The sequence below is a fragment of the Martes martes genome, assembly GCF_963455335.1.
Source record: "Martes martes genome assembly, chromosome: 10".
In the NCBI taxonomy this organism is placed as follows: domain Eukaryota; kingdom Metazoa; phylum Chordata; class Mammalia; order Carnivora; family Mustelidae; genus Martes; species Martes martes.
Window position 1 is genome coordinate 56,113,985 of NC_137898.1, and position 144,179 is coordinate 56,258,163.

At 36.9% G+C, this 144,179-nt stretch overlaps 12 protein-coding genes and 2 pseudogenes across 14 annotated transcripts; 7 read left to right on the forward strand and 7 right to left on the reverse strand.

The window, feature by feature from the left end:
• Nucleotides 1-3,575: 3,575 nt before the first annotated feature.
• Nucleotides 3,576-4,139, forward strand: LOC308350864 (olfactory receptor 52A5-like; annotated as a pseudogene). Its single transcript has one exon. The product of its transcript is annotated as an olfactory receptor 52A5-like (transcript).
• Nucleotides 4,140-15,016: 10,877 nt separating this feature from the next.
• LOC308350130 (olfactory receptor 51V1-like) lies at nt 15,017-15,952 on the reverse strand (the record flags this gene model as incomplete). Its single annotated transcript, XM_080815134.1, has 1 exon — nt 15,017-15,952. The coding sequence occupies one exon, from the start codon at nt 15,950-15,952 to the stop codon at nt 15,017-15,019; it is 936 nt and encodes a 311-aa protein (XP_080671260.1).
• A 10,297-nt stretch (nt 15,953-26,249) lies between these two features.
• LOC308350865 (olfactory receptor 51V1-like) lies at nt 26,250-27,194 on the forward strand (the record flags this gene model as incomplete). Its single annotated transcript, XM_080816331.1, has 1 exon — nt 26,250-27,194. One exon carries the CDS (start codon nt 26,250-26,252, stop codon nt 27,192-27,194), a length of 945 nt encoding a protein of 314 aa, XP_080672457.1.
• A 13,870-nt stretch (nt 27,195-41,064) lies between these two features.
• Nucleotides 41,065-42,020, forward strand: LOC308350038 (olfactory receptor 52P1-like; the record flags this gene model as incomplete). Its single annotated transcript, XM_080815038.1, is given in 2 exon segments — nt 41,065-41,989; nt 41,992-42,020. Coding segments are annotated over 2 exon segments (954 nt in total).
• A 14,168-nt stretch (nt 42,021-56,188) lies between these two features.
• On the forward strand, nt 56,189-57,145 carry LOC308350040 (olfactory receptor 52P1-like; the record flags this gene model as incomplete). Its single annotated transcript, XM_080815040.1, has 1 exon — nt 56,189-57,145. The coding sequence occupies one exon, from the start codon at nt 56,189-56,191 to the stop codon at nt 57,143-57,145; it is 957 nt and encodes a 318-aa protein (XP_080671166.1).
• Nucleotides 57,146-60,482: 3,337 nt separating this feature from the next.
• On the reverse strand, nt 60,483-61,433 carry LOC308350059 (olfactory receptor 52A5-like; the record flags this gene model as incomplete). The annotated part of the gene is made up of 1 exon (XM_080815059.1): nt 60,483-61,433. One exon carries the CDS (start codon nt 61,431-61,433, stop codon nt 60,483-60,485), a length of 951 nt encoding a protein of 316 aa, XP_080671185.1.
• Nucleotides 61,434-74,020: 12,587 nt separating this feature from the next.
• LOC308350060 (olfactory receptor 52A5-like) lies at nt 74,021-74,971 on the reverse strand (the record flags this gene model as incomplete). Its single annotated transcript, XM_080815060.1, has 1 exon — nt 74,021-74,971. One exon carries the CDS (start codon nt 74,969-74,971, stop codon nt 74,021-74,023), a length of 951 nt encoding a protein of 316 aa, XP_080671186.1.
• Nucleotides 74,972-83,059: 8,088 nt separating this feature from the next.
• Nucleotides 83,060-84,010, reverse strand: LOC308350058 (olfactory receptor 52A5-like; the record flags this gene model as incomplete). The annotated part of the gene is made up of 1 exon (XM_080815058.1): nt 83,060-84,010. One exon carries the CDS (start codon nt 84,008-84,010, stop codon nt 83,060-83,062), a length of 951 nt encoding a protein of 316 aa, XP_080671184.1.
• Nucleotides 84,011-95,898: 11,888 nt separating this feature from the next.
• On the reverse strand, nt 95,899-96,843 carry LOC308350866 (olfactory receptor 51V1-like; the record flags this gene model as incomplete). The annotated part of the gene is made up of 1 exon (XM_080816332.1): nt 95,899-96,843. One exon carries the CDS (start codon nt 96,841-96,843, stop codon nt 95,899-95,901), a length of 945 nt encoding a protein of 314 aa, XP_080672458.1.
• A 7,669-nt stretch (nt 96,844-104,512) lies between these two features.
• LOC308350085 (olfactory receptor 51V1-like) lies at nt 104,513-105,457 on the forward strand (the record flags this gene model as incomplete). Its single annotated transcript, XM_080815087.1, has 1 exon — nt 104,513-105,457. The coding sequence occupies one exon, from the start codon at nt 104,513-104,515 to the stop codon at nt 105,455-105,457; it is 945 nt and encodes a 314-aa protein (XP_080671213.1).
• Nucleotides 105,458-111,355: 5,898 nt separating this feature from the next.
• Nucleotides 111,356-112,312, reverse strand: LOC308350034 (olfactory receptor 52Z1P-like; the record flags this gene model as incomplete). The annotated part of the gene is made up of 1 exon (XM_080815034.1): nt 111,356-112,312. One exon carries the CDS (start codon nt 112,310-112,312, stop codon nt 111,356-111,358), a length of 957 nt encoding a protein of 318 aa, XP_080671160.1.
• Nucleotides 112,313-126,648: 14,336 nt separating this feature from the next.
• Nucleotides 126,649-127,614, forward strand: LOC308350867 (olfactory receptor 51A4-like; the record flags this gene model as incomplete). Its single annotated transcript, XM_080816333.1, has 1 exon — nt 126,649-127,614. The coding sequence occupies one exon, from the start codon at nt 126,649-126,651 to the stop codon at nt 127,612-127,614; it is 966 nt and encodes a 321-aa protein (XP_080672459.1).
• A 12,553-nt stretch (nt 127,615-140,167) lies between these two features.
• On the forward strand, nt 140,168-141,097 carry LOC308350868 (olfactory receptor 51I2-like; annotated as a pseudogene). Its single transcript has one exon. The product of its transcript is annotated as an olfactory receptor 51I2-like (transcript).
• Nucleotides 141,098-142,866: 1,769 nt separating this feature from the next.
• Nucleotides 142,867-143,823, reverse strand: LOC308350041 (olfactory receptor 51G2-like; the record flags this gene model as incomplete). The annotated part of the gene is made up of 1 exon (XM_080815041.1): nt 142,867-143,823. The coding sequence occupies one exon, from the start codon at nt 143,821-143,823 to the stop codon at nt 142,867-142,869; it is 957 nt and encodes a 318-aa protein (XP_080671167.1).
• Between the last annotated feature and the right edge of the window lie 356 nt (nt 143,824-144,179).

The window sequence follows — 144,179 nt, forward strand, 5'->3', positions numbered from 1 at the left end:
TTTCATACTACAAATAACAGAGAAAAAAATGATTTCTGGCTTGTGAAGGTATAATAATGAAGTTTAAGTATACCAAGTAGAAAAAGAAAACACATTTGAGCGTTCGCATTTAAAACCTGGTGAATTAAATAAATTGAAAATCACTGCCATGGGCTGTAAGATTAACCTCTGCTTGTTACATAAGACAGTCACTTGGACAATTCATTTCTGTCATGTCGTCCATTCTCACATGTCTTTTTCGTTGCCTTAATAAAGAAAAACCGTCACTCACAGTAGAGATGGTCTCACCAATTTTGAAAATGGACCTTATTTTTCCTCCTTTTGTCCCGATGGCATGGACATTCTAGGAGAAGCAAATTTTATGCAGGTCTGGGAATCACTAGAGTAAAGCCTGAACCCCGGGAGGGGCTGAGAGTGAGTAATTACAGGGCTGTGTTCCTTTGGGGGAATGAGGGCAAGCCCCGAGGCGGTGTCTGCAGGGCAGACTCTCCACTCCACTAAATTCTGAATAGTCTCACAAGTGCAAGTTTGCAATTACAATTCTCCTGTCCAGAGAGATTTGGAGTAAATGTCAGACAGAGAGATCAAGAAATTTCTTGTAGCTTGCTCCCTCCCTAATGAGTCCTTACATGTTTTTTGAAGGGCAGCAGATATGTCCTATATAAAACAGGCTACTGTTATTAACATAAATTTTATTTTATTTCCCTCCATTTCAGTTACAACTTTTCCCTCTTTTTTTGATAACATGACTTCAGTATTCAAAGACTTCATGTGCTGGCAAATAAAACATTCTTCAAAGTCATAATAGTTTTGTGTAAGGTTGATAATCCTTATAACCTGCTTGAAATCTGAGTCTCTACTTTCATAACAGCAATTACACCAAGCACTTTTTTTTAGCATTTAAATTGTGGTAGGAATTTTAGCATTATTTAATTCTCAGAATTAGAGTACTTCTGCTATCTAATTAAATTTCTAGAATTACTGAACACACATATCTTATATTTTAATGGTAGTAGATAAAGAATGTGCTTATAAAGCCAGGCTTTCTGGTTTGGAAACCCTTCTCTAACACCTGTGAGTACTCTATCCCTGGGCAGGATACTTAGCCTCATCTAAAATGGGGATGATAACATTACTTCATAGGATTGTCCTGACAATTGAGTTAGATGAAATTGTAAAACATTCAGAATTGCGAAAGACACAAAGCAAACACTTAATACAAGTAAATTGTAATAGTTTCCATTTTAGAGATGAAGAAACTGAGGTTAGAGTGGCACTCTTTAATAAGTTATCCATGAGCCACCAGGGCCTATTTTGTACGTGGAATGTGGCAAGCCAAATTGAGATGTTATGTAAGTACAAATTACAGACTAGATCAAAGACTTAGTTGGGAAAGAATGGTTTAAAATGTCTCTTCAAAAATTTTTATATTGACTACATATTGACATAATATTTTAGATATAGTAGGCTAAATAAAACATTAACGTGGGTTTTACCACTCAGTTTTACTTAGAATATCTAAAACTACATAAGTGGCTCATCTTGGACTGCTATGGGATGACACGTGGTTAGAGATATGCACTGGAAACTTTCTGAAGATCACATAGCTATGGCATTAATATTGTTCCAATTACTTAAATGTGAGTCTTTGGGCCTAACTGCATAATCTTTCTGCCTTAGAAAACAACTTCAAAATATTTATTGTTGAAAACATTCAAGTCATCCAACCTGATCATTTTCTTTCTTTTTTTTTTTTTGAGATTTTATTTATTTATTTGACAGACAGAAATCACAAGTAGGCAGAGAGGCAGGCACAGAGAGAGGAGAGGCAGGCTTCCTGCTGAGCAGAGAGCCTAATGTGGGGCTCGATCCCAGGACCCAGAGATCATGACCTGAGCTGAAGGCAGAGGCTTTAACCCACTGAGCCACCCAGGCGCCCCAACCTGATAATTTTCAATGGGTTAAAAAAACTCTATGAGGGACGCCTGGGTGGCTCAGTTGGTTAAGCAGCTGCCTTCAGCTCAGGTCATGATCCCAGCGTCCTGGGATCGAGTCCCACATCGGGCTCCTTGCTCGGCGGGGAGCCTGCTTCTCCCTCTGTCTCTGCCTACCACTCTGTCTGCCTGTGCTTGCTCGCTCTCTCTCTCTCTAACAAATAAATAAACAAATAAATAAATAAAACTCTATGAACACTATACTACAGAAACTCACTATGGAGAGACTTTGATTTCCTTTAATGTTGTAGAATAAATCTTTGAATTTCCCTCTGGTATGAATAATTAGAAATACTGGATAAATTTAGAGTAAAACCTTTTTTAATTTCCAGAAGCCAAGATTTAAAAGGTAAATGAAATCCACGGGAATGTGTGCCAAAAATCACATTGTTTGCTTAGGCTAACTAATATTAGCCATCCAGGAACTGTGGTTCACATTAACTACACAAGACTCATGTTCCCACACTCATTTTAGAAATATAGGAAAGATGTTGAAAATATTAGAACTGAGCTCCCATGTAGAACCAAAATGTTGACTGGATACAATTCAGAAAAATTAAGGGAAGAAAAGTTATCTTTTCCTTAGGAAAAAATGACAAAAATTTTGGTAACAATCTACCCAGAAATCATTCTTGACTTTTTTCATCCTTCTTTCATCTCCATTTCTTCTGTTTTCTGGCAATTTTGAAATAATATATAACTGTGAGAAAAAATAGACCACAGGGGCAAAGCAAAGTACAGTTTAAACACTGAAAAGAGAGGGTTTCTTCCCTACATATTTAAAAGTTTTGGAATAAGACTCAAATAGACTTTATATTTGGTAGTAAAACATGCTATAATTAAAACCTATGCAATTAATCAAAATCAGTTCTAAGAGGGAATTCTATAGCCATAAATGCCAACAATGGGAAACAAGTATTTCTAATAAACAATTTCACTTATCACCTCAAGAAACTAGAAACAGAACAAACTAAGCCCAAGGTGACAAAAGAAAGAAAGAGAGAGCAAAGATCATAGCAGAAATAAATGAAATGGAGATGAAAAGAATGTAGAAATGATCAATGAAACTAAGCTGTTTTTGTAAAAGATAAACAGAATTTACAAACTTTTAGCTAGACTATGAAGAACATGAGAGGAGTCTCACGTGAATGAAATTAGAGATGAGAGATGAGACATTACCACTGATACCATAGAAACAAAAAATCATGAGAGTTTTCTACAGATTATTATAGACCAACAAGCTGGATAACCTAGAAGAAAAGGATAGATTCCCTAAAACATAAAACTTATAAAGATTGAATCGGGAAGAAATAGAAAATGTGAACAGACCAATGATGAGTAAGGAGGTTGAATCAGTAATCCATCATTGCACACAGAAAAGCCCAGGATCAGATGTGATGGTGAACTCTACTAAATATTTTTAAAAAATTAATGCCAACCCTTCTCAAACTCTTTCAAAGGCTTGAAGAGGAAGGAACACCTCCAGACTCATTTTACAAGGCCAACATAACCCTAATATCAAACCTAGATTAAGACACTGTAAGAAAAGAAACTATAGACCAATAATCCTGATGAATATAGATGAAAAAATTCTGGATAAAATATTATCCTCTGAGACATGCTACCATATTCACCTGACAACTAGTCACACACACTGCTGTTGGGGTGACACTGCAGCCTGCCATTCTGGTCATCCCATGCCTATTGCTCATAAAGTGTCGTCTGAAATTTTATAGAACCAAGTTAATATCCTACACTTACTGGGAACACATGGCCCTTGTGAAGTTTGCCACTGAAGATGTTTCCATCAACAAATTCTATGGTCTCCTTGGAGCCTTTATTGTTGGTGGCCTGGACTTCATTTTGATCAGCCTCTCCTATGTACAAATATTTATCACTGTCTTCCACCTGCCCCAGAAAGAGGCACGTCTGAAGGCATTTAATACCTGTGTTCCCCACATATGTGTCTTCTTCCAGTTCTATCTCCTGGTTTTTTTTTTTTTTTTTTTTTTTTTTACCTTTTTCACCCACAGGTCTGAATCATGTATTCCATCACATATACATATCACCTTATCCAAACTTTACCTACTGGTTCCACCTTTCCTCAACTCCCTTGTCTATGGGATGAAGACCAAACACATCTGAGATAAGGTAGTAAAAATGTTTCGTTCTAAAAACCAGGGCTGATATTTGATGGAAATACCTCCCCTTACGGATTTCATGGCTCATCTATTGGTCCTATGTGATGTGAAAATCCAGTTAATAGTTTGGAATATTGTCATGCTTTATGAATGAAGAATGAATGAATGAATAAATAAATAATTATTTTAAATAATCCCACAGGATATTGAGTTTATGTCAGAAGACAGTTATTAGAAATTGAGGAAATAGAAGAACAGATAAGACACTGAAAGACTAAATGCTGGCTATAAGAAAAACCAGAACACATGACTTCCTTAGCACCTGATGCTGTTTGGGGCAGAACAGACAAATTCAAGATCCTTTTGCAGATTGTAGTGGAACGTAATACTTAACACTGATTGTTTTATACTTAGAGCACTATGATTAACCTCCTTTATATAATATACAAGTCCAACTACATTTTTTCTCCAACTATTCTAAAATCTTCCTACAGTTTACTTTTCCCTTAAAAATTAACCCCTTGAATATATCTTTGTTAAATATAGTCGGAACTATGTCTGATATAAAGATCTGTATCTCCTTGGTCTCAAATCCTCTCTATTAATCAATTTATGTTTAATAAAATTGCTCCTTCTCTTAACCTAAAAATATATTTGCTCCACAAATTTGGGACTAAGGCATATAATGCCACACTAATCTTTTTATTCTTCTTCAGTGTTCATTTAATTTCTTCATTTGTATAAAGAGCATTTGAGAAAAGCTCTGGTATTTATTTGTTGTTGTTGTCATTATTGCTGTTTTTTAAGGAATGTGAAGGTAAGTTCTAGACTTATTTTAAACAGCATTATTCTTTTTGTTTTCTTTTTTTTTTTTTTTAACATATAATGTATTATTAGCCCCAAGGGTACAGGTCTGTGAATTGCCAGGTTTACACACTTCACAGCACTCACCATAGCACATACCCTCCCCAATGTCCATAACCCCACCACCCTCTCCCTGCCCCACTCCCCACAGACAACCCTCAGTTTGTTTTGTGAGATTAAGAGTCTCTTATGGTTTGTCTCCCTCCTGATCCCATCTTGTTTCATTTATTCTTTTCCTACCCCCCAAACCCCCCACGTTGCATCTCCACTTCCTCATATCAGGGAGATCATGTGATAGTTGTCTTTCTCTGATTGACTTATTTCGCTAAACATAATACCCTCTAGTTCCATCCACGTTGTTGCAAATGGCAAGATTTCATTTCTTTTGATGGCTGCATAGTATTCCACTGTATATATATACCACTTCTTCTTTATCCATTTATCTGTTGATGGACATCTAGGTTCTTTCCATCCTTTGGCTATTGTGGACATTGCTGCCATAAACATTCGGGTGCACGTGCCCCTTCGGATCACTACGTTTGTATCTTTAGGGTAAATACCCAGTAGTGCAATGGCTGGGTCATAGGGTAGCTCTATTTTCAACTTTTTGAGGAACCTCCATGCTGTTTTCCAGAGTGCTTGCACCAGCTTGCATTCCCACCAACAGTGTAGGGGGGTTCCCCTCGCCTCATCTGCATCCTCACCAGCATCTGTCATTTCCTGACTTGTTAATTTTAGCCATTCTGACTGGTGTGAGGTGGTATCTCATTGTGGTTTTGATTTGTATTTCCCTGATGCCAAGTGATGTGGAGCACTTTTTCATGTGTCTGTTGGCCATCTGGATGTCTTCTTTGCAGTAATGTCTGTTCATGTCCTCTGCCCATTTCTTGATTGGATTATTTGTTCTTTGGGTGTTGAATTTGCTAAGCTCTTTATAGATTTTGGATACTAGCCCTTTATCTGATATGTCCATTTGCAAATATCTTCTCCCATTCTGTCAGTGGTCTTTTGGTTTTGTTAACTGTTTCCTTTGCTGTGCAAAAGCTTTTGATCTTGATGAAGTCCCAGTAGTTCATTTTTGCCCTTGCTTCCCTTGCCTTTGGAGATCTTCCTAGGAAGCAGTTGCAGCGACTGAGGTTGAAGAGGTTGCTGCCTGTGTTCTCCTCAAGGATTTTGATGGATTCCTTTCTCACATTGAGGTCTTTCATCCATTTTGAGTCTATTTTTGTGTGTGGTGTGAGGAAATGGTCCAGTTTTATTTTTCTGCATGTGGCTGTCCAATTTTCCCAACATCATTTTTGAAGAGACTGTCTTTATTCCATTGGACATTCTTTCCTGCTTTGTCAAAGATTAGTTGACCATAGAGTTGAGGGTCTATTTCTGGGCTCTCTGTTCTGTTCCATTGATCTATGTATCTGTTTTTGTGCCAGTACCATACTGTCTTGATGATGACAGCTTTGTAATAGAGCTTGAAGTTCGGAATTGTGATGCCACCAACTTTGGCTTTCTTTTTCAATATTCCCTTGGCTATTCGAGGTCGTTTCTGGTTCCGTACAAATTTAGGATTAATTTTTCCATTTCTTTGAAAAAATGGATGGGATTTTGATAGGGATTGCATTAAATGTGTAGATTGCTTTAGGTAGCATAGACATGTTCACGATATTTGTTTTACCAATCCAGGAGCATGGAACATTTTTCCCTTTCTTTGTATCTACCTCAATTTCTTTCATGAGTACTTTATAGTTTTCTGAGTATAGATTCTTTGCCTCTTGGGTTGGGTTTATTCCTGGTATTTTATGGTTTTGGGTGCAATTGTAAATGGGATTGACTCCTTAATTTCTCTTTCGTCTGTCTTGTTGTTGGTGTAAAGAAATGCAAGTGATTTCTGTGCATTGATTTTATATCCTGGCACTTTACTGAATTCCTGTACAAGTTCTAGAAGATTTGGAGTGGAGTCTTTTGGGTTTTCCACATATAGTATCATATCACCTGAAAAGAGTGATAGTTTGACTTCTTCTTTGCCAATTTGGATGCTTTTACTTTCTTTTTGTTGTCTGATTGCTGAGGCTAAGACTTCCAGTACTATGTTGAATAGCAGTGGTGATAAAGGACATCCCTGCCGTGTTCCTGACCTTAGTGGAAAAGCTCTCAGTTCTTCTCCATTGAGAATGATATTTGCAGTGGGTTTTTCATAGATGGCTTTGATGATATTGAAGTATGGACCCTATGTCCCTACACTTCGCAGAGTTTTGATCAGGAAGGTATGCTGTACTTTGTCAAACGCTTTTTCAGCATCTATTGAGAGTATCATGTGGTTCTTGTTCTTTCTTTTATTAATATATTGTATCACATTGATTGATTTGCAGATGTTGAACCAACCTTGTAGCCCTGGAATAAATCCCTCTTGGTCGTGGTGAATAATCCTTTTAATGTACTGTTGGATCCTATTGGCTAGTATTTTGGTGAGAATTTTTGCATTCAAATAGCATTATTCTTGGGACCCCTGGGTGGCTCAATGGGTTGAGCCTCTGCCTTCAGATCAGGTCATGATCTCAGGGTCCAGGGACCAAGTCCTGCATTGGGCTCTCTGCCATCAGGGAGCCTGCTTCCCTTTCTCTCTCTGCCTACTTGTGATCTCTCTCTCTGTAAAATAAATAAATAAAATCTTTAAAATTAATAAATAAATAAACAGCATTCTCCTTAACTTTTGTTCAGTCATTTTCCTAATTCAACCAACAATAACCCTTTAATCCAAGAAACCTGGTCAGAAATTCTGGTGGCTAAGATTCTCACTATGCTGGTTTTCCAAAGTACGTTTTTCTTTTTCACAGAAAGCAAGTACATTTTGTTATGCTTTAAGATGATTATATACCAATGATAATATTTCATATAAAAGCTGTATTTTGCAAGACCAACAAAAGTGAGGACAAAAACTCCAATATGTGTCAAGAATATTTGATACAAATAACAGATTTCAATTTGGTAAGGGAGAAAACCATTGTGGAAGTTGTTACGTGCTTGAGTTCTGGAGACAAAATGAGCTTGGTTCAAAACATTATTTTGCCACTTATGAACTACATATGTTGGAATACAACTTATAGTCGTATATTCAGCTATTAAACTACCAACAAGGAAGAATAACAGGAGTTTCATTGGGAACAAGAGATGGAGCGGTCACGGTGTAACAAAATGAAAGCATTTATGTAAGGCCCTTCCCATGGGGTGTGGTACTGGTGAAAACTCAGGAGGGGTTATCATAGTCATCATGGTCATCACTGTAAGGTTTTACAGGCGAGATACACAGGACACCAGGCGAGATAGGGGCAAGACATGGTTTATTAAAGGCGCCCTCAGGTGAGGTTCCACGACTCAGGAGAGGAGAGTTGGAGAAGTCGCGTGTGGGAAGGGGTTGAGTGAGCTTTTATTGGACCAAGGCAGGGCAGGGCCTCATAACCATATTTGGTAAGGTTACAGGTTGGGGGTTGGAAAGTCCCAAAATGGCTGGTTTCTGTTTATTGCATAGGTTTCAGTTTGCTCAAGGCGACTTGTCCTTCTGGCAGGAAAGTCCTGGGTAGGGGGAAGATGGCGGCCTGGCAGTCACCTTATTGTTCCTCCTGCATTCCCAGGGCCAAGGACCCAAAAATCACCATGATCATTTTCATTGTGAAAATCTACATCACTCCTACTGTGCTTGAGCTGAAATGCTGAACCACTATTTTCCAGTTTATTCATAACACACTAAAGTCAATTTTAAAAATACAAATTAAAGCTTTATGTATGATCCAGTCTGTGGTCCTTTTCATTCACCTGTTGACTGGAGTGTTATTATACCTCTATCTCTATCCATATTCACATAGCTTGTGTGCATAGTCAAGTTTGTTAGTTTTAGGTGACTTTATATTTCTATCATTCAATTTCTTCGCTTGTATTTTCAGCTTTTAATACAAGTGTGTGTGCAAATGTTCCATTATGCAAGTGGATTACTCTATGTCTCCTGTTTGAGCTGCTGATTTCCTTGAATTTTGTATTTTTGAGCTCTAGGTAGTGAGACACTTCCTTTATTGAGTGCATGAAGATCTAAAGTTGAGGGATCTTCCTTGTTGATTGATCTTTATATCACTGTGAAACCCTTCTCCTTCTCTATTCTCGGAAAATCTCAGGTTTGTTATTTTCTACTAGCCTTTATTTTAGCTCAGCAATCCTGTCTTCTCTGTAATTCTGCATTCCTGAATTATTAGGTTTAGCTCTTGTGCTTCAGAATTCTCTAACGTCCATCTGGTTCATTCTATCTGTCTCTCTTTATTTTAAGTTTTAGTATGTTCTATCTTCCTGGTAAAATTCCCCAACTCTTTATTTTATAGAAACTAATAAATTCCTTTGTCATCCATCCTTTTATTTCCTTGAACCCATTAAGCATTGTTACTTTAAAATCCCTGACTGCTATTTACAATAAATACACGCGTGGGTGGCTCTGTTTCTTCTGTTTTCGCCTTGTTCATGAACTCATGTTCCTGGCTCTTGCTGTGCCTACTGATTTCTTATTGGGTGTTAGATTTCCTATATGAAAATTATGAAGGCCAGATGAAGTTATATTGTCCTCCAGTAATAATTCAGCCATTGCTCTGTGATCAACTCCATATAGGACTTTTACCTTGATCTGATCAAAATATGACTGAGTTGAAGCTTATTCTACAACTTTATTGGCCTGGGGCACTTTTGCATCTAAGGCTTAACCTGCTCAGGCTTTCAACTCTGAGAAAGGGTACAATCCACAGTATGGGCTATACTCTTTGTTTGTCAAGGGGGAAAAAAAAAAAAAAAAAGACTGCCCCAAACTCCTTCTTTATTTTTCAAATGCTCTCTGCATACTCTTTGACTTCCCATTCCATGCAGTTTCAGAGGTTAGCAAATGTTTCCTCTGGAAACTAACACACGTTGTCAGTGTCAGGTCTCTGTTCCTCCTTTCTCGCCTGGAATGAGATCTTTTTGTTGCCTACTTTTGTCTTTTATGCTCTGCCAGAGTTCCCAAAATCTCTGTTTTCTGACTCTCAAAATGAGCTTTCTGCTGGGAAAAATCTTGCTTTTGGGTCAGAAATAGCAGATGGCTCTTGGTGCCTGGAATGGCCAACAACCCCTGTACTGACAGATGAAGGATGACTCCAGACTTTGCTGTGAAAGAGAGGAGAAGGCAAGGGGTGTGGGGGCCAAGGCTCAGAGACACAAGCCTTGGCTTTTCTTTGCTCTCGAACTTTTGTAGGTCCTTCAGGATACTCACAAATGCTTATCACTGTTTCTCAGGCAGTGATGTTTGACAAGGGGTCTTACTGGAACTAGGAGGATCTGTTTTGGGGAAAGATATGCTAATCTGCTTGTTCTAGGAGTCCTGCTAGACATAGCCTAAGGGACAGTGCATACCTAACTTAGATCACAGGGCCTCTGTTTGGGCTAAGCAAGCTTCCAGGAAGGCAGCTTCCCTGGGCATTCCAATGGCACAGTGGTCATTGCAGACCTCAGCATTCCAAAGGCCTATACTCTTCTGGAAAACCTTCCCTGCCCCCCATAACAGCCTCTGTGTAACATTTTTGCAAGCGAGGTATTAATGGCTGAGTTCATGCTCTATGTTAACCCCAACTTCTTGGCAAATGGGGCTTCAGAAAGTCAGCTTTCTCCAACATCAGAAATACTCCTCTCTGGAATCTTACAGCTTCAGAACATCTCTGATGGCATTTTAATCTCTTCTTTACTTGTTCATCGGGTAAGCTTTTGCCTCTAGTTTCTCCTTCTTGCTCCTTTTGGGCTGAATTATAATTTGGAGTTTATACACAAAACATTTTGAATTTTCCTCATTTTTCCTTTTTTAATACAGTTTTGGGTATGCTTAGGAAACTGTGCCAATCACAAAATGTATATATGGTCTGTAATATATATGAAATAGTTTGTGATGTCTATGTATATGAAAACTCCATGGGTCAGTTAAAATAATTCCATATCCTGAGAAAAATCCTTCTGAAAAAATATATATTTTAAAATTAAAGAATGCTATTAATTGTATAAAACTCAATATAAAATACTTCTCCCTAATGAGTATGATATTTGGGCTTTTTTTTTTTTAAGATTTTAGTTATTTATTTAACAGAGAGAGAAATCACAAGTAGGTAGAGCAGCAGGCAGAGAGAGAGGGGGAAGCAGGCTCCCCAATGAGCAAAGAGCCTGATGCCAGGCTGAATCCCAGGACCCTGAGATCATGACCTGAGCTGAAAGCAGAGGCTTAACCCAATGACCCACCCAGGTGCTCTGATATTCAGGCTTTTCTATACTTCAATACATGTAGAATTATTTTAAGTACTATTAGATCATCTCATAAATGTTATTCTGCACAGTTTTTAGCTACTATTGTAATAATATAGGCAAGTTTGTAACATACCGCTTTTGGGATTTTTCACTTCCAATATGCCCGTGACAATGAATATTATAGAAGTACCATAATTCAGTTAACTTTTTCTCTCAATAAAGAGTTTTGGAAAAACATTCATGATGTAATGAGCGTTTATGCCCAATTTCGTCTTTTCATAGCTCTAAGTAATTTTGTTCTATGCATTAGTAAAAATAGAATTGCAGTACAAATATAAATACCACCTATTTTTTTAAAAGATTTTATTTGACAGTGAGAGAGATCACAAGTAGGCAGAGGCAGGCAGAGAAAGGGGCAAACAGGAAGGGGCAAACAGGCTTCCCGCTGAGGAGGGAGCCCAATGCAGGGCTCCACCTCGGGACCCTGAGATCATGACCTGGGCCTAAGGCCTAAGGCAGACACTTTACCATCTGAGCCATCCAGGCTCCCCATATACAGATCATTTTGTTATTTGCTGCAGTTATATTCTCCTGAATTGCCGAAAACACTGCACTAATCAATGCGAAACACACCATTACGTTGCTTTTGCTTTTGAGCCTGTGATCACATTTTCCATAACCAGTTTTACATAATCTGTGTATGCTTCTGTCTAAAGGCACATTTCAATACGTATTTCCTACAAATAATGAATTTCATGCGCTATTTCATTGTAGTAAGACACTAGCTGAGAAGTATTTCCCGTTTTCCTGGCTTTGGGTCGTGTGTCTGTAGATTCCTTTAGATTTCACCCTACAACGGTGCCATCCACTACACTTTATTTAATCTGTCATTACCTCCTGGATTCACAAATTTAGTCACTTTCTTCTCTTTGCCATAGTTTCATCACATATTCTCGATGCTACCTTAGCACTTGAGGCAGAGCCTCATACACAGATGGGTAAACCTCCTCGTGCCTTTTCTGAATACAGCATTTTTGATGCATTAATATTGAACTCACGGACAACAAAGCTATGATCTAAAGGCAGCTTATCTGACATGCTTATTTCCTCTGTGAGATGGACCACAGCCTATGTATATGAGCCTGGACAGCACTTCCACAACATGCTTGGGGCCATCTTCAACAGTTCCCGTCACCACCACCACCACCAAATGGAAAGAACAGAGTGTTAAATAGACCACGGAAAGGGATACTCATTTACGCCTATTAGATATAAACCAGAAGGCAGAGCTTTGCCTTGTCCAACCGCAGCTGGGAACGTGTGTGCTAGGCAACTCAAAGTTTTTGCTGCTCTGCAAAAACTTAGATCTCCACTGATGGTGACAGCACCGAGGCATTGCTTTTGAGGTTTCAAATACATTTTAACAAGTAGGTGAATTTACAAACACAGAATCTGTAAATAATAGGGATTGACTACATGTGTGTGTGTATATGTATATATACACAAATATGTATACACACAAATATGCATATGTAGATATATATCCATATACACATATACAATGCTTTAATAGCTACTTTCTCAATATGCTATCAATTTAGTAACAATTTATTTAAAATAAAGTACAAATCTGTAAACTCATACTCTCACACTCTCTCTCACTTACTCAAATAAACAGATAAAAGCTAAAAAGAGTCACACTAATTTTCTAATAAAATATTAAAAGACAAATTAAAGTTAACAAGCCAAACAATAATTTTCAAACTTGAATTTTTCCCTGTTTATTCGGATATTGATGGTGGAACTTCATTACCTGAAGGTACATGTGCAACAATTTTCTTCCTCCCATCTCTGCGGCTTAACTGTAATTTGTCTCTGCTGGTGACTCTGCTGCCCAGTCATGGCTAGTACACAGCTGTCATTAGGAGACGATATTTAAAGAAATGAAAAACATCTTGAGATTGCTACTATGTGTTTTATTTTTTATTTTTTATTTTAGGAGGTCAATATTTTTAAAAAGCAAGTACCCAAAAAATTACATCTGCTTTTTATGATTGAATTGAATTTCCTAATTTTATCTATGAAGAGGATGAGACTTAGAAGTGAAATATACATTGAAAGGAGTCTCAAAACCACAATTCTATCCCCAACCTAGCTACCGACGTTTTACTTCTATCTCTCGGCCTTAGCAACCTCCCTTAAAAATAAAGAGGTTACTCAAACTGTCTTTAAAATTTCACATATGCTGACACCAAGATTGAAGTCAACTGACAGCTCTCATGAGCACTGTAAGCTATACAGATTCAGGGCACACGGTAGCATATGTAGAGACGTGATAGTCGATTCTGTCAGTGTTCACCAAGTCTTTTGCACTCAACTCTAATCTAACCTACCCATCCAGTATTCTATAGGGAGTCAGAATGGGCTTTCCTGGCACGTTGGCTTAATTACAGGTAGAAGAGGTGAGGTGTGAGTGACTTTGTTGGGGCCCAGGGAAAGCGGCCCCAAAGTATGACATAATGTCATAAAGATTATTTTGAATTGAAGTAATTTAAGAAATAGCCAGTACAAGAATACTGACTCTTCTTTGTCTCCAGAAAGCAGGAGATCCATCTCCCTTGGGAAAGGTACCCTGTCTGCACCAAGAGGTAAAGAGACATCCTATCATCTGAGGTAGGGAATGTAGGGCCAAAGGAGCCTATATAAATAAACCTTGGGAAAAAATAGAAAGATAAAAATAAATACAGCTTGTAACTACTACTAACATATTACCTCAGCCCAGATTCTAGTCCAAATTACAGTTCCTTACTGGTTCAAGCTCCTGAGCATAAGGTTTTTTTGTCCTGTCCATTCCTCGCAGATAAATTATCCTTTGTCTAAAATGAACAAACACTTCATGCTGGGGAGCCTGGGTGGCTCAGTCGGTTAAGTGTTCCACTGTTGGTTATCAGCTCAGGTCATGATCTCTCCATCATGGGATCGAACCCTGCCTGGGGTTCTGTGCTCAGCACAGAGTCTGCTTCAGATTCTCTCTCCTTCTCCTCCTGCTCTCTTTCTCTCTCTCAAATAAATAAAATCTTAACACACAAAAAAAACCCAAAACAAAACAAAGAAAAAAACCCCCACTTCATGCATTGGTCATTTCTTAGGGTCTGAAGTTTACTACTGGGCCTCTATGTGCATGGGGTTAAATATTGATTTTTTTCCCTGTTAATCTGTCTCATGCCAATTTAATTTTTAGACCAGTTTAGGAGAACCTTGAAGGATAGAGTAAAATTTTCCTCTCAACAACCTTAACAGAGTCGACTTGCAATACCTGATAATAATATGTAAAGACTATTCATTTCATACATAGTAAATGTACAAATATACCAGTTCCACGAGAAAATAAAATCACACTCTGAATTAGAAGTCAAAAAGCACGAATGGTACTGTAAACTTGGGAATTACCCAGGCAAGTGCTCATTGACACACTCTGGAACATAACTCACTGTAGCTAACTAACATCATACTGAATTTTAAAATTAGGGAATGAGATCAAGAACATATCCTCTGCATATTTCTCTAGCTTTGGAAAACTAAATTAGAAAATGATTGTTTTCTAAAGTCTGCTTTTAATCTGTTAAATATTACATAAAAATGTATTACTTCTGCCACATGTTGTAATTTGTCATTCCTATCGCAAACACTCCCTTCCCTTCCTTAGAACACATTAACCTCCAGTGCTCAGTTTGGTTTAGTGAACCATCTCTGGATCCTAATACGTATTTGTTGGGTTTTGACACTGTAGATGATGGGGTTCATCAAGGGTGGGAAAAGGATATAGATGTTGCCCATGAGGACATGGACCACAGGAGAGAGGTGCTTTCCAAAACGGTGCACCATAGTCAGACCAATGATTGGGATATAGAAAACTAGAACTGCACAGATGTGGGAGACACAGGTCTGCAAGGACTTGAATCGCTCCTCCCGGGATGCAATAGTCAATACTGAGTGCAGGATCAAGACGTAGGAGACCAGAATGAGCACTGCATCCAAAAACAGTGTGCAGATCACCAGAGCCAGGGCATAGAAGCTGTTGAAGCGGATGTCAGAGCAGGCGAGCCGAAGCAGGTCCTGGTGCAGGCAGAAAGAGTGGGAGAGGACATGGGGGCGGCAGTAATCAAAGAACTTTAGGCGGACAATGGGAGCAGTGAGGAAAATTCTCCCTAAAATGGCCACACCAATGCTGATGATTCTTGTATTGGTGAGAATGGATGTATATCTCAGAGGTTTGGAGATTGCAGTGAAGCGATCAAAGGCCATGGCCAGTAGGACTCCAGACTCCATGCATGATAGACCATGAACAAAGAAGGCTTGAGCAATGCACGCGTCCAGACCAATCTCCTGGTTGAGCCCCCACAGGATGCCCAGCACTGTGTGTACTGTGGACAGCCCCATGCACAGGTCAGTGAGGGCCAGCATGGCCAGGAAGTAGAACATGGGCTGATGCAGGCTCGGCTCTGTCCTAATCACGTGCAGCACCAGGCAGTTCCCTGAGAGTACCATAGCATAGATACAGAAGAAAGGGATGGAGAGCCAAGGGTATTCCCGTTCCAGGCCAGGGAAACCCGCAAGGAGAAAGGTGGAGTTACTGACTTTGGAATGAGGTTGAACAGACATGAGTCTATAAAAACAGAAACCTCTCAGGAAAAAAAAAAAAAAAAGTGTGTGTTTATGTGTGTTTGTGTGTATGTGTATACACATATATATTTATGGAACAGCTTATTAAGAATCCTAAGTGTTTTCTACCCCTTAATATAAACTTTGAGGTAACAGCCATAGAAAGAATGACTGGATTTGGCACAACAACTCATACATAAGACCAATGCTTTTTTACCGAAACTGCATTTGCTCTGAAACAAACTACATTATGCCTACGTGTGAAACCTCCTTGTCATTAGGTCATTGGCCCCATCAGAGGAATCTGTGTCCATATCCACAATCTCACTGTCACTTTCTACTTCAATGTTTCATACTACAAATAAGAGAAAAAAGTGATTTCTGGCATGTGTAGGTATAATAATGAAGTTTAAGTACACCAAGTGGAAAAAGAAAACACATTTGAGTGTTCACATTTAAAACCTGGTGAATTAAAAAAATAAAAACAAAAACAAAAACAAAAAAAATAAAGCCTGGTGAATTAAATTGCAAATCACTGTCATGGGCTATAAGGTTAACCTCTGCCTGTTACATAAGACACTCAGTCACTTGGAGAATTCATTTCTCAGTATGTTGTCCATTCTGACATGTTGTTTTTGCTGCCTTAAAAAAGAACAACTGTCACTCACAGTAGAGATGGTCGCGCCAATCTTGAAAATGGATCTTGTTCTTCCTCCTTTTGTCCCAGTGGCATGTACATTCTAGGAGAAGCAAAATTTATGCAGGTCTGGGAATCACTGGAGAAAAGCCTGAACCCTGGGAGGCTTTGAGAGGTAGTGATGCAACATACAGGGCCATGTTCCTTTGGGGGAATGAGGGCAAACCCCGAGGCGCCGTCTGCAGGGCAGACTCTCCACTCCACCAAATTCTGAATAGTCTCACAAGTGCAAGTTTGCAATTACAATTCTCCTGTCCAGGGAGATTTGGAGTAAACGTCAGACAGAGAGATCAAGAAATTTCTTGTAGCTTGCTCCCTCCCTAATAAGTCTTTAAATGTTTTTTGAAGGGCAACAGATATGTCCTATATAAAACAGGCTACTGTTATTAACATAAATTTTATTTTATTTCCCTCCATTTCAGTTACAACTTTTCCCTCTTTTTTTGATAACATGACTTCAGTATTCAAAGACTTCATGTGCTGGCAAATAAAACATTCTTCAAAGTCATAATAGTTTTGTGTAAGGTTGATAATCCTTATAAGCTGCTTGAAATCTGAGTCTCTACTTTCATAACAGCAATTACACCAAGCACTTTTTTTTAGCATTTAAATCGTGGTAAGAATTTTAGCATTATTTAATTCTCAGAATTAGAGTACTTCTGTTATCTAATTAAATTTCTAGAATTACTGAACACACATATCTTTTATTTTATGGCAGTAGATAAAGAATGTGCTTATAAAGCCAGGCTTTCTGGTTTGGAAACCCTTCTCTAACACCTGTGAGTACTCTATCCCTGGGCAGGATACTTAGCCTCATCTAAAATGGGGATGATAACATTACTTCATAGGATTGTCCTGACAATTGAGTTAGATGAAATTGTAAAACATTCAGAATTGCGAAAGACACAAAGCAAACACTTAATACAAGTAAATTGTAAAAGTTTCCATTTTAGAGATGAAGAAACTGAGGTTAGAGTGGCACTCTTTAATATGTCATCCATGAGCCACCAGGGCCTATTTTGTACGTGGAATGTGGCAAGCCAAATTGAGATGTTATGTGAGTACAAATTACAGACTAGATCAAAGACTTAGTTGGGAAAGAATGGTTTAAAATGTCTCTTCAAAAATTTTTATATTGACTACATATTGACATAATATTTTAGATATAGTAGGCTAAATAAAACATTAACGTGGGTTTTACCACTCAGTTTTACTTAGAATACCTAAAACTACATAAGTGGCTCATCTTGGACTGCTATGGGATGACACGTGGTTAGAGATATGCACTGGAAACTTTCTGAAGATCACATAGCTATGGCATTAATATTGTTCCAATTACTTAAACGTGAGTCTTTGGGCCGAACTGCATAATCTGAAACAACTTTAAAATATTTTTGTTGAAAATGTTCAAATCATCCAACCTGATCATTTTCAATGTATTAAAAAACTCTAGTTTTGATTCTACTCTTGATCTTAGCCAAAAGGCTGAGAAGCAAATGTAATGGTCTGAAGGGGCACGTGCACCCGAATGTTTATAGCAGCAACGTCCGCAATTGCCAAACTATGGAAAGAACCTAGATGTCCATCAACAGATGAATGGATACAGAAGGTGTGGTATATATATACACAATGAAATACTATGCAGCCATCAAAAGAGATGAAATCTTGCCATTTGTAACAATGTGGATGGAGCTAGAGGGTATTATGCTGAGCAAAATAAGTCAATCAGAGAAAGACAGTTATCAATGATCTCCCTGATATGAATAATTTGAGAGGCAAAGTGGGGAGTTTGAGGGGTAGGGAAGGAAAAAATGAAACAAGATGGGATCAGGGTGGGGAGACAAACCATAGGAGACTCTTAATCTCACAAAACAAACAGGGTTGCTGGGGAGAGGGGTTTGGGAGAGGGTGGTGGGGTTATGGACATTGGGGAGGGTATGTGTTATGGTGAGTGCTGTGAAGTGTGTAAGTCTGACTATGCACAAACCTGTACCCCTGGGACAAATAATACATTGTATGTTAATTTTAAAAAAAGAAGAAAAAAATCTCTAGTATAGGAACACTACACTACAGAAAGTCACTGTGGAGAGACTTTGATTTCCTTTAATGTTGTGGAATAAATATTTGAACTTACCTCTGGTATAATAAATACTTAGAAATACTGGATAAATTTAGAGTAAAACCTTTTTTAATTTCCAGAAGCCAAGATTTAAAAGGTAAATGAAATCCACAGGAATAGGTGCCACAAATCACATTGTTTGCTTACACTAACAAGATTAGCAATGCAGAAACTGTGGTTCATATTAACTACACAAGACTCACGTCCCCACATTCATTTCAGAAATATAGGAAAGATGTTGAAGATATTAGAACTGAGCTCCCATGTAGAACCAAAATGCTGACCAGATACAATTCAGAAAAATTAAGGGAAGAAAAGTTATCTTTTTCTCAGAAAAAAATGACAAAGGTTTTGGTAACAATATACCCAGAAAATCATTCTTGACTTTTTTCATCCTTCTTTCATCCCCATTTCTTCTGTTTTCTGGCAATTTTGAAATAATATATAACCTGTGAGAAAAAAGAGACCCACAGGGGCAAAGCAAAGTACAGTTTAAACACTGAATAGAGAGGGTTTCTTCCCTACATATTTAAAAGTTTTGGAATAAGACTCAAATAGACTTTATATTTGGTAGTAAAACATGCTATAATTAAAACCTATGCAATTAATCAAAATCAGTTCTAAGAGGGAATTCTATAGCCATAAATGCCAACATTAAGAAACTAGTATTTCTAATAAACAATCTCACTTTTTGCCTCAAGGAACTAGAAACAGAACAAACTAAGCCCAAGGTGACAGAAAGGAAGGAAGGAAGGAAGGAAGGAAAGAAGGAAGAATGAGCAAAAATCGTAGCAGAAAGAAATGAAACAGAGATGAAAAAATGTAGAAATGATAAATGAAACTAAGCCATTTTTGTAAAAGATAAACAGAATTTACAAACTTTTAGCTAGACTATGAAGAACATGAGAGGAGACTCAAGTGAATAAAATCATAGATAGAGAGATGAGACATTACCACTGATACCAGAGAAACACAAAAAATCATGAGAGACTTCTACAGACATTATATACCAACAAGCTGGATAACCTAGAAGAAAAGGATAGATTCCCTAAAACATAAAACTTACAAAGACTGAATCATGAAGATATAGAAAATTTGAACAGACCAATGATGAGTAAGGTGGTTGAATCAGTAATCCATTGCACACAGAAAAGCCCAGGATCAGATGTGTTGGTGAACTCTACTAAATATTTAAAAAAGAATTAATGCCAACCCTTCTCAAACTCTTTCAAAAGCTTGAAGAGGAAGGAGCACCTCCAGACTCATTTTACAAGGCCAACATAACCCTAATACCAAACCTAGATTAATACACTACAAGAAAAGAAACTATAGACCAATAATCCTGATGAATACAGATGAAAAAAATTCTTGATAAAATATTAGCACACTGAACACACAAAGCAGGAACAGTATATTAAAAAAAGCATACATCAAGATTCAGTGTGATTTATTCCTGGGATGAAAGAATAAGTCAACATATGCAAATTAATAACTGTGATACAACACATTAATATAATAAAAGACAAAATCATATAATCATCTTAGTAGAGGCAGAAAAAGCATTTGACAAAATATATCATCCTTTCATGATAAAAATTCTCAACATATTGAGTACAAAAGAAACATACCTCAACATAATAAGGGCCATATATGACAGACCTATGGCCAATATTATATTCAACAGCACAAAGTTTGAGTTTTTCTTCTAAGATCAGGAATAAGACAAGTGTGCCCATTCTCCTTACTTTTATTCTACATAATTGGAAATCCTAGACAGAGCAATCAGACAAGAAAAGGGGGAAAAGGCATCCCAATAAGAAATGACAAAGTAAAATTGTCTTTGTTGGCAGATATTATCTTATATAGAGAATATCCTGATGATGACGCAAAAACAAAAGAAACAAACAAACAGAAAAAAACAGCTAGAATTAATCAATAAATTCAGGAAAGTTACAGGATATAAATCAACATGCAGAGAACAGTTACATTTCTATACACTAAAAGCAAAACATCTGAAAAAGAAATAAGGACATCAATCCATTTACAATAGCACAAAAAACAATAAAATACTTAAAAATAAATTTAACTGTGCGTTAGCTAATGTTATAGCAGTAATCATTTTGAAATATGTGAAATATCAAGTCAACATGTTGTGCACCTCAAATTTACACAATGCTATGAGTCCACTCTACCTCAATAAAGCCGACAGGAGTGGGAGAGAAGCTCTAATGGAGAAAATTAGTGATTGCTGAGAAGCAGCTGCTGACAAACACTAGAAAGTCTCCAGAGCAACAGAAGAAACAGAGTATCCACCTTGTGGTAGCTGGTGAGAGTTGAAAGCCTGGTTTCTGAAGGAAGGCAATATGATTGAGGATCTTAAGCTCACTGATGATCTTGCAGAAAGCAAATAGAACTGATAAATGAAATATTCTTAGTGTAATTTTAAAGATTAGAGAGAATCCCTGAAACCTTTAAACCTCATGCTTTATGAAAGCAACAGGCATTGAAAAGTGATCCCAGTGAAATTGAAGACAGAGAGATGAGTAGTTCAAAGCATGTGCCTTGGAGTCAGCCTGCAAGGATTTCAAATCTTCACTTACAGTGTGACTTTAGCAAGCTGCTTAGTCTCTGTTGAACTCAATGTAGTCATCTATAACGAGGGCTCACAATAGCGCCCACTACGTAGGGTTTGTGTAGTATTATCTATTTTACAGTTGAAGTATAACTAACATGCAGTGTTATATTAGTTTCTGTAATAGTTTTTTTTTCAATATTTTTTAAATTAAATTTTTTATTTATTTTCAGCGTAACAGTATTCATTGTTTTTTCACCACACCCAGTGCTCCATGCAATCCGTGCCCTCCCCAATACCCACCACCTGGTTCACCCACCCTCCCACCCCCACCCCTTCAAAACACTCAGGTTGTTTTTCAGAGTCCATAGTCTCTCATGGTTCACCTCCCCTTCCAATTTCCCTCAACTCCCTTCTCCTCTCCATCTACCCTTGTCCTCTATATTATTTGTTATGCTCCACCAATAAGTGAAACCATATGACACTTGACTTTCTCTGTTTGACTTATTTCACTCAGCATAATCTCTTCCAGTCCTGTCCATGTTGCTATAAAAGTTGGGTATTCATCCTTTCTGATGGAGGCATAATACTCCATAGTGTATATGGACCACATCTTCCTTATCCATTCATCCGTTGAAGGGCATCTTGGTTCTTTCCACAGTTTGGCGACTGTGGCCATTGCTGCTATAAACATTGGGGTACAGATGGCCCTTCTTTTCACTACATCTGTATCTTTGGAGTAAATACCCAGCAGTGCAATTGCAGGGTCATAGGGAAGATCTATTTTTAATTTCCTGAGGAATCTCCACACTGTTCTCCAAAGTGGCTGCACAAGTTTGCATTCCCACCAACAGTGTAAGAGGGTTCCCCTTTCTCCACATCCTCTCCAACACACGTTGTTTCCTGTCTTGCTAATTTTGGCCATTCTAACTGGTGTAAGGTGGTATCTCAATATGGTTTTGATTTGACTCTCCCTGATGGCTAGTGATGATGAACATTTTTTCATGTGTCTGGTAGCCATTTGTATGTCTTCATTGGAGAAGTGTCTGTTCATATCTTCTGCCCATTTTTAAATATGATTATCTGTTTTATGTGTGTTGAGTTTGAGGAGTTCTTTATAGATCCTGGATATCAACCTTTTATCTGTACTGTCATTTGCAAATATCTTCTCCCATTCTGTGGGTTGCCTCTTTGTTTTGATGACTGTTTCTTTTGCTATGCAGAAGCTTTTGATCTTAATGAAGTCCCAAAAGTTCATCTTTGCCTTTGTTTCCTTTGCCTTTGGAGACAAGAGACCCATTTTGAACCTAAAGATACACCCAGACTGAAAGTGAAGGGATGGAGAAGCATCTTTCACGCCAATGGGCCTCAAAAGAAGGCCGGGGTAGCGATTCTCATATCAGATAAATTAGATTTTAAACTAAAGACGGTAGTCAGAGATACAGAAGGACACTACATCATTCTTAAAGGGACTATCCACCAAGATGATCTAACAATTGTAAATATCTATGCCCCCAATATGGGAGCAGCCAATTACATAAGAAAACTATTAATCTAGATAAAGAGTCATATTGATATGAATACATTAATAGTAGGAAATCTTAACATGCCTCTCTCAGAAATAGACAGATCATCGAAGCAGAAAATCAATAAAGAAATAAGAGCATTGAATGACACATTGGACCAGATGGACCTCATAGATATATACAGAACATTCCACCCTAAAACAACAGAATACTCATTCTTCTCAAGTGCACATGGAACCTTCTCCAGAATAGACCACATACTGGGTCACAAATCCGGGCTCAACCGATACCAAAAGACTGAGATTATTCCCTGCATATTCTCAGATCACAATGCTTTGAAACTGGAGCTCAATCACAAGGAAAAGTTCAGAAGGAACTCAAATACCTGGAAGCTGAAGACCACCTTGCTTAAGAATGCTTTGATCAACCAGGATATCAAAGAAGAACTTAAATAATTATGGAAACCAATGAGAATGAAGACACTTCACTCCAAAACCTATGGGATACAGCAAAGGCAGTCCTAAGGGGGAAATTCATAGCCATCCAAGCCTCCCTCAAAAAAATTGAAAAATCCAGAATACACCAGCTGTCTCTACACCTTAAAGAACTAGAGAATCAACAACAAATCAAACCAACTCCTCACGTAAGAAGGGAAATAATCAAGATTAGAGCAGAGATCAACGAGGTAGAAACCAGAGATACAGTAGAACGTATCAACGAAACTAGAAGCTGGTTTTTTGAAAGAATCAATAAGATCGATAAACCATTGGCCACACTAATCCAAAAGAAAAGAGAGAAAGCCCAAATTAATAAAATTATGAATGAAAAGGGAGAGATCACGACTAACACCAAGGAAGTAGAAACAATCATCAGAAGCTATTATCAACAGTTATATGCCAATAAGCTAAGCAACCTAGATGAAATGGATGCATTCCTGGAAAACTATAAACTCCCAAAATTGAACCAGGAAGAAATTGACAACCTGAATAGACCGATATCTAGTAACGAGATTGAACCAGTGATCAAAAACCTCCCAAAAAACAAGAGCCCAGGACCTGACGGATTCCCTGGGGAATTCTATCAAACTTTCAAAGAAGAAATAATACCTATTCTCCTGAAGCTGTTTCAAAAAATTGAAGCAGAAGGAAAACTTCCAGACTCTTTTTATGAAGCCAGCATTACCCTGATCCCCAAACCAGGCAAAGACCCTACCAAAAAGGAGAATTTCAGACCGATATCACTGATGAATATGGATGCTAAGATTCTCAACAAGATCCTAGCAAACAGGATCCAACAGCACATTAAAAAGATTATCCACCATGACCAGGTGGGATTCATCCCTGGGTTACAAGGATGGTTCAACATTCGCAAATCAATCAATGTGATAGAACAAATCAATAAGAGAAGAGAGAAGAACCACATGATCCTCTCCATTGATGCAGAAAAAGCTTTTGACAAAATCCAGCATCCGTTCCTGATTAAAATGCTTCAAAGTATAGGGATAGAGGGAACATTCCTGAACTTCATCAAATCTATCTATGAAAAACCCACAGCAAATATCATCCTCAATGGGAAAAAGCTTGCAGCCTTCCCACTGAGATCAGGAACACGACAAGGATGCCCACTCTCACCACTCTTGTTCAACATAGTATTAGAAGTCCTAGCAACAGCAATCAGACAACAAAGAGAAATAAAAGGTATCCAAATTGGCAAGGAAGAAGTCAAACTCTCTCTCTTCGCAGATGACATGATTCTTTATATGGAAAACCCGAAAGACTCCACCCCCAAACTACTAGAACTCATACAGCAATTCGGTAATGTAGCAGGATACAAAGTCAGTGTCCAGAAATCAGTGGCTTTCTTATACACTAACAACGAAAATACAGAAAGGCAAATTAGAGAATCGATTCCATTTACTATAGCACCAAGAACCATAAGATACCTCAGAATAAACCTAACCAAAGAGGTTAAAGATCTGTACTCAAGGAACTACAGAACACTCCTAAAAGAAATTGAAGAAGACACAAAAAGATGGAAGACCATTCCATGCTCTTGGATTGGAAGAATAAACATTGTTAAAATGTCTATACTGCCCAGAGCAATCTATACTTTTAATGCCATTCCGATCAAAACTCCACCAGTATTTTTCAAAGAGCTGGAGCAAACAATCCTAAAATTTGTATGGAATCAGAAGAGACCCCGAATTGCTAAGGAAATGTTGAAAAACAAAAATAAAACTGGCGGCATCATGTTACCTGATTTCAAGCTTTACTACAAAGCTGTGATCACCAAGACAGCATGGTACTGGCATAAAAACAGACACATGGACCAGTGGAACAGAGTAGAGAGCCCAGATATGGACCCTCAACTCTATGGTCAAATAATCTTTGACAAAACAGGAAAAAATATCCAGTGGAAAAAAGACAGTCTCTTCAATAAATGGTGCTGGGAAAACTGGACAGCTATATGTAGAAGAATGAAACTCGACCATTCTCTGACACCGTACACAAAGATAAACTCGAAATGGATAAAAGACCTCAACGTGAGACAGGAATCCATCAGAATCCTCGAGGAGAACATAGGCAGTAACCTCTTTGATATCAGCCACAGCAACTTCTTTCAAGATATGTCTGTAATAGTTTTTAATAGTTTTTAAACAGTGTTTGAACTTCAAATGGAGTATGTGTCTGTTAAATAAAACAAGTGCATTCTCCATGGCTAATTCCAGATTGCAGGCAGATGATGACTATTTTGATCATTCCCTTTGAAACGTGAGCAGAATGTCTCTAGGGACATGCGGTCCTTTTATATCCATATCCTTCCTGATGTTATATACTACGACCCTCCAGCTCTCTCTTGGTGTAAGCACTTACAAAGATACGATCTACTTTCTTTGGAGCAGAGAAACAAATGTACCTTGGAGTTTTTGCAATTGAGTTGAGACTTGAGCAGTAATTGGCAGACAGAAGAGAAAGATGGAATCACATGTTGTGTGAAGAAACAGACTGAACAGCATTCAAAAGATGAAGAGTAACTACTTTTTACAAATACTCTGAAAGATTAATAGACATCTGGAAACTCAAAATTTATCATAATTGCTAGCTGCTTGAGAAAAGACAAAATCTATTTAGGATCACTTTTTCCTTCGTCTACGCTCAGTGTTTTTCTAGGTAGATATAAAACAAGATTCCTAAATGTGGAGAGGTACTTAGATAACATATGTGAACAACAATAAATGTAACTTTTTAATTTAAAGAATTCTGTATTACATACATACACCACTTTTGCTCGGATTGATCCTATATGAGAAAACAAGTTGTATGAAAGTTACCTAGCAAATGGACAGTAGCGTTGACTCATAGAGAAAATACCTCACATCATCTATGCTTGCTTTTCCGCCTTATGGCACCAATTCCTCAACATTTCTCCTAACAGGCTTCCCTGGCCTGGAACGGGAATACCCTTGGCTCTCCATCCCTTTCTCCTGTATCTATGCTATGGTACTCTCAGGGAACTGCCTGGTGCTGCATGTGATTAGGACAGAGCCGAGCCTGCATCAGCCCATGTTCTACTTCCTGGCCATGCTGGCCCTCACTGACCTGTGCATGGGGCTGTCCACAGTGCGGACAGTGCTGGGGATCTTGTGGGGACTCAGTCAGGAAGTCAGCCTGGATGCCTGCATTGCCCAAACTTACTTCATCCATGGTCTATCTCTCACAGAGTCTGGAGTCCTTCTGGCCATGGCTTTTGATCGCTTTACAGCAATCTGTAATCCTCTGAGGTATATGTCCATACTAACCAGTGCCAGAATCATTAAGATTGGGCTGGGAATTTTGGTTAGGAGTTTTGCGTTCATCCTTGCTCCCATAATTCGCCTCAAGTTTTTCCACTATTGCCGTTCCCACATCCTCTCCCACTCTTTCTGCCTGCACCAGGACCTGCTTCGGCTCGCCTGCTCTGACATCCGCTTCAACAGCTTCTATGCCCTGGCTCTGGTGATCTGCACACTGTTTTTGGATGCAGTGCTCATTCTGGTCTCCTACGTCTTGATCCTGCACTCAGTATTGACTATTGCATCCCGGGAGGAGCGATTCAAGTCCTTGCAGACCTGTGTCTCCCACATCTGTGCAGTTCTAGTTTTCTATATCCCAATCATTGGTCTGACTATGGTGCACCGTTTTGGAAAGCACCTCTCTCCTGTGGTCCATGTCCTCATGGGCAACACCTACATCATCTTCCCACCCCTGATGAACCCTATCATCTACAGTGTGAAGACCCAACAGATCCGTGGCAGGATTCAGAAGTGGTTCTCCATGAAGAGGGAGTGAAGCACTTTAGATTACAGAGACGCAAGTGATTTACATGTAGAAAATTTCAGGCGGGGAGAGGGAAGGAATATATTTATTTAATAAAGTTAAAAATAAGGCAATTGAAAACTAAGACATAGGATATGCCATTACTTGAAGGATTTGTAAGTATCAAAAATGGTAATCAAGGGGCACCTGGATGGCTCAGTGGGTTAAAGCTTCTGCCTTCGGCTCAGGTCATGATCCCAGGGTCCTGGGATCAAGCCCCGCATCGGGCTCTCTGCTCACTGGGGAGCCTGCTTCCCTTCCTCTATCTCTCTGCCTGCCTCTCTGCCTGCTTATGATCTCTATCTGTCAAATAAATAAATATAATCTTTAAAAAAATGGTAATCAATAGTAATCAAACCCAAGTTTGAAGCTCTGATAGTAGAGTCATTCATCACATTTCATTATCATTTCTGACTATAAAAAGTAATATTCACAATTGTCCAGGGAAGTTTAACTTGAAAAGAATATCTACAAAGAAACCATCCAAACACACAGTGTACATTCATCCCTGGAGGTACAATTTTATCACCACTTTCTATGGTTGCCTTGATCAAAGTAGACATTACGGTTGGTTTCTAACGTTAAGTGATGTTTTCAGACTGGTTCGTAGTTTGATGCAGAGTCATTCCAAGGCATCATCACCCTTGTCTTCACATTAATTTGTCAACAGACAACTCTGTTTCCTGCTTCTCAGAAGAACTTCTATCACTTTTTTATGTATCTCTAAATAACTAGCAACCTGACAATCTTAATTTGAGTCTTACAGAAATTCATATCCTTTACTGTGTAGAATAAATGTTTCACTGATCTGCTTTATAGAATTTCTTTTATCTTTTCTGGATTTGATAAATATCAGCAAGGCAAAAACTTTTCTTTTTTTGTAGGGGCCTTTCCTACTGATGGCAAAACCATGTTTACTTAATAATTAATGTGAGGTCAGATAACTAGCCATTTGGGAAAGTAATAAAACTTAGTCTGTACTGGAAACTACGTAGAATTGTCATTCATGAGGATCTTTAAGAAAGAGGATACTGTTTTTTTTTTTAATCTGTAGCAACAATTTATCTTCATCATTCTCATCCTATTCACCAAATTAGGAAAAATATTCCTACATATGGGCTAGATAGAGCTAATCTTTACTACTTTGTGGAACTCTGTCCATAAGCTTCTGACAGCAAACTTGGTAAGTATTTCATCTCCTTCTAAGATTCCTTTGGAGTCCTTATATTTTGGGAACTCAAGATTTGAGCAAATCACGAATGGTGCAGTGGATTGAAAATAAAAATAACTTCCAATCTTCAAAGGTAACATGGCATTGGGTTTACAATATCATATTTGCCCTTTTTCCTACTTCCCATTAAAATACATCTAAATGTGTATCAAATGTAGATTTCACAACAACTCAAAAATAAGGAAAAATAGTTAAATGATTAAAAACTTGTAAGTAATTTCCATAATGTAAATGAGGCTACATTGTAAACAAATCTGGTTTAAAACATATAATGGATTATTCATGCCTCTTTGTGAACTGAAAAGAATCACCAATCTGAATCTATTTAACAGGTAATTTTTTTCCATTCAACTTATAATCAAAGAGATGGAATTTAAAACAGAAATGATTATGTAAAAAAAAACAGATTTTTCATAGGGTTTTGTCCTAATTTTCTTTAAAGTATGGAAAAAGTCAAGAATTTTCACTATATGTTGATAATTTAATGTTATTTATTTATTAGTCAATGGGATGAATTTAAAAATTAATTAAAGTTCATATGAGATGGAAGAAAATAATGTTCATAGTGACTTCAAACTGACTCTAAATGTAATATTCAGTACATTATTTTCTAACAATTTGTTAAAATTATAAGCGTTAGGGGTGTCTGGGTGTCTCGGTGTCTCAGGCAGTTGAGTGTCTGCCTCTGTTTCCACTCAGGTCATGATCTCTGGGTTTTGGAGTCAGGCTCCCTGCTCAAGATTCTCTCTTCTGCCCTCTGCCCCTCCCCACCCCAGGGCGCAAGTGGGTGTCCCTTCTCACTGTTCTCACTCACTTTCTCTCTAAAAAAAAAAAAAAAAAAGGAAAATAAAAAAAATCATTAAAACTCAGGTAGTGGTTGTAAAGGCATACACCTGAAATAGAAATATATTCCCACTGCACATAACTGTATCTGTTCTCCTAAAACATTTCCATAGTTTCACTGACTAAACAAATAACAATATTTTTAACTTCACAAAATTTTTATAGCTTCTTAGAGAAGATTAAAAAAAAAAAATAAAAGAATTTAAAAACTGCATTTCCAGGGGTGTTTGAGTGGCTCAGTTGGTTAAATGTCCAACTTGTCATTTTAGCCCAGGTCATGATCTCAGGGTCCTGGGATTGAGCCCTACATTAGACTCCCCTCTAAGCGGAAAGTCTGCTTGAAGATTCTTTCTCTTTCTCTTCCTCTGCCCCTTTGCCAGCTTTAGAGAGAGACGCTCTAAAATAAATAAATAAATAAATCTTTAAAAAAATACATTTCAAGTAAAGCTTGGGAGTAGTTTCTAAAATTAATAAAATACATATAAACCAACAATATTTTGTACAATAAGATATAAGAAAAAAGAACACCCACACATCTCAATATAACAGAATCTTAAGTACAGAACTAACAGTAGATATACAGAAAAAATGAATACAGTTAATGAATTTTTAGGGCCATTTAAATTCTTTAAGAAAATAGGGATTATTTAATAATCATTTAGTAATTTTAGAGATAAATATATGCCTAATTTCTTTTTATTTCAAGTTTTTATTTAAATTTCAGTTAGCTAACATACAGTGCAATTTGAGTTTCAGGTGTAGAATTTAGTGATTCATTACCCACATACAAACTGGGTGCTCACCACACTATGCCCATCACCTATTTACCCCATCCCCCTGTCCTATACCTAATTTCTTAACACAAACACAGTTGTTACAATATTCCAAAATTATTTATATTTATACCAATATCATACATATAAATCTAAAACTGTAAACTTAAGAAAAGCTGTTCATTTAAAAAATATTTTTAAATAAGCTATTGGTTCCAGATATGGACAGAAAATGAGTTCATAAAATGAAAATCAGTAATTTGATACAAACATACATACACATATAGAGATACATAAAAACAGTAAGAAATATCGAACTCTTAAGCATTTGTAATTCAACACATGACAAAATTAGTTTACTCAGGCAGAATATATTGCAAATCAATATGACAAAAAAACAATATAAACCAATAAAAACACTATAGAATTTAAATTGTCAGTACGCCTGGGTTGCTCAGTTGTTAAGGATCTGCCTTAGATTCAGGTCATGATCCTGGGGTCCTGGGATTAAGCCCTGCATCAGGCTCCCTGCTTGGTGGGGAGTCTGCTTCTCTCTCTCCCACTCCCCCTGTTTGTGTTCCCTCTCTCTCTGTGTCTCTCTCTGTCAGATAAATAAATAAAAATTTTTAAAAAAGAAATTAAAATAGTTAATAAATATTAAAATATGTTTAATCTCATTTAAAATTAAATAATCACAAAATTTAGAATAAGAGGTCAAATACAACTTCGTATTTGGTATGCAACTGGAAAAGTAAAACATGATTACCAGAATCCAGTGCTGCTGAGGTTGTTAAGATAGAGACTTGCATATGCTTTAATATGAATGTAAGGTAGCAAAAGATTTTTGGGGATAAATATCACACATATGAACAGTGAAATATCTTATTTAGGTTAGATGGGGAGTTGTTAAAATATATACTGTCCTGTAATTTGTATACCTTTGGAGGTCATTAGCTAATATTTATTAATGTTATAACAATCATCAAGATGTACTCTTTATCTTAAAAGTTGCATATTAAATATTTCCCAAAACTTTAAATAAATATCTGAATTAAATAAACTCTAAAGCTCACTTTTTTTTTTCTTGGAGTTTTTCAATATTTCCATGATGACAAAATGGAAGAACAGAAAAAAATCAGAATAAGGCTTTAGGACATTACAGAAACACTTTTAAACATCACTAAATCTTGGCTGAATGAATTTAAGACTAAACATTCTCCATAGGATATCTCAAGAAAGTGAGCTTAACTTTAGGTTTAGGAAATAATTTGTGGAGAGATGACCAAACTTTTCTCTCTGAGCTCTAAAGTATCTAACACCGTAACTGTGGCAAATGAACACTGGTGAAAGGAATAGCTTTAAAAATAGAGACAAGATTTTCTGTCATGGTAAACACCACAGAGTATTTAGATTAGCTCACAGGCCTTTTGAGGCAAACTTTAAGCCCTGTTTTCACTAGCTAAAGTTATGTCTCCATGTGAACTCTTTGGAGCAAGCTGGTTGTGGTCTAAATTACTATGAAGAAAAATTCTAGCTCCTTGAGGCTGGCAACATAACCTGGTAGAATTACATGATAACTTATGTGAAACCAAACTCAGATTTAATATTATGATCAAGACCAACTTCTTTCATTTAGAATCATAATTATTACAGAACATCTTAATTTCCTAAAACCATGTATCATTTATTCAAAATGATGTTAGTACTATGGGCATAAAATTAGGCTATCACTTTTATTTCATAATAAAAATTCTTTATCTATCTATCTACTTATTATATTGTCAAAACAGATTTATTAATAATCAAGTAGACATAGAAAAGGAATATTTGGAGGATAATGAAAGCAGAGATCAAGAAGACCAATAAAAAAAAAAAAATCCATTATATCAGTGGTTTCCAACCTGTGGGGTTCTGATTCCTGGAGAGCCATGGACTCACTGTAAACAATGTATAAGTTCAAGTATTTACCAAGCATCTTTTGTAGATTACTCAAATAAAATTTTACATGTGTATATGTGTTTTTCAGAGTATATAAATTCTATGATTAATAATGTACAATTAATTCAATATTACTTTGTGACTACTATATTTTTCATAATGCATTTTTTCAACATACAATTGCTAAAAGCAAAATTATCCTTATACAAGTAGATAAAAAGCTTGCCCAAAACACATCCTTTTACTTAAATAAGCTAGAAATTACTGCTTTATGCAACTGAAGTACATATGGTATGTTTTCTTTTTTTTCCTTCAAGTTTTTATTTAAATTCTAGTTAATTAACATATAGTGTAATATTGGTTTCAAGAGTAGAATTTAGTGACTCATTACTTACAGTGCTCATGACAATAAACGTCCTTTTTAATACACATCACCCTGTTACCCCATCTCCCCCACTGCCCCTCCATCAATCTTCAGTTTGTTCTCTATAGTTAAGAGTCTCTTACAGTTTGCCTACCTCTCTTTTTCCCCCTTCCTCTATGTCCATCTCTTTTGTTTCTTAAATTCTATATATGAGTGAAATCATATAGTATTTATCTTTCCCTGACTTGTTTTACTTAGCATAATACGCTCTAGTTACATCTAAGTCATTGCAAAAATGGCAAGATTTCATTCTTTTTGATGTCTGAGTAATATTCCTCTCTCTCTTTCTGTGTGTGTGTGTGTGTGTGTGTGTGTGTGTGTGTGTGTGTAAATCATTCTTCTTTACCCATTCATCAGTTGATGGGTATTTGGGCTCTTTCCATAGTATGGCTATTGTTGATGATGCTGCTATAAGCACCAGGATGCATGTGCTACTTTAAATCAGTATTTTTGTATCCTTTGGGTAAATATCTAGTAGTGCAATTGCTAGGTTGTAGGGTAGCTCTATTTTTAACTTCATGACAAACCTCCATACTGTCTTTCAGAGTGGCTGCACCAGATAGCATTCTCACCAGTAGTATAAGAGGGTTCCCTTTTTTCCACATTCTTGTCAACATCTGTTGTTTCCTGTGTTGTTACTTTTACACTTTCCAACTGGTGTGAGGTGGTATCTCATCATGGTTTTGATTTGTATTTCCCTGATGATGAGTGATGAGCATCTTCCCATGCATCTGTTAGCCATCTGTGTGTTTTCTTTGGAAAAATGTCTATTCATGTCTTCTGCTCATTTTTTAACTGGATTTTTTGTTTTTAGGATATTGTGTGTGATATGTTCTTTATATATTTTGGATATTAACCCTTTATCAGATATGCCATTTACAAAGATCTTCTCCCATTCCATAGGTTGTCTTTTAGTTTTGTTGATTATTTTCTTGCACTAAAATTTACTAACATGGCCCAAGACCCATAATTTTTCATTTCAGGGAACATTCATATTATTCCCAGGAGGGATAACCAGAGCTGGATTGATGGACAAGATGATATGGAAATGAATGTTGTGGAAAATATGAAAGATTATTATTTCTATGCAATTTCAAGGTCATTTTGAAGTTAATGGCACTGGCTCTCTAATAGAAAAGAGCAATAACAAGAAAGGGAAAGAAATAATGAACTGTGTTCATTTTTAAGGAAAATGATAAAACTAGTGTTTAGAGGTTGAGATGGACCAGGCTGGAAAAAGCCAAGAGTGAGACATCACTCAGAAACCAAGGGGGAAAAGAAAGAAGATGAGTGGCCAACACGTAGGTACAGGGTCATTATGCTAGATTTTCAGAGCTTAGGCAGGAAATGAGTCCAGAAAATAGATCTGTGGGATTAAAATCCAAGGGAAAAGGTGGGGAATATGTTAAAAATGTTAAAATGTTTAAAAATGTGAAAAATGTTAAAAACAACAATTTAAAAATAGGCAAAATTTGGATGACTTTACATCAATATGGAGAATTTTTTTTTTGTCCTCATGGAGAATATTAACAGGTAAGACCAAGACAGAAGCCATTAGCAGAATTTAGCATTAGTTTTAGGTTAGAATATGCAAGCACCTTCAAGTCAACAAGAAAAACTCAAAAATCAAGTTTTTAACTTTATGATGAACCTCCATACTGTCTGAATAAAGCCATACTGAATAAAAACAATCAATCAGTTAAATCATACTTTATGTGAGTGAAAAGGCACAAATGACATAAAGGTGTCTCTCCAGCATATGTGAGGACACTCAGACACATTAGTAATAAAAGAAATGCAGTGTCTGAAATATATGAAAACTTGCAGCATCACTTATTTAACATTTTAGAAAATATCAAAGATTTAAAATCCAGAGCAGTAAGAAATACAATGTATGAATTACTGAAAGGAGGATAGAGAATACACATGAATCTGTGAGTACATATGGCCTGGTGAGAAGAAATACAAAGTAACCACGTATGCACATTGGGTCACAGTAAAATGGCACAAGGGAAAAGAATACAAAATGGGGACCTGGAAATAGCATGAATTACTATTTATTCAGGCCTTATTATTTCCTGAGCTCAATAGGAATCACCAGACTGTCTGTCTACACTAAACCCTTTCTCATTTATCTTCTTACAACATTCTCTGTGGGAAGATTAACAGTCCAGTGACACTAGGTACTGTAGGTCTGTCTCTAAAAACAGTATTTCCCCAAATAGAAACAGATGAGCTTTATCCACAAACTCTGGGGAGTCACAGTGTTCTATGGATGCTCCAGTGTTATGTCTCTGCGTAATTCTGGCCTTTCTTGTTTACCTTCCATCTCCATGACTCCTATGGATATAATCAAAGGACTTCTGGACTTTCCTAAACCTGATGAGACCCTTGAACATCATAATATTACATTACAAGGCAGGTATGGCTACCATCTGGGTCCACAGAGGCCACAATGTCCCCAGAGTCACTGCTGTCATACATTTTAAGCATTCCCGAATAAGAGACTTTATCTGGACACTACAATGGAAAATCATCATCTGAAGATTTGCAGAGAACAACAATTCATGTTATTATATGAGGTATTATTATAGATCAATCAGATGGCAGTCAAGTTAGAAAAGACTATTTCTAGGTAGAGAAATGAAAATGCATGTTTATAAGAGACATATGAATATTTGAGTAATGTGACTTGGTACTAGAGAAGGAAAGAAATATTCTCAGAGGTTAAAAACTGCACAATAAAATGAAATATATTTTTATTACCCGCATTTTAGAGTTTGAAAAACAGAAAGGGTTGAAGTAAGACTAATCCCTGCAGCTATGATTTCCCCCAGTAGTGCTCAACACATAGGAGGTAATGTGGAAGAGCTGAACAGTAGAAGAAAAGAAAGTGTCCTAGAGGAAGGTTTCCTGTCTCCTTTCAAAAGTCCTTCTAGCTGGACCAAGTTATCAAATTGACCTGAGACAGAATAACAGGAAAAAAAACAGACTTAATAGTATGCATATAGAGAATCCACCCAGACATGGGAGTTCCAAAGATAGTGAGGTAAAATGAGGTCTATATGGCATCCTGAACTAAAAGAGAAGGTGGACTGCAGAGGGAAAAAATGCAGTTCAGAGGGTGGAAAGAAGAGCAGATGTTGGTAATGAAATGTTTGCCAGACTGTATAGATGGAATAAGATACTTAGGTATGCTAATGAGTAAAAGTTTGAAGTGATGTTCTACAAAATCTGTTCATCTGGAGAGAAGGGATTAATAATGCTGGGTGTTAAGAGTATGGGAAAAGAACGTGAAATGCTATACCCATGATGCAATATTTTGGAATTTAGGTTTTCAAAGAAGCAACAGCTATAGATGATAAATGTGTGTGGGATGATGTATAACGTAGTGAATTCATCTTTGGAGGAAGGAAAATGGGAATGATGAATGGCCAGTGGGTTAGAAAGGATCTAAATATACATATTTCAAAGTCATCTATTAATATAGCAACTATGTAGATGGAAATGTAAAGTACAAGCCATATGGCAAAGTTTTCAATGAATATGGGTGAGATCTACTAGTTATTTATAGATGTCAAAGCTGCTGATGAAGAGTGTTTGAAGTGGGAAGTATGAAAGTGCAGTGGGATGAAAATTACCAGTGCAAGGGGAAAGGCTCCTGAACTCCAGATTATGACAATTTAAGAGAAGCAACTATGTAAGAAAGAGCTTTTTCTTTTTCCTTACTTCTTTGCCTTTTTTTTTTTTTAAAGATGGAAAATGGGGTAAATTTTATGGGATGAAACTGAAGCTGCAGATATGAGTTAAGTTTTCTTTCTTTTCTATGTCTTTTTTTCTTTTTGGGAAAAATAAATTGGCTTTATTTTTCAAAATACACCAAAGTCTTTTCCTCAAGCCCCCCCAACCCCCAAAAGTTTAAGGGGCTGAAAATATATATTTGGCACACATAAATTGTTGCTCTTTACTATTTTAATATACTTGACTTCTTCCTTGAATTGTAGCAAAATTTGGAGTAATAATAGCTTCTGGAAAAATAGAAAGCCAAATATAGAATAACATATGTATTACCACATTCCTTTATGAACAGAAGTAAGGATGGTTTGGACTTATGTCTGTCACTCAAAAACATAGTCATGAAATGCTATTTCCCATGTCTCAAAATAATTCCCTTTGTACCCATTTAGGATTCAGCACATAGCTGTCCTCTGGACATAATGTTATACTTCCACACTGTGTTGCTTTTAGAAAGGAAGCACAGTATTGATGAAAATTAAGAGAATGTAATCTTTGATTAAACTGGAACAGGAATGTCTTTGTTGATGATGGGATATTTAGGGAGTCCTGAACCACCACCTTCCCCATTTGCCAACATAGAACATAAGGTGCTCTCATGATTCAAAACCACCTTTATGCTATTGTAATATGACATTATCTGGCAGAAAGAGTATCTCAGTTAATATTAAATCACTGACAGTTTAGTTGCCTTTCTGTATCAAAAAGTGAACAAAATATAGGAGACACAGAGTCCTTAATAAATGGTCGTTTTATTTCATGTCTCATACTGATAGTGGAGTACTTAGGACAAGTAAAGGAATAGCTTCCATGAGATGTAATATTTGTGATCATCAGTGTGTGTGAAAGATATGGGACTATTGCATAGGAGGGGTCATCAATCGTTGAAGTAGACAACAGATGCTTTAGAGAATCAGAAAATGTTCATCAGGAATTAAAAAGATAGATAAAAGTTTATTAAGCCAGTAAGGGAAAAATTAATCAAGTCCAAAGGTGGAGTCAGTTTAAAGTCATTAAAAAAAAAAAAAAAGAAAAAAAAAAACCCACCATATAACATGATCCCAGAACTGCTAGAAGTTCTGGAGCACACTGAAGGGAAGTAGTGGCAAGTCTGGGAGCTTGAGAAAGGTAAGAAAATCTTGCAGAGTGAATTAACAATTTTGGTTCGAACAACAATGCTTTCAGTGATAAGATTTTAAGCAAAACAATCATATCTGATTTTTGAAAGCTGATAATGTGAGGAATTGGACTTTATAAGAAAAAAAAGAAACAGGAGAGATAATTAGGAGACTATGCCACAGACTACATGGGAGGGAATGCATATCACAACTACAGGAAACGGGGATGAATGACATATGCTGTATCTGATGGATATCAAATAATTAAATTCAGTTAAGATGTAATGTCTGCTCAACTGTCCTGTTAAGGTTATAAAGGGCAAAGGGTCAAGGATAACTCTGAGATTTTTAGTTTAAATGACTGTGTGACTGCTGTTGCCAGCAAATGAAATACAGGTAGATGGTAGGGGGGCTTTGAGGCAAATAGCGAGTATTGCATGGGATATCTTGAAGTGAGATTATTTAAGACATGGTATAAACATGTTATATATAATAAAACAGATCACATAGAAAACATTGCATTCTCTCCTTGAACAATGCTCTCTCGAGTGGCAGATTGCCAGCAAGGGACTCTGCTAACTAACCCAGATGCAAGTAAAATTGCTAAAGTCCAGGTGGCAGAAGGAACATTGTATCTGTATGTTTCAGAAACAGATGCAAAAACAGAACTAACAGGAAGCCAGAGGGTGTGGGCAGCCTTTCTGACTTACAGGGCAGTCTGTCTGCTAAATATAAGGTAATGAATGACCTTATTGACTTCATTCAAAATAGGCTGCTCTTTGAGTTGTTTCACTTATAGCTCCTTTTGTTACACATTCTAATGCCCTTAAGGGAGCCTGGTTCCTCTATAAACTGAAGCTACTTAAAATCTTTCTCTTAGTATTTCCTCTTTTTTTTTTTTTTTTAAGATTTTATGTACTTATTTGACACAAAGAGAGAGACAGAGTGCAGAGCTGGGGTGGGGGTGGGGGCAGGGGCAGAAGAAGAGGGAGAAGCAAGCCCCCTGGTGAGCAAGGAACCCTACTTGAGGCTCAATCCCAGGACCCTGGGATCATAACCCAAGCCAAAGGCAGACACTTAACTGATTGAACCACCTAAGCACCTCTTAGTAATATCTTATAAAGTACATTTACTGATGTCTATAGACCTACTTTTATTAGTTAAGTATTATATATCACAAAGCAATTAAGTTTACATTTTGTTCTATGTGATTTTTTTCTACCTAGAAATCATGCTTATGTTTCTAGGTATATTATTCACTTGCTGCATACCTAGTTCTCTGACAACATCCTCTTGAATTTTTGGTTTTCCCAAAATGAGAAAAAATCATGGAACAAGGAAAAAACCTGTAAAGGTATCAAGTACTCTTTATATTAAACTTAAAAATCTTTTATAGTTTAGATGTTCAATACTAGAAGTTTCTTGCCCCAAGTTCTTATGCTCCCATTTTTGAAAGATATTTTTTCTGCATGTAGAATCTCAGATTGTCAATTTTTTTCTTCAAATATATGGTTTTGTTATCTTCTGAAGTTTATTGATTCTGATGAGAAAACAGCCATCATTTTTATTGTTGTTCCTTAAAATGCATGTTCCAATTACATTTATCATTGATTTTCAGTACTTTGATTATGATATGCCTAAGTGTGGCTTTCTGTGTATTTTCCCCACTTTTGGGTTTGCTAAAATTCCTGCTTGTTTGATATCTTTCATCAAGTATGATCTATATCTATATCTATACCTATATCTATATACCATTCTACCTGAGGTTATGGGACTCGCATCCAATGTGGCAATCCCTAACTCTGGCCCTTTGTATTTGGGATAATGTTTAAATTCTGAATTCTCCTGAATATTTATAATGATTAACTCAAACTTGAATTCTCACTTTCTTATAAGGAAATACCTCAGATAATTTACTCACACAGGTCCAGAGTAACATATGCATAAAAGGACAATATGCATATTATAACCAGAAAGTTTTTCCCTCACAGATATTATGTGGACATTCAAACAAAGAGGTATTGTCAGTAGGACTATTTATTAATATTTATTGAACTTTCATATCAGTTGAGTTTAGGAGCAGATATTGGGAACAATTACAAATTTTAAAAAGGCATGTTATGAAGAGTTGGGTGTGCATTCCAGAATTATGATATTAGGAGGAAATTTGATCCTCAGAAGAAGGTTTGAGGGCCATTACTAGAACAAAAGGACCAGATCAGTGAAGGATCATGAGAAGATGCTTGTGGCACTGAGACCTGGGGGATTGGGTGGAAGTTATTTTGCTCTTCCTTACCATTAGGCAATGGTGGTTGCAAAGCTAAGATCAAGGCTAGGAGTCAGAGGAGGCAGAATACCAAATGAATTTGCATCATTCCCATTAGAGGAAAATGTGTGTTGATAACAATGTTTCAATTATCTGAAAGGATGAAGAAATAAAATTTTCAAAAAAAAAAAATTCTGAGGGCAAGTAACTTCTTTACAACTTTCCCCTATCACTTCAAATGTTAAATTAACTTTCATGTAAATCTTTTTAAAAATTGTGTATGGTGGATGTCTGGGTGGCTCAGTTTTTTAAAGGAACTGCCTTCAGCTCAGGTCATGATCCTGGAGTTCTGGGATTGAGACCTGCGTAGGGCTCCCTGCTCAGAAGGGAGTCTGCCCCTCTCTCTGACCCTCCCCTTCTTGTGCTCTCTCTCTCATTCTCTATCAAATAAATAAATAAAATCTTTAAAAAAATTGTGTATGGTAACTTGATGAGATGTTGAATAAAGTTAACTTTCCTTGGATGGTACAAAAAAAAGAAAAAACAGTTTTTCCTTACTACTTGAAACATAGTATACACTTATTAAAATTGGATGGACTGATAAATGTACTCATATAGGTACTTGCTTTTGAATTAAATAAAAAGCTGTGGAGATATAGCCATTGGAAAAAAAAACTGTTTTCTGGAGAATATTAATTTAAAACTCTATGGCAGATTCATGGTTTTCTACTGTTTTCAGGTGATATTCCTCACTTTTGAGACATGCTTCTAATAACCTGTCCTTCTGATTATCTTTAAGATCTTTTCTGAAATAAGAAAGCATTTGCCATGGGTTTATTATTTTTAATGTTCACAAGAATTTTGGTTATATTTAAGCTGCATGGATTTATCATTCTCTTATCCTGCATTCCTGACTATTTGTCTGTAGACTACCATGTTGTTAAGATTATAATTGCCTTTTACATAACCTACAAATTATTATATATATGCATGCATGCACCTGTGTGTTTGTGTATGCCTGCATGTATTTCTACACTTGATCGAGAATTCCCTGAGAGGAGTGGCCTTTGCCTTTCTTAAGGCAAAGTTAATGCCACATAATTCAGAAAACTCCTAGACACAAAAAAGCAGAAATTTTATCACGACCTGTATACTTGGTAGATAATAAAAATGAAAGTGTAGACAAGAATAAGATTGAACAGAGAAGAGAAAATTTAAAAAGAACTTGATTCAAACTTTTTATTTGCAGATGAAGATCCTGAGGTTCATAATAGTGAAGTGATTGACCCAGCAGCTTCCAGAAGTTTCAGGGAAGAATCAGTTCTTTAGATAGACTATTTCAGTATGCCTGGAGTCTCCATATAGTGAGTCAATCTTTCTGTCAACCTGAGTTTTGCCCATAGGGAACTAGCCTGTCTACTTTGCATCCAAGTTTGCAAACTTTCTAGTTTTAACATGGCAGACAATGCTACACATCACTACATCTCATCTTTTTTCCTGGTTGGTATTCCTGGTTTGCAAGCTTTTCATCACTGGATTGGCATCCCTGTCTTCTTCCTGTTTGCCCTGGCCCTGCTGGGGAACAGCGTAATCATCATCACCATCAAACGAGAACCAAGCCTCCTCCACCAGCCTATGTATTTCTTCCTTTGTATGCTGGCAGTGAATGACATGGCTCTTGCCTCTTCCACAGCCCCCAAGATGCTTGGTATCTTCTGGTTGGATGCTCACAGGTTTGATTTTAGTATCTGCCTAGCACAAATGTATTTTATCCACACATTCTGCATAATGGAGTCAGCCCTCTTGGTTGCCATGGCATTTGACCGCTATGTAGCTATTTGTATCCCACTGCGTTATACAACCATCCTGACAACACCAATGATCATTAAAATGGGTCTTGCTGGTATGACCCGAGCTGCCTTTATGGTTTTGCCCTGTCCTCTTCTTATTAAAAGGCTACCATATTACACTAAATATGTCATCAACCATGCCTACTGTGAACACATGGCTGTGGTGAAGTTGGCCAGTGCCAACACCCTCATTAACAGAGCATATGGAATCTCTGTGGCCCTTTCAGTAATGGTGTTGGACCTAGGGCTCATAGCCACATCCTATATCAAAATCCTCCAGGCAGTCTTCCGGCTGTCTTCCCAGAATGCCCGCTCAAAGGCACTGGGCACCTGTGCTGCTCATGTCTGCACTATACTTGTGTCCTACACGCCTGCACTGTTTAGTTTCCTAACTCACCGCATTGGCAAGAAGGTACCTCCAAGCATTCATATAATTTTTGCAAGTTTGTATCTTTTGGTGCCTCCCACAGTCAATCCCCTGGTGTATGGTGTTAAGACCAAGCAGATTCGTGACCGAGTGGTTAATCTCTTCTTCCAAACAAGAAGATTTCTGAAAACTAAAATATGTAAATTTCAGCCCAAATTGGTAAAACATGATTATTGAAAGTTATGACTACCCTGATGGGTAACAGAAAGTAGTCTCCAACTGTTCTTTCTGGGTTCTCCTATACCTTGCGGCAGGAACAGTTGATGCTGTCCAGTTACATAAAAAATTGTATTATGTAAACTTATGTTTTCAGTTTACTGAAATAAACTCAAATCAAATCATAATATGTCATATGGAAAAGATTTAATATTTTCACCAATTTTATTATTTTCTATGTATTTTATCTTATTTTTAAAAAGATTTATTTCTTTCTTTTTGAGAGAGCGCATACAAGCAGGAGGGGCAGAGGGAGAGGGAAAGAATCTCAAGCAGACTCTGTGTGAGTGTGGAGCCTAAGGGGCCTGATCTCATGACCCTGAGATCATGACCTGAGCTGCAACCAAGAGTTGGACACTTAATTGACTGTGCTACCCAGGCACCCCCATATATTTGAATATGGAATTATTTCAAAGTTATTTACATCACATCTCCAAATGTGAAATAACTAAACAAGTATTATCAGAATATAAAAACTCTTCAGTTAATTTGGTCGGGGGGTGGGAATTAGTCTCTTTCTTTCAGTATAGTCAACACACTATGTTACATTAGTTTCAGGTGAGCAACATAAAGATTCAACATCCCTCTACATTATGTTGTGCTCTCAAGTGTAGCATCTGCTGCATGGATACCATCTGTCACCATACAATGCTATTACATCATCACTGAGGTGGCAGAAGAGAGAAGTAATCACATGAAGAGAGGTCAATTGAGATTAAACTCTTTGAGGAACAGAAATAGAAAAGAATGAAGAAAATGAACAGAGCCTTAAGGACCTATAGGATACCCCAAAGTATACTGACATATACTGATGGGAGTCCTAAGAGAAGAGGAGAGAAAGAAAATTGGGGAAGGGGGGGATACTTGAAAAAATAATAGCAGAAAATATCCCAAATTTAATGAAAAACATTAATCTATATACCCAAGATGTTGACAAATGCTTTTAAGTATAAAAACAAACACCAATAAGTGAGATAAACTCAAAAATATTCATATATAGAAACATCATAATTAAATTGTCAATCGAAGATAAAGAGAATCTTGAGGCTGAAAGGGGAGAAATGATTCATTGCATTCATAGGATTCCCAATAAAATTTATAGCCGGTGTCTCATCAGAAGCTACGGACAGCAGAAGGCATGGGCATATCATATAAATTTCTCTTGAGAACTCATCCTCTATGTATGTTATTTAGAGGTATATTGCTTAATTTCCAAATACTTAGGGGACTTGCTAGGTATCATTCTATTATTGGTTTCAAGGTTAATTCCATTATTGTCCAAGAACATACTTTGCATGATCTCTATTATTTTAAAGTTTGACTTATGTTCCATAATTTGATCTTGTTTAATAGATCACATTGATTTTTATTTATATTCTGGACCTACTCAATTTTTTAAAAAGGTTTTATTTATTTATTTGTCAGAGAGAGAGAGAGAGAGAGAGCACCCAAGCAGGGGGAGCAGCAGGCAGACGGAGAAACACGCTTCCTGCTGAGCTGGGAGGCTTATGAGGGACTAGATCCGAGTACCTGGTATCATGACCTGAGCCGAAGGCAGACACTTAACAGACTGAACCACCCAGGTATCCCAAGGTCCTGCCTGATTTTATGCTTGTTTGATTTATCAATTCCTTTTTCAGTAATGGGTAACACTAGAAAAATTAAAATTTTATGCTCATTCAAAAGCTGCACCTGGATGAATATAGTAGTTATATGAATAATTGCCTAGTAATGGAAATAACCCAAATGTTCTGCAATGAGTGAATGGATAAACACATTGTACTAAATCCATACAAAGTAATATACTTGGATGTTTTCTGACGTCACGATTACAATGGAGATTAAATGACTCTATACATATGTTAAATCCAATCATATTGTATGGTTAAAGAAAAAAGTGAACTCTTCCTTATGATAATTAGTTTAATTAAAAATTTATAGGTATTTGAGGTAGGTTAAAAGTAAAAAAAAATAGGAAAAATAAAACATGACAGGGGTCTTCATAAAAAAAGTAGAATTGATATATTAATACAGACAAATATACATCAAGACCAGGAGTATTACAAGAGATAGAGGAGCAGATTGTAAATGTAAAGGTGACTATTCATCAGTAAGGCATAACAATTATGGAAGTGCTTTTATCTAATAACTAATTTCAAAATTCATGAAACCAAACCACACAGAAATAAAGTTGGAAATAAAAAAAGCAACAATTATCAGTGGAGATTTTAGCATACTTTTCTCAGGAATTAATATAAGATAATTAACAAAATGACATTTTGAACAAAATTCTCCATCATTTTGATGTAACAGGGATTTAGAGAACATAGTAATAAAAAAATACATAAAGGATATTTGTTTCAAATTCAGTGCTCAAATACCAAATAGACAATTTGTCAATGTCATAAAGATACACAAAGAAATATGATGTGTAAGAATAGGACAAGAAGAAATTAAATTGTCATTTATGGATGATATGTTAATTTTTTTAGCAAAACCAGTCAGTGCATAGAAGAACACCTTCTAATTATTATTTTTTATTATAATTTTTTTATAAACATATAATGTATGTTTACCCCAGGGGTAGGTCTGTGAATCGCCAGGTTTACACACTTCACAGCACTCACCATAGCACATACCCTCCCCAATGTCCATAACCCCACCACCCTCTCCCTGCCCCACTCCCCACAGACAACCCTCAGTTTGTTTTGTGAGATTAAGAGTCTCTTATGGTTTGTCTCCCTCCTGATCCCATCTTGTTTCATTTATTCTTTTCCTACCCCCCAAACCCCCCACGTTGCATCTCCACTTCCTCATATCAGGGAGATCATGTGATAGTTGTCTTTCTCTGATTGAATTATTCCGCTAAGCATAATACCCTCTAGTTCTATCCACGTTGTTGCAAATGGCAAGATTTCATTTCTTTTGATGGCTGCATAGTATTCCATTGTATATATATACCACTTCGTCTTTATCCATTCATCTGTTGATGGACATCTAGGTTCTTTCCATCCTTTGGCTATTGTGGACATTGCTGCCATAAACATTCGGGTGCACGTGCCCCTTTGGATCACTACGTTTGTATCTTTAGGGTAAATACCCAGTAGTGCAATGGCTGGGTCATAGGGTAGCTCTATTTTCAACTTTTTGAGGAACCTCCATGCTGTTTTCCAGAGTGGTTGAACCAGCTTGCATTCCCACCAACAGTGTAGGGGGGTTCCCCTCGCCTCATCTGCATCCTCACCAGCATCTGTCATTTCCTGACTTGTTAATTTTAGCCATTCTGACTGGTGTGAGGTGGTATCTCATTGTGGTTTTGATTTGTATTTCCCTGATGCCAAGTGATGTGGAGCAACTTTTCATGTGTCTGTTGGCCATCTGGATGTCTTCTTTGCAGTAATGTCTGTTCATGTCCTCTGCCCATTTCTTGATTGGATTATTTGTTCTTTGGGTGTTGAGTTTGATAAGTTCTTTATAGATTTTGGATACTAGCCCTTTATCTGATATGTCATCTGCAAATATCTTCTCCCATTCTGTCAGTGGTCTTTTGGTTGTGTTAACTGTTTCCTTTGCTGTGTAAAAGCTTTTGATCTTGATGAAGTCCCAGTAGTTCATTTTTGCCCTTGCTTCCCTTGCCTTTGGTGATTTTCCTAGGAAGAAGTTGCTGTGGCTGAGGTCGAAGAGGTTGCTGCCTGTGTTCTCCTCAAGGATTTTGATGGATTCCTTTCTCACATTGAGGTCCTTCAACCATTTGGAGTCTATTTTCATTGTGCGGTGTAAGGAAATGTTCCAATTTCATTATTCTATATGTGACTGTCCAATTTTACCAACACAATTTGTTGAAGAGGCTGTCTTTTTTCCATTGGACATTCTTTCCCGCTTTGTCAAAGATTAGTTGACCATAGAGTTGAGGGTCTATTTCTGGGCTCTCTGTTCTGTTCCATTGATCTATGTGTCTGTTTTTGTGCCAGTACCATACTGTCTTGATGATGACAGCTTTTTAATAGAGCTTAAAGTCCGGAATTGTGATGCCACCAACTTTGGCATTCTTTTTCAATATTCCCTTGGCTATTTGAGGTCCATACAAATTTTAGGATTATTTTTTCCATTTCTTTGAAAAAATGGATGGGATTTTGATAGGGATTGCATTAAATGTGTAGATTGCTTTAGGTAGCATAGACACGTTCACAATATTTGTTCTACCAATCCAGGAGCATGGAACATTTTTCCATTTCTTTGTGTCTTCCTCAATTTCTTTCATGAGTACTTTATAGTTTTCTGAGTATAGATTCTTTGCCTCTTTGGTTAGGATTATTCCTAGGTATCTTATGGTTTTGGGTGCAATTGTAAATGGGATTGACTCCTTAATTTCTCTTTCTTCTGTCTTGTTGTTGGTGTAAAGAAATGCGACTGATTTCTGTTCATTGATTTTATATCCTGGTACTTTACTTAATTCCTGTACAAGTTCTAGCAGTTTTGGCATGGAGGGAGTCTTTTGGGTTTTCCACATATAGCATAACATCATCTGCAAAGAGTGATAGTTTGATTTCTTCTTTGCTGATTTGGATGCCTTTACTTTCTTTTTGTTGTCTGATTGCTGAGACTAGGACTTCTGGTACTATGTTGAAGAGCAGTGGTGATAAGGGACATCCCTGCTATGTTCCTGACCTTAGCGGAAAAGCTCTCAGTTTTTCTCCATTGAGAATGATATTTGCAGTGGTTTTTTCATAGATGGCTTTGATAATATTGAGGTATGTACCCTCTATCCCTACACTTTGAAGAATATTGATCAGTAAGGGATGTTGTACTTTGTCAAATGCTTTTTTAGCATCTTTTGAAAGTATCATATGGCTCTTGTTCTTTCTTTTATTAATGTATTTTATCACATTGATTGATTTATGGATATTGAACCAACCTTGTAGCCCTGGAATAAATCCCACTTGGTCATGGTGAATAATCCGTTTAATGTACTGTTGGATCCTATTGGCTAGTATTTTTGTGAGAATTTTCGCATCTGTGTTCATCAAGGATACTGGTCTGTAATTCTCTTTTTTGATGGGATCCTTGTATGGTTTGGGGATCATGGTGATGCTGGCCTCATAAAATGAGTTTGGAAGTTTTCCTTTCATTTCTACTTTTTGGAACAGTTTCAGGAAAATAGGAATTAATACTTCTTTAAATGTTTGGTAGAATTCCCCTGGGAAGCCGTCTGGCCCTGGGCTCTCATTTGTTTGGAGATTTTTGATGACTGTTTCAATCTCCTTACTGGTTATGGGTCTGTTCAGGCTTTCTATTTCTTCCTGGTTCAGTTGTGGTAGTTTATATGTCTCTAGGAATGCATCCATTTCTTCCAGATTGTTGAATTACTCATAGTATGAGTAGAGTTACTCATAGTATGTTCTTATAATTGTTTGTATTTCTTTGGTGTTGGTTGTGATCTCTCCTCTTTCATTTGTGATTTTATTAATTTGCATCCTTTCTCTTTTCTTTTTGATAAGTCTGGCCAGGAGTTTATCAATCTTTTTAATTCTTTCAAAGAAACAGCTCCTAGTTTCGTTAATTTGTTCTATTGTTTATTTGTTTGTTTGTTTGTTTGTTTTTTGTTTGTTTGTTTCTATTTCATTGATTTCTGCTCTGATCTTTATGATTTCTCTTCTCCTGCTGGGTTTAGGCTTTCTTTGTTGTTCTTCCTCCAGCTCCTTTACGTGTAGGGTTATGTAGTGCATTTGAGACCTTTCTTGTTTCTTGAGAAAGGCTTGTATCACTATATATTTTCCTCTGAGGACTGCCTTTGCTGTGTCCCACAGATTTTGAATTGTTGTGTTTTCATTATCATTTGTTTCCATGAATTTTTTCAATTCTTCTTTAATTTCCTGGTTGACCCATTCATTCTTTAGAAGGATGCTATTTAGTCTCCATGTATTTGGGTTCTTTCCAAATTTCCTATTCAGATTGAGTTCTACCTTCAGAGCACTGTGGTCTGAAAATATGCAGGGAATGATCCCAATCTTTTGATACCAGTTGAGACCTGATTTATGACCCAGGATGTGATCCATTCTGCAGAATGTTCCATGTGCACTAGAGAAGAATGGGTATTCTGTTGATTTGGGATGGAATGTTCTGAATATATCTGTGATGTCCATCTGGTCCAGTGTGTTATTTAAGGGCTTTATTTCCTTGTTGATCTTTTGCTTGGATGATCTGTCCATTTCAGTGAGGGGAGTGTTAAAGTCCCCTACTATTATTGTATTATTTTCGATGTGTTTCTTTGATTTTGTTATTAATTGGTTTATATACTTGGCTGCTCCCATGTTAGGAGCATAGATATTTAAAATTGTTCGATCTTCTTGTTTACAGACCCTTTGAGTATGATATTGTGTCCTTCCTCATCTCTTATTATAGTCTTTGGCTTAAAATTTAATTGATCTGATAAAAGGATTGCCACCCCAGCTTTCCTTTGATGTCCATTAGCATGGTAAATTGTTTTCCACCCCCTCACTTTAAATCTGGAAGTGTCTTCGGGTCTAAAATGAGTTTCTTGTAAGCAACATATTGATGGGTTTTGTTTTTTTATCCATTCTGATACCCTGTGTCTTTTGATTGGGGCATTTAGCCCATTAACATTCAGGGTAACTATTGAGAGATATGAATTTAGTGCCATTGTATTGCCTGTAAGATGACTGTTACTGTATATTGTCTCTGTTCCTTTCTGTTCAACTACTTTTAGGGTCACTTTTTGCTTAGAGGACCCCTTTCAATATTTCCTGTAGAGCTGGTTTGGTGTTTGCAAATTCTTTCAGTTTTTGTTTGTCCTGGAAGCTTTTTTTTTTTTTTTTTTTTTTTTTTTTATCTCTCCTTCTATTTTCAATGATAGCCTAGCTGGCTATAATATTCTTGGCTGCATGTTTCTCTCATTTAGTACTCTGAATATATCATGCCATTTTTTTCTGTCCTGCCAGGTCTCTGTTGATAAGTCGGCTGCCAATCTAATATTTTTACCATTGTATGTTACAGACTTCTTGTCCTGGGCTGCTTTCAGGATTTTCTCTTTGTCGCTAAGACTTGTAAATTTTACTATTAGGTGATGCGGTGTGGACCTATTCTTATTGATTTTGAGGGGGGTTCTCTGCACCTCCTGGATTTTGATGCTTGGTCCCTTTGCCATATTAGGGAAATTCTCTACAATAATTCTCTCCAATATACCTTCTGCTCCCCTCTCTCTTTCTTCTTCTTCTGGAATCCCAATTATTCTAATGTTGTTTCATCTTTGGTATCACTTATCTCTCAAATTTTCCCCTCTTGGTCCAGTATTTGTTTGTCTCTCTTTTGCTCAGCTTCTTTATTCTCTGTCATTTGGTCTTCTATATCACTAATTCTTTCTTCTACCTCATTTATCCTAGCAGTAAGAGCCTCCATTTTTTATTGCACCTCATTAATAGCTTTTTTTATTTCAACTTGATTAAATTTTAGTTCTTTTACTTCTCCAGAAAGGGCTTTTATCTCTCCAGAGAGGGTTTCTCTAATATCTTCCATGCTTTTTTCGAGCCCGGCTATAACCTTGAGAATCGTCATTCTGAACTCTAGATCTGACATATTACCAATGTACGTATTGATTAGGTCCCTAGCCTTTGGTACTGCCTCTTGTTCTTTTTTTTGTGGTGAGTTTTTCTGCCTTGTCATTTTGTGCAGATAAGAATATATGAAGGAGCAAATAAAATACTAAAAGGGTGGCAAAGACCCCAGTAAAATGTGCTTTAACCAAATCAGAAGAGACCCCAAGTCATGGGAGGGAGAAAGGGGTTAAAAAGTTCAGGAAAAAAAAAATTAAAGAAAGAAAACAAATAAAGAAAAAATATAAAAAAGAAAAAAATACATATATGTATATTAGACTGGTGACTAGAACAGGGTCACCCACTAAATTCTGGGAGTATTTTGATCTCTTAGAAGAAACTGCCTACCTAGAAGAGAAACATATATAAGGGTAAACACAATGAAGGGATGGAATATTCATATAAAGATGAAAAAAAAACATTTTTAATTTCTAAAAAAGGAGTTGATAATGTAAGTTGGTTGGGAAAATAAAGAAAAAGAAAGTGGAGAGAATTTGCTCAGGCTGGAGACTAGAACAAGCCTGGAGCCAGATTTAAGGTATATTTTGATTTATTAGAAGAAGTTATACCCCAATTTTTTTAGAAGAAAAAACCCCATGTGTATACAAAAAATAAAGTTAGATACAATGAAGGATAAAATATGACTATAATAATGAAGGTTCAAATAAGATTATTATTATTATAATTTTATGAAAGGTATTATTAAGATAAACTAGTTAAAAAACGTTAAAAGAGGAAAGGGTAAAATTAAAAAAAAATTAGCAGAAGATAAAAAATAAAATAAAAAAAATTAATTAACTGCAAGACTAAAGGATCATGGGGAGAAAGCCATGGGTTCCGTGCTTTTCTTTCTCCTCCTCTGGAATTCCGCTGTTCTCCTTGGTAAGTGAATTTGGTCTTGGCTAGATTTCTTGTTGATCTTCTGGGGGAGGGGTCTGTTGTATTGATTCTCAAGTGTCTTTGCCCGAGGCGGAATTGCACCGACCTTACCAGGGTCCAGGCTAAGTAATCTGCTCGGGTTTGCTTTTGGGAGCTTTTGTTCTCTGAACGCTATCTGTAGAGTTCCGGAGGACGGAAATCAAAATGGCGGCCTCCCAATCTCAGGCAGGAGAAGCTGAGAGCTCAGGGCCCCACTTCTCAGTGTGCCCTCAGAGAAAAGCGCTCAATCACTCCCATCTCCCTGGCCTCTGGCCATGCCCCGAGCTCACCCAGCCTGTGACCGGTCCAAGGAACCCCGAGTTGAGAGCACATTCCTCGGCTCTGTCTCTGTAGCTGGCTTCCCTGCTCTAATACTTGTGAGCTCTGTGACACTCAGACACCCCCGATCCTTCTGTGACCCCATGGGCCCAGGGGCCACACTGACCCTGCGTGGGCTTCACCACAGTTTAGCCTCTGGAGCAAGTGCAGCAGACTTTTAGAAGTCCTGATTTTGTGCTCCATTGCTCCGCCGCTCGCAGGGAGCCAGCCCCTCCCCCCACGGTCTGTCTTCCTGTCACTTTGGATTCACTTCTCCACCGGTCCTACCTTTCAGAAAGTGGTCGATTTTCTATTTCTAGAATTGTTGCTCTTCTTCTCTTCAATCTCCTGTTGGATTTGTAGGTGTTCACAATGGTTTGATAAGCGATCTAGCTGATCTCCTGCTACCTGATGTCATCTCAGCCTGCTACTTCTCTGCCATCTTGCAAGATGAGTCTAATTATTATTTTTGACATGAGATCTACTTAGATAATAATTTATCTGTTCAAGTACTATAGATTTTTAAATTATGATTAAATATAATATTCTATTTTAATAGAAAGAAATGTTATAACGTATCTACAAACCAGCCAAAAATATTAAACACCTTTATGGATAATTTTTTATTTTGATTCAATTAACAGACATAAAAATGATCTGAGTGAATGAGTAAAATATTAGAATGTTCTCTTCTCAGTCATAAAATCAATGCAATACAAACCAATATTTCAGTTTCATTTTTTAGGAACTTGAAAACCAACTTTAAAGTTATATGAAAATTAAATGTTCATAGATGGAACATTTACTTTTGAGAAGTAACAGCAAGAGCTCTCAAAGCATACTACTAAGGATGGCAATGAAATGTCATATATAGGCACAAAAAGATGAATACAAACATAAAAATAACTAGAAAGTGTAGAAACATTCATTTATATACAGGAATTTAATATACATTTAAGATGACACCACAAAATAATGGAAAATAACAAACATATTTTAGATGCTTCTGATAAAATGGGCTTATTTTTATAAAATAAATAAATAAAAGTGGACCTCTACCTTATGTCCTATAGAAAACATGGTGAACTCCAAACAAATGAAAGACCAAAAACTTAAGTTAAAGCTAGGAAGTTAGTAGAAGGGAATGCGGGAAGATAACAAATAAGTATACGAAAGACAAAAAAATTCCAAAAACACAAGAACATACTGTGAAATTTTCATGATTTTTTATCAAATGCACGATTTTTGTAGTGCTAAGAACATCATAGACAAAGGTAAGAGATCAATTGGGAGAAGGTGCTTGCAATGCCTTTGGCAAGACTTAGATAGGAAAATCTAATTCCTGCACAACTGCAAGAAAAATACAGAATCTCCAATAAAAAACTGAAGAGTAAAATCAGTTTATGGCAGAGAAAATGGGACATAAGACACTCTAACATGTAAGTAGATGACCTTACTCTGGGTAAGGAAGGAGGTAGAAATTAAAAGGACCCTGAAACCCTCTTTATGCCTCTATATTAGATCAGAAGAACATTGAAAGCTTGAAATTACCAGAAACATAAGGAAATAAGTATGATCGTTTATGGCACAGCTGGAGGGATGATAGATAAGTTTAGTCACAGCAGAGAGCAATCCTGACTCATCAACTCTGATGGACTGAATACACAAGGCTGTACATGCATGTGAGCATGTGTTAACAGAGGAGGAGAAATGCAAGGTGACCAATGTTTGAGAATTGTGTCAGTAAAATCATACAAGAGAAAAAGGAAAACACATCAGAGATCATGCAATGCCCTGAGCTACCTTTACACTTTCAGACTATTAATCTTTTCCCAAGACGTAAGTGCAAATTCAATGATAATCATACTGGAATTAAGGTTAACAATTTGCTTCTCTTAATTTTCAGATAGTTTGCCCACACTAAATTGATTTTCTCTAACCCTTCTCACAGATTACTTCTGTGAAGTGCATATCTGATGGACACCTCAGCCATCTCATTCAACTGGGCGTTGGGAGAGAGTCTCTCAAGACTGTATCCTCCAAAGGAGAAACACAGGAGTACTACCCACATACAAGCTCCGGGGAGTTTACGTAGCTGTTCTAGAGAGACATTGTTACTGCTTTGTGCTCAGTCCTGGCCCAGTACTCTTTTCCTTTGTCCTCTTCTCTCCTAAAGGACCTATCAGCCTTCCATATAGAGGATCCTCCTGAGCATCTAGATAACCCATTATAAATCAATGGCAGCTATGAGTCAACTACAGTCCTCACTGCTCCAATGGCAACCACAGTCATACTTTTTAACCAGCCCCACATAGCATATTCACCTAGATGCTCCAATGGAAAATGAATCTTTGAAGATTTTCAGAGAATAATAGTTGCTTTTATTATCATCTGCAATATATTATGGTTTGTGAGATGAAATTTAAGATAAAGCAGGTGAAAGTAAAATGGGAAGGCATGATCTGTAAACATAAATGATGATACACTTTTATGAGACATAATGGATATTGAGTAATATGATTTGGTAGTAGAAGAGGAACCAAACAAAATCTTAAACACACACACACACACACACACACACACACACACACATACTGAGACCCTGTTTATGGAAGAACCTTGGAAATTTCTGCTATAGGGAAGTTTCTGGTTATGTAACCTTTCTCTAGGAGATCAGAAGCCTTGGAAGCAAGATAAAAATCTGTGAAATTCTTAAGAAACTGAAGAGGAAGTACAGAAACATCCCATCTTTCTCTCAGAATCTACTGAAAGTTAAGATTCAGAAACTTCCTTTGGGAGTTCACACTGATGAACATGGTTGACATGAAAATAAATGCTTACAAAGCGTACAATAAGAGCTCTAATAGAAACAAGGACTTCATGGTTGCTGACTGAAGTATTAGATATAAACAGATTGAGGAGGTAAGGAAAATTCTGTGATTTCCTAATTTAATTTCTGGGTGGCCATTGTGGCCAGCATGTAAGATACAATCACATGGGGGAAGAATGAGAGAACTTACTGATTTAGTGTGGGATATATTTGTGTCATTATTATAATACATTAATATGAAATAGATAATGCATTCAAAAGCACTGTATAAAAAATGCCGTGGTATTTGCCGTGGTATTTGCCATGGTATTTGCAAAAGTATAGAGTCCTCTACTCTGATGTGGCAGATTCAGAAACAGGCCAAATGGCTTGACCCAGAAACAGGCAAAATGGCAAAGCCCAGGGAGTCAGAAGGAATAGGGTACTTAACATGACTCAGAAACACCAGGGACGGTTGTGCTAATAGATACTCTGAATGTCCTCCCAGACTGTCTGCTGAACATAATATAAAGAATAGCTTGATGGAAACAAATTTTTTCAATATTTCTTTCAAACTAAGCCTGAGAGAAGATAGAGAAGACCTTCTAGGTAGAAGTGGAGATGGTAACAAGCAGACTGCCATGTGGGGGGCATTCTCCGTAATTTCCTATGTGCCCTACTCTAGGGCTCTCACAGAAAACTTTTGTTTGATGGGAAGTCACTGCTCTTATGTTCTCTTGGTATAGATTAAATATGTTGTTATTTTATAAATTAATTTACTGAAAACTAAAAGATGATTTTAAAGTATTTGCATATATCAAGAGCATTACCAAAAGTAATTACACTTGTTTGCAGTCATAAGTAATGTTTCCTAGCTAAAATGTATATGCTTATATTTCTAGGTAAATTAGTCTCTTGCATGTTTGGTACTCTCAGAAGAAGATACAAGGATGTAACTTGGCAAAACAAGTTTCCAAATGGAAAACAATTATGTGAGGATCTCCAAGAGCAAAAGTTTAATACACACTTAAAAGACTTTATTACTTTGAATTTTTTATATCCTGTATATTTTGTCTGAAGTTCTCTGTCTGGACTTACAGACTTCATCCATATCTAGTAATTTCTACAACTCTAGGTTCCTATATTGTGTCTAAAGTTTAAGTTCTGGTTTTTTTTTTTTTTTCTGAAACATTTTACGACTCATTTGACATTTTTCAATTCCTTACAAAATACCTCAGATATTCATATAGTCCCAGTGTAGTATGCTTAATAGTGGAATGCAGATTCCATAACCAGAAAGTTTTTTTCCCTACACAGGTAGTATTTAGACCTCCATAAAAGGAAGTTTTGCCATTCAGAATATTTCTCAGTAGATCATGAGCTTTCACATCAGTGGAGTTAGTGAACAGAAATTGAGATAAATTTAAGAAGCAGATTAAGAAGAGTAGAGTACATGTTCCAGAATTAAAATATTAGGTAGAAACTGAAAGGTAGGAAGAAAAACAGAGATGACGTGTCAAAACTAAAGGATATGGTCAGAACAAGAGTCATAAGAAAATATTTTTGCAGCTGAGTCAGGCTGAATTGTACCTGATTTGCTCTTCGCTGTCATTAGGCAGGTCTGGATGCCAGCCAGGGGTAGAGCTGAGTTTATAGCTGAGAGTGATGGCTTTGCAGAAAATAGACTTATCTTATTAACCACTAATATGCTTATTTGTAACAACTTTAAATCATTTACCAGCATAAAGAAATTAAAATCTTCTCCCTTTTCCCTGTTTATATGATTATGTTATGCTGTCCACCTTCAGATCGTCTGTTCTTTCTTTCACCTTCAGATCATCTTAAGCAATTCTTCTAAAATAAGAATAGATTTGCCTTTGATGATAAGGTACTTATTGTATTTAATTTTTATAAGCTTTGTTCTTCCCTATTGGGATAAGATCTTATTCTGAATTCCTGATTAGTTATATTCTTTATGAATAACAACATTATTAAAATAATGATTGCATTTTGAAATATTTGTTAATTATTGTGTGTATGTGTGTTTATTCACATGTATCTATACTTGATCTCAACGTCCTTGACAAGACTTGACATTTTTTTTTTTTTTTACTGTTTGTATCACAGAATCCAACACTGACTTTGACATAACCATGAGGTCATTTTATTACTAACTGATCCTTTAGTAGGAAATAAAAAAATAGAGTAGAATTAAATAAAATTCCAAAATCCAGGAAAAACTTTCTGAAATATGAACACAGTTTTCTCATTTGCAGATAAAGATTTGAGATTCAGAATGAAGTGGTTTACTGATGATTTCAAGCTTTAACCTTTCAGGTGCTAGCAGGATTACTCTGCCATCCTGTTTTCTGCCCAGAGGGGATTAGTCTGGTTACTTTATATCCAAGCTTGCAAACTTTCCAGTTTTAACATGGCAGACAATGCTACACATCACTACATCTCATCTTTTTTCCTGGTTGGTATTCCTGGTTTGCAAGCTTTTCATCACTGGATTGGCATCCCTGTCTTCTTCCTGTTTGCCCTGGCCCTGCTGGGGAACAGCGTAATCATCATCACCATCAAACGAGAACCAAGCCTCCTCCACCAGCCTATGTATTTCTTCCTTTGTATGCTGGCAGTGAATGACATGGCTCTTGCCTCTTCCACAGCCCCCAAGATGCTTGGTATCTTCTGGTTGGATGCTCACAGGTTTGATTTTAGTATCTGCCTAGCACAAATGTATTTTATCCACACATTCTGCATAATGGAGTCAGCCCTCTTGGTTGCCATGGCATTTGACCGCTATGTAGCTATTTGTATCCCACTGCGTTATACAACCATCCTGACAACACCAATGATCATTAAAATGGGTCTTGCTGGTATGACCCGAGCTGCCTTTATGGTTTTGCCCTGTCCTCTTCTTATTAAAAGGCTACCATATTACACTAAATATGTCATCAACCATGCCTACTGTGAACACATGGCTGTGGTGAAGTTGGCCAGTGCCAACGCCCTCATTAACAGAGCATATGGAATCTCTGTGGCCCTTTCAGTAATGGTGTTGGACCTAGGGCTCATAGCCACATCCTATATCAAAATCCTCCAGGCAGTCTTCCGGCTGTCTTCCCAGAATGCCCGCTCAAAGGCACTGGGCACCCGTGCTGCTCATGTCTGCACTATACTTGTGTCCTACATGCCTGCACTGTTTAGTTTCCTAACTCACCGCATTGGCAAGAAGGTACCTCCAAGCATTCATATAATTTTTGCAAGTTTGTATCTTTTGGTGCCTCCCACAGTCAATCCCCTGGTGTATGGTGTTAAGACCAAGCAGATTCGTGACCGAGTGGTTAGTCTCTTCTTTCCAAACAAGAAGATTTCTGAAAACTAAAATATGTAAATACAAACCCATATTGGCAGAATCTGTTTAATACAATTATGGTACATTCACAATAGTTGCAGCTTCGTCTCAACATGATATTTCTTAATTCATTTATACCTCTCAGCAGGGATATGTGATATTGTACATTTTTCTCTCTATTTTCATCTTTTAATATTTCCTTTTCTTTCTCTTAGAAATAAGCTTCATGGGAAGCTTTCCATAAATATTTGCAATAGTTGTTATTTATTTATTATTGACATTACTTTGTATTCTATATTTGTGGATAATATTTTATAATATTCACAAATGTGAAATAACTAAGATAATTATTATAATAATTTTAAAATTCTCAGTACATTGGACAATGTAATTTATAAACATGATTTTTTCCCATTTGTTACCTGCACTGATTAAAAATTCCTGAGTAAAAGTCATTATTTTCAAGTTTCATTTTTCTTATTGTAATAGTTATAATAATTGCTTAACACTCAAATAATGATCACTGTGGGTTTGGCTGTTTACTAATCTCTTTATATATATTTACTCCTTTCGTCCACAAAACTATACTGTGATATAGACGGTATTATTATTCTCACTGTACCAAGTAGGAAACTGAGGCACAGAAAGGTTAAGTAAATGGCATAAAGGCAACTCGCCTAGCACAAAGCAATGCAGAATTGAACCCAGGGACTCTGGCTTTCAAAATATATGCTCCTTATAGTGCAATATTATCCACCAATATGCTTACAATTACTTGCTTTATGATTATGGGAGCTTATTCCTCTAAACACTTTATTTTCTTATCCCCCACATCTTCCTTTCTTTTAGATATTATGGTAGATTTCTTCAGTTTCCTTAAAACTCCTTATAAGTGATAAATCTACTACAATATTTTGACAAGACCCCAAGCAAGAATTGCTTCTACTTTACCAGAGAAATGTCCAATCAGTATAGCCTGGTAACATTATAACTATGCTTTCCAGACTTAAGTAAAACGCTAAGGAAATCTCTGAAAATACTACCTTATCCACATGCCATTCCCCCCTCTTTTTCCTTCCTTCCTTCCTTCCTTCCTTCCTTCCTTCCTTCCTTCTTTTGCTTTAGTGAATATCAATTTGTTTCGGTCACATTCATTTAGTGCTAAAGTTGAAAATGACTCACTTCTTAATCTAATGTTAATTTTATTATGCAGGGAACACAGAAGAAATTACATCGGGCATATCTGTAAAATGCTCTGTTCAAAATGTTGTTTTACTTTAAATCACCATGGAATGAAAGGTTCATTGAATTGGAAACTGTTAGTTTTTGATCAGGACTGGTATTTATTTTGTGGACATTACATGAACATTCTGTGCTCTCAAATTAATTCCTCAAAAACTTTACATTTTTAGGTGTTTCATCTATAGCCACATTCTTATTCGTTAATGACTGTACATGTATCTTATCAACATCTTTGTTTTATGTTGAAAATAATTGTATTTCCTTATAATTACCAGGTAGTTCTTCCATTTCTTCAATGGGTCTATATTGAATGGGTTTATCAGATATTTTAGACTGGGTTTTGGGGGGAAAGATCATTTAAATACTGCTTCCCACCCATCACTAATAGCTGGATGAGTGTCAATTTTAACATTATAAATCCTGACTTCATCATTGGGAAACATGGAAAATAATTTTTATACTTTATAGTGCTAAAGTCAGAATTCAATGAAACAATGGATGAAACATAATTATCACAATAGTCAACTCAATCTTCCATACACACCAATGCTCACTGCCATGATAGCCATTGAAAATATTAAGATAAACTAATAAAGGTATTTTTCCAAATGTTTAAATAGAGTTCCCAACTGGGTATATCTCCTAGAAGGTCCTACTTATTTAATTCAACATACCCCAAAGTGGGCATTTTGCACTTATTCCCCCACACAAACTATCTTAAAAAAATTTCTTTTTTTTTCTAAAAAAATTTCTTATCTCAGTGAAAAACATGTCAAGTGACACAAAAACAGTTAATGTCAGCAAGTGTTTAAGTGTCAAATATAGGCCAAAGATACATGAGAAATTAAATGGTAAAAAATTAATTAAGAAAGAGAAAGTAAAATCCACCAGCCATCCCAGATAATATAAACAAAAAAATTAAGTATAATATAGTTAAAAATGTGTAGATGATGGGGAGCTGGGTGGCTCCATTGGTTAAGGAAAAAGTTCAAAAGTTCCAAAAGTTCAGTATGAAAATGAAATTAAATGGAATGGAAAATGCAATTAAAATGGAGAAATCTGACAATTAAGGTCAATATACACAATGGATAAATTATGTTGATAATATGTACCTTTGGTATGTCATCAACATGGGACTTTAACAGCTATGATTTTCCTCCCCAAAGCACATAATTCCAATCTAATCAATACAATGACATCAGATAAATTCCAATGGAAAAGATTCCTATGAAATACCTGAACAGTACTCGTCAATGTTTCGAAGGTCATTAGAAGCAAGGAAAGTCTCAGAAAGGTATAGCCAAGAGCATCGTATAGAGACCTGACAATTAAATGCAATGTGGCATCCAGGATGGGATCTTGGAAGGAAAAAAAAGGAAGTTAGGTAAAAATTAAGAAATATGAATAAAATATGGAATTTAGTAAATCGGTTTATCAATATTGATACACTAACTGTAACATATATTAATGAAAGATGACAATAAAGAATACTAGGTAGGGGGTCTATGGGAACTCTGAGTAACTACATATTCAAGTTTCTACAAATCCAAATCTTTTAGATTTTAAAAATGTATTAATTTTCATTCTAATACAAAATTAAACATGCAAAACTTCTTAGTGCTCAGATGAACGTAAATCAGAAAATAATTAAGACTTGAATGGTGATGATAATTAAAATGATGAAGATGATAAAGTTGAGGAGAAAGACTACCGAAATCAAAATTAGAAGACAAATTAGTACATGGTCATCAGAATTATCAACTTTAGAATGAATTTATTGTTTTTGAAGAACCCCATGAATTTAATATTTTTAATCGAGGTTAACCACTTAAATTTATTTGTGTCTTTAAGAAACGTCCTCACTGAAAATTAAAGAAAAATTTTCATTGACTAAGTCAGAAACAAGTCTTCATGTTTTCTGCCTTTTATACCAACTACTGATGAGTTGATTATATATTCATAAAAGTTAAAATTGTTTACATAGGAGACAGATCTTATCTCCAAAGTAAAATCAAGAACTGTATATTTCAGCAGCACAAATGAACTTGAGAAAGCACAAATTCTGACCCCAAACTAGTATTTTTCAAAGTGAAATTTTATTATTTGAAAAGAGTTAAATGAGAAATCAAGATGGATCTTTAGAGTAGAAAATCTTGGACACTCGATCTCGAATCTGTTTGGTCTTCACCCCGTACACAATAGGATTGAGCAAAGGAGGGACAAGCAGATAAAGGTTGGACAGAAGAATATGAATGTAGGGTGGAATATGGAATCCAAACCTGTGTGTAAAGAAGGAGAAGAAACCGAGGAGATAAAACTCGAGGAAGACACAAATATGGGCAATGCAGGTATTGAAGGCTTTGAGCCTAGCTTCCCTCTGAGGAAGATTGAAGACAGTTAGAAATATTTGGATGTAAGAGAGTGTGATGAAGACTATGTCAAATCCAAGTATAGTGAAAGCCACAAAGAGACCATAGATCTTGTTGATTCGGATGTCTTCTGCCGCCAACTTCACGATGGCCATGTGCTCACAGTATGAATGGGAGACCACAGTGGTCCGGTAGTGTTTCAGCCGACATTTGATGAGGATGAGACATGGAGCTACAAGGAGGGCTGCTCTGAGCGTCACTCCAACCCCAATCTGAGTGAGAAGTTGGTGGGTAAAGATGGTTGCATGTCTCAGGGGATCACAGATGGCCACATAGCGATCTAGGGCCATGGCCAACAGAATTCCTGATTCAATGGACTGGAAGGTGTGGATGAGCCACATCTGAAAGAGACAAGCATCAAAGTATATTTTTGGCAGATGAAACCAGAATATTCCTAGCATTTTGGGCAGGATGCAGGTACTGAGAGCAATGTCCGTTGCTCCAAGCATTGCCAGGAAGAGATACATGGGCTCATGGAGGCTGCGTTCAGATCTGATGATGACCAGGAGCAGGAAATTTCCAAATAGAGCGGTGAGGTACATGGCACAGAAAGGAATTCCAATCCAGAACTGCACAGACTCCAATCCAGGGATCCCGATCAGTGTCAGCACCGAGGGCATGAAGACTGTGCCATTGAGATTGAACATTTTGGCTTGGAGCTGCCTGATTAATGCTTCAAGTTTTATATTGGTTTCTCTCTTCTTTATTTGTTGTCATCTAGATTTATTGAAATTTCTAGAAACAGAAATTGAATGTGTTTTTAAAAGGCATTTTGTCAATCATATGTGTTCATTGATGATGTAAGTCTAGAAATGCATATACAGGCTCCCAAAATTCTTTGTCTCTGGCTCTGGCTCTCTCTCTCTATGAAGGTAGACAAATACACAGGACAATTCAGTATGCAAAGCAGACCCAGTCACACCTGATATTGTATGTGCATTTGTGCACATTTATCAGTTACAAAATATTAGTTTGGATTAATAATAGGTTCAGAAATTTAAGATATTACATTTATCAATTTTGTTTTTACCCAAGAGGAATTCATAGGCATTTAGTCTGCAGTCAATACAAAGAGGAAAAAAAAAAGAACATTCACCATTCCAAGCAGTATTCTATACCATGGGAAAATAGGAAGTTACAAAGTTGTGACCTTGACTTTAAAGACAATAATCTGTTTGTGAAGATGTATTGCTATAATAAAAAGTTAAATGTCTCTGTGCTTAAGAGGAAAATTTAGTATTATTAAGATGTAATTTATTGTCGACTTGATGCATATATACAATGTAATCCCAATCAGCATTCCATACAAAACTTGTGTATATGTACAAACTGTTCTTCAGTTAATATGCAAAGGCAAAATACCCAGAATAGCAACATACACTAAAGATGAACAAAGTTGGAACAATGATACTACTGTACTCTAGAATTTAGCACACAGTGATCAAAACAGTGTTGTAATGCAGAATAAACAAATCATTCAGTGGAACAGAACTGAGAGCCCACAACTAGATACACACATATAAGCAGTTAACACAGGAACAAAGGCAATTTAATGGAGAAAGGAGAGTTTTTTCAACTAATGGTGCCAGAACAAGTGCACATCCACATGCAAAAATAAATGGAAGTAGACAACAGACCTTACACCTTTCACAGAAATTAACTCAGAATGGATCACAGTACTTCTAGATTGAAATTTTGAAAGTCTACAAATTCTAAAAGGGAGAATGGAGTAAAATCTGGGAGATCTTGTCTCTGACAGTAATCTTTTTTATTAACATTAAAAGTTGATCCATGAAAAAAGAAACTGATAAGTTGACCTGATTAAAATTGGAGAGCATCAGTTCTGTGAAAGACATTGTTAAGAGAATGAAAAGACAAAGCACAGACAAGTTGAAAATATTTGCAAAGCACATATTTGATAAAATTACTTTTTACCCCCAAATATACAGTGGACTCTTAAAACCCAACAATAAAAAAATTACCAAATTAAAAAACAAACTCAGGGTTGCTGGAGTGGAGTGGGGTAGGAGGGATGGAGTGGTTGGGTGGTGGACAATGGAGAGGGTATGTGCTATGGTGAGCTCTGTGAATTGTGTAAAACTGATGAATCACAGACCTGTACCCCTGAAACAAATAATACATTATATGTTAATACAAAAAAATTTTTTTAAAATTATACACCCCCCCAAAAAAAGGACTCAAACACCTAGCATTTCTTATATGATTCATTATTAGAACCTTTGGTTTTGGCCTCTCTGCTACCTTTTGTGCTATTACTTCATCAGCAGGAAAACATCTATGAAGTCAGTTTAAGTTTTTGCAAAATAATTTAAAGACTTAGATCTATAAAATGAATGCTTTAGAAACAGACATTAGAATGCTAATTCCACCCAATGTGGACTTCTACTTCTCACTTGTGTTGGATGACAATGTTCTTCTCACTTGTGTTGGATGACGATTCTTCTTTGGTAGGTTTTAGAAGTATGTTGCATAAGTTTCATTTCAGAGACATTATGGAGTTCTGACTATAGATAAGATTAAAAAAAAAAAAAGTGCAGTCTAATTCCCCTAGTTCTTGAAGGGATTTTAAGAACTATAAATCCAAAGATTTTGTTTGTTGGGTTTCTTGTTTGTTTTTTTGTTTGTTTGTTTGTTCGATTTGTTGCTTAATTCACCACTCATCCTGGCTGACTAAGGAACATGCCAACTTCCATAAGTATCTCTCTATCCTTAACTCCCATTAATTCCCCATACCCTCATGAAAGTCCTTAGTGTGAAGCCAGAATTCTTAGTTTACTATCATTATATCTTTGATCATGCAAAGCCTCCTTTGTATAATACCATCCATGTGGGGCACCTGGGTGGCTCAGTGGATTAAAGCCTCTGCCTTCCGCTCAGTTCATCATCCCAGAGTCCGGGGATCGAGCCCCACATTGGGCTTTCTGCTCAGCGGGGAGCCTGCTTCCCTCCCTTTCTCTTTCTGCCTGCTTCTTTGCCTGCTTGTGATCTCTGTCTGTCAAATAAACAAATAAAATTAAAAAAAAAATCCATGTAAGTCTTCCACCCTTCAATGCATCAATCCATTCCGTATTCCCCCAGAAAAAGTCATTGATCCATACAGTCCTTAAGTTGTTTTCTCTCTATACACCTCATTCTTTACACATTTTCTTTCCTTTATATCTGCACTGATGTATCAGCCAACAAATTCTTTCCGTTTTTTTTTTTCTCTTGGCAATGTATTGAATGCAACTTGTTGCATGAGATTATTGGCTTCAAAATAACATTCATCTAAATGTTCCAAATAAAAAAAAAAAGTAAATCACTAAAAGGCACAGAATTCTTATATTTAGAGTATAGAAATAACAGATTAAAGGAGACAAGTGTTCCTGTATCTGGATTTTATTTTTCTGTCCTGTCAGACACTAAATACTTATGTTTTAATAATTGTGAATGAGGAAAATAAGGTGTTTTATTTTGTTTTGCTGTTTTATTTTTAAATCTCCATGAGTAAAAGCTTTCAGTCATATTTTGCATTCATAGAACTTCACAGAACCATAACATAAACTTGGAATCACCCTGAAAATGTGTACAACAGACACTATTCATGTACAAGTTACTCATCAAAACTTTGTATTCTAATAAATACTTCTTTTTTTATTTTCAGTATATTGTGATCCATGTTGTTTATTTTTCTCTCTTATTCAGGGCCACTATCCCCTCTTCCTAACTCAGATTCTTCTCTTGCTTTTTATTTATCGTATGACATATTAGCTACTCCTTGGTCATGTAATAAAACATCTTTGCTCCTTTAATTACCCACCAGTCTGTGTCTGAAATTCTCAAATTTTGATCAGTCTCTTCTGTTATTTTAACAGAGAAACTCAATAATACTAGAGAAAATCTTAAAAAGAGTTGTCACATTTATGCAGCTCTGAATTCCGACTGATTTCTATATCCTTCTATGTCTAAATTCCACCTTTCTATTCAATTTCCACCTCTCTCTCTTTTTCTCTCTGCCATTAAATGTATTTATAATATACATATACAATTCTCACCTTCTGTTTTCTCCCATTTCTTATCCCAGCAGGAAGAGAACCTCTCCTTCTCTTCTAGTCAAATTTCCCTAGATACGTTTTGATTTTTTGTTGTTGCTTATTACCTTTCTCCTAAAATCTTGTGTTGTAAGCATTTGCAATATTCCTGTTCTTTGCCTACTGACAAACTATTCAAGTTTTAATACATTTTGTTATATCAGAAGTGGGGACCTCCTCCTGCTAATATTCCCTCTCTCATTTTGTTTATATTCCTAACCATCACATTAGTCACTATGACTTCTGGTTTTCTAATCAATTAAAGTGCATTTCAAACCACTGTAATAATGCTTACATGTACAACTCTAACTTCACTTTTCTGGAAAAAAAAATGATCCTATATTAACCAAACACAATAAACTTGGTAAAGAATCTACTGAATTGATACCTGTGCAGTGCTTGACATTATTTTCTCCTTAAAATACATATTTTGTTTCTATATTGTTTATCTTAATTTTTTTCTTCCATTTCAAAAATACCCTTCCTATGTTCCTTTGTCTGACTATACTGTTGATACCATAAATTCCACTGACAACTACGTTCATCTTCATGGTTCTCCTTCTTATACTACGTGTCCTCTCCTGGCAATATTACCCAGTCCCACAGCTATATGGATCACTGAAAAAAGAAGAATTACATATTGCTTTTCCATAAATCTAGTTTTGAACACAGAAGGTAAATATCAAACTGCCTTTTAAATAGTTCCACCATGGTGGAAAATAAATAAAACAAATTGAAAGCTTCTTCTAATCAAATTCACTTTTCTCATTGTTGTTGATGGGACCTTCCCCCCAATGTCCCCGATTCCTGTTGACCCATAAACTAGGAAATACCTACCTTAAAATGTTTGGAAAGGTGATTCCTACCTTTAATTCCAATTTGTCACTCACTTTGCCAACAGGTGAAGATGAAAAGTGACTCGTAAGATTGTTGAGATTAGAAAACATGTTAGGTGTCATTTTCTTTCTTCCTTCCTTCCTTCCTTCCTTCCTTCCATCCTTTCTTTCTTTTTTTAACATTTGGTGATCTTTCTCTAAGTCTCTTTTTTTTTCTCTAAGGCTTTGTCTGTCTGACTTTGTCTCTCTCTTCCTCTCATTTTTATTTTGATCTCTCCAGTACAGTCAAGAGCAGCATATTACTCTTCGTACTTCTAATGCCACATAGTGGTTAACCTCGTTAGTGCCTGGCTGTGGCTGGATGAGAAAGTTCCTCTACTTCATTTATAAATAAGGGGAAAAACGCTTACTTTTTGCCTGATATTCTAGTATTCTGATTTAATCTAGCTTCACCAACCATGAAAACCCATATATCTCATTTGCGCAAGACACGAGAGATTTTTATTATACAAATCTCAGAGGGGCATCTGGGTGGCTCAGATAGTTAAGCCTCTGCCTTTGGCTCAGGTCATGATCTCCAGGTTCTGGGGCCAAGTCCTATATGGGGTTCCCAGCTCAGGGGGGAGTCTGCTTCTCCCTCTCCCTTTGCCTCTCCCTCTGCTTGTGCTCTCTCTGTCTCTCTCTCTCTCTCTCAAATAAATAAAATCTTAAAAGAAAAAGACACCTATAAGGACATATTATTGTCTGTAATTATATATGCAATAAAAATATTTCATTTTCTCCCCCCCCAAAAATAGCTAACTTACCATTCTTTCAAACTCAGTCATACATTTAGCGACTAAATGCTTAACATATAGGAGATGAACTTAAGTACATACTATTAAAGTGTTGTTTTTGCTACCTTTAACTTAATCCAACTGCAAATTTATTGTCATATGAAAATGTATATTAGAACTTTAAAAAACCACTTTAGGTTCTACAATTTTATTATACTTTTCTTTCATTATAATCCATTTTCCCTTAGATTTTCTCCTGTACCCAGTGTTTGTTACCTAACAAATAATTATTTATTATTCAAGTCTGAGCTCAAGAATCAGCTCCCCTAGTTGCATCTCCTGTTTATTTTTTTATTTATTTGATTAAAAGAAAAAACTTTATTTTATTTTTTCAGCCTTCCAAGATTCATTGTTCATGCACCACACCCAGTACTCCATGCAATACGTGCCCCCTTCATACCCACCACCAGGCTCACCCATCCCCCCACTCCCCTCCCCTCCCAAATCCTCAGTTTGTTTCTCAGAGTCCACAGTCTCTCATGGTTCACCTCGCCCTCTGATTTCCCCAACTCCCTTCTCCTCTCCTTCTCCCAATGTCCTCTGTGTATCTCCTATTTTTAAGCAGAATTCCAAATTCTTCCTTTACATCCTGGATGCAAGACAATTACTAGTTACTGAGTGCACCCATGGAAGAATAAATTAATTTAGCAGTTTACTTTCCCTGGATCTATTTAATATCAAAAAACACATCACAATTATTGTGGGTGCAAATCTATGTGTTCTATTTCCAGGAGTATATCTGCATGGAGAAAGATTAGAAAACACAAAGAAACAATTTAAGAAAAATATTAGGAATTTTAGTTTCTTGATATGTAAGCTTTCTTTGTACTTCTGCATTATCTTTACCTATATACCTGAGGTAGGATGCATACCTCCTTAATGAAGATCTAAAGATACTCACTTTGGATAAGTGAAGAAAAGAAAGGTGAGAAATGTTCTGACACTCTATATCCTGGGTCAAATCTGACAACTGAATTATTTATTTTCCTTTAACAATTTCCATTCAGAGTGTCTTCTTATGCACAATAACAAGGTGCAATTCCCCCATCCTCCCTTTGGGTCCTTTCTAAATATTTGTCTATTTAGATCTCAGAGGCACCTATGAGAACATTTACTCACGAGTTTAATTCTTCAGCCTTCTTATGTGCACTCACCTACTTATGAGGCATAGTTATAAACAGAGCAGTTATTTAAAAGATCACTTCCAGTGAAATATAATATTAGACTATGATGCAATTCTCCTGAGGAATGTGAGGAAGTGATTAGCTATATTCCCTGTGGTCAACTATAGAGATTTTATACACACATACACACATGCACATGCACGCACGCGCGCGCGCACACACACACACACACACATTAGTATAAAGATGGGATATTAAAAAAATATCCCGGGGCGCCTGGGTGGCTCAGTGGGTTGGGGCTTCTGCATCCGGCTCTGGTCATGGTCTCCGGGGTCCTGGGATTGGGCCCCACGTTGGGCTCTCTGCTCAGCGGGGAGCCTGCTTCTCCCTCTCTGCCTGCTTGTGATCTCTGTCAAACAAATAAAATAAAATCTTAAAAAAAAAAATCCCAAACTCCTTTGCCTCTAGTCCACGAATCTTAGTGATTTCTGTTCCTATCCCACAATGTTTTTACAGTCTTTGGTAGTCCTTGAAGTTAGTAACAAACAGGGCAAGAAATCCATCATATGACATAAAGGCTTTAAATGGATTCTAAAATTGAATATACCAATGGTGGGAAGAAGTCAGAGACAATTCCAGGACATTTCTGGTATAGTCATTCATTCATATCCATTCATAAAGTTGAAAAAGACAAGTAGAAATAGTTTTTCCAATGATAGCTGATCATGTTGAGCTATCCATTTGAACACTTCGATTTTTTTTCACATGTAATTGTCCTTTTATTTGAGAAACCACCATGGTAGTGACCAGTAGGCAACTCTGAATATCTAGAATCAGCTACTCAGACTTTCACTTGAGTTGGCTTATAGAAGCTTCTTACTGTTAAAAAAAAAAAAAAAAAAAAAAAAGCATCTTACTGTTATTTTATCAGAAAACTGTTATTTTAGACAAAAAATGAATTAAACTGGTTCCTGATTCTTACACTCTCTCCAATACATGTACTTACTATTTTATTTTTTTAAAGCCATTTATTTATTTATTTATTTATTTGAGAGAGAGAGAGAGAGAGAGACACCATGCACAAGTGGGTACAGGGTTAGAGGAAATGAGAGAGAAAGAGAATTTCAAGTAGACTCTGTGCTGAGTGTGGAGCCCAACATGGGGCTCGAATCACAACTAAGATCATGACCTGAACCTCAATCTAGATTAGGCCACTTAAGTGACTGAGCCACCAAACACCCCATGTGTTTACTATTTTACCTAGAATATCCTCCAGTATTAAAATGTTGATATGGATTTTGCTGTTTTAAACAAGAAAAGAGTTGTTGACTTAGAGAGAGTACTTTGTGGTTTCTGAAGGAAGGTTTCTTCATAAATGTATAATTATTATTGTTGTTGTTGTCATTGTTGTTGTTGTTGTTGTTATCATTATAAAATCAAACCAAGCCATAAAGTTAGGAACTCTGCTGTTATAACTCGTTCTCACTAGAAATAATCTTACTGAACAGATAATGAATTTGCAATTCTCTTTCAGCCTTCCCAGTGTGAGAGAGGACATGGTATTTAGAATTTTCACAGCCATTTCCAGTACAGACTTAAGATACCCATACTTCCTATTACTCGTGACCATTTTTTTAATGATTTCTTTGAGTGTTACTTCTCATATTTGTAAAGTGATAGCATAGGCCTCCATAATCTTGAAGCCCTTAATCTGCCTTGCCTTAACTTTCCACAACTATATGTACTCACCAGAGAATTTCACATACAGAGAACCAAAAGAAGACCTTTGGTTCAGGAAGTGTGGTGGAAGTCTTCATGAGAGGGTCTGGAACTTTTCTGCATAAGTTTGATTAAATAGATTTTATATGTATGACATACGCTTTATGAATTATATGCTTTATGAATTATGTCATGTATGCATATATACAAAATATGGCATATATATATATACATATTTCATTTAGCTTATAAATATCTTATTACTTTTTCCTAGTGTCCATAATTATTAATGTAAACTGAGGAGAGTGCTCCAAATGTGTGGCCAACACACTGGCATTTAATTATCTGAATGGAGTGAGGTGATTGGAGGATGAATACAAGCATAGTCTAAGACTGGAATTGCTCCTTTAATGATGTAAACATACCCATTTTATTTATTAAAGAGAATATATGATAAAACAAAAATTACAAACTTTTAATCAGTCAAACTTGTTTAAGTCTTTCCTCATTTTGCATGACATTTAACACATTACTTAAATCTCTGATGACATTTCTCTCCTTTATGGAAATGATAATTTGGGGAATTATTAAAACAATGCCAAGTGTATATGAAAGGACATATGGCATTATATGTGGAACATAAAGCACTAAATAAATGATAACTTATATGTGTATGGAACTCAATACCTTTAATCAGTGGACACTTCTCATCTTTGGATGTGTATTTAATACTCTGATTTAACATTTCCACAAAGGTTCCAGCAATTTCTAGATTATGATAAGCTTTTATAAATCTATGGATTTATAAAATACTTGGATCATCAAAAAGTCATATATGAACTCTTAAAATTTATTTTAATTTCAGACAAAATTATAATAATTTGCCATTTTTAAATATAAGACCAGTCAAAACCTATTCCTAAAATACTTTTATATTTCTAGGTATGTTTTTCTCTCATTAACAATACCAAGAAAAGCACTTTCCAAAAATCTTTGTCTTACCTTCCTTATGGTGCAATAAGAAATTAAAGATGTAGTTAAGGAGAATACTTTTGGAGGGTATTAAATTCTCCCCAATCACTTACATTAATATATTGTAAGTAAATTCAATTGAAAATATTAAAACTAACATTATGCTTTACTTAAGGCTTTTAAAATATTGAATATCATGTTTTCATGGATCTAAAATCTATACTTATAATGCAGTCCCTTTTATTTTTACATATTTCAACACTCTACATTCTATTTGCCTAAACGATGTTACAAAAACAAAAATTAACTCATAAATTGCCAAAAGTATGTATTCTATAACTCTTGATGAGCATAGAATTCAGCTGAAGGAAATAAAATGTTTTGGTATTGTAAAAAACAGACTATAAGATATATATCATTAGTATAACATGGACATCTAGGAATCTACTTTTTCTGTTAAATGTATGTTGGCTAAAAGGGTATCCTTTGTACTAGTTTTCCCCCCAAAGTAAATATGCTGTTAAATGCTGCCATATTTTTATTTGGGATGGTTTATTTAACTAGAATGACATTTCTATATTACATAACAACTAAACTTCACCATAGACTTAATGCTATAGCAGAATACCCCCTAATATCTTTATTTCTTTCCTTTGCCATCATACTAAACTACTAATTAGTAAAATATGAAAAATTCAGTTTATTAAATTTACCTATTAAAATTATGCATCTTTCAGGTAATCAATGTCATTGTAAATTCACCGATGTACTACTTAGTAAAGACCCATTGAACCTATAATCAATAACCTTCTCAGAGTATAATGCCAGACATTTGAGAAAATAAAACTTTAGGCAATGTGTTTGATTAATCATTGCATTCAGACATAATTTTCTGTAAGTGAAAAATAATCTAAAAATAAAACTTTGTGGAAGGAACTGAGATGTCCTTCACCAGATGAATGGATAAAGAATATGTGGTTCATATATACAATGGGATATTACTCAGGCTTCAGAAGGGATGAATACCTATCATTTGCTTTGACATGGATGGAATTGAAGGGGATTATGCTAAGTGAAATAAGAGAGAAAGACAATTAACAGAGAAAGACAATTATCATATGGTTTCATTCATATGTGGAAATAAGGAATAGCATGGAGGACTGTAGGAGAAGAGATGGAAACCTGGATAGGAAGAAATCAGAGATGGAGACAAACCATGAGAGACTCTGGACTTGGAAACAAACTGAGGATCACAGAAGGGAGGGGGCTAGGGGGATGGGGTAACTGAGTGATGGGTATTAAAGAGGGCATGTGTTGTGATGAATACTTACTGGGTGTTATATGCAACTAATGAATTATTGAACACTACATCAAAAATTAATGATGTACTGTATGTTGGCTAACTGAACATAATAATAAAAAATAAAAAAATAAAAAACTTTGTGAATATATTTAAATGACACAAATAACAGTACATTAATAAAGAGATCCTAAATGTCATCTAGAATTTGCAGGTGGGTGTCTTCCTAAAGTTCTCAGAGAAAGATATAAAATTTAGCTGAAGGATGGGGTGTGGTTGTCAGGAATAAAAAGAATAGTCCTAGAGGATTTGTTATATTGTTTGAATACACTGTGAGGTGTGGGAGATGAGAGTTAAGATTTTGGCGCAAACTCTAGTGATGTGCAACATCAACAGAACTAATGATCAGAGAGATAGGGTGTTTCTATGAAACCTACAACATCAGGTTCTACAGCATTGATGAACCATAGACTAATCAAATCTTTTCCTACCTTTAAAGCATTTACATTTAGTGGGAGCAGAAACATAATAGAAACAATGAAGGTTTATTACATTAAGGCTTTAAATCTAAAAAAATAAAATTAGTTCATATTCTGGACTCAAGATCACTAGAATGGAATTTGACAAACACATAGATTGAGTGTTCTGCCTTGTGATTAAGGTATCTTTTAGGCTCACTGATTTTGAAGAATCACTGCTCAAAGGCCATCTCAAAAGACAAAGTGCTTGAGCATACAACCACACGCACCAGAACACTCATGCACATATAAACAGCCACATCCACATTACATAATTTGTATCTACATTTATTTTTATATATATATCAACCCATACTGACTCCCTTGAGGTTCACTCATGTTCCAGGGAAAGAATATACCACAATGAGTGTGAAGGGCAAAAGTAACAGATATGGATGTATCTCTTGAGAATAGTGTCTTAAAAGGAAGAAAAAAATGTCCAATTGGAAAAATTCTGACTTTGGCACTATACAGATTACTGATCATCTCTGCAATTAAAGAGAAGTGTAATGTTAATGGTAAAAATCCCACACAATTTGGTGTGCAGCAGATGACTAGTTCTCCATGTGAAAAATTTACTCCAAAGTCCAAACACATAAATATAACGAAACTGTTACTTTTTGCCCTCATAGAATCTGACACTATACTTCATCAAACACAGAATGTGAACGTCAGATTTACATGAAAGAACATGATACAAAGGGCGCCTGGGTGGCTCAGTGGGTTAAAGCCTCTGCCTTGGGCTCAGGTCATGATCCCAGGGTCCTGGGATGGAGCCCCGCATCGGGCTCTCTGCTCAGCGGAAAGCCTGCTTCCCCCTCTCTCTCTGCCTCTCTCTCTGCCTGCTTGTGATCTCTCTCTGTCAAATAAATAAATAAACAAATAATCTAAAAAAAAAAAAAAAGAAAAAAGAACATGATACAAAAATACACTAACCAGGAGGTAGTAGATAGAATGAGAGAGAAGGTCCAAATCCATGTTCTATATTGTTGTATCATTAAGCCATAGTCATGCATCTCCCTCTATAGTTGTTATCAGCCTGCACCTGACTTTTACATTTAAATTTTTTATTTGATGTATCTATAAAGTTATAAAACTTGCTATTTAAAAAATTATTTTACTTCTTTGTAGGGTCTTACAACAAAATAAGTGAGTATGCTCACTGCTAATCATTCCATATTTATTTCATTTGTCCTCCATTCAAATTTCTCTATTAGAATTTAATTTACATTAAGAAATCTATTATATATACCCCTATAGTAGTCTGTGTGAAATATTTTGTGGGGAAAGAAGAAATTATGATTACATTTTGATGCACAAATTAAAAATCTCAATCTCCACTTAATGCTTAATTCATGATCACTTAGTAAAGAATTTTGGGATGATGAAGTGTGATCACAAATGATAGTAGATAAATGACAGTATTAGTTTCATATACATTAGAATTATAATATATTGAATTTCTTGTGTAGTAGGAAAAAATGTTACTTGATGTTTTTAAACAGAGGCCAAAATAATAACATTTAATTAGATTTAAGAAATATTTGTCTTAGTGACAAAGAGCTGATTGAGCTTCAAAAATTTATTCATGATTTTTGTCATCTATGTCATGTGTGAACTAGATATGATTAGCTCTGCGTGTTTCAACTAATTTTGTTCCAAAACAAGTGAAAATTTAAAAATAAGAGTCAGAGCTTTACTGTCTTGAATGCAAAACTATAACTACATATTCTTTTACACAATGAACTTGAGAAAGCCTAAACTTCCACCAAGAACATTTTTTCACTATTTTGTGGTTGTTGCTGTTGTTATTTGATATAAAATGAAATAGTGAAAAATCAAGATGGCTCCTTAGAGTAGAAAATCTTGGACATCCGATCTCGAATCTGTTTGGTCTTCACCCCATACACAATAGGATTGAGCAAAGGAGGGACAAGCAGATAAAGGTTGGACAGAAGAATATGAATGTAGGGTGGAATATGGAACCCAAACCTGTGTGTAAAGAAGGAGAAGAAACCGAGGAGATAAAACTCGAGGAAGACACAAATATGGGCAATGCAGGTATTGAAGGCTTTGAGCCTAGCTTCCCTCTGAGGAAGACTGAAGACAGTTAGAAATATTCGGATATAAGAGAGTGTGATAAAAACTATGTCTAATCCAAGTATAATGAAAGCCACAAAGAGACCATAGATCTTGTTGATTCGGATGTCTTCTGCCGCCAACTTCACGATGGCCATGTGCTCACAGTATGAATGGGAGACCACAGTGGTCCGGTAGTGTTTCAGCCGACATTTGATGAGGATGAGACACGGAGCTACAAGGAGGGCTGCTCTGAGCGTCACTCCAACCCCAATCTGAGTGAGAAGTTGGTGGGTAAAGATGGTTGCATGTCTCAGGGGATCACAGATGGCCACATAGCGGTCCAGGGCCATGGCCAGCAGAATTCCTGATTCGATGCACTGGAAGGTGTGGATGAACCACATCTGAAAGAGACAAGCATCAAAGTATATTTTTGGCAGATGAAACCAGAATATTCCTAGCATTTTGGGTAGGATGCAGGTACTGAGAGCAATGTCTGTTGCTCCAAGCATTGCCAGGAAGAGATACATGGGCTCATGCAGGCTGCGTTCAGATCTGATGATGACCAGGAGCAGGAAATTTCCAAATAGAGCGGTGATGTACATGGCACAGAAAGGAATTCCAATCCAGAACTGCACAGACTCCAATCCAGGGATCCTGATCAGTGTCAGCACCGAGGGCATGAAGACTGTGCCATTGAGACTGATCATGTTGCCTTAGAGAACCCTGGTTCAGAGCTTCTGGTTCAAAGTGGCAGTATGTGTTTAGCATCTGTCTTCTGTTTTCTCTTCTCACCTAGATTCATACAAACACAGGCTGAATATGGTTTCACTGGCATTTTGTCAGGCATACTCATTTTTTGCTGAGGTATTTAAATGGGACCAGGAATGCAGAAATAGGCCCCCTGGATAACTTACCTTGGATTTTGGTTTTGTCTTTATCTTTGTCTCCCTGTTTCTCTGTATCTCTCTGTCTATCTCTCTCTCTCTGTCATGCATTCATACAGATACAAACTCATACTTACATATTCATACAAACACTCAGTATAGAAAAAGAGAAATACTCATTCCAATGAGTGTAAATTCTAGTGGTTTATTTGCATAATTAGTTAAAGGCTACCTCATTGACTATAGTTTGAGATTCTTTTTTTTTAAATTTAATTTAATTTTTTTCAGTGTTCCAACATTCATTATTTATGCATCACACCCAGTGCTCCATGCAATACTTGCCCTCCATGATACCCATCACCAGGCTCACCCATCCCCCCACTCCCCTCCCCTCCAAAACCCTCAATTTGTTTCTCAGAGTCCACAGTTTTTCATGGTTTGTCTCCCCTTCCGATTTATACCAATTCACTCTTCCTTTCCTTCTCCTAATGTCTTTCATTATACTTTGAACTTCTAAATTAATAGGACTGTGAAACTTAACTGATGTGCTATGTATCACTTCTTTCTTGTTTCCTTATGAAAAAAGTTTTAGTTTAGTCAGCCAGACATGCAGAAGTTAAAATAATAATAATAACAGCAATGTTAATAATGAAACCTTCACTCTTTAGGAGCTCTTCTCGGTCTTGGGCAAATAAGCCCTACAGTGGGGACTTTGACTTCAGGAGGCCACCTGATACCATATCCTTGCTTCTTTAATTATCTACCCCTTTGTGCTTGAATATCTCACATTATAATCTATACATCCTGTTTTTCCAAAAGAGAAGCTTAATGATATTGGAGAAAGATCACCATTCTGGAAGGATTCTCATTAAAATTTTGCAGCTCTTAATTTCCTGGCTAATTTCTGGCCATTTCTATTCATTAATTTCACCTTTCTTCAACTCTATGATAACTCCTCTCTTGATCCTAAGGTGTTGGTTACAATATTACAAATTCTCACTTCCTTCTCTCTGCCATCCCCTACTCCCACAGCAAGGAAATCTCTTTTCTGCCAGCTACTTTTCTTAATTATATTCTCTTTCAAATATCAGCTTTTTGGTTTTTTATTAGATTTCTCCTAAAACCCTGTATTTTCACCTTACATTCATTTATTGTTATTTGTTTTCCCATAACATTTGTTTCTGGCGGGTTTTTTTACGTTACAATATCAAACACATTTTTTATAATATGTGTCATGTTCTCCTATTAACAATCTCTATCTTATTTTAATTGCCACTACGATCCTGACAAGAATCACTATGACTTGCCTTATTTTAAAAGTCAAATTCAGTAATTTTTCAAACCACTGTCATAAACCTTTACATCCATAATTCTGAAGTTTATTTTTCTGGAAAAATTTTAAATGACACTCTAACGAGACATGATAAACTTTTTAGAAGACTCTTTGTAGTCAATATATTTTCTCTTTTAAATGTGTATTTCACTTCTGTTGTCATACTTTATCCTGTTTTCTCCTGTCTCAAAATACCCTCCCTTTGTTGCTTTGTTTGACTCCCTTTATATTATTAATGCTATGACTCCCATTATTAACTGTATTCCTTTCCATGGCTCTCTTTCTACTCATTCTATATATTTGTCCTGTCCAGAAATATTGCCGAGTCCATAGTTTTAATAAACACTAGTTAAAAATACATAAATATCCCCTCTCCATAAATCTAACCTAAAAACAAGACACACTTGTTAAAACTGCTTGTTAAACAGTCCCAGCTTGGTAAAGGTCCTCTCTCTCAGGAAGCAGGGAGAATTAGTGAAAAATCTGATTTAGATTTTAGAGTTAAGTATCTGTATTTAATCCTGACTTGCCAGTCACCCAGCCAATACACTTTAATAAGTCCAGGACTCCTATAAAGAAGGTCCTTATTGTGTGTAGCTGTATATGGGGGAAAAGTCCTAAATTTCTCTAGAAGAAAATCAAATAACCAGCCATTTTTTCAAATTATTTCAAATAGTACATTCAGTGATTAAATGTTTTGGAATAGGAGATACAATTTTTATATATGCTATTCATATTGTTGCTAACTTTCACTGCATCACTCTTGAAAACTTATCAGTCATATTGAAACACATGCTAGAATTCTGTAAACTAATTCAGAAGTTTGCAACTATTTTCTTATATTTTCCTTTGCTTGTACCATTTCCTCTAGCTCTCCTCCTGCCCCTCCTTGTTTTTCCGATCTCCAAAATACTTATTCATTATTAAACTGTCAACTCAAACATTATCTCCTCTGTGAAGAATTGCATGATGTTATAAGCAAAATTCAAAATTCTTCTTTTATATCCTTGACATATGGTATTTATTAAATATATTATGGTAGGAATTAATTAGTACTTCATTTAATACTATTTGTTAATACCTGTTTAATATAAAAAACACACAAGACTTAATGCAGATGAAAATTCACTGGCCCTATTTTCAGATGTGTCTCTGCATGGAGAAGAGAGGGTAGAGATTAGGAAAAGTGAAGAATCAGTCTAAGAAAAATGCTAAGGATCTTACCTAGAAGGAATATAAACATCTTCTGTTTTTATTTCAGCATTATCTTCAAATACATAAATCAAGATATATATTTGTTTTGTCTAAAGATATGAAGATATTTACCATAGATAAGAAGGGGAAAATAATGGTCAAAACCACTAACTAGACCAAGATGAACTCAGTACCATTTGTTTATACCCCTCATGTCCTTCGTGAAATTCCGACAACTGTTCTTCTCCTTTTAGGATTTCATAAAAGGCAGTCGCTGTGCATAATTACAAGGTGCACTTTCCCACAGTCCTCTTAGATACTTTCTAACATTTCTCTGTGTAGATCTCAGAAGCATCTAGAAGAGAGCACACTCTTAAGCCCAGTTCTCCAATATTTTATATGCATACACAGACATGCTAATGTAGTCAAGCAAGCAGTTATTAAAAAAAAAAAACAAACTGTTCCCAAAGAGACTAATACAGGGCAAACATAATACCAGATGTAGGCAAGACTGTGATGCAATTCTCTTGAGGAATGTAGTTAATAATAAAAGTGTCGAGATATGCTTTCATATACAATTAAATATTTTTTCATCTTTCAACGGCTTCTAAAATTGAATACATGAACATTGGAAAGAAGTAGCATTAATTCCAACATTCCATTTCAAATATACTCAGGGACTCATAATTTTTTTTAAAGATTTTATTTATTTATTTGACAGGCAGAAATCACAAGTAGGCAGAGAGGCAGGCACAGAGAGAAGGGGAGGCAGGCTCCCTGCCCAGCAGAAAGCCAGATGCGGGTCTCGATCCCAGGACCCTGGGATCATGACCTGAGCCGAAGGCAGAGGCTTTAACCCACTGAGCCACCCAGGCGTCCCAGGGACTCATAATTTAACTTCATGAAGCTGAAAGGAAGAAGTGGAAATTGAGGGGTGTTCCTAGCTACGGCTAATCTAAACACTTTTAAGATACTTTTACATCACTGAGATAAAATCTTACAGATTTTTTTCACTTTGATTAATCTCTTCTAGAAATCACCTCAGTGGTCAGTTTTAACCAATTGATGCTAGCTGGCCAAATCACCAAATAGAGAGCCAACTACATAGTTTTCCATGATAAGCTGGATCACAGAGGCAGAATGAGTACACTGATTCACAATCTTTATACTGCCTCAATAAATGTGTCTAAGAGTATTTTACCTATCATATGCACATTATTGAGTGGTTAAAATAACCTTGTTTTTTTACATAGAAAAAGGGAACTGCAAAGTAAAAACCATATTAATGTTGTGTTATATTGGAGGTCTTCCACCTACAATTTAATTAATTAATTAATTAATTCAGTTTAATTCTATATAGTTCTATTATTTTTACATATTTGAACAGTTTGCATATTATTTAACTGAATAATCCATACTCTCTCGGAATGTTATAGAGGTACCATGTTGGAGATTTGGAAAAATGGAAAATTAGGTCATGTTTTGGGTTGATCATTCTATTTAAGCAGATTTTATATAAGTGAAAAATAAATGATAACTCTGTACTAACACTTAGATGAGACAATATTTAAAGATGGATGAGTAAAACTAAGAGCACTAAATGACAATTCATTTAATACAAAATTTTCAGAATGATATCATCTTCAAGTTCCTTAAGATACCTATGAAAACCCAGTTGAGGCAGTAGGCACATTTTCAGGACTGGCAAGATTATTGTCGTACAATTTGTATTATCAGCAAAAACACTGTGGAGTTCGGAGGCCTAGTGCCTTGAAGACCTTGCAGCAAATCTTGGTGGTCCTTGGCAGGACCCAGAGAGCACACTGTGCATGAGGCCAGGGCTTTTCGGTGAGGCCCCTATTATTTATTTATTTATTTTTTTACAGCATGGAATTTGAAAGCCCTGTAAGTTGGTAGAATTAAATTTTTATTGACCCAAAGCCTTTCCTACCTTGTGATGATTAGGATTTGCTTGACAGAGAGACAGTGAAAGCATCATTTAGGCTCATTGGTATAGGGGAATCACTACTCAAAGTACCTCTCAGAGGGGGCAACTGGGTGGCTCAGTTGGTTAGGGGAACAGTTCTTTATTTCAGCTCAGGTCATGATCTCAGGGTCCTGAGATTAAGCCCTGTTTCTGGCTCCATGCTCCAGGGGGACTCTGCTTGGGATTCTCTTTCCCCCTTTCCCCTCTGCCTTTCCCCCTCAAATAAATACATAAATCTTTGAAAAAGAAACGTACCTCTTAAAGGAGTGAGGGGATATACACCCACATCCATACCCACACGACACACATCCACACTTACCCATATATTTCACACATATCACATACATTACATCTATACTTATTTCTCTATCAAATTGAGACAATATAGGGCAAACATGAGTGACCTAATTCCTATAAAGCCACTGGCTTGAGGGAAGTGTTAAAAGTTTCCATATGCTTAGAAACAGATACTTCCTTATGGGAAAGAGAAACAAGACATAACAGCCATTGGGGCATAATGATCATCGGAACAAAATCAAGAGAAACGGTTTACACAGAAATAACAATTTCAAGCCTGCGTGTACAAGTATTTTTGTTTTTAGGCCCCCTAAAAAATGTCCACTGTGAAGAAGGGCATCCTGTGATTTTATAGGGATCATTATAGTAAATCCACAAGCTGGTGATTGTGGGACTGAGGGGTACTCCCCCATTCCTAGACCTTCAAACCTTGGAGTGCCTTTGTAAGCTGTGCAAGCTACGTCTTCAAGAGCAACATTTCTCTTTCTTGTTAGCTCCCTTATGTGCAAATTATCTCTAACCGGTTCTACCTGCTTTGTTTTGTTTTGATTTTTCTCTCTCTCTTCTTTTCAGCATTCATTTTTATGACATTAAAGCTCAGGTCTTGGGGGGTCCAGTAACAAACTGGTCTTGGGGGTCCAGTAACAAACATAATGAAAACCTGAAATGTTCACTGACAGATTTAGCTCCAACTCCCAACTGCAAGTATCAGTCTACTTTCCTCCATTTTGAGCTTTGTAATTTATACCCCAAGGTGAGGAACAGACTTCCCATTAATCTAAGTTTCCGGATTCTATGTCTTTAACATACATAAAAGACTTTATAGGGTTGGTATAAGGATTAATGAACAGATTTTTATCATTGCATTTATTCAACAAAATCTTAATCTAAATATATCTCTGTCAGCACCATATTAGGTATTGGAGATATTAACCGAAGTACTTTTTCTGATCCCTACTTATAGTTGTGAACTAGATATCTATATTAGGGAGTTTTCTGTTCTTTATTAAATATTTCCATAAGTGGAGGGTTTTTTTTTTCTTTGCACTTACTTCCACATCGAGATTAGCTTTTAATATAAATTTATTGTCTTGTGGAGTACCACACCAAGTCACTGAGACCAGTAAAAGGGAAGTCCAAGTCGTATTTATTGTCTCCTGTATGCTAAAATATTAGGAGACACTGAGTGATAAAATATTAAATTACTATATATCTGTCTGTCATAAAGCCCTAATTCTAAAGATACATATCAATGTAATACAACTTGAAAACTGTGCAGATGACTTTGACCCCAAAAGGAAATTTCAGGGAAGGCCTTCTAAAAGAGATGTCAAGAAAATATGAGTTTAGTCTTGAAGGATAAATATGATTTGACCATCATCAGAAAAATGAGAAAGCATTCTCCATAGAGGAAATATCACAATGTGAGAAAAATAAGCTGAAGTGGAAGCACCACCATAAAAGAATAATGTCCTAAAATAAAAAATGAGAAGAGGCCTTCAAGAGAAAATATTACATTAGGTATTTATAACTATATATATATATATATATATATATATATATACTCACACACACACATCCTTATAGAAGTAATTATTTTTCCTTCAGCTATAGTAATGGAACTTGATTTTAAAAATTTTTACTTAGGGGCATCTGGGTGGCTCAGTGGGTTAAAGCCTTGGCCTTCGGCTCAGGTCGTGATCCCAGCGTCCTGGGATTGAGCCCCACATCAGGCTCCCTGCTCAGTGGGGAGCCTGCTTCTCTTCCTGCCTCTCTGCCCACTTGTGATCACTGTCTGTCAAATAAATAAATAAATAAATATCTTAAATTTTTTTTTAATTTAAATTCCAGTTAGTTAACATACAGTGTAATATTTGTTTCAGTTTCGAGTTTAGCGATTCAACACTTATGTACAACACTCCATTCTCATCACAAGTGCTCTCATTAGTCCCCATCAACTATTTCACCCATCCCCCACCATAAGCTTCCCTTTGGATAACCATCAGTTTGTTCTTTACAGGTAAGAGTCTAGAGCTTGTTTGCTTTTATTTAAAAAGTCTTTTACTTTTATTTCAGATCTTAGCTGAAGACAGTTTTTAAGTGTTAATTTTGTATTTATTTCACTGTCTTTAATCTGAATTTCCATTTCTACTTCAATTATATGATAATAATGATAAAAAGGATACCGAGTGTGATCATAAACATTAACACAGTTGATTTTGTTCTATATACAATAAGTTATAATATGTCACACTGACATTTCTGATGCAGTGACATCAATGCCACTTGGTATTTTTAAGCAGAGATTAAGATATTAACAGTTGTGCTTTTAAGAAATGCCCTTTACTGAGCCATCTGGGTGGCTCAGTCGTTAGGCATCTGCCTTTGGCTCAGGTCATGATCCCAGGGTCCTGGGTTCGAGTCCCACATGGGGCTCCCTCCTTCACAGGAAGCCTGCTTCTCCCTCTCCCACTCCCCCTGCTTGTGTTTCCTCTCTTGCTGTGTCTCTCCCTGTCAAATAAAAAAATAAAATCTTAAAAAGGAAAGAAAGAAAAAGAAATGCCCTTTACTGAGGCTTCTGGGTGGTGCAGTTGGTTGAGCATCTGACTCTTGGTTTCTGCTCAGGTGATGGTCTCAGGGTTTGGGTATTAAATCCTTCGCAATCTCTGTGTTCAGCAGGCAGTCTGCTGGAGATTCTGTCCCTCCCCCGCTGATGCTTGTATGCACCCACTCTTTCTCTCTAAAATAAATAAAAAATACTAACAGAAAGAAAAGAAATGCCCTTTACTAAAAGCTAGTGGAACTTCAAACAAATCTTCATAATTTCTTCCTTTTATGTCACCTACTGACTAAATGTGTGTTCTAAGCAATTCTGTATGCATAAATGTTGATATTGTTTAAATAGGAATTAGAACTTGTCTTGAATGTAAAATCTAGAACTGTGTATTACAGCAGCACAAATAAACTTGAGAAAGCACAAAATCTGACCCCAAACTAGTATTTCTCAAAGTGAAATTTTATTATTTAAAAGAGTTAAATGAAGGTGCCTCGTTAGCGCAGTAGGTAGCGCATCAGTCTCATAAAAGAGTTAAATGAGAAATCAAGATAGATCTTTAGAGTAAAAAATCTTGGACACTCGATCTCGAATCTGTTTGGTCTTCACTCCGTACACAATAGGATTGAGCAAAGGAGGGACAAGCAGATAAAGGTTGGACAGAAGAATATGAATGTAGGGTGGAATATGGAATCCAAACCTGTGTGTAAAGAAGGAGAAGAAAGCCAGTAGATAAAACTCGAGGAAGACACAAATATGGGCAATGCAGGTATTGAAGGCTTTGAGCCTAGCTTCCCTCTGAGGAAGACTGAAGACAGTTAGAAATATTTGGATGTAAGAGAGTGTGATGAAGACTATGTCAAATCCAAGTATAGTGAAAGCCACAAAGAGACCATAGATCTTGTTGATTCGGATGTCTTCTGCCGCCAACTTCACAATGGCCATGTGCTCACAGTATGAATGGGAGACCACAGTGGTCCGGTAGTGTTTCAGCCGACATTTGATGAGGATGAGACACGGAGCTACAAGGAGGGCTGCTCTGAGCGTCACTCCAACCCCAATATGAGAGAGAAGTTGGTGGGTAAAGATGGTTGCATGTCTCAGGGGATCACAGATGGCCACATAGCGGTCCAGGGCCATGGCCAGCAGAATTCCTGATTCGATGCACTGGAAGGTGTGGATGAGCCACATCTGAAAGAGACAAGCATCAAAGTATATTTTTGGCAGATGAAACCAGAATATTCCTAGCATTTTGGGCAGGATGCAGGTACTGAGAGCAATGTCTGTTGCTCCAAGCATTGCCAGGAAGAGATACATGGGCTCATGCAGGCTGCGTTCAGATCTGATGATGACCAGGAGCAGGAAATTTCCAAATAGAGCGGTGATGTACATGGCACAGAAAGGAATTCCAATCCAGAACTGCACAGACTCCAATCCAGGGATCCCGATCAGTGTCAGCACCGTGGGCATGAAGACTGTGCCATTGAGACTGATCATGTTGCCTTAGAGACCCTTGGTTCAGAACTTCTGGCTGAAAATGGCAGTATGTGTTGACTGTCTTCTGTTTTCTCTTCTCACCTAGATTCATACAATCAGAGGCTGAATATGGTTTCACTGGCATTTTGTCCAACCTACTCCTTTTTGGATAGGGCAACTGAGTGGGTCTAGGAATGCATATAGTCTCCCTGGATGATTTATTTCACATTCCAGTTGTCTTTTCTGTCTTTTCAGCACCCTCTCCCCTGTTTGTTCTCTCCATTTCTGTCTCTGACTCTGTCTCTCTGCTTCTGTCTGGCTGTCTGTTTCTCTCTTTCACACACACATAGGCACATGTACATACTTGTATGCTAACAGACATCTGTGTTCTCACTATTGAGAGAAAACACATTTCTATTAATATTAACGTATTTCTATTAGGGTTTTATGTTGTCAGTTTAAAACTGTCCCACTGAATATAATTTTGGTTCTTATTGTTAATAGGATATGCTACCTATATATTCCCTATTTTGTCCTACCCAAGAAGCATTTAGGGAAGTGGTCAAGCAGACAGCCATGAAAGGAATACACACTGTTCCAGGTGCTATAGTAATCATTGGGTTAAATACTAACTTATAAGTTAGGACTCTTAATGTCAAGGAGACAATACAGATAATGCCATATTACAAATGTTAAAAATATAGGTAACAAGCATACAGAAGTGGTGTGACACAGTATTTAGACTCCATCTATATTCCAGAAGGGGATGTCAGGGAAATTTCCTCCAGAAACGTGAATAAAATTAGGTATTTTAGAGGGAGAAAATAAATATGACACAGGAAAGGAAATTTCTTATGAAAGCTTTAAACCACAAGTTTTGACATGGGAGAAATCTTTCTTGATAAAATAATGTTCAAAAAGTAAAAGTTTCTTTCCATTTATTTCTCAGAAAAATTTTTATTATTAAAATCTGTTCAATTAATAATATCTTTATTTGAAAATATTTACAGGAAAATTAATCTTAATCATTATTATTCTAATACAATACACCATAAATTATGAAAATGGGGAATAGAAATATTTCAAGTGCACTGCAATATTGAACAGGTAATTCTATTTCTTCAGTGGGATTCAATTTAGGAATATATAAACCTTTAATAAAAATGACCAGTTTTCATATATTTACTCTTAATATAAGTGCTATTCAAAACATATGGTCTAACTATTCTTTGCTCCAAGACAATGGGGTAGAATGGTTCCCAATTCTTACTAAAATGTAATATTGGAGAAATTATAAAAAATGAGACTTTCTTGAACAAGGTGATACACAAATGTATTAAAATAATAGGATACATTGGTATTATTTGTAATTACACCTTTAATGAAAGTGTGGTGATTTGCCATATCCCTAATGCATTTATCTCCAATTGTATTTCTTCTTCGACTACTTTTTCCTCTACACAGTACCCTTGGATAATATCACATAACTCAGTTTCTTTTCCTCAAGTCCATTCGTTCTGCTATGGAAATGCTAGCACATGTTCTAATACATGCATTTGTTCATAATTCCCATTTAAAAAACATTATTATAATCCCTGGAAGGTTATTTTTCTCTTACATATTGAAACTGGTTCAATGCAGAATAAAATTTCCATGGAATTAATGCAGAGTAGAGTTGCCATACCCCTGGATACCTCTTAGCATCTTGTCCGTGTCAGGGTCTGCATTGATGCCCCATCCCGCACATCCTTGCAGAATCTTTCTTTTGTGGCAATGGGGTGAATTGAGCTTGATGAAACAGATTTCTGATTTCCAAATTATCTTTCCTCTAAATTTTCAGAACTAAAAGGGGTAAAAATATAAAAAGGCACATCATTTTATAACAGGATACAGAAATAACAAGGTCTGTGTGGTAATGATCAGTCCCAAGACTGGATTCTACTTTTGATTGAAAGTACCCACCATGGGTGGCCTCACTGTAGAATGGTAAGAAAGCCTGTTTAATTCAGATGAAGGTAATTAAAAGGTAATTTGGCTTTATATTCATTTAGTCTTTTTCCATTTAATGTTACCATCAACAAAACCCCCATATAACAGTGGATCTAGGATTTCTATAAGGGAAAACTTTGACATCTATTTTTATAAATGATAGCAAAATATCAAATTTCCCTGGGAGAAAAAAGATCAGAATGTGGTCCCATTGTTTCAAAGTCTGTCACCTATTCAATGGCTGACTCATCCAGCCTCTGAACACTTTCACCATCTTCTCTCTTATTTCTGATTTTTTTAAGTCTCTTGCTCACTTGTTGCTGGAATTTTAACCTCACTGCTTTCTCTAACTTGTATCTTTCTATTTCCTAATTCACATCTCACTGTATAGCTCAAAGATTTTGTCTTTTTCTTTTTAATATAAAAAAAAAACAAACAAACAAACTTACGTACTGTAGTGTATTATACTTCCCAGCATTAAGGTCTCAGGAAACTACCCGGATTCTGTACTTTGTCCACACAGAACACTTTTTGTTTAGTGGTTCAGATCATGGATTCTGGAAATAGAGTTTCAACTCCTTTGGAATAAAATACTTTAAATGCTTTACCGTGAGTCTTACTTTCCTGTGCTTATACCCTGTTTCTTTCCGATTTTCTCCTGTCCCCATGACTTCACCATCTAACAAATATCTGTTTGTTAGTCATCCCTCAGCTCAAACATCACTTCCTCTACAACTCTTGATTTCCTTAGGTCAAAGTCCGCATTCCTCCTTTTGTCCTCAGTGAAAGGGATAGACTGTTTAATGACTAGGACACATTGAAAATTAATGAATCAATTCAAGTTTAATTTTCCAGGAATTAATTAAATATCAAAAATATACAAATTTCAATGCAGATGCAAATCCACTTACTGTCTTGCCAGGTGTCTATCTACAAGGGATAATAAAAGACTACAGTTAGGAAAAATGAGAATGAATCTAGAAAAACACTAAGAATCTTTGTATCTTGATGTATAAAGTTCATGTTTTTATTATAGCTTTACCTTCCTGTGTTGACCCGAGCAAGAATCCATACTTTTCTCAGTTGAAGATCTGAAGAATTTCACTCTTGCTGAGCCAAGGAAAGAAAGGGGAAATATCAGTAGACCAAGAAGAAGTCAGTACTATATTTTTATACCCCTCGAGTCCTAGCGCAAATCTTAAATGATGTATCAATGCCCTTTTCAGAATGGCTGCTCAGAACTGACACTTGCTTAGAACTAACAATCCCTTCCATACATTTACAGTTTCAGTTCCCTGAACTGCCTTTGCATCTTCTCCATACTTCTCTCTAGATCTCTCAGGAACCTATGAGAACACATACTCACAACCTTCCTACGTGTTCGCACTTCTCATGCTTTATCATGGATGAAGATATCATTCTCATAGGCCAATATAGAACAAAAATAGTACCATCTTGCAGCAAGGGCTATGATGCAATTCTCCCGAGGAATGGGAAGTGAAAAATCGTCTTCTCCACAGACCACAACTTTATTCAATTCTCCTTTTATTACTGTCATTATTACTGTTTTTATATGGAGAAAGCATAAATAAGAAATGTGATGATGAATGCTTTGCACACAGAGAACCCAAACAAGACCTGTCCAGTCAGGATGTGTGATACAAGTCTACAGGCAAGGATCTTCATCTTCATTGTTGAAGGAAAGAATGTATAAAGGAAACATGTTCTAGACTTTTTTATTCATGTGAACTGTAAATACATTGGTTATTGTTTGCTCCTAATTCCCGTTGTGACTCACAGAGACTGAGAATAGATGTGTTACATAGACTTGCCTTAGATTCTGTGTGGGAGAGGAAAGGCACCCTTACCATAAAATAATGAATGTGAGGATAGAATTCTAAGACTCGGATTCCTCCTGTAAAATGACCGATGGTATTTCTGAAGGACGTAAAGGAGCAAAATAAAAATCATTAATTTTTTCTTATCAAAACAGTGATTTACACCAGGGTCTTCCTCCAGTTGTGTGACAATGGCCAAATGACTTAAATTTTATTACAGTATTCCTATCATCTATGAAAACAATAATACTTAGAGTTGTGAAAACAAATTTGTGTATTTATGAAAACTCATGACATACAACATGGTATGTAACAAACACATAGTGAGTGATGGCTAATGTACATGTGTTTGTTAGATGCCATGAATTTAAAACTCTTTGTTATCTGGGCAGTGTTCACCTTTCAGCTTCATTTTTTGATACGCTGTCTGAGTTTATCAGTCAATAAAGAAGAAACAAAACATATAACTCTTGATGAGCATAAAATTGAAAAAGGAAAACAGAAAACCATTGTTTGTACTAGTATTTTTTTCCAAAGTCATGCTGCTATGTCTTTGGACAGGACATTTTACTAAACTGAACTGATTTCCCTCTTCCTTAATGGGTGAAATATTTCTTCTCCTTACCTTTACACAAAACCAAATTTTCCTAAACTTTGCTTACTTACCCACTTCAATCACAGTAAACTACCATAAGCTCACATACTGAACAATTTATCAATTATTATTCAATTTACATTTTCTAGCATCATCCAAGTTATAGTTAATTGATGTGATCAGAAACACTTGAAGCTATTAAGTAGTAGAGAACCAATTATCTTATAATTAATCTCTGTCTCAAAGAGTGCCACAAAGGTAACAGACTGGCCATAGGGGTAAGTAGGACCTTGGCCTATGTTTGGAGTTTACCATTATATTTGGGCAGAATTCTACATCTCTGAAAAATAAAATGACATAAAGAAAACTTTTTGTCATCAAGTTTATATGACACAGCATTTAGGGGTGAGTGGGTAAATCTAGGGATCCTTTTCCCCCCTTTTTTCTTCATTTATTTGAGATAAAGAGAAAAAGAGAAAGAGAGAGAGAGAGAGAGAGAACACGTACAAGCAGGGGAAGTGGTGAGGGAGAGGGAGAGGGATTCCTCAAGCACACTCCCCACTGAGCTTGGAGCACAATATCTGGGCTCAAGGTAGGTTCATTCCAGAACACTGAGCCCATGACCTGAGCCCAAACCAAGAGCTGACTGCTTTAGCTGACTGAGCCATAAATTCTACAACTTAAAAACAACAAAAAAGCAAATTTTAAAAAAATGAGCAAAGGACTTGAATAAACACTTCTCCAAAAAATATATATAATTGAATAGTTACCACATGTAAAGATGCCCAGTATCACTAATCATTAGTGAATGAAAATAAAAAACCACGATGTGATGTCAGTTTAAAATCATTAGGATGATTATTGTAAAAAAACAAAAACAAAAACAACAAAAAACAAGCAACAACAACAAACAAACAAGCAAACAAATAAAAACCAAGAAAATAACAAGTGTTGGGAAGCATGCAGAAAAATTGGAACCTTTGTGTATTGTTAGTTGGTACAGAAAATGCTGTGGGAAATAGTATACAGTTCCTGAAAAAAGTCAATATAGAATTACCATATGATCTAGCAATCCCAGTTCTGATTGTATACCCAGATGAATGGAAAGCAAGGGCTCGAACAGTGTTAGTCCTCCAATGTTCGTAGCAGCATTGTTCACAATAACTAAAAAATGCAAACAGTACAAATGTGTATGGATAAACCAAATTTGATGTATTCATACATACAATTGAATATTTTTAGCCTTAAAAGGAAAGTAATTCTGACACTGGTTACAGTATGAATGAACCTTAAAGACATTATACTAAGTGAAATAAATGAGATAAAAAAGGGAAATTACTGTATGACTCCACTTAAATGAGGTACGTGGAATACGCAAACTCACAGACAGAATATAGAATGGTGGTTGCCAGGGGCTGAGGTGGGGCAAAATGAGCCTTTATTGTTTAACTGGTACAGAGTTTTAGTCTAAAGTAATGAAAAAGCTCTGGAGATGCATGGTGGTGATGGTTATACATCAATGGAAATATTTAATACCACTGAACTGTGCACTGGAAAATAATGACAATTGTAAATTTTTTGTTATGTATATTTTGTCACAACAAATATAATGTCCTTATAACATCCCCCTTCAACTAAAAGGAAACAAACAAAAGTATCCCTATAGATTCCAAAATAAAAGAAGTTAAATACAGAAATTAAAAAATGGAGCTTGTGGTAGACTGAAAGTGTTTATGTTTTATTCCATGACTTATGAATATATTAGCTAGCTCACATGGAAAAAGGGTGCAGATGTGATTAAGTTAAGGAACCTGAGACAGGGAGATTTTTCTGCATTATCTAGGTAGAATTATGTAATCATAGGGTCCTTGTAAGAGGGAGGTCTCAGGGTCAGACTTAGAACAGATAAGGGACAACAGAAGTAAATGTCATATTAAGGCTACAGCTAAAGAATGAAGACCACCTCTAGAAATTAGGTTTTCCTTTATATCCTCTAAAAGAACAGAACCCTGCTGACCCGTTTTCGACTTTTAACTTCCAGCATTGTAAGATAAATTTGTGTTTCTTAAACAATTAGATTTGGGGTAATTTGTTATAGCAGCATTAGAAAACTAATACAAAGATATCTTACAATCATTGAAGAAGTAGATACAGCTTCCAGGATGAGGCAAGATTAATCCTATAGGGATTGTTACACTGATAGAAGATAGTCTAAATCTTAGGAATTTATGTTTGCAGCAATTCTAATACAGGTGGAGTAGCAATAGGGTTCTATCAGAAAAGTGAGATTTTTTTTTTTGAATGAGATTTGATAATTGGATTCTAAAACACAAGGAGCATAGTGATGATTCAGAAATTGTCTTTGTCCTCAAGATGGTTCATCTCTAACTGGAGAAAAACGAATACAGACATATAGAGCATTTCTGGACTACATTAAAAATCCTATGTGAAACAAGTAACTTAGACAATACATTCCAGATCATTTTGTGATGGGATTAGAAGTCCTTATGGACCCATGGAATTATGAATCTATTGACTTAAACTCTCTATTGCAATATGGTGGTATTTAGATTTGCTTGGCAGAGGCATGGTGAGAGTAACACTTACTATTGCTTCTATCTAGAAGACAGTATACTACAACTGGTGGGGGCAGTTAGCTAGTGAATTTCCCACATAATTAAAAGAATATATACAGTTCAAGTATCCCACTGTTTATATAAATTTAAAGATAATTCCAAATGTGTCAGAATGCAGACAATTTTAGACACACTAATGCTAAATTAATGCTTTTAAGCCCCATAAACATCACTGGACATGTATTCTTCACAAAGATGAAATTCACCATCTTCCTAAAAACACAAAAATACAAAAAGTATGGAAAAAATATGTAGCAGTGCCAATATATTCATTTAGAATTCATTTACTAACTCATTTTTAAAGAAACATTTTATTGAGAATGTACTTTGAATCCTGGCTAATGCTATTGAGGATACAGTGGTTAAAAAAAAATGAAAGTGAAACCAACAGAATAGACCCTATCCTTCAAATATTTATAGTCTAAAAGGTAAAATAATCAGTAAAAAATAAATCCATCAGATTACCACAATGTACACTTTAAATATCTTATCATTTTCTTTTTTTATTCTCTACTTTCTTTTTTTAAAAATTTTTATTAACATATAATATATTATTTGCTTCAGGTGTACAGGTCTGTAAATCATCAGTCTTACACATTTCATAGCACTCACCATAACATATACCCTCCCCAATGTCCATCACCCAGCCATCTTCTCTCTCCACCCCACCCCTCAGCAACTCCGTTCATTTCCTCAGATTAAAAGTCTTACAGTTTGTCTCCCTCCCCAGTCCCATCTTGTTTCATTTTTCCTTCCCTACCCTCCACGACCTCCCACCCTGCCTCTCAAATTCCTCATATCAAAGAGATCATATGATAATTGTCTTTCTCTGATTGACTTATTTCACTTAGCATAATACCCTCTAGTTCTATCCACATTGCTGCAAATGACAAGATTTCATTTCTTTTGATGGCTTCATAGTATTTCACTGCATATATATATATATATATATATATATATATATATATATATAATCTCACATCTCCTTTATCCATGCATCTGTTGGTGGACATCTAGGTTCTTTCCATAGTTTGGCTATTGTGGACATTGCTGCTATAAACATTCAGGTGCAGGTGCCCCTTCAGATTACTACATTTGTATCTTTAGGGTAAATACCCAGTAGTGCAATTGCTGGGTCATAGGGTAGCCCTCTATTTATGAAAACCTCTATTCTATTTTAAATGACTAAAGAGTTAATACTTATTCATCAAGAGTAGTGCCATTTTCTACTTGGTACTTTTCTTGATGAATAAGTATTAACTCTTTAATCATTTAAAATAGAGGTTTTCATATATATATGATCCTGTACTTTTCAGCAAAGATTTGGAACACTGAAATGTGTTACAACATGGATGGACATCAAAAGCATTATGCACAAGGCACCTGGGTGGCTCAGTGGGTTAAGGCCTCTGCCTTTGACTCAGGTCATGACCCCAGGGTCCTGGGATCGAGTCCTGCATTGGGCTCTCTGCTCAGCAGCGAGCCTGCTTCCCCCCCTCTCTCTCTGCCTCCCTCTCTGCCTACTTGTGATCTCTGTCAAATAAATAAATAAAATCTTTAAAAAAAAAAGCATTATGCACAAGTAAAGAAGTCAAACAAAAACAAACAAACAAACAAAAAACAAAAAACAAAAAAAAAGTGCCTTGTATGTTTCCCTTTGTAAGACATATTCAGACTGGAAAATCTATAGAGACAGTAAGGAGATTAAGTGGTGGTCAAAGACTGGGGCTAAAAATAGAAAATGATTCTAAACAGGTACAAGTTTTCTGTTTTGAGTGACTTATATTCTAAAGTTAGATTGTGGAGAAAATTGAAAAATTGAAAAATATACTAAAAATGCTGAATTCCATGGTGATGTTAATTATATTTCAATAAATTTTGGTCATTCTCACATGATTTTGGCATGCTCATACCTACCTTTAAAACACCTTTCCGTTTGGATTCATTGATATAATGTTCCCCTGGTTATTATCATATCCTTTTCAAACTATCTTTGGTGGTTCAACTATATTGTATTTTAATGTTCAAGTATTATAGCATACTCATACTTGATCAAGTTATCCACCTTCATGATTTCAAATACCATGTTCATGCTCATGACTTTCAAATTCATTATCCAGCTTTACTCTTCTCATCAGCTACCTGATACCTCTAACAAACCTCTGCTAGACATCTCTTCTACAGTGTACCTTGGGAAGAACAATAAATTAAAAAGCCCACATCAAATCAAGTCCCATGCGTCTGCACCTTGCTTATCTCGGGAAGTGGCTATAGGATCTCTGGAGTTTCTCATCTCAAAAATCTAAACATGGCTGGCACCTCTGTGTCTCTTATCCCTGACAGTCAATCAATTACCAGAACTTTTGACCCCACCTATCAAATACATCTGGTATGTGCCCGCTTCTTGCAACTCCCTGAGTGAACCCTTATTCAATAGCTACTGCATCCTTTTTTTTTTTTTAATTTTTTATTTCTTTTCAGCGTAACAGTATTCATTGTTTTTGTACCACACCCAGTGCTCCATGCAATCCATGCCCTCCCTAATACCCACCACCTGGTTCCCCAAACCTCCCACCCCCCGCCCCTTCAAAACCCTCAGGTTGTTTTTCAGAGTCCATAGTCTCTCATGGTTCACCTCCCCTTCCAATTTCCCTCAACTCCCTTCTCCACTCCATCTCCACATGTCCTCCGTGTTATTTGTTATGCTCCACAAATAAGTGAAACCATATGATACTTGACTCTCTCTGCTTGACTTATTTCACTCAGCATAATCTCTTCCTTTTATTAAGACACTCCTCTCCGGTCTTCTGCTGTCACCTCTTGTCCTTCTCATCTATTTGGCACAAGACTGACTTTCTTAACATACATGATTGATTATTTCACCATTCTGATTGCAATTCATAAGTACTTACATATCACCCTAAGGATTAAAACTTATCTTTCCTAACATTGCTTCTGTCTGCTTTTCAACTTTTATGTCTGAATCTCATAGTCAGGGATTTGCTTGCTTTTTTTTTTTTTTTTTTTTTAATATTTTATTTATTTATTTGACAGAGAGAGAGATCACAGTAGACAGAGAGGCAGGCAGAGAGAGAGAGAGGGAAGCAGGCTCCCTGCTGAGCAGAGAGCCCGATGTGGGACTCGATCCCAGAACCCTGAGATCATGACCTGAGCCGAAGGCAGCGGCTTAACCCACTGAGCCACCCAGGCGCCCCTGCTTGCTTTTCATACAGTCTGATGTATTCTCAATGTTTTTGTTTCTTCTTCTGATTACCTGAAAACTCCTTCTTTTTTATATTCCTCTGGTTGTTTTCAAGCCTCAACTACACATTACTTTCTCAGGGCAGTCACCAATTCCTCTGTACTCTTATTATGTCCCCAGTTAGGCTTGTCACTGCTCTCCTGATTTCTCAATAATGATATTTATCAGAATTTTTAATTTGGATGTATGATTAAAAATTTGGGTCTGTGCCACCTCTTATACTGAAGGCAAATGCTCTTTTTGCTCTGCACAGTTTTCCTGTACCTGAGCAATGCCTAGCACTGTGTCTGAAACACTGAGGGTACTTACTTAATATTTGTGATGGATTTTATTAATGCTCCACAGATTCTTCAAACTCAATATGTTCAATGTAGTTTCCACTATCTCCACTTGCATAAATAATGCTCTTTCTTTGTCACTATCTCATTGAAAGACACATCATCAATTTGATTTCACAAACCAGAAACATGAGCATCAACTATGAAACTACTCTGTTCAGCAAGGCACATGCAGTTATTAAGGTGTGTCCATATGTCCTAAATATTATTCTATCCCTTATCTGATTTTCTCTTTTCACAACCATTGCTCTAAGTGAGGCATCATCAGTTCTCAATCCTGCTTTTGCAGAACTTTCAAACTAAAATCTTTTCTGTATCCTATGGAGAATTTAAAATACCATTAAGAAATCCCAATGGAAAAAAAAATCCCAATGATATTCAGCAAAAAAGTGAAGAATGAAATTTTTATGTGGAAAAGGTAATATTTATAGCATGGGAAAAAGTAAGAATAAAGTCTTTGGGATAGCTGGATTCCATATCTTTTTATTTCAAAATTCCTTTGATAGACTTGCATTAGTCACTAATGGGGAAAAAAATAATAGAGGTGGGGGAAAGCTCAACATTATAGTTTCAGATGTCCTTCACCTCACCTGTAGGAATGAAAGAAAGTCCAATTTCACTATATTATGTATTTTTATATAAGGACCAATTAATGGAAGAATCTAAGCAATAAGCATGTGTCCAAAATTGAGGAGGAAGAGGGTCTAAATGGAATGAAAATATTGATGAACGGAGAGTCATGATTTTCATATAGTAACCATGTTTCAAGAACATGTCAACAAAATGCAGAGACACTTGTTCCTTCCATGATGGCCATGATTATTCTACGGTAGACATTCAGAAATATTTTCTGGACTGTTTATTTTAAAAATTAGTTCTATATTGCCTCTTGTATTAAAAAGCTTCTTAAGTTCTTTAACACTCAAGTCCTCATTAAACAATAAAATGTTATAATAATTATTATTCAGGGGGCGCCTGGGTGGCTCAGTGGCTTAAGCCTCTGCCTTCAGCTCAGGTCATGATCCCAGGGTCCTGGGATCGAGCCCTGCATCGGGCTTTCTGCTCATCGGTGAGCCTGCTTCCTCCTCTCTCTCTGCCTGCCTCTCTCCTTACTTGTGATCTCTGTCTGCCAAATAAATAAATAAAATATTTAAAAACATAATTATTATTCAGATTGCAAGTTGTTGCACATATGGGAAGTAGCTTTACTCTTCTGACTTCAAACATTCTAACTGATTGCATCCAAGGCTCCTACTTCATTTTTAGGGAAAACCACTTCTTCATCCGGCATCGGATCTGTTGGGTCTTTACACTGTAGATGATTGGATTCATCAGGGGTGGAAAGAGAATATAGATATTGCCCATAAGCACATGAACAGAAGGTGAGAGATGCTTCCCAAAACGGTGCACCATGGTGAGGCCAATGATGGGGATGTAAAAGACCAGGACAGCACAGATGTGGGACACGCAGGTCTGCAAGGACTTGAGCCTCTCCTCCCGGGATGCAATTGCCAGCACTGTATGCAAGATGAAAACATAGGAGATGAGAATGAGCACAGCATCCAACAACAAGGTACAAATGACCAGAGCCAGGGCATAGAAGTTGTTGAAGCGGATGTCAGAGCAGGCGAGTCGGAGTAGGTCCTGGTGCAGGCAGAAAGAGTGGGAGAGGATGTGGGGGTGGCAGTAATGGAAGAACTTCAGGCGAATGATGACAGGAAGAATGAACAATGCACTTCTCATCAAAATCGCCACCATGACATGAATGACTCTGTTGTTGGTCAGGATGGATGTGTAGTGTAGAGGATTGCAGATTGCAATGAAGCGGTCAAAGGCCATGGCCAGAAGGACTCCAGACTCTGTGCAGGAAAGTCCATGGACAAAATAAGTCTGTGAAATGCAGGCATCCAGACCAATCTCCTGGCTGAGCCCCCACAGGACCCCCAGCACCGTGTGCACTGTGGACAGCCCCATGCACAGGTCAGTGAGGGCCAGCATGGCCAGGAAGTAGAACATGGGCTCATGCAAGCTCGGCTCTGTCCGGATCACATGCAGCACCAGGCAGTTTCCCAAGAAAACCATAGCATAGATGGTGGAGAAAGGAATTGAAAACCAGGGATAGTACTGGTCTAGGCCAGGGAACCCTGTGAGAATGAATACTGAGGTGTTGATAACGGAAGCAGAAGAAGCAGACATGATTATGTGAAGGTAATTTTCCAGAGAAGATCGATATTTACTGACCAGTTTTGTCCAACGATCTGCTGTGTTGAGAGCAATGGAGTATGACAGGCTACTCACACTGTAGCACAGGTAAGGCACATTGTAGAGTCCCACGGAAGCTCCACTCTACAGGAGAAGCCACGGCGCAGGATGATTTCCCAAGAAAGCTCCTTGATAGTAGGTCTCAGGTCGTAGAAGCAAGTCAATGCCATGACCATTTTGGGCAAATTAGATCATTAACTTCATTCTCTTTTAATCCTTCTGAGTCACCTGTAGGACACACAGCAGGTGACAGTGGCTAAAGTTCTTGAGGGCACAGGGCTCTTCCTGCTCTGCTGCTCCTGAGGAAGCCCCCTGCACACTGTCTTCTTGCCAGTGCTTGTGGCGCTGGGAGTCAGAATGCTCCGATTTATGAGAAAGGAATGAACAGGATTGTGTGGATCAGGTGGACCCAGGCTCCTGGGAGGCCACCATTCCCATCTGGAGGCTGACGCAAGTGAGAGATCCCATCCAGTCACTCACTGCAGGGTAGTAGTTTGAGTCCCTGGGACTGAGAGGAATGGGTAAGAGGCCACATTTTCTAGGGTCCACAGATCTTTTTAATCCTAGAGGGAGAGAGAATCACTGTGTTGACTGAAAATTCAATACCTACTCAGAAGAACGCAAGAAGTAAATACCCAAAGGAGAAGATAGTACCAGAAGAAGTTTTAGTCTTTATTTCAGTCTGAAATCAACCAAAATATTTACATAAGGTTTACGTGAGGCTTGTTCATTTTTTCCCCCAAAATTTCACTTTTATTGTTCACTGAATTCCTCAGTAAACATTTCTCCCTTTTCTGAGCCCCTGAAAAATTTGTCTCCTTTTTGGCAGGCATAATATGAAGAACCATACATATATAAAAATTTGGAAAAAATACTGTAAAAATGACACAAAACATATTGCCATTCACTTGAGTGTCAATAGTACAATGTTAATTATGCACTCATGAGTTAAATAGTTAAAACATTTTCTTCTCTTTATTATCTGTATAATAAATCACCAGTGCTGTACAAAAAACTATAGATAACTGGGGTACCTCGGGGGCTCAGTTAGTTAAGAAAATGACTCCTTGGTTCGCCTGGGTGGCTCAGTGGGTTAGGGCCTCTGCCTTTGGCTCAGGTCATGATCCCAGGGTCCTGGGATAGAGCCCTGCATCGGGCTCTCTGCTTGGCAGGGATCCTGCTTCCTCCTCTCTCTGCCTCTCTGCCTAGTTGTGACTTCTCTCTGTCAAATAAATAAAATATTAAAAAAGAAAAGAAAATGACTCCTGTTTCTGCTCAGGTCATGATCTCAAGGTCAAGAGATCAAGCCCTGTGCGGGGACTCCATGCTAAGCAAGAAGTCTGCTTGAGATTCTCTCCCTCTCTCAGTGCCCCTTCCCCTCCTTGCTCTCTCTCAAATTAAAAAAAAGGAAGAAAGAAAGAAAGAAAGAAAGAAAGAAAGAAAGAAAGAAAGAAAGGAAAAGAAAAGAAAAGAAAAGGAAAAAAAAAAAAAGAAAGAAATGGGGCACCTGGGTGGCTCAGTCAGTTAAATGCCTGACTTGATTTTGGCTTAGGTCATTATCTCATAGGCTGTGGGATCGAGCCCTGTGTTGGGCTCTATGCTTGGCAGGGAATCCGCTTGAAGATTCTTTCTCTCTGCCCCTGCCCCAACTCATGCTGCCCATGTCTCTCTAAAATAAACAAATATATCTTTAAGAAAATAAAATCATAGATAACTATTTTGGTCACATTTCATTTTTTCCTTTGAGATATTTTCAATACTTTTATGGGAAAGTTTTAAGTACAAAGAACATTTTCATGAATGATTTAATGATGTTTTCTACCCAATGCCCTATCCTTCCTGAATTCTTTAGTGTGTGTTTTCTACAATTAAGGACATTCTCTTACATAACTATAAAATCATCATCATCATGAAATTAACTTGGACACATTACTATCATCAAATTTTCAGACCTCAGATAAACTTTCTCCAATTATGGGGTGCCTGAGTGGCTCAGTGGGTTAAGCCTCTGTGTTCAGCTCAGGTCATGATCTCTGGGTCCTGGGATGGATCCCCACATTGGGCTCTCTGCTCAGCGGGGAGCCTGCTTCCCCCTCCCTCTTCCCACCTCTCTGCCTACTTGTGATCTCTGCCTGTCAAATAAATAAAATCTTAAAAAAAGAAAAAAAGAAATGCTTCGTAATGTACTATATCCCCATTTATTAAAAAAGAATACTTGGGGCACCTGGGTGGCTCAGTGGGTTAAGCCTCTGCCTTCAGCTCAGGTCATGATCTCAGGGTCCTGGGATAGAGCCCCGCATTGGGCTCTCTGCTCGGCAGGGAGCCTGCTTCCTCCCACCTCTCTCTCTCTGCCTGCCTCTCTGCCTACTTGTGACCTCTGTCTGTCAAATAAATGAATAAGATCTTAAAAAAAAAAAAAAAAAAAAAACTTTCTCCAATTATACCATCAATGTAATTTATAGTAAACAAAAATGCAGTTCAGAATCATGTATGTATTAGTATTCCTACTTTTTAAAATTTCTTCCCTGTGAAATGTCTTCAAATTTCCTTGATTTGTATAACTTACAAGGTTTTGAAAATTACAAGTCAACTATGTTTTTTATTTATTTATTTATTTATTTATTTGACAGATAGAGATCACAAGTAGGCAAAGAGGCAGGCAGAGGGAGAGGGAGAAGCAGGCTCCCTGCTGAGCAGAGAGCCTGATGCAGGGCTTGATCCCAGGACCCTAGGATCACCACCTGAGCCAAAGGCAGAGGCTTTAACCCACTGAGCCACCCAGGTGCCCCACAAGTCAACTATTTTATAGAACGCTTCTCATCTGAGTTTGTTTGATTCGGCCTCATGGTTAGATTCAGATTGTGCAGGAATGTATGACAATGAGGTTCTATTCTTCTCATGTGTATATTCAGGCCATATGTAGTTTGAATCTGTCCAAATGCTCATGGTGATCAACATGAGTATTTGTTAAGGTTGGGTCTTCCAGGAATCATTACAGTAAAGTTGTATATTTTCCTTTGACTTTAAAAAGTATTTTGCAAGAGAGTATTTGACACTATGGAACTATTTTACTGTTTTTATTTTATTCGATAGGTAATTATCAGTCCCTATCATTTTTTTAGTGTTCAATTTGCTCCAGATTTGGTCATTAAGAGGACCATAATTTGGCTTTTGCATCTCTTTGACATTTTTTTTGCCACTTCTTTAATTTTTGGCATAATGGTATGTTCAGCATACTTTCCCTAGCCTGGCCCTATCAGCATCTATTTTCCCAAAAAGCTAGGGGCCTTTTCATACAGATTACTATTGAGAAGCTTAAGAAGTGGATGTTAGGTGGGTCATTTCTATAGCGGAACTGAGCTAAGATATCACATTCATATGTATTTCTCTGAATACATATATTGAAAATCTCAATGTACATTTACAAGTCAATTATCTTTATTCATGGTAATAAAGTTGCCACAAACACGGAATCATTGAATACTGAACTATTGCTGCTAGGAAAAATAAAAGGTAAGATTTCTACAAACCTTAGTCACAACATTAATGAGTATAACAGAATTTTGCATTTAATAGCAATTAGCAGAAACCCCATCATGTTGTATAGGTTCACTTGCCAGTGTCACTATGAAACAAGCCAGTCTCATCAGCATCGAAAACCTGCTTATGCACAAAACCCTTTTCCTCTAACATTTAGCAGATAATGAAAGTTTCTCCTGCTTCCCGATCTGTTGACTCTGCCCTGCCTGAAGTTTCACATTTTCCATGCCATATTGCCTTTTGAAACATGCAAACTGGCCAGTACTAGCTCAGTGAGTTTCACATTTTCCCAACTAATGGGTATGGTGACCCTAAATTTCTAAATCTCAGAAGGATGCCCACTATGCAGCTTTTGCAATCTGTCATCTCATGAATCCACAAATGTAGCTGGTTTTCCATCTTTTCCGTCACTTTACCATGCACTACAGACATTGTTTTAGCCCTTTCTGGGGAATTCTCCCCTACAGATCAGAGAATTCTCTTTTTCTTTCCTTAGGAGTACCATATCATTGGTTGGTTGACATTGGACTCACATAAACTCCCATATGCCATCATTATAAATCATGCCTGAAGGAAGCTTATCTCAAGCACCCACATATTTTCTCTATAAGGTACATCAACAGCCTTGTTGCACTTAAGAATGCTGGAAAAACTTCAGCACTATGCTTGGAGGCCATTTCAAATAGTGAAATAACCACCCAAAATACAAAAATTCTTAAAACATGGCACTAAACACACCAGGAACAGGGTGACACATATAATTATTGAATCAACCTGTTGTATACCTGAAATTAATATTACATTGATTTTTGAAAGTTCTATTGACGTATATGATTCACTGATTCATTACTCAGCATTGCCAGTCTGCTGAGGTTATCATTGAAGTCATTCTTTATTTCTGTTCAGGTGTTTTTTATTTCTAGCATTTCATTTTGATTATTTCATAGAATTTCCATCTCCTTGCTTACATTATCCATCTGTTCTTGTACATTGTGTACGTTTTCTATTCATGCCCTAACCGTATTAATCATAGTAATTTTCAATTCCTTGTCTATGAATGTGACTCCTATCTGAGTCTGGTTCTGATGTCTGCTTTGTATCTTCAGATTGTATCTTGGTTTCCTTTTAGCAGGAAGTTAGCAATAAGCCTTTGTTGAAGGATGGACAAAATACATCAACGATAGGTAGTAGGATGCATAACCATGCAGTGTGTGGTTTTATATTACACTAGCTACAGGTTGGAACAGTAAACATTTACTGGAGTCATACGTGCTGATGCTTTCAAATTCTTCTATTTTTTTTTTTTTGTCTCTACTGTTGTCTTCGGTTTTCCTAAGAATGCCTTAAATAGAGTGTGTACCTTGCAGCTTTTCAGCTGTAACCCACTGATAATATACTGAGCTCTGCTGATATTGTGGAAAGAAGCGAGAGAGGGAAAACATTCTTTTACCTTATGGCAAGTCTGTCTTTTGGTGGGCCTGAGTCTTTAGGCTGTGATATTCACTTGTGTTAATTTGCTTTTCCCTCCTTTTTGGGTGAGATAGGAAGGCTACAGAGAGCCGACGCTGGGTAATTCCCTTTTTCCCTTCTGCCTGAGACAGACACTGGTAAAGTCTCTTCTAGAGACTGGTAAAGTCTCTTCTACTGGAAAGTAGGCCTTTCTCAGGGACACCACACTGGATGTGTTTCAAAGTGGCTAATTGCTCCCTCCCTCTGCTACAGACACAAGATGATTTTTTTTCTTGGCTTTTCCCTGGAAGAACTTTGTGGGTTCTTCGAAGTGAAGTTCATAAAAGTATACTGCCATGTTATTAGAGTCTGCAGAACCCTCTCCCTTTCATGGTAACCCATACTGAGCACCCTGAACTTCATCAACAGTGCTGATTAAGTATTTTATTTTATATAAGCATTTATAGTTCCCTCAGCTTCTTTTGTCATTCTCTTTATTCACCTTTCTCTTTGCACTTCTAGATTGTGGTTTGCCCTGTAACTTCAGTTCTCTGATGGGTTTGAGAGAAGAATGATTTTCAGTTTGTTTAGTTTTTACTATTATTGCTATAAAAATGGGAATGGTAACTTCTGAGGCCTTTACATGTCAGAACAGAAACCAGAAGCATAACAGTTTGATTCTGAAATTAAAAAAAAAAAAATTCCATTATAATTGCACCCCCAAAATAAAATATTTGGTATTAAATCTAAATAAAAATATTCAAAATGCTAGAATGAAAACTACATAATAGTAACGGAAAGATCAAAGAATAGACCGATTTAAATATATTCCATATCCATGGCTTGGAAGACATGCTAATTTTCCCCAGTTTTATTTTCTACTTCAACACAATCTCAATCCACTTCTCCACAAGTTTTATGCACATATTTACAAATGTATCCCAATATTTATATGTATGGGCAAAGGAATGGTGGTAGCCAGAACAAATTTAGAGAACCTTGCTGGATTTTAAGACTTTTCTTATAAAGCCACAATAATCAAGGAAGAGTGGTGTGGTGGAAGAAGGAAGACATAGATTAATACCAGAATAGAGAGGTCAGATACACCACATAAATGCATTCAAATGATTTTTGGCCAAAGTTCAAAGACAAGCCAATTGAGAAAGTGTAGCCTTTTTCAAAATGAAAGTGCTGGAAGACAGAAACAAACTTGATACCATTCACAGAAACCAATTCAAAATGGATTATAGAACTAAAGGTAAAATGTAACACTTCTAGGAGCAAAGGAAGACTTGTGACCCTGGATTTGACACTGAGTTGGTAGATATAACATAACATATACCTTCAAAGAAAAAAATATATAAATTGGAGTTGGTCAACAGGAAAAATAATTGCTTTGCAAAAGTCACTGTTAAGAGAAATAAAGGACAATTTGCAACCTGAAAATAACTATTTGCAAATCAAGTGTCTCCTAAGGGTTTTGTAATTTAAATGTGTAAAGAACTCTACAAACTCAATAAGAAAAGAACTTCATCACAAAAAGAAAAATTATTTGAATAAGCACTTCACCAAGACTTGTATATACAACAAATAAGCATGTGAAAAGATGCAAAAGAATCCTAAGGGAAAGACAAATTAAAACCACAGTGATATATCACTATACATCTATTAATATAGCAAAACAAAAGAAACCAAAAAATCTGACCATACAAGGTATTGGCCTAGATGTGGAGGAACTGTAATTCTCATACACTGCTGGCCTGAATGTCAAAGGGTAACTTGCCTTGGAAGACACACTGGCAAGTATTTTAGAAAGTTAAATAAATACGTACCATGTGATTTAGCCATTCTCTTTCCAGCTATCACCTGAGATGAAGTATTGGTTTGGGACTTTACAGTTTAAAATGTCATTTATGTTATATAGAAAGATAAAGGGATAAAAACACAGAGGGTCAGAAAAAGGAGGAATCTCATGCAGAATAATGAGGTACATAAAAATAAAGAAAAATATAATGAAGTACAACTAAAAAGGGTAAATGATTTAGAGAGGGGCTAAACAATGTGGAATATGTTTAAAAAAAAAAAAAAAGTTCGGATCCCTCTTAGTTTTTTAGGATTCTCTCAACTAAATTGTAATGTTCTGCAAAGTTAGTTTACTTTAATCAGTTTGTTTCCTCTGGGGTCTTATAGCCCCTTGGGAATAGTGACAGAAACATTTGTGGTACCCAAGAGAAATATTAGCAATGCATTCCACATTTTACTGAGGATAATAACAGCCATGGCTGTTACCTTCTTTGCAGAATGAACAGAGACTCCCAGAAGTCCAGCCCCAAATCCAAATCCCATTAGCATCATTGTTTCTGCATAAAACCCCCCTAGTTTCTTGGCATACATAGCCACTGGTCCTGGAAAAATCCTGTCTACACAATGGATTTTTACCTTAAAGAATACAGAAGCAGGTCTCTGTTTTTCTAAGTTTATGACACTTAAGGAAACTGTATTATATTTTAATTTATTTTCTTCTCAAAAGCTGACAAATGTTACTAGAAATTAGAGGAGCATAAACTGATCTATTTTGTAACATCTCTCCAGAAATATTTTCAATCATCTACTAATGTGTCCCATCTCTATCTTGAATGTCAGTAGTTCCAGATTTATTCTCACTGGTTTTCCTGGCCTTGAAGTTCACTATCTCTGGATCTCCATCCCTTTTTCCTCCATTTATGCTATGGTCTTCCTGGGAAACTGCATGGTGCTGCATGTGATCCGGACTGAGCCAAGCCTACACCAGCCCATGTTTTACCTCCTTGCCATGCTGGGCCTCACTGACCTGTGCATGGGACTGTCCACTATGTACACAGTGCTGGGGGTCCTGTGGGGGATCATTCGTGAGATCAGCCTGGATTCCTGCATTGCCCAGTCCTACTTTATCCATGGTCTGTCCTTCGTGGAGTCCTCTGTCCTCCTTGCTATGGCTTTTGACCGATACATTGCCATTTGCAACCCACTACGCTACTCTTCCATCCTAACTAATGACAAAATCATGAAAATCGCGGTGGCAATCTTATGCAGGAGTTCTTTACTCATACCGCCAGTCATCATTCGCCTGAAGTTCTTAAATTATTGCCGCCCCCACATCCTTTCTCACTCTTTCTGCCTGCACCAAGACTTAATTAGAATGGCCTGTTCAGACATCCGCTTCAACAGCATTTATGGTCTAGCCCTGGTAATCAGCAACCTACTATTGGATGCAGTGCTCATACTTATCTCCTATATCATGATCTTATATGCAGTCTTAGCTATTGCATCACGGGAGGAGAGAATCAAGTCCTTGCAGACCTGTGTATCTCACATCTGCGCCGTTTCAGTTTTCTATATCCCCATCATCGGTCTGACTATGGTGCACCGCTTTGGAAAACACCTCTCACCGTTGGTTCATGTCCTCATGGGCAACATCTATATCCTTTTCCCACCCTTGATGAACCCCATTATTTATAGTATCAAGACCCAACAAATACGAAGGAGAGTCCAGAGATTGTTTTATCTGAAAAGAATGTAAGTCTTGAGATCAAATGTGAATGTATTTAAAAGTCAACAAGTGCAGCTTAAAAGGGTAAGAGTCAGTAAATAGTCATAACTATATTTAATGACTTTTATTTGTATGTTTGTCCTGTTACTCCCTCTCCATTTTCCCCCACAACCATAAGTCAGTGAAACTGATATGGGTTATATTGTGATCAATTTTATAAATCAGAAAATACATATATAATGGGCTGAGGATCCTATTAATGTATAAGGCACATTCGCTATTAAAATGTATATCTTACCATGTTCAGCTGAGTGAAGGTACTTTGGGATCTACTCATTAAGGAAAAGATAAATGTTACTGATTAAAATCCTTTAATTAATTATTAAAGTGTCAGCAATGATCTTAGTCCATTTCCACCACCTTAGGTAGCATTCTTGTTTATTCAGCCATTCTCCCTGCTAACCACTTTATCCACATGGTCATGTAATGGAGTAAATATCATGAAGAAATTGGACTCTTCGGGCCGTTTAAAAAGCAGTGAGACAAACAACGAAAAATTAATCTTGATACCAAGTTACTCACCAGCCACGCAATCTTTCCCTATTCCCTTCCTATGAGCAGTAATTGAACTAATGATATTGACAAGCAGTAATTGCCAGGGTAGAATGAAGTAGACTTTTGTGATTAGTTTGTTTATCCAAATAAAACAAATAGCAATTACCATTTGAAAATCATTTGAAAATATTTCCTAATCTCATTTAAATTACCTGCCCCAGTTTAAAAAACAAAAAAGAAGAAGAGAGAGAAAGCATAAAATGTTACTATGACCAAGTAATATCAATGTTTATTTTTTGAAAAAATAATCAATTAATTATTTTAGAGAGAGAAAGCAGGGAGGGGCAGAAGGAGAGAAAGAATCTCAGGCAGGCTCCATACACAGTGAAGGGCTCAATACGGGGCTTAATCTCATGACCCTGAGATCATGAACTGAGCTGAAATCAAGAGTCAGAAGCTTAAACGACTGAGCCATCCAGGTACTCCTCAGTATGTTTCTAATTTATCTCCCCATCAAGACTGCATGTAGGTATTATTTTTGTTACATACATGGATAGTTTAAAACACATCAAGGTTAAATAATAAGTCAAATTTTGACAAGGTAGAAAGTGATGGGATTTGGATATATTCCTTGCTTTAGTTTCCAACCATGTGACATTTCTTCCTTTCTTATTTTCCTTCTGTACTTTTTAATATGAAGTTTATTAAATGGTTATGCAATCATCATAAAAACATCTCTGGACTAAAAATAGATCACTAATTAAATCATGGATGGTAACACGGTATACATATTTAGACCCTGTTGGTATGTGTGTTTCCTCAAAATATTATTGCTACAACAATCTCTGTAATATAATTATGGCAACTGTTTTTGAGGTATACTTACAAACAGTAATTTGCTCTGTTTAGATGTGCATGTGCAGTTTGATGAGCTCTGAAAAACATGTACAGTCATGTAGTCACCACCATAATCAAGAATGGAATATGTCTGTCACTATCAAAAGTGCTCTTCTACCTCTTTGGGGTTAGTCTTCTCCCACAACCCCAGGTTCTGGAAGTCACTAAACTGCTCTCTCATTTAGTTTTCCCTTTAAGCCCAGGTCATGTATATCAAATTATAAACAATTTAATCTCTATATCTGGATTCTTTCTCTTGCAGTAATGCTCTTGAGATACATTCTTGTTTTTGCCTATATGTGGTTTATTTTTAATGGTTGAAATTTTTTTTTTAAAGATTTTATTTATTTATTTGGCAGAGAGAGATCCCAAGTAGGCAGAGAGGTAGGCGGGGGTGGGGGTGGGGGGGGGGAAGCAGGTTCCCTGCTGAGCGGAGAGCCAGATGCAGGGCTCAATCCCAGGACCCCGAGACCATGACCTGAGCTGAAGACAGAGACTTTAACCCCCTGAGCCACCCAGGCACCCTAATGGTTGAATCTTATTCCATGGTATCACATAGAGTAAACTGTGTGTTCATTTGTCAATTGATGGACATTTTAGTGTTTTATGGTTTTGATTTTGAATAAAGCTGCTATAAGCACACATGCTATATGATTGTAGAAGTGTTTTCCCCAAACCGATAAAAGTTTACCTTTGATATTTATATCTTTACTTTTAATAATACAACAACCACCTCAGTGATAGTAATCATCATCATCATCACCATAAATATAATACTTAGTTTATATTTACCAGATGCCTATTTTATGCCTGGAATAAGTTTATGTCATGGAAACATTGCCATGACAGTGATTCTTGTTATTAATCTTCAGAGCAAATCCATAGGGTAAATCATAATCATTGAGTTTTGCAGATGAGCAAATTGAATAAAGGCATTTTAAATTACTGGCAAATAACAGTGGGGCAGTACAGCTTCACACCACTTTTACCTCTGCTGTTATGGCTTCATTTTCCATTGTATTGTATCCCATTGTTCAGCTTGTTTTGTTGGTGGTCCCATTCATGATGTGAGTTCAGAATTTTAAGTTGTGTATTGATGTAAATATAGGTTTTCAAAGCCATTACCAGTGGAACCAACTATTTAATAGGCCATTATTCTCTCAGCCAGTGTTATGATATGCCAAATTCTATGTTATAGGCTTGTACTATATACTGAAAAAGTCAAATGTGTGACTTTTGCCTTTGTTTTGATTTTTAGTGTTCCATTGTTCCAAGAGACTCTATCTATGCCAATGATTGTCTAAATCTCCAACTTCCCACTTACAGGTCAATTAAAGTTTTTGAGTTAAAAAGATATATTTTCTGTGGCATAACTTAATTTATTTCAGTAACTTTTCTGTCAATTGGAAGTTGATGCTCTCTGCTAGACTAATTCTTTCCTCCATAGCTCTCTGCCACTCACTCCCACTCCCATACAACTCCCTTATTGCTTGTGTTCAAGGGGAAGCCAAAGTGTCCAGCCAACACTGAGGCAGTGGGATGAGAGAACTGGATGGGCACCTGGTCTGCATCTATAGTACTTGGGTGAGATTTGTTGAATGAACCTCATCTTACCTACTCACTCTGCAAAGGCCTCTATCGTTTCTGCAGCCTTTGCTGAAATTTGATAATTTTGTCCTGGATTCCACTTAGTGAGGCATCCAAAATGTTGGATCTTACTCTACAAGCCCTGAAACCTGACCTATTTTCTCTTACTTCCCCAAATCTGGCATTTGTGTCTATGGCCCTTGGCTACAGAACCATTTTTCCCGAACCAAAGCAACTCCATTTTCAACTTCCCTAGGCAGCATTTGCCATGGTCTTTGTGTTCCCCACAATGCTGTGAAAAACTCCTATATTCATTTGTTGCCCTTGGGAAATAGAAGGAAACCAGGTCTCTGACTTAACGTGCCACATGGTCATTTTTACTCTAATGCTACTCTCCCATGAAGGCATGAGACAACTTGTGAAGAAATCTCTTTCAGATAGTTAAGTGGGAAATAAGATATTCATCCCCCCCGCCTTTATCTTCCTGTTCAAAGCTCATTGGGTTTCTATGTTTTTATTCCCTGACATGTTGAACAAGGGTCAGAGAGTGTGAAGCTGAAAATAGAACCTTGAAGACTGTATCTTCCCTCTCCTTTCCATTTGTCTCTTCCTCATCTCATGCTGAAAGGGGTTCTCTTTTGTGTCTAAAAGGAACTTCCTCTGCATCTAAACCCCTTCCTTTCTACCCTTATTCTAGCTGGTACCCTTTAACAGAAGCACTTAATGGTAATAGACTTAGTGGAGGAAATGAAAACTCAATATTTTTCAAAAAGCAGAATATCTTGGTATTTCATGTGGATGGGTGTGTGTGTACACACACACACACACACACATATGGAATATATATGGAATTAAACACCTTTCTGTAATATAGATATATAGATATATTCTGATAGGTTTCAACTAACTCTTTATTCATGGTACTATCTCTCAATTTTGGCTGCTTCTACTTATTATAAGGTAATGTTTATGTATTTTTGGCGTAAGTTAAACTTTCTTTACTATACTACCTGTATATCAATTCCCAACCCCAACATGTCCCTTTAAATGTGCAGGTAAATGATTCTTCTAAAAATTTACACATTACTAGAATTCTATATATTTTTCCAGAATTTTTGTGCAAATATGCAATATATATGATTCCTTATATGAATATGTATGTGTGTGTACATCCATTTATTTGAGATTACCTGATATGTCCCATCTTATGAACCTGTAATTTCTCTTTAAAACATTTTTAGCTTAGGGACACCTGGGTGGCTTAGTCAGTTAAAGATCTGACTTGGGCTCAGGTCATGATCTCAGGGTCCTGCGTTGGAACCCCACTTTGGGCTCCTTGATCAGCGGGAAGTTTGCTTGGGCCTCTCCCTCTGCCCCTCTCCTCATGGGGGCTCTCTCTGTCTCTCTTTCAAATAAATAAAAAATCTTTAAAAAAATTTTAAGCTTGGGTGCGGAACTGGCTTTGATTCTTTCTCTCCATTTCCTCTCTACCCTCCCCCTCCTTCTCTTTTAATAAAAAGCCCCCCAAAACAAACAAACAAAAAAAACACAAAAAATTTTTAACTTATTTCCATATTACTGTTTTGTTGTAATTTTTCCTGTAATAATAATTACACTATATTTAAAGTATATTGTAATGTATTCACCCTGTGCATTTATGTTTTTAGCTTTCACCTTCATCAGCAATGGTATGAGCAAATGACACACATTTGTAAATTTGCATGAGTACTTGTATAAGTGAATACATATTCATATTCATATTCAATACATATAAAGTTCCTTTATTATTTATTTTGTTACATATTTATTTCATCGGACATCCCATTGTTGCTTTAATTCCCTGATAAATATCTTTTACTGTTACCAGTAGCAGTAATAATCATTGCTCTTATTGTGAAAAAAATACAGTTCATAGCATTCACATAATGACCAGGATTGTTATAACTACTTTAATATTCATTTGAGGAGCAGATATGGATTTTCTGTCCATCCTAATGCTTTAACTAACATATATGCTAATGATTCTTCAATTTCTATCTCTGACAAAATCTTTCTCCTGCCTTCACACTGAGAAATTAAAATGGTTCGATGCCCCAAGATTACCTAAATCATTATGTCCCAGAATGTCTGACGTTATGTGAAGAAAGGAGCCTCCTTTCTCTATCCTGCAGGTCCAGTATTTGTGGGATACAGATCAAATATACTACTGGTAATAATAGCAATAGGCAACATTCTTTGAATTTCACTGTGTTATACACTGCTTTTACAAGTTTTGTGTAAATCATCTTATTTAATACTTTCGATAACCTTATAAAATATGCATTATTTCCTGCTCACTATAAAGATAAATATATAGAAACCCAGAAAGGGTAAATACTCTTTGCCAAGGCAAGACATCTGGAACTCAAAACTTGAACTCGGAGCTCAAATGCTCAACTACTAGGTCACAATGCTAAACACATATTATTTTCTCTGAATTTCAAAGGTAATATAGGAAAATGGAAAGAGAACCTGTTAAGTTGATTTGGAATTCTGTTTTATCCATTCTTTTTTAGGGGGTGGGTTGTGTTTTCCTCTTTTTTACTTTTCCTATTTTTCTGTGTCAATATGAAATTGAAGATAGTGACTGAGTTAATGTGCTTTAAGTCTGTTGTAACTAAACTCAAAATTTACACAGAGTCCAAGGTGTCCCTGATCTGATACTGTCCTGAAAAAAATCAGCAATAAAATAAATGAATAAGTAAATAAGTTTTTAACATGATCTCAAAAATTCCCTGTTATTGTCTTTTCATAATGCTGGCATAATATAAAATGTCTGATATAATTTGAGGGACTCTACGATTGGTGGCGTTACATAGAAAAATGAAAAATTAAATTGTATAGTTGACATCAGCATAATTTCTTGCCCACAGAAAAGATATGGATAAACTTCTCCTGAATTTGCTTAGTCTTAACTCCATAAATAATAGGGTTGAGAGTGGGTGGTACCACCACATAAAGATTGGCAAGGAGGATATGTACATGGAGTGGTATATTGTGGCCCCCAAATCGGTGAGCAAAGAATGAAAAAAAGGCCGGAGTATAGAACAGTAGGATAACACAGACATGGGAGCCACAAGTACCCAGAGCCTTGAGTCGGGCATCTTGGGAAGGAATTCTAAACACGGTACGGAGTATAAGAGCATAGGAAATGATGATAAACACCACATCCAGGCATGTAGAAAATAGCGCTACAATCACACCATAGTATATGTTGACTTTGATGCTATCACAGGCGAGCCTGGCAATGCCCATATGTTCACAGTATGAGTGATGAATAATATTCCTCCCACAATAAGTAAGCCGATAAACCAGAAAAACCAAGGGGAGGCAGATGAAGAAACTCCTAATCACGGATGCAATACCCATTTTTCCAATGACTGAGTGGGTTAGAATAGTAGTATATCGTAATGGATAACAGATGGCTACATAGCGGTCGAATGCCATGGCCAGCAGTATGGCAGACTCTGCCACAAAGATGAAGTGTAGAAAAAACATCTGGGACACACAACACCCAAAAGAAATACCCCCATCTTGGAACCAGAAGATTGCTAACATCTTTGGCGTGGTGACTGTGGAGAGAAAGATATCTGCCAGGGCCAACATGGACAAGAAAAGGTACATGGGTTCATGAAGACTGCGTTCAGTAAATATTAGGAATAATAAGAGGGTGTTGCCTATGACAGCAACTATGTACATGCAACAGATGGGAATGGAAATCCATATGTGTGCATCTTCTAGTCCTGGGATACCAATCATGGTGTACCAAATATCTCTAAGGTTGGTGAGGTTTGAAGAGATTGCCATATTTTACTCCGTCTGCTGATACTAGACACTAGAATTGAAAAAGAGAAAGAGAGAGAGTGAAAAACCAGAGTTATTTGATCAGGTTTGGGTATGAATCTTGGCATTGGAAAAAAGTATTGCTTTAAAAAAGAATCAGTAATCAGTAATGATTCAAGGATGATCATTCAAGGATGATTCAGATAGGCTTCACTGACCTGAAAGTTACCGTGACTGTATGGAGCTGATGCTATGGTAATGCTAATGGTTATAACTACAATAATAAAAAAAAATTATGGGTTTATAATTTGGTCTAGACACTATGGTTGATACATTATACTTATTGACTCAGCATCATACATGAAGTCTCTTAAATACTCTTGCACATCATGGTTTTCCTTCTCATTTGACCGGTCTTTTCCAATGATAATTCTCAGTTTCTTTCTGGTTATTAATCACACACTCCAGAAATAAAGAGCTCAGAATACTAGTGTGGCATTTGGAGAGTTCAACCACTAAGTCAGTAACAACCATTATTTCTGTAATTCAATATAAAGTCTTTCATCACCAAATGAAAATATCTTGGAGAGAAAGAGAAAGATATATCAAGATAGCCCTTGCTTTGCATATTGCTGTATTAACTTAACAAGGTTCATATTGGAATCATATTCTCTCTTTCCATAGTCCTAGTATGCATATTTTTCAGTTAAAACAATACTGTGCAAAGCAAGAGCTCCTATGACATCATTCTAACTCAGCAGAGAGTATCCTTTTACACACATTACATCCTCCCTTTATTCTCTCTTGTTTACACTGCTTTTCTTCCTCCTATTTATTCCTTCCAGTTTGTGTTCAAATATGTGTCCTTTCCTTCCCCCCATTTTTTTCTTTTCTGGTCAAACTTAAATATTTACTGGAGAAAAGAAAAAGGCAACTCAGAGGTAAGGAAATAACAACAATGAAAAATGAGTTTCAAACTCATGCAAGAGTTATAAGTTAATGAATATTTCTTTAAGTTCATTCTGTGACTAATACTATGCTAAAGAAGGAATTGAATACAAACTACACATATCCTTTAAAATTTGTATAGGATCAGAAGAGGCCCTATATTGCTAAGCAAATGTTGAAAAAGAAAAACAAACCTGGTGACATCACGTTGCCCGATTTCAAGCTTTACTACAAAGTTGTGATCAGCAAGACAGCATAGTACTGGCATAAAAACAGACACATAGACCAGTGGAACAGAGGACAGAGGCCCGATATGGACCCTCAAATCTATGGTCAAATAATCTTCGACAAAGCAGGAAAAAATATACAGTGGAAAAAATACAGTCTCTTCAATAAATCGTGCAGGGAAAATCACACATATCCTTTGTTTCAAGGATCTCTTATCCTTGTGAGGATCATGGGACATAGACAAAAGTACCCTCCAAAGCAGATCAGGAGAAGAATGATGGGAGACATGAAGTCACATGTATATAACACAGAAGAGACATTACCTTTAACTAGAGGGTGAGGCAAAGATTCACTGAAGAGTTGTCATTAGATCTGTTTATCAGAAAACTTTTAGGCTTCCAAGAGACTACCATTAGAAAAAAGAACCAAGACAAATAAAAACCTAAATTGAGAAATGTCTTAAGTCATTGTAAAAATCAAGTCATGTATCAAAGGCTCAGACACATGAGACATATGACCGGACAAGTAGATTGTGCCTTAAGGATTCACAGTTTTAAAAGTCAAGCTAACCGCTTTGGGTTTAGTTCTCTATACTAAGAATTGATTTCTTATTCAACAATATTTCCTGAATATCTAATATTTTACCATAGTTTTAAGGAGAACATAATGGGATCAAAATTTAAGATTTACCCTTTCAGAGAAGTTTTTGCTGGTGGGCAATATGCTTATTTTTTATTCTCTACTTCCCAGTAGCACACTAGTATAATTCCTAGTGGCAAGTTTTGTAGTATTTTTCACCACTCTGTCTGAAGTTCCATGATTGCTATGAGCATATCTCCAAAATCTAATATATTTTTGTTGAGTAAATGTGGTTTAAAAAACAAAAAGTTGGATTGAAGAGATGAAGGAGAACTACCTCAGTTAATGTAGGAAGCTTTTGCAACAAACCAAGCAGAACTAAGAATTTGATTTTAAGAGTGAAAACAAGGGGATAGAGAAGAAATATGTTTAAAAAAAAAACAAATCAAATGGAGAATTCGAAGTGATAGGTTATATGAGGCAAAAATGAAATGAGACCTACTGTCTGGGAAAATGTGATGCCACTAACCAACATAAAGAATAAAGTAGGAGATGCAAGACTCAGGGAAAGGTAAAGCAATTGTTTTGAAACTGCTAATATATGATGTGCCTATGGAACCACTAAGGAAATGAATCTGGCAGACTATCAAACCTGCATAGTGCACTGGAAGAGAACTGGACTAGGCATGAGGCTCTATCTGAGCGGATGCCTCAGCTATCCCATGAACCAACTGGGACCTTGGGGGAGGCATTTCACCCTTCCAAATTCTTTGCCCATATAATTTGGAACAACTAGCTCATAGCTACTTCTAGGTACTAAAGATTAAAATCCAATCATGGAACTGGAGCTTAAAAATACATACATACATATCAGGCTGTATGCTTCAGTTTAGTATAACTGTTACTCATTCTATTAGATTCAAAAACGAAAGACTTAAGAAGAGAAGAGTTATGGCATTAAATCTCCACCCTAGCTGCATGTCCAGTATGTAGTCCCTTTGATCACAGTGACAGCTTTCAATCACCTGGGTTTTTAACCCCAGAAACATGTTGTACTCTCCACATTATTTATACTGTTTAACTAATGTTTGAGTATTTGCCATGAATTATATCCTGTGTTAACTACTTTTTATAATTTAATGTTCACAAAATGCCATTTAATTATAATAAGAACCCAACAGAATGGCTACTAGAATGGTATCCACTTCACACTTTAGGAAACTATGACATAACTAGTTTGAATAATTTGTCCAACCTAGTATCTAGGCAAGCAAAGATTCAAACTCAAGTCCTCTTGCTTAAAAAACCCCATGCTTTTAATACACTGTTTCATTTGCCACTAGTGAGCACTCCCTTCTTCAAACTTTCCTCTTCTTCATTTGTCTTGATCCCATTGTATTCTTGTCTGCCTAACAATTTTCACAATTCTGAGGTTTTTTTCCAATGTTATTTTTCTTACTCTTTCCAGTGGTGGTAGTGGTGATGATGATGATGATGGTTCATTGTCACTCCCCAATTGTTGTGTTGAGAGTAGGATGTGAAATAAAAATATTAGATATTCACTAGTGTCTAGTGAAAAATATTAGACTTTCATTAGTGGCTAGTACCATTTCAAAGAATTGGTGAGGGTCAAGTCTGACAACCGATTGCAAGCTATTGGGTGTGTGAGAGCTGAAAACAGCAGTGGTGAACAACTCTTGAGAAGATTGGCACTGAAGGAAAGGAAAGCAGTAACTGGAAGGATCAAAGGGTACTGGAAAGTGTTCTTTTGAACAAGAGATGAACATGTCCATTTATGTCAGAGAAGTTTGGTAGTGAAGAAGATTTGAAGCAAGAAAGTGAACAAATTTTGGGATCAAGGCCCCCTGATGAAAAAAGATAATTCAACCAGCTTATTACATGGGTGTTCTGCTTCTTCCATTGAAGCCAAAAGTAGTCAGAAAAGTATTAAGGGATATATGAAAGATTTTCACAAGACTCACATTCAATCCAGATATTTATAATAAAATAAAAGATAATGATTATTATAGTTATTGCCAAGCTCATGTGGGGGAAAAAAAGAAATCTGGAAGAGATGCTATTGAAAGAAAGGGGTGTAGAGCAGAAAATAAGAATGAATAAACAATTGCCCAACAGTAGTGAAGGCTATTAAGGTAAGGAGAAAGAAAGATTTGACAGGAGATCTAAGGGTATCCTAGCAGAAAGAGAGGTTACACATGGCCAGAGGGGCAACCGACTTCTCACCAGGAAAGTTCAACTTTCCAGGATCAAGCATAGTCAGACAGAGAGAGGGGATCTAATCACCGGAAGAGAATCAATGTCCAGCACTCGAAGGAAATGTTGGGTGGAAGGACAAATGGCTTATAAAGACTGAAGAGATGCCATGGATCCCCAAAAGAAAGAGCAGGTTTGGTCAGAGAGGGAATTGTTGCCTGCTTCAGCTGATGCTAGTCAGTAAAAGATTCTGTTCTTGGTCTTTCTAACTTCTTACTTCTTGGAATCCAGGTAGGCAGTGATCTTCTCCATTCATCTTTTTCTCTTGTGCACACTCTACTCACTTTCCTTTCAGAAGTACTGAGGATACCACATTTTAAATGCACGTGTTGCGATGAGCACTGGGTGTTATACACAACTAATGAAACGTTGGACGCTACATCAAAAACTAATGATGTACTATATGTTAGCTAACTGAATATATTAAATGAATATGCACTAATATATTAAAGTAAATCCCATAAAGCCACAGAAATGAGCTGATTTTGAAAACCAGCTTAGATACCAACTCAACCACGGTTCCTGATAAGCTGAGATGGCATAACCCTTATATAGTCTGTGGTCAAGGCTCCCTTTCTCACAGTCAGTCATTTAATTCTGTTCTAGGAATCATCCAGACCCAGTATATTCTAATATGATTCACATCTTTTCCCTTTCTCTCTAACACTGCTTACCTCACTCAAAGAGTGAGTTACTATTCTGCTGTAACTGTGGGAACACATGAACAAACTATGGCAGGAGAGGCCACAAACAATGAGCCAACTGATCTGAAAACCTGTTACCCTCTTATCAGAGATAGCCAGAACTTTGTCAGACACTTGAGGTCCAATAGAGCTCATGGTTTATTTACTAAGAGGTAAGTTTCACTTAAATGCTCTCCTTTTTCTCCCTCTTTCTTCCCAACCATTTATATCTTTCTCATACCCTTGATCTCTGCATTTTGTCATATTTTATCATTTCCATTTTATTTCCCACCTTAATTCTTCCCTGTCCCAAATATATAGATAAGCCTCTCCCCCCAAATAAAAAAAAAAAAACCAGTAAGTAAAAACTTTCATAAACTGGCCACAACAGCTAGCCTTATGTCTCAACTCCTTTTCTGTTTTGGATGAAATGAGGTGAAGCTCTTTTGCACTAAATTGTTCCAAAAGAGTTTTAACCAGCAAGTTGAAAGTAAATAAGGAAAACCAAACAGACAGAAGTCTTCTGGAGAAGAACCTAAAATCATCATCACCATCATCATCATCATCATCATCATCATCATCGTCATCTCAGGGATCTCTCTTCTCTTGTAAGAAATCTTATGTGACTGACTATAGTCGGGCAACAAAGCCCCAGACACTTTTCTTCTGCTGAGCCCATTTTTTAATTAACCCAACTTTCACATTCTGAACCAATTCTTCCTCACAGAGATTGGCTATGACAAGAGCCATATACCATCTTTGAATTAACACTTCATTAGCTTGAAAGAGCATGGTCTGTCCAGGTAGCCAGATACTCATATTCATAACAAATATCATTTCACAGGCATGGACATTCCTCTACCACTCCCATGGAACTGCTTAAGCCATGACCCTGGGAAGGTACTGTACATAGGCACATATAGCAGGAATTAAAAACCAAAAAGCACGACACAACTCCTTTCCTCTGTACCAGGAGTATGCCTAATCTAAAACCTGAGATTCACAGGACACCTTCAGAACATAGCAGTCACTTACTGCCCGGTATGAAATACGAGGGGCTTATTACCTCCTTTGTTCAGCAACTGAACCGAGGCCCTGAAAGATAAGCTGGATGTTCTTGGTTGAGGTCGCAACATTGGGTCTGAGGCTGGTTTTATAGCTTTCTCTACCCCAGGAGACCTAAAACCCAGGAGAATAGGGGAATCTAATGAAGTTTCTATGGTCTTCTGAGCCCTTGATCTTTTTAGTAAGGTCAAGAAAGAACCAGTGATGGAGTAAGTAGGGAGGCTTGTAGGTAGAGGGAATTAATGGCAGCCCTATCAGCAACAATGATCAACACAGAGTGCTCTGGTATATATGAACAAATCACAGAAATATGGGATGTTGTTGAGGTTTCCACTTATTCAATGTATGCGTTTTTGGGAGAGACTGATTTCAGAGTAGAGGGTCTATATTTTAGTGTCAAGGAAACATGAACCTTAGAATCTAGTACCTCCTGAAAAATAGCATAACCTCCATGGGGAGAGATAGAGAAATTTATTATGAAATATTTTGTCCTGTACTAAATCTGCATCAAACACAAATATATAAAGAAATATAAAACACTCGAACCCAGCTCACTGTTTAGTAGAGAAAGGGAGATATACATGTGGAGAAAAATGTCCTTTAAGACCAACCAACATTGCCATAAAACTTACCAAGTTTAAAACATATTTCAGATGTAACACTTCTTTTAAAATCATAAAGTTTCCTGGTATTTTACCATTGGCTGAATGAGGATATTGAAGTCCAAAAAGTCCAGTCACTTGGTTTACCTGTACATATAGTAAGAAATCAACCTGAAAATCAAAACCAGGTTCTTTTTTGCCAAATCTCATGCTCTTCCTAGGCAACCCCTTATTATTAATAAAACTTTAGAGTGATCAAGTAAAAGAAGAAACACTTCTCCATCAGAATTAAAACCATTCATTAGAAGCTAGGAAGTGTTCAGTGTAATTTACTTTTTGTATGTGAAATAGTATGCAATAGTATATATGACTGTATGGATTATACTTATACTCTAGGACAAGAATCCAACACCGCATTATGGAACCACCTAATCCAGAATTGTAAGATTACAAAGAAGGACCCCATGTTTCAGGATTTTTTTTAAAGATTTTATTTATTTATTTGTCTGAGAGAAAGAGAGAGAAAGCACGAACAGGGGTAGAGAAAGAGGGTCAAGCAGACTCCTTGCTGAGCGGGGAGCCTGATGCAGGGCTCAATCCCCAAACAGAAAAACCCCATGTTTAAAGGAGGATAAATCAATGTGAAAATTGATCTATCTGTACACCTGTATAGATATATGACACTGTATAGCGTCAATCAGGTGAAATCAGACAGAGATTGTCTCTGCCCCGTACAATAACTCTACGCCTATCCTTTCTGATGCCCTCATGCAGCTTGTTCAGGAATCAGTACACTCCAGCAGCACAGTGGAAGAGTAAGTTCCCTGGACTGTACACTCCTTCTGTGTAGTAAGGCCAGGTACACTGGTACAATATGCTTAGTTCATGCTCTGCAGAAATGAGATAAGGGTGTTGAGAAGCCAGATTAAGGTCTGATTAAGGATAGAGAAAGCTCTGAATCTCTAGTGCCTTACATTCTTGACAAATACAGGTTTCCCCCCATTTAAAAGTGAAAGCATTCCTATGAAAACTTTTGGAAGCCAAGATGATGTAAAGTGAAAAAGCAATTAATTTTATATGAAAAAACTGTTAGCATTTCCAGATCCAAAACATAATGCCTCTTAAGCTTTTCTGATTCCATAGGACACATCTTGTTAAAGGATGCACAAAATAAATGGAGATAAAGAACAGATGCTCACAGACATGGTTCAGAGCCATGAGGGTTTGACGTTGAGATGCTGAGTGTGGCTCCTGGGGAAGGATTGTGGTTCCTGGGGAAGAAGCCTGGTGGTGCATGACTCTGGCTGCTCAGAGTCTGAGCGGCCTCTCTAAGGACCTGGCTCCCTGCAACACAAGCATGGAATCCTAGTTTCGCTTTCTGCCTTTTCAGACAGTGAAAGCTGTCTTAGGATTTCTTTTGTTTGGCAAAAACAGGTACTAATAGAGGTCTTTCATAAATGCAAAGTACTGTTTAAGCTTTCTAAACATTCATTGCTCTTCACAAGTGTGTCTTAATCCCCAGAAATATGGTGCCATGGTCTTCATAAAACTGCTTTCAGTGTTACAAAATCAGATGTCTTGTATTATTTTCTTATTCTATCCGCCCACCTAATCTCACCCTTCTTAAAAATTTTTCTTTCAATGCCTAAGTATTATTGGTCTTTCAACAATATTGTTCCCAATAGTCAGGAATCTTTTCCTTAAAATGATTTCTAAGGCATTTTCCTCTTTGCTGTGTTTCTTACGTGGAGGGACTTCTTTTCTAAGATCAGTTCCTTCACCCTCTTCACCATACTTAGTCCTTGAAGGATTTTCTTGCCTTCTAATGCAATTTCAACCCTTTGTAAGCTATTATTTCTGTGTTAGTGGTGGGTAAATTTAATTCCAGCAGTGATATCTCTTATAGGATTAAGTCTTCTATGTCTCTCAGTCTATAATAGTCTATAAGACTCGTAAGTCTTGTATGTCACCTCAGCTCAGCATGCTAGTCCGTCTACTCTGAGTCTGCTCTTCCTTTATGGACTCCTTTACTGGCCACACACGATGTGTATGTATATGTATACACCTCTGCACACACTCATAGTCACTCAAGATAATTCTTACTACTTATTTCTGCCTGATACATTATTCTCATTCTGAATGTGTTTGACATCTGATGACTCTTATAGCTACACTCCAACCAAAATCTTTCTTAAGCTAAATACAGTTACCAAATATACTTCTCCATTTATCTTCTTATATATACTTCAAACTCTATATTAATTCCGTGTGGATATTTAATTTTTGATACGTGCAATAGAGTTATAACAACTGTTGTAATGCCCTTGACTGCTATTTCAAAAGAATCTATGTCAGTTCTGGATCAATTTCTATTGAATTTCTTTTTTTTCTCTTTCTTGTGAGTCATATTTTCCTGTTTTTTTGTATGCATGTTTTGATTGTTAGACATTATGAATTTTATTTGTTGGGTGTAAGAGTAGAATTTATAATTACTAAAAAATTATATAAAGTTTATGTTCCTGAAAGTTATTTATATACCTATAAATATTCTTAAGCTTTGTTCTGATGTGACTTTTAAATTATCTGGAAAGAGTTTGAACCTTAAATTCTTGTCCTTAAGATTTATAAGGCATGATAAGACAGAATATAACGTATAATTATTATCTACTCCCCACGAATGGAACATTATTTTTCTAAATGACCTGCCCAGTGCCCTGTGGAATATGAGTCCTTCCAGTGTGGGGGACAGGCACTTATTCAGGCCATTTGTGAGCATTAAACTTATTTCATTTTTCTTTTATAGGGTTGTTTCTATGGTCTCAGTTAGCTTTTTTACACATATGCATCAATTAGTACTCTGAAAATTATTTGAGGGGACCCTGCAGATGTTCAAGACTCTGTCTTTGTGTAGTGCTCTCTTCTTTTTGATTACTCTGTCTTATGAACTCCGAACAATTTGTCCTCTTGGATTCTCAGCAACAGTTCCTCAACTCAGGAAATTCACAGGCTCTTTCTGGTTTTCTTCCTGGAAACTCTTTCAAATCAGTGAGCTGAGGATTTATTGTGTACTGTAGGATTTATTTTGTATGTTTCCCTGACTCTCCAGGATTATAGTCCTTTGTTGCCAGAGATTCATTGTCTTAAAAACTATTGCTTCATACCCTTTGCCTAATTATTTTGGTTGTTTGAGATTGGGAGATGATTCAATCCCTCTTACTCCATTCTGGCCCAAAATGGAAGCCCTCATCACTGACTATTCTTCATTGACCAAGGATATACTGAATGCCTCTATATACTGGGTACCATTCTAGGCATTGTGAATGAAGTAGGAAATACAGACTATAACTTTGAAAGGAGAGGAAAATGTTACAACCACAGAAAAGACATAATGAACTTTAAAAAGAGAAAATGACTTACAAGTACCAGCCTTACAGGAAGAAAAGGAGGGAAGACCCAAAACTTTTAATAATACTATACTAACTCATACTAACATAAGTGATCAAAACAAAACAAAACAAAAACAAAAAACACTGTAGCATTACAATGTTGAGAAAGAATATTATCATGGACATTTACAATAATGATACTGAAAGAGTGTCCAACCCTCAAGTTCCCCCCAGAAATAGTGAAAAATTATGGTTCAAAATGATTCACTTCAAAAAATGATCCAAACTAAGTCTGGATACAAAAGGTCATTTATCAGGAAAAATCCCTTCTTAAAAAAGAGCTTATCACATGGTTGTGGTGAATAGCAGAGATAAAACTGGTTTCATGCTGGAATGTGTGCTTAATTACAGGGGCTCTGGAGCATTGAGAAAAGCAGGCGCGGTATATCATTGCTTCCAAGCGATTTGTTTTTGGTTACATTTCATGTGTAGCACATTGAAATGACTATCTCTTGAGGATATTTTGATTATCTCCCTCTGGTACCTTACATCTCAGATCTTCTACTTGCGGCATTAAATAACTCCAGTATTTGGCACATACATGTATCAGAGTCTTCTAACATCTTCTGAAAACCCATGCATTCTCTGTGCCAAGGAAGGCGAGTCTCAGAGGAGAATTGTACTGCTCAGCTCACATTCCCAGTCCATGCGGAGGTGCAGGCTGCATGGTGAGGAGTTTGGACCGCACATAAAAAGAACTGTTGAATGTATGTTCTTTAAAAGAAAAGAGATGAGGGACACCTGGCTGGCTCAGTCGAGGAACATGAGACTCTTGATCTCTGGGTCAGGAGTTTAAGCCCCATGTGGCGTACAGAGATTATTTAAATAAATAAAACTTAAAAAAGAGAAGAACAAAGATGAGGAAACAGCTTTAGGAGTTGCTTCATCAAAGTGGTTTTCCATAGATTCAAAATGAAAGTCATGGAAGCTCAGTGCGTTTAGAAAGGAAATCAGAAGGAAAGGTTGGGAAAAGATGAGAGTACAGTCACCTAATTGAGGATTGAGGAGCCAACAAGTGTGTTACGGAGTTCAAGGTTAACAAATGGGGATTCATAGTACATAAGTGAGAGACCAATGTTTGGTTTTGGGCTCTGGGGGGAAGGCCAGAGAAGTGATACATCTTAAAGGAATTTTTTAGGAGGTTGGCGGTGGGGCATATATAATTGGTAGTTAAATGTCTTTTGGCTCTATAGGAATAGCCTGCAGGCTATCTTTCTGGCTAGAATGGGCAATCTACCACAGTTGAATGGGACTCTAGCACAAGGATAACTGGAAATTGAGCAGGTTGAGAAATACCAGAGTGAGTATTCTGCATCTGATTGTCACCTGTCTTGCTATTCTTCGGTTCTAAATGAGGCTTTATGAGGAGTATGACCCCCAAAACATTTTGTACATCAGAATTTAAAAGGGAGCCTGAATTTCTGGTGAGTTTTAAATCTTCACTAGGGATTAACACATTTATGTTACAGTAAGAATCTTTAAAAAGTAATTTATTTGTTTAAACAAAATTTACTACAAGCCTTCTATGTCTAAAGAGTATTGGGCTCTCCCTACTCCTATATGTGAAGGGTGCAGTCCTAACTTTAAAGGTGTTTAAAATCAGATTCTAAAGGAAAACTCAGTTGGAAGACAATATGAAATCATATGGTATAAATGCCAGCCACTGGGAGAAAAATACATTCTGTAAGACTGTAATGGCTTGAAGAATTCTTGTAATATGAAATGTCATGAGAAAATTTTATAAGGGCATGCGTGTGGGTCAGTTGGTTAAGCATCTGTTTTTGCCTCAGGTCACAATCCCAGGGTCCTGATACCCCAGGGTCCCGTGCTCAGCAGGGAGCCTGCTTCTCCCTCTGCCCCTCCCCTGGTCAGGCTTGTGGACTCTCTTTCTCTTAAATAAATAAGTAAATAAATAAATAATTTTTTTTAAAAAGAGAAGATTTTATATAATGTGGGATATAGACTGGCTTTTAATCAATGAATTTAATTACCATCAGTGGAGGTAAAGCATGATGAGATTTGAGATCCTATCAGAAAGTGTACAGATATTTGATATTGAAATGAATGAGTCATATGTGGTAGAATTAATCCACCAATCTGACTAGAGTGCAGAGTGACTAGAAAAAAAAAATTAGTTGAAATAAAAGACATTCTCATGGAACAGGGTTAGAAATAAGGTCACTAGAAGTATTAAAACTGAAACGGCTAACAATAGGACTAAGTAGATACTTGAGTTTTACATTGGTGGTGCAGTCATGTTGATGGTGGCATGGATGCTTGTGCTGGTAATGCTAGAGGCTCAGTGCCAAAACCAGAAGGGGAAAATGTGTTTAAAGGAGAGGGGAGTGAATTCCAAGACATTCTACAGCATAAAGTGAAGGGAGGAAAGACGGTTAATACATGTGTATATGAACCTGTAGTGTATGTATTTATGTATGTTTAAGTGAGGTCCATTGTATGTTGTGTTACGTCAGAACTTTATGTCCCAGGCCTCAGTTTGGTGCGATGCAACGTGTAGAGTAACTGTGAGTGTGTGGTATGTTCAGATGTCCTTTCTATTAGGAACTATGAGTTTTCCCCTCCTCTTCCATCTCTTTCTCCTTCTCTTTCTTGACTCATGCCAAAGAAGACTCAGATATTTCATGTACAGATGAAAAAATATGTATAAAGCTTAGCATTCTAATCCCCAAAGATGTCTGTCTCCGTATTAGGGTCTCTCCTTATGAGGGACTGACTCACTCCTTCTGCTAAAAAGACATGCTTTAGGAATGTTTCTTTTACCAGGCATTCTATGAAAGAATATAGTAGGATATAGTAGACATTCACTGCCAAGAATGTGAGAATAGGGGATTGAACAAACATAAGTCTATACATCAACACATGGAAATGTATGTATTGTGATTCATCTGAGATCTGCTCTTCAAAAATATGTTTGCTTCTTTAAAAAAGATAACTTTGTTTCTGTTGCCATGTTTTTTAAACAGCACAGTGCTCATTTGGGCTTAGGGTAAATAAAGCCTGGTCTCTTATCCCAATCCTCCCTGTCTCTAGCTTTCTTCCTGAAAAGGAATCCATCATCAATCTCTGTGTAGTTTCTCTTCTGCTGTTTTAATTTTGGTCATACTTTGAAATAATATGATTTTACAAAATACATTGTGTTTTGATTTCATGCTCTTTCAGACAGAGTTTACGTTAGTTATATTACTTACCCTCTTCTCCAGTCTCACTTATCCGAATGCAGTTACATCACCATTTTGTTTCTGTTTGCAATCTTAAACAAAACACTGAAATCTAAGTGTATTCAGCCAATCATTTATAATCTCTTCCTGCCCTTCTTTGTAAGATAAAGACATAAGTGTTAAGACCATTTCCTCCAATTATGTTATTTTTGTTTGTTTGAGTATAATTGACACCGTGTTAAGTTTCAGCTATCCAACATAGTGATTTGGCAAGTCTGCTATGCTGTGCTCACCACAAGTGTAGCTGTCATCTGTCACCATATACTATTACAATAGCATTGACTATATTCTCTATGACTTTTATTCCCATGACTTACTCATTCCATAACTGGAAACCTGTATCTCCCACTCCCCTTAACCCATTTTTCCCATCCCCCCACTCCCCTTTGCCATTAGTTTGTTTTCTCTATTTATAGGTCTGATTCTGGTTTTTGTTTGTTTATTATTTTTTGTAAGTTCCACATCGATTATGCTATTTTTAACATATTTCCTAATGTATTGGTATCTATTGTCTAATTAATTATGTCTATGTTTTCAAGAGGACGTATTTCAGGTTTTATTCAGGAAATTGTTAAAAAAAGAAATTATTTGTTAATGTTTGAACTATTCTAGCAGTAGCTAAGATGAAATGACAGTATCCACTTTAATGATTTTGTCACTCATATTTTGAGATCAACACATGATTTTAAAAATCAACATAGAAATTAATTGTAAAAATAAGTGATGTCACATGAAGTTTTTTAAAGATGATTTGCACTTTATGTGTGTTATTGAAATATTCATGCTTTATTTCTACAGGTGAAACTTACAGGAAAAATGACCAGGTTTCCAGATGACTGAATATTTATAGGTATGATGTTGATGTGGAGAAAGTGCAGGAGTTTCTTTTGGGGTTCCAGCTTAAGTAATTGAAAATAAAAGTAGATGCAAACAACTAAATGAATATTAAAAATTAGACTTCTGAGAATAAAATTTTTCTAAGCATTGAGATAAAAAAGAAAATCATGTACTTAATTTTCATTGTCACTTGATCAATGTTTGGAGTGTTCTAGGCCAAAGGAATGCTAGTAATTCTTCCGTTTTAATACAAGGTATCCATTGTCCTCACTCCAGATCGTTATTCGGATAAACTGGGAAACATTTTAAGGGTTAATTCTTTGATATCTAAGGATGCCTAGGATTAGTGCTGTCCCAGAGAAGTTAGGTACGCTATGTCCTCCAATCTTAAAAGCTACGTTTTTCTCCCAATAGAAACACGTAGAACCTGATTTGGGCTGAATCCCAAGAAATATCCTTATGGAACTTGTAAATGGTAGCTGGTTCCAGCCACCCACTCTCCTTCTAACAGGCATTCCTGGACTGGAGGCTGTGCAAATATGGATCTCTATCCCACTGTGTGTCATGTATCTAACTGCCCTCCTGGGGAACTGCATCATCCTCTTTGTTATCAAAACCACCTCCAGCCTTCATGAGCCTCAATACATCTTCCTATCTATGCTGGCAACCACAGATGTAGGTCTGTCTTTATCAACTCTACCTACAGTACTCAGGGTCTTCCTCCTGAATCACAAAGAAATTGAGTTCCATTCTTGTCTAACACAGATGTTCTTCATTCATACTTTCTCCTCCATGGAGTCAGCCATCCTGTTGGCCATGGCCTTTGACCGATTTGTAGCTATTCGCAACCCACTGCGCTACACTGTGGTCTTAACCTCTCCTCGAATTATTGGGATGGGAATTGCAGCTGTGGTTAGGGGTGTGATGTTGATGGTACCCTTGCCAATCCTGCTCAAGAAATTGTCTTTCTGCAAAGATGTTATTCTATCACATTGTTACTGCTACCATCCTGATGTTATGAAGCTGGCCTGTGGCCCCATCAGAATCAACATCATCTACGGGTTGTCCCTTGTCCTCTGCTCCTTCGGAGTTGACTCTGTGCTCATTGTCATCTCATACATACTTATTTTGAAGACAGTGCTGGGTATTGCCTCAGAAGATGGCCAGCTCAAGGCACTTAATACTTGTGTGTCCCACATTTTCACTGTCTGTATCTTTTACGTGCCACTCATTGTGCTGGCTCTAATTCACAGATTTGGTACATTCACATCTCCTGTTCTCCATGTCACCATGGCCAATCTCTTTCTCTTTTTGACCCCTGTCCTTAATCCCTTGGTTTATAGCCTAAAAACCAAACAGATAAGGTCTGTAATACACAAGGTATTCAAGGGCAGGGGAAACCTGCTGCAGTCAAGGCTGGCTTAGTGAAAATGATACCCTGACTCTCTCTTCCTTTTTCATCTGTCTGTTTTCCAAGAACGGTTTTGTAAGAGTGGAGGTATTTTCTTCTTGTCTGACAAAAAGATGAGTTATTGAGTTATTTGAGTTATTTGAGTTATTGTCTTGAGCCAATTTATTATTTACTATTGTTTTGATCTAATTTATCATCCATTAATGTGTTGCACCAAAGATCTTACTGAAAAAATTTTCATGTCACTCTGCTATTTAAATGCTTAAGTTTAAATAATTAAGTGATTTACAATTAAATGTAAGATAAAGGCCAAGTTATTACATATTTTAGAAAGTTTTCCATTTTCTTATCCTTACCCTTCTCTCCAACCTCAACTCTGATTACATGATGTTCCCTTTCTTCAAATTGGGTGAGTCAATATATTTTTATACATGTATACCAGCCCTCATAAGACTCCCAACATTTACCAATGCTTGGCTTGCAATTTCAACACCAACATGGAACAAAAATTTTTCTGTTATGAGTGTTTCCGACATTTCAGTAAAGTTGGAACTTTCCTTTTCCCTCAAATATAACCCTTTTATTATACTACAACACAATTTTACTTCATGTCTATATTGTTCAATTTAGAATTGCTGTGGAGAAGCACTGTGTTGCTTTATACTAAATCTCTGGTATATACCTATACACTGGCACAATAAACCCCAACTGTGTTCTTTTAATAAATGAAGGAATATTCGTGGGCATAGGTAATTGCACTTGGCAACCATGACTCTTTCCTGCTAACGTAACTATTGTTTAATGACCCTCCCCCTCTAAACAATCAGGGACCATGTCTCTTGTTTTTGCCATTGCATCTTCAGTACCTTCTGTAATATCTATACTATAATTATAATAAGTGTAAATTGCTGAATAAATTAATAAATATGTCAGAGATGTCTTTGGTAATATGTAATACCTGTAAAAGTACTATATTTACACATTAGTGTATATAAATGTATGATATTTATACACTAAAATATAACTATAAAAAAATAAAAAATAAAATATAAATATAAAACAAGTGAGGGAAATCTTTAAAATACCCTGTTATGGAAAGAAGAAAGGAAACTGAATTATTGGATGTCTTCCTCAAGCTCCAAACTTTTAATTAGATTACCAAAATGAGCCTCGTTTAAACCAAAGGAGATGAGTTTTACTAGCTCCATTTTAGTGAAAAGGAGATAGTTAAAAGATAAGAAACAATTTGTTAGTATCTGCCTAATAAAAGTGATTAGACCTAGGATTAAATGCCACCACATATTATATTAAGAACACGTAGAGTTTACTAAATCCAACTTTTTTCTGCCACATATAAGATATAAAGATATGCAGATACATAGGTGTCATTGAACACCATTTATTTAATTGTAGTATTTTAACCTGATTATATCTGTATCCATGTTCACTTAACACTAGATAAGCCATGAGTTCCCTGATTCCAGAAAGATTTGTCTTGCTCACAAATACACCATTTTTCTTATCAAGTTATGTATGCATGAATTATACAGTGCCCAACTGTAAAACTAGGTTTTAAACTCACATCTGTCTGTGCTCCTTTAAATGTCTATGCTCTCAACTCCACCACATATTTCATGCCTGAAAAACCTGACCTCTAAGAAGAACATTGCCAAAATGTATAGGTTTACCACACTGTGAAATGTGACTGCATGTGGAGGTCAGTATGTGTATATTTTTATTTTGCTTTCACGTCTAAAGAAACACTGGAATATTCAATTTGAAAAACTGAGATTATCCATGTTTCAATCCCCTTTTTATTACATACCTTAGATTTGAAAGAGCTCTGATTCATACTCGAAGAACAAAGTCTATTTCAGGATTCCATCCTCTCATACATTCTTGAGTTGCTCTATGTTCCAGAATTTAGAGGCACTCTCATCCTGTCCATGCAATGTGATTTCTCTGACTTATTACACTGATTCCATATTTACTTATTTGAGACCAGTGGATCTAGCTAAGGTGATATTTCTGCCTTTGGTACTGAAGGCTTAATTTGTCTTATTGTCTGATGAAACTTTTAGCAGTGTAAGTGATAGAAGTAGGAATATCTTGAAAAGTGGGGTTCCCGGTTCCTCTCCCAGAACACCATATCGGTATTTCCTTAGCACAGCTAGGCCAGGTCTTCTCCATTTGACAGTCAGGGAATACATTCTGGAAATAGATTTAGGAATACACATGGGAATATACTTCTCCATTTAACAGCCAAGGAATACGGAGTACAGTTTTACTATTTGAAGATGGAAGGCTTATTGTCCAGTGAATGCTCAAGTAGGGAGTCTGAGGACAGGCTCAGAGGAGACATAATAACAATTGCTCTGAAGAGACAGAGAATGGACATGGGAAAATAAATAACTGTGTATTTATGTGAAAAAGAAAACAAAAAACAAACAGGGGCACCTGCGTGACTAAGTGGGTTAAGCCTCTGCCTTTGGCCCAGGTCATGATCTCAGGGTCCTGGGATCAAGCCCTGCATCGGGCTCTCTGCTCAGCAGGAAGCCTGCTTCCCCCTCCCCCTCTGACTGCCTCTCTGCCTACTTGTGATCTCTCGCTGTCAAATAAAGAAATAAAGAAATAAATATCGTTTAAAAAATAAATAAATAAAAGGAAGATAATCTGGGTTGAACCAAGAGTCTCAAAAAGGGGGAGGTTCCTCAAAAAGTTGAAAATAGAGCTGCCCTATGACCCAGAAATCGCACTACTGGGTATCTACCCTAAAGATACAAATGTAGTAATCCAAAGGGGCACGTGCACCTGAAAGTTTATAGCTGCCATGTCCACAATAGCCAAACTATGGAAAGAACCTAGATGTCCATCAGCAGATGAATGGATAAAGAAGCAATGGTCTATATATATACAATGGAATACTACACAACCATCAAAAGAAATGAAATTTTGCCATTTGCAACAATGTGGATGGAACTAGGGTATTATGCTGAGCGAAATAAGTCAGTCAGAGAAAGACAATTATCACATGATCTCCCTGATATCAGGAAATTGAGAGGCAAAGTGGGGGGGTTCAGGGGGTAGGGAAGGAAAAAAATGAATCAAGATGGGATTGGGAGGGAGACAAACCATATGAGACTCTTAATCTCACAAAACAAACTGGGAGTTGCCAGGGGGAGAGGAGAAGGTATGTGCTATAGTGAGTGCTGTGAAGTGTGTAAGCCTGACAATTCACAGACCTGTAACCTTGGGGCAAATGATACATTATATGTTAATAAAAAAAATTTTTTTTTAAAGGGAGATGTCTTAATTGTTTTCTCATTCCTTCATTCACTGAGCTACCAACTGCATAGTGGTGGGTATTTTTCTTTCTTTTCTTCGTAAATGGATTCCTAGTGTCTGCATATGAGCCCATGGGAATAAATATGTATTGCCTGAATTTAGCAAATTCCTTTATGCCTACCAAAATGTGTATTTGGACTTCATGCCTATACTTTGCTTGTCTCAAATATGTGACAGTGTTTTCACTTTATGAATATGATTCAGACTGACATTGTGAAAGAAGGTGCTTGAAAAATAGATTTTTGACTAAAAATAATAAATTCTAATTCTTTGTCCTTATATTCTTCTAATCATTCACACACACACAGAGACACAACATTAAATTGTCAAACAGAGAAAAGATGTAGAACTAAAATGAAAGGAAAGCACTTATTTGGGGTCTTAGAATTGTAACTGTGATTTGGGCAACCCAAACTGTGTCCTCCTGGGAAACAAAATTCAAAGGTGTTTTAAAACAAAAGGAATGCCTATTATACATTGTTTACAAGGAATTTTGATTGTTGCTGGATGCAGAAAACTGATTTCTGCTAAACGATTGTCCATTAAGGCTATCACCAAGCAGAAGTCCATTACAATAGCAAGTTGTAGCACACCTTCCAGCTGAGTCCTTGGGGTACTCTGGTTTGGACCAGTTCAGAAGTTCATGGCCTACTTCCTCAATGAACTCCTGCTTCTATTCTAAACTCCCTGATGTAAGTCACAGCATTGTATTTCACCTCTCATAAAATCTTACTATGGATCTAGCTATTTCCATGCCCTGTTCACAGTAGGATTTTTTGCTACAAATGACTCTGTACCAGGGCAACTGGAGGGACATTTTGCTGAGCTGGTTATTTTTGTTGTTCACTTCTCAATTCCTGACCTCATTTCCTCAGGGATTCTGTAATCTCCTAAAACATCATAGACCTGGTCAATCCTCAAGGGAGGTGGAAGAGACAGAAAGCCTTTTACTGCTTTCTAGCTGTTCCATCCGGCAGAGTCAATGGGTCTTGGAGATGCTGCTGTCTTTCCAAGGTGCCTTGGCCCCACATGTGACTGAGGACTTTCTTGTATGGACAACTGAAAACAGCAAGTTATTACAGCTCGAGATGGGTATAGGCTGGTTAAAGCTAGAAATAAAAACCCAGTGGCTGAATTTAAGGTAACCAAACCATTAAGATTGCCAACTCTCTTTTGTTCATCTGTGTTAGCCTTTACCATTTATTCCTTCCCATAACCTGAAGTAAAGACTCCCCATTACCCATTTTCTCTTTCTGAAACACTTTCTTTTTTCTAATGGTTAAGTCCCTAACATGGCAAGACCTGAGTTAAATAATTTTCCTAAGTTATCTAATTGTTAAATGTCATAGTTTATAATAGCACTATTTTTCCTCTCTTGTGAAAGTGTAACAGAATATAATCTACTTTGTTTAGTTAGAATATTTGAAGAGAACATATGGGATGAGACTTACCAGTACCTTTTCCTTATTACTCTTCACATCTGATGTGTGGAGTCTTTTAACAACCAGTAAAACATCTCCCCATCTCAACCCAGGAGTAATTCAGAGAGACCATTGCTCTGTAGCCCTACACTGACTTGCAAACAAAGTAAGATTCCATACCTGAGCAGCTCCTTCCTTGTCAGGCTTGTTCAGAGTGAGCATGTGATGCACCACGGAGTTTCTGAAAGCACAGGTATATTTATTAATTTTTACTTATTTATTTGAGACAGAGAGAGAGGGAGAAAGAATCTCAGGCAGACTCCAAGTGCAGAGCATGGTGGGGGGCTTGATCTCAGGACTGTGAGATTATGACCTGAGCCAAAATCAAGAGTCGGCTGCTTAACTGACTGAGCTACTCAGACATCCCAGGAAGCATAGGTATGTTGCAGAAACTGGACTGGATCCTGGTGGAAGGATCAAGTGGCACTCAGAGTCTTTGGAAGATTGGAGGTTTATTTAACACTGGTGGGCTCAGACGAGGTTATTCTCCAAAGGTCTGAGCCCCGAGCACAAGCAGGGAGGGGGATTTATACCCTTCTACTTCTGCATACTTGGTACTTTTGGCACATGTGGGAAATGGGGTAGGAAAGAAGAACCTAGAAGGGCTTTGAGACAGGAACTGGAATTCCCTTGCTGGCTTGGTCAGCTATCTTAGAGTGCAGTTTTTCCCTATCATTCCCCCCTTTGATGCCCCTTTGAACACCTAGTTTAGAGGACATCATCTTCATCTATTACGATGGCCCTGCAAGGCTAGTATTTGGGCAATGGCTCACCTGGTAACATTGTTTTCTATGATCCTAGCAATCCATCTTAAGGTTCCTAAGGCTGCCCAATAAGCAATAACAATAAAAAGTTCCCTTGAGAAAGTCCAGTCAGAAGGGGGAGCGATAAAAAGTCCAACTCCTGAGGTGAGGGTGTCAGTGTCGTGTCAACAATACCCAGGGGCCACTGTGAACAGACATCCATCAGTCGGTGGGGTATCATCAAAGGTACAGCTGGAGCAGGTCTTTAAGACCTGGTTGGGCTTTCCACTGATGTGATTCATCCAACTGGTGAGAGCCTTCTTTACTCTAGAGCAGTGGACCCATTCGGTGACATGACCCTGAGGGCAATAGAGATGGATAGAACAGTGTGGGGCCCTGTTCAGCATGGTTTGAGGGGGTCCTTTCTAAAGCTTCTGGGGAGATGTGCCTTTGAGTTTCACCCAGGGCTTGGAGGTATTGGGACACTTCTAAGTTTCCAATCTGTTTGAGGTCTCCTCTAACCCTACTTACTACAGCGGGGTGGCCTGCCATAGATACTTTGAGGTGATTTATAGCTGCTGCAATCTTTTAAATCCAGTTGACTAGAATAAACAATATCAATGACCTCCAACAGTTATGCTCTGTACAACATTCAGGTCCAGACATAAAGGTAGCTCAATTTAAAGTCTGACAGGTTTGGGGTATTATTCCAGGCATATCTATCAATACAGCCTGGTATTTAATAAGTTGGCCTCCATAAAGAGCTTTGAGGCTCTTTTTACCAGGAGCACTATTGTGTGCTTAGAAAGGCTCTGTTTACAATTGTACCTCAATAGAGGTGGCTTCTAGGATAAATATAACTGAAAAATACCATTAAGCTCTTTGTTTGATTTATTAACATTCTAATTACAAAAGATCACTGGCAAGTAGGAGAAAACTTGTCTCAGGAGATAAGGCTATCCCCAAGTGCATTACTCAACCAAGCATAAAGTGGTATTATCCATTATCTCCACAAGTCCATAGTTAACCCTATGGAGTGGGGTATACTCTGCTTTTAGAGAATGATTTCCTTATTCCAACCACACAGAACTGGTCAAGGTGGTAAGTTACACAACTGTCAGGGAATCAGTCCCGTTTTCCAGCTGTTTAATCATGTGCCACGGGTCATGTTATTATCATCCCCAGAGAATATTAAGCAAGAAGATTATCTAAATGAGGTATTGTGTAACTTCTTTGAAGTTTACCTCAAGTTGTCTATGTTAGGTAATCAACATTAAAAGACAATCAGGGGGCACCTGGGTGGCTCGGTGGGTTGGGCCTCTGCCTTCGGCTCGGGTCATGGTCCTGGGGTCCTGGGATCGAGCCCCACATTGTTCTCTCTGCTCAGCGGGGAGCCTGCTTCTCCCTTCCTATCTGCCTGCCTCTCTGCCTACTTGTGATTTCTCTCTCTGTCAAATAAAAAATTAAATAATTAAAAATAAAATAAATAAATAAATAAATAAAAGACAATCAAATCTGGAATCCACAAGGTGTGTTACTAAAAAAAAAACTTTTCTCTCTAAAAGAACCCTCATTTCCGAAGATGGTCAAGTCAGGACTAATTTATCTGAAAAACAAGTCCAGTTTTAACAAACTTGGCCTAATTATTTACATCAGCTCAGCAAGTAACAGTGAGTGATCATATAGATCTTTTAGAATCTGCTTTGCTGGAACTCCTTATAAGGAATCTCCAGGTTGAACTTTTAGTAGCCTCTCCAGGCCAGAAGCTAAGCCACGTACTTGCCATTAGACATGCCTGTAATACCTATAGATTTAGGTGAATTTCTCTTCCTGAGGTCCCCAAAGTATCCTGAGGTTCCTGTACCTGCTAAGAAGTGGCATTCTTACTCACTCGGTGAGGCTGCTGGGAACTCTGTAAGCAAGGCCAACAGTTCCAAAGGGCTTTATGGCTCCAAGTTTCATAAAGTCAACTTTAGTTCCTTTAAGCTGCCTGGTCATATCTGAGTCTATGCAAGTCTTTCTCAAATATGACATTCCAGTCAAAGCCTTGGTAGAATAACCCATGTTTCCAATGGTGTCCTGTTAAAAGGAGAACAGATTCTTATTGAACTTATGCAAATGACTGATTGCCATGGAGGATAGAATACTTACTGAGACCTTTTGAGTTTTAAAGGGTTCAGATAGAGAGAAAAGTTGAATGCTTTGATTTGTTTACAAATGAATATTTTTACATTCTGTAAGTCACAGATAAGTAAAATTTCCCTTACTGTGGAAGAGCAAACATTAGAGAACCAGCAATGTTTCAAACAAGAGTCACAACACTATAATCTTTTAGTTCATTTAGTATTCAGCTTTACTTAGTTCTGGAAATTCTTTCCCATTTCAGATTTAGGGTTTTCAAGATATTGAATACCTGTATTTGACCTGAAAGTCCTTTATATGAATCTCCTTTAAGGTGAGACTCATTTTACAAGAGAATTAATACAATTATAAATGACAAAAACTCAGAATAGATATGGTAAAAGAGCTGATGAAATGAGAGTTTACAATTTAGCTGGCAAGGAAATCAGGTTATTTCTGTGACACATAGCACTTCAATAATTAAATATCAAGTGATAACCTTATCAAAACATTAAAACTTTAGGAAATGTATAGAACCTCTAGAATGTTTATAGCATTTACCCAAATGTAACCCAAGGTTTATCATTGGTTTAGCAGTACTTCCTGAGTAATGGAGCAGACCAAGGAAAAGCCTAATGAGTTAAAGAGATTTCATTTACAAGTTAAATCTTGTCAACATTTGCTAAAATCTTAGAAAGTTTTAAAATGCGTGTCTAAATATAATTAGGGGTATTAAAGACCTCATATAGGCTAAATGTGGAAAATGGTTTTTCTGGACAGGCAAAGAGGAAACAACTGTTTACATTTTCTTCTTAACAGCAGGTCAATTAACCTAATAAAACTTTGTCCTTTTGAACACAAAGAAAACCAGCTTCCTATACCAGTGTCTTTTAAAAACTCATTTCAAGGGTGCCTGGTTGGCTCAGTGGATTAAAGCCTGCCTCTGCCTTCGGCTCAGGTCATGATCCCAGGGTCCTGGGATCGAGCGCCACATCGGGCTCTCTGCTCAGCGGGGAGCCTGCTTCCTCCTCTCTCTCTGCTTGCCTCTCTGCCTACCTGTGATCTCTGACTGTCAAATAAATAAATAAATAATAAAAAAAATAAAAACTCATTTCAATTCTTGTCCATCATGACCATTCTTAAAATTCTTTTTCTGAATATTTCCCTTCACAAACCTTCTACAACTTTCCTTTGCATTTAGGGTTTGTCCCAAGCCATTTCCTTTCAAACAACCATCTCATTTAGCACAAAATTACCTTCTTTTCCTTCAACAAAATGCATTCCCATTCCTTACATCTTTCTTGCATATTTCCTACTTTTCCACATACAGAGTTGTTTCCCTTATTTCCATCAGTCATAGTTACAGTTAACAGAATTTTGTACTCTTAGAAACACCTTAATATCTAGTGATGGCTAAGTATTAACCATTTGTGAACTGTTACAACAGAATTCTTTAGATGGCAAATTTATGAATTTAAATATTCTTAGTTTCTTTGCAGTAAGAAGTCAAAAGCACAAACCTACATCCAGTACTCAATGCTTTAGCACTTTAGCCTATTTGGAAAAGGCCTAGATGTCCAACAAATTTAATTCCATTTGTCATCCAAGGAAAATTTTAAACTTTCAGGTTACCAAAGACTTTGAAAGCTATCTCAACAATTACCCATGAAAATTTTGAGACAGACAATTAACCATCAGCTTAGTCATTTCTTTGCTAACAAATTTCAACAAGTAACAAGAGCTTATTTGACCTTCAGTAAACCTTGATAGAAGTTTCACATTTACTGCTGATAAGTTAAAAGACATGTTTATCTTAATGAAGCCAACAAACCTAACTTAGATTAAATACTGATTTACGTTCCACCTGGGCCCACCCCACTTTCAATGTTTACCTAAGACACAGGTAGGGGAATCAGGAGTGGGAGGTGTTAGGTCCAGGGGTGCTCTTCCTGCTCCTTGACAGTGAAGAGAGGAGGAGCCATGGTGCAGGAGGCACTGAAGATGGTCTAGAGGCCAGTTATGTAGGCCATATCCAAGTTGGTCCAGAAACAGAAGAAGGGGAGACAGAAGAAACAAAGTGCTGCCAGAAGGCAGAGAAAGGGTTCCTGGCTTTTAGAACTTGTCAGCTCCAACAGAGAGGCAGACACCATGCTCTCCTTAGACCCTATGAGGTCATCACAGAAGTAGGTTAGGGCCACTCAGACTCTGTAGGCTTCTGAGGACCCTAAGCTTGCCCGCCCATGGAGCCACAGACTCAGGCCGCCTGACAAATCAGGTCAAACTGCACATTCACTCACGCATTCACCCTGAAGTTATTATAGTCCCCCACCCCCCACAGGAGGCCCTGACCTCTGGAATTCCTTTCAGAAACTACTTCCTGTCTCCCCTTACGGTGGGGGGAGACAGGAAGGGGTCCTGACCTGAAGGACCTCCCCCTTGAGAGTGAAGCGAATAGAGACCCCCGGGCCCCAGCCCTCCTGTCCACTGCTCTCCACTGCCCCTGTTGAGGCAGAAAAAGACCAAATGGCCCTCCCACCCAACCAAGAAAAGAAAACGAGTTCCCAGGGATGACCCAGCACTCTCCCGGGATGCCTCCACACAGATCACACTTCCAAATAGAGGGGCCAATCAGCCCTGAGAGACTGCGAAAAAATCCCACCACCATCCCCCATCACCTGCGACCACAAAAACTCACCCTATCCGCTAGGGAAAACGAAGCTGTGCTCTCTCAGATTTCTGTGTGACACTTGAATTTCCTCAGTCACTTCAGATTTTCCCCAACAGGAGGCCCTACCTGGGAGACCTCTAAGAGGTCTCTGGGATGTGATCAGTCTCCCCTTCCACCCTCAGGGGTGGGCCTGACTGGGTCCTGGGGCCCCAGGCCTTACTGGAATCTGGTGTAAGAAAATAATAAATGTATTATTTTTATTAAAGTATATCAATACATAGAAATAATAAAAGGTACATTACAAACGTGGATACAAAATAAGTAGGTCAAAGTGTTACTTAAAAAAAGTGTATATGTTGTTTTTAAAAGTATATCAATGGGAAAAAAAAGTGTTTGTTAACTTTTAATGCCATTATATGTATTGTAAGAATTAAAAACTTTTACATCTTCTTGTTTAAATTCTTAAATAACTACAGAATGGCTAAATATGTTCAGGATCCTTTGTGCATAAAAATCAATTATTTAGAGTTACCTAGCAAGCCAAATACATTTGACCTTTGAACAAAACAGGTTTAAACTACACGGGTCCTCTTATATGCAGATTTTTTTGCAGTACAGTACAGTGAGTGTATTTTCTTTTCATTATGATTTTAATAAAAATTTCTTTGCTCTAGATTACTTTATTGTTTGAATACAGTATATAAAGCATATAATACAGAAAATGTGTTCATCAACTCTTTTCATTATGGGTAAGGCTTCCATTCCATAGTAGGTTCTTAGTAGTTTTGAGGGAGTCAAAAGTTATATGTGGATTTTTGACTATGTGGAGGGTTAGTGCCCTCAACCCCTGTGCTGTTCAAGGATCAACTAGAATTTATTGTGCTGTATTTCTGTTGTTTTATAACGTACCGTGGTCTCACTTATAAAGGTGTTAATTTATTAACTCAGGGAGTAATACCCTGGGGGGGAAAAACATATTAACATGTTCAATAATATCTCAGCTTTCTATTATTCAGCTTGTCATTGTACACAAGAGTCTGGGTTACAACACTTGCTTCTTTAGTTCTCCTTTATAAATTTCCTTTTGTTTTTTTTTTTTTTTACTCCATTTATTAATTACACAAATTTTCTATCATTGTTTCTTTTGCTTAAATGTTTTATTTCTATTTTTTTAAACAGGAAGCATGATGAATAAAATGTATATTGATATAGGAAATGGGTTGAAAATGGTTCTTAGTGTATATCAGTTGATTCTTAAATAAGTCACTTCTACTTACTGTGTCTCCATCACTTCCTAAAATGACAGGAAACTCTGTTCTGCTGATCTTCTAGGGTCCTGGAGATAAATTCTCATTTGGGACTTTAAAAAAGCCACTGGCTATAGCCATTAAAGCTATAGATTTATGTTAGATAATCTTACATAACAACTCATGAACCGCAACTGTTGGTTTATACTGACACATTGTTTTCCAAAGTGCTGTGAAAGGATTCTCATGGCTGTGCTGACAATGGAAACGTGTTAAGATAGCTTGGTGTTCTGGGTGCCAAGTTTTCTGTTATTTATTTAAGCCTACTGTGACATCTATTGATTATGTCCTGCCCCAAGCAATTGTAATTCATTTATTTGGTTCTCATTTTATTTATATATATATTTTATATCACTATTATAGCATCACATATATACTTTCTTATTTGTTCTTATTTATCACACTCACCAAACATTGGCTTATCAGTGAGTAGAAATCTATCGTAATAAACTTTGTATCCCCAAATGTCGTAATGTATATTTATATACATATATATATATTACTGACATAGGCTTTTTCTTTGTTTGTTTGTTTGTTTCCAAAGATTTTATTTATTTGACAGAGAGAGACACAGTGAGAGAGGGAACACAAGCAGGGGGAAGTAGGAGAAGGAGAAGCAGGCTTCCAACTGAGCAGGGAGCCCAATGTGGGACTTGATGATCCCAGGACCCTGGGATCATGACCTGAGCCAAAGGCATATGCTTAATGACTGAGCCACTGAGGCACCCCTGACATAGGTTTTTTGCATTAAATCAAATTCTACCCTATTCAACTTGCTTTGCATGCAACAGATACTTAGCTTGCTTCTGCCTCTAGACTCTCACTTGAACCATTGAATGAACTCGAATTAATTTCCCACTTGATTTTCCTACACCTGTTCTTTTTTTTTTAGGTTTAAGATCATGTCTACGTTCAATGGCACCTACTACCAGCCACCCTTCTTCCTTCTTTCAGGAATTCCAGGGCTAGAGGAGTCTCACATCTGGATCTCCATCTTCCTGGGCATCACGTATATAATTGCCATCCTGGGGAACAGCATCATTATTCACATAATAAACAAGAATCCCAGCCTTCCCGAGCCTCAATATGTGTTATTGTCCCTGTTGGCAGCCACTGACATAGACATGTCAGCATCTACATTGCCTACTGTACTTAATGTCTTTCTTCTCAACCACAGAAGGATTGAGTTCCATGGTAGTCTGGCTCAGATGTTCTTCATTCACACTTTCTCTTCCATGGAGTCAGCCATCCTGCTGGCCATGGCTTTTGACCACTTTGTTCCCTTCCACAACCCACTGTGCTACACTGCTATCCTGACTCATTCCTGCATTACTCAGATGGGATTGGCTGCTGTGGCTAGAGGAGTGGCACTGGTGGCTCCCTTGCCCATTCTGCTCAAATGGCTTCCCTTCTGTAGGAACATCACCTTATCCCACTCATTCTGCTTCTGCCCTGAAGTAATGAAGCTAGCATGTGAATCCATTTATGTGAATATCATTTATGGGCTGGCATTGGTTCTCTGCTCCTTTGGTATTTCTTTCTTTATTTCTTTATTGTTCTGTCTTATACTTTGTTCTTAAAGATAGTTCTGGACATTGCTTCCAGGGAAGGACAACTTAAGACATTCATGAGTCTCCCATGTTGTCACTGTCCTCATTTTCTATGTCCCACTTATTGCCTTAGCCCTGATCCACAGGATAGGTAAATAATATTCCCCTCTCCCCCATGTCACCATGTCCAACATTTTCCTTTTCCTCACACCTGTCCTCAACCCTCTGGTTTACAGTGTGAAAACAAAACAGATTAGAAGGGCACTATGTAGACTGTACTGAAGGTAGGATGATGCAACAGAGTGGGATCACTTTGAGGGCCTGATTGGAAGGTACCAGGGATATTGAAAAAAAAAAAAAATGACCATGTTGGGCTGAGGCACTTTCTTTGGTACATCTCTATATGGTTTTACCATAATATTTCTAGAAATTTAATAATATTCCCTTCTAGTTTGAAATATTAGATCAAGAAAGATTCCTAAAGCTCCTTTCACCTTCACTTATATTTCTCATTTCTGGTATTTACAGCACTTACCTATGAGCCCATTTCTATCTGAACAACCCTACAGATACTTCTATTTGAGACTCCCTCTTACATAGCTATATGGCTAAAATCTGATCTAAAATAAAATATTTATATTGTTATACAGACATTTATTATCTTTGGGGTGTTTGAGATTTTATAGAGGGAAATATTCCAAGTGAGAGAAAGGACGGTTTAGTTTCATAATTTTTATTTAAATCTGTTCATATTTTATGATTCTTTGAAACCATGCCAATATAAGCTCTATATAACACAAAAATTCAATGAAAGATTAAGGCAAAAATACAGCAAAGCGGAACATAAAATCTACCATTTATGTAATGTATACTTGATTTTCCTAGGTTGTATGAATTTAGATTTCATATTTAGTTGAATATATAAGTATAAAGTGCTTAAGCTAAAATCAAGACTCTGTAACTTATCTGTTACGTATCCAGGGATCATAGTGACCCGGATTTTTATGCCTCAGTGTCCTCATCAATGAAAAGAAGTTAATACAGTTATCTACTTTGTAAGGACATTATAAGAAGAAATGTGATAATTTATTTAATGTGTTTATAACAATATCAGACATATTGCAAATGTTCAGTAAGTATTAACCACTTTATTATAGGTCAAAAATATGGTAGAGGACAAAGAGCAAGCCAGGATTTAAACAAAAATCCAAAAGAAGAAAGGCTTCTATGATTCAGATGGTGATATCAAAGGTGACCAGAAAATGAAGGGTTGGGGAATCGGAGAGGGAGATGAACCACGAGAGCTTGTGAACTCCAAGAAACAAATTGACAGTTTTAGAGGGGAAAAACAAACCGAGAAATAAACTGAAGTTTTATTCCTTCAGCAGTCAGAATGTAACCTTATTTATTCTCAGTATGAAATGGGAAATAAGATCTAAATAAAGTAAAAATTCTGAATGAATAAGCAAGAGGAGTAACAATAACCATTTCTCAGATCCTTATATATTATTCTTTGCAGACATCTCCTTTATCTTTTATTAAAAGTCAGAATGTGAAGACATTAGACAGTATCGGGCTACAAGTAGAAGACAGATAATAAGCATATATAGTCATAAATTTATCATCAATTTTGAATTTTCACACTTCAATTTAAACAACATTGGCAGTCAAGAATCAGGCGACACCCTGTTTTCCTCTATAAAATTAATCCCTCATTGATCTTTTACAATCCAGAGTTAGACTCCTCAATTTAGCACATGGGGCAATGTGATTTTTATCTGACTCATACATCAAATACATTGAGCTTGGGTTCCTGTTGCCATTTCTCCATACCACTACCAAACAATCATCATTCACGACCAGAGTTATGATCATTTATTCAAGGATGTTGCTCAATCACCCTCTTTAGTTAGGCTGGGTATTTCTTGAGGGGAAAACCAAAGTATTTTGTTTTTAATTTTTGAATTAATGGTACCTTGCATACTACTTGGCACACACTAGTTCTTGAATAGCATGTTTTAATTGGTCACCCCTTCTGATACAGAGAAAAATCATTCCCCAGCAATAACACGTTGCACCCAAAATCGCTTGCGTAAGGCAGCCTGGATCTGCTGGGATTTGAGACTATATACAAGAGGGTTGAGCAGTGGTGTCATGAGGAGGTAGGCATTACTCATGGTGGTATATAGAATAGGAGAAGCATCCCGGGTATAGCGATGCAGCACTGCTAAGCTGATGAGGGGCAGGTAAAACACAAGCACTGTGCATATGTGACAGGCACAGGTGTGCAGTGATCTCCAGTTTCTGTCCTGAGTCTTTAGCTTCATAATAGTGCCCAGTATCTTCATGTATGAAGTTATGATGAAGACCACATCCACTGCAAACGTGCAGAGTACAAAAACCAATCCATAGGCACTACTGAAAGAGACATCCCCACAGGCCAGGTTCAGCACATCTGGGTAGTAGCAATAAGAGTGTGAGAGGATATTAGCCCCACAGAAAGGAAAGGTCCTAAGGAAAAAAGGTAGAGGAGCCAGCAGAGTGGCACCTCGTATGAGGGCAGCCCCACTAAGGCAGGCAACGGTAGAGTGGGTAAGGATCCTGGTGTAGTTTAGTGGAGCACAGATAGCTACCAAACGGTCAAAAGCCATGGCCACCAGGACACCTGATTCTACTGAGGAGAGGGTGTGGATGAAGAACATTTGAGTTAGGCAGGCATCCAGGCCAACATGGCGAGCATCAAACCAGAAGACAGCCAAGACACTAGGCATTGTGGACAATGAAAGGCCTAGGTCAGTAAGGGCAAGCACAGCCAAAAAATAGAACTGAGGTTCATGAAGATTCTGCTCTGCTGTTACTAGAATAAGAAGAAGAGCATTACCCACAAGGGCTATGAGGTACAGGACACAGAAGGGAATGGAGATCCATATATGTGCAGCCTCCAGACCAGGAATACCAATGAAGGAGAAACTGGGCCAATTAGAGGCAGTACTATTAAAAGCCAACATGATATGATATATGTAGGAGGGTAGTCCAAGATGCTTGCAAACCTGTAAAGGAGACACAATGTGTCAGGAAATTTGAAAGCCAAATTTAAAGTAATTAATGCACAGAATGATCAAATTAAGATATGGAGAACTCAAAATTGAGTTTATATTTTTAGCTTCATAATTATTTCTTTCAGTGTGTGGTTGGCAACTAAGCACATGGAAGGATGTTCACCGTCATTATTTATTAGGTAGATGTAATTTCTCATTTGATTCAATAAGATACAATTAATAGAATGGCTAGAATTAAAAAGATCGAAATGCTATATGTTGATGATGATGTGAACAACTGGAACTCTCACACATGGGATGTAAAT